Below are 144,179 nucleotides of genomic sequence, written 5' to 3'. Positions count from 1 at the left end.
GAGTCACGACAGTTCTGAAACATATGGCGATGGTGTTCTCTGTGGCCTTTCAGCATGTAATAACTGTGTAGGCAGTACATTTCACTTTCATGGCTAATTTATATATATATATATATATATATATATATATATCTCAGTTGTTCCCAGCTTTCTCTTAGTGTTTATTGAGGCATGTTTTAGTTCCTGTTTACAGTTACAGTATTTTCAATACTTAGGGTTTGATAAATTAGGTGAAGCCACACTATGTATGTCTTTGAATTATTATTTTAAATATTAAGGAATAATTTATTATTAGAATACAGAGATTCAAAATCTAAAGTGCTGCTTGTGGCATGTTTCAGCAGTTCCCCAGAACTTCCCCAGGAGACCACTGATAACTGATGTGGAATGAACTGCTCCATGTAAACAAAGCAACTCAGACAGGTGCAGGTCCAGGTGCTTTAGGTGATGCTGGTGGTGTAGAGAACTGTGGTGGCACAGATTTTTTTTTCCTTTAAATAAATTACTACAAGCTCTACTTTCTGTGCATTTTACTATGCCCAGCTAGCCACCAAAGTTAAAGGAGTCCTGTTTTAAATTCCTGTCTTCAATGATTTGTCCCCTGAAGCAAAATAGTAGCCCCAGAATATCTATTATGATCTACATATTGATGAGGTAACTGCCTTCTCCTTAGCTAGTTTCTGCATAAATTACCTAAATTGAATCTAGCCTTTTTGGCACAAGGAAAACCTTCAGAACATGCAGCAGTATCTGTCAAACTTGACAGTTATATTTTGTTTTGTTTTGTTTGTTTCTTACATCCCGGTCTCTAAAACCCATATACACAGGTGTATGAGGAGTTCCTTTCTTCAGAAATCGACACCTACAAGGCTAGTTTCTAAGACCTCCTTTCACATCCCCCAAGTCCTTGTGTTTGTCTAAATCACAGAAGGAGCAGAAATAATATAGGAATACAGTTCTGCTTTTGGCCAGGATAGAGTTAATTTTCTTACCAGTAGCTGGCATAGTGCTCTGATTTTGATTTAGGATGAGAATAATGTTGATAACTGTGCTGCTTTTGGTTGGGATAGAGTAAATTTTCTAGTAGCTGGTACAGGGCTGAGGTTTGGATTTGTGCTGCAAACAGTGCTGGTGACACAGGGATGTTCCAGTCACTGCTGAGCAGGGCTTACACAGAGCCAAGGCCTTTGCTGCTCCTCACCCCACCCCACCAGCGAGTAGGCTGGGGGTGCACAAGGAGTTGGGAGGGGACACAGCTGGGACGGCTGACCCCAGCTGTCCAGAGGGATATCCCATTCCATATGGCATCACACTCTGTATATAGGGCTGGGGGGAGAAGGAGGAAGGGGGGATGTTTGAAACGATGGTGTTTGTCTTTCTAAGTAACCATTATACATGATGAAGCCCTGCTTTCCTGGGGATGGCTGAACACCTGCCTGCCCCTGGGATGTGGGGAATGAATTCCTGGCTTTGCTTTCCTTGTGTGTGCAGCTTTTGCTTTACCTATTACACTGTCTTTATCTCAACCCAGGAGTTTTCTCACTTTTACCCTTCTGACTCTCCCAATTCTCTCCCCCATCTCACTGGGGGAGAGTGAGCAAACGGCTGCACTGCTGTCTGGGGTTAAGTCACAATAACACACTGATGTTTTGGTTGTTGCTAGGCAATGTTTCTACTTAGTCAAGGATTTCTCAGCTTCCTATGCTTTGCCATTGAGGAGATGCACAAGAAGCTGGGAAGACAGCTGACCCAAACTGGCCAAATGGGTATTCCATACAATATGATGTCATGCTAAGTATATAACTGGAGGAGTTGGCTAGGGCAAGGGGGGATGTCGTGGCTCTGGAACTAGCTAAGCATTGATGAGCAGCAAGCAGTGAGCAATTGTGCTGTGCAACACTTACCGTGTATATTCTATTGCTATTATCTTCTTTTTCTGTCCTATTAAACTGTCTTCATCTCAACCCACAAGTTTCACTTTTTTCTGATCCTCCTCCCCATCCCACTGGGCGGGGGGAGCAAGTGAGTGGCTCCGTGGTGCTGAGTTGCCAGCTAGGTTAAACCATGACAACTGGGAAGGGACAAATGATTTAAAATAATTTTCTCAACCCCTTCTCATCTGGGGTATCAGAACCAGAAGAAAATGTTTCATTAAAGCAGATTAAAAAAGGTAGATACAACAGAAAAGGCAGGAATTACAATGTCTGAAACTGAGGCATAAACTTCACAGTGCAGCAAGGAGAGAGATTTTATACCCAAACCCCTGGGAATAAGGTCATCTCTCCTTACTCTGCATCTGCTCTATTTCCCAGGAGACAGGGTGAGGAACAAAATACCTAGCACAGGCAGTTCTGTTCCCTATCGATTACTAGAGTGACTCTGCCCTTCTCAGCCCCACACACAGTATGCCATCCATCTAGCCACAGGCATATTTACAGAAGCCATTTTCTATAGAGACATAATTGGTCACTGGCACAGAAACTACAGAAACGGTTGTCACACAGCAGAAACATTTCCATCTCCCTTGGGGCAAACTGTATTACCATTAATCCCCCAGGCTGGGTGCTGCCCTGGTTTGAACACCCTCTTCCCCAAGGCAGATTTCAACAATGGGAAAGCAGATGTAAAATGGCCTCCCATAAAAAAAAATAAGAAAACCCTATCAACCTTGGATGCCAAACGAATTTGGTGTGATTCCATAGAAAGCATTAGTTGAGGAGGAAAGGAAGACATTTAACAGGACTGAAAGGGGGGGAAGGGTTTGGCAATTACTGCGGCATGTGCCGAAAAGGAATACATCAAGTGAAAGGGAGCTTACCCATAAATCAGACTTGAGGAACAACAATTTCCAATAGTTGCCACAGCACAAACAATTGCAGCACATTAGGCTCAAGAAAGACGAAGCAAATGGGAGTGGAGAAGGGCAAGATGAATAATTAGGGAGATGAAGAATCTCTCTTAAAGAGATTAAAGAGTTCAGGTTGTTTAGCCAAGCAAATTGATGGTCAGGAGGGGAGAACGGAGTGCAGGATCTCCCAGACAAGTGAGTGGAAGAAGGACCAGCTAAGAGGGTTACCCAGGGAAGATTCTTCTTTCTCTACAATAATTTAATCAAACATATAAAGGAGAAGTGTTACATTTGCAGACTTCCTTAGAAATGCAAACACGTAGGGAAATGGGGCCAATCACTAGCAAAGGAAAAGAGTGATAAAAAAATGACACGATTTGGCACAGTATCTCTATGTATATATATTGAGACTGAACACTGGAGCAGTGAGGTTCCTGGGCAGGAAGGGCAAGATGCCTGTTTGGTTTTCAATAGACTTTAATAATTACATGGAGAAAAAGACGAGGTGAGGTGGTTATCTGTAATGCCTTTTAGACTTTTGAGACTTAGTTCTCTTTCATCAGTAGCAAATTTTTGCTTGAAAAAGGTCACACAGAGGCATACACTGGCATTAGCATTTCTTGTGATTAGCATATACATGAGCTTTAATAAAAGGCAGCATCTTAAAAATCCCAACTTCCTTCTTTTATAAATGTATGTAGGAATCTTAGTGGGAATAAAGAGAATGCATCTTTTATATCTCCATGAGGAAGCACCAGCTTCCCTGGTGCCGAGACAAGTTATGTCTCAGTCTGTGTCTCTGCCTAATGTTGGTTGGAAAAAGGAATGCCTCCTACTTTCAAAGATTCACTTCTCAAAAACCAGAAAAATCTCATCCTGGTTGATGAAATGATCCCAGACTTACACTGATGTGTGACTGAAATTAAATTGACAGCCCCCACAGGATTTTGTAATAGGGATAAAGCACTTCTCATAATGTCACTCTTCAGAATTTAATGAGGAAAAAAGGTACCTGCAAGTCTTCACCATGGAAAAAGCCCTACAGTCACTATGAAGATTATCAGGGTAAGAGTCTCACCTAATCTAATTGCATGTAATCTGGCAGCAAATCCTGGTGAGTTAGCAAATCTCCATAAAGGAACGTTGACAAACTGTGTAGATAACAAACAGTCGGTGTTCAAAGAAAGGGAGAGATAACCTAAGTAGTAATAAAGGAGACACTTAGAAATCAGTAGAGGTGATCCTTTTGTTTTCTTTTAGCTAAGTGTTCCTGGGTGTGAACTCAGGCTATCAAAGATTTTGTGTTTGGGAGCATCTGTGTTTGTTGTGTCTGAGGAATAAACGTTTTCTTCTATCAATACCAGTCTCTATGCCGATAGAAAGGTGAAGAAAGAATGCACAGTCCTAGTCAGGAAGCAACGATGGGGGTGTGTGAAAAGTATTATACACTGAATGTTCTTACTCTAGCAGTGGCCAAGATTGTGATATTCCACCACCCACAGTGTATTTTCTTCTTTCCCCTGAAGGATTTAATGCACTTCTGCAACGGTTCAGTGACTGAGGTAGGTGAATACAGAAATAAATGGAACTTCCTGTGAGTCATATGCACTGATTAATAATTCTCATAACCTTGAATGAGCAGCTGAAACCCCAAGAGAGAATAAACTCACTGAAAAGTGAGAGTATAGAGGAAGGAAAGGAGGGGCATAAATGGAACGCTACCTTTCTTCAAGTACGAACACGAAAAGTCATGCACAGTGACTATAGTCTTTCCAACCTAGAAAGGTGCTGGTAATCAACTAGAAGCTGGCTACAGAAGATGGAAGCAAGAAGTAAGGAAGTTGCTTCATTTTCAAGGAAATGAGAGGTATGGCAGAAGTTAAGAAGGAACAGAAAATTCTGGTTGAGCAGAATAAGTATGTATTTTTTTGAGTATTCTCATGGAGAGGTGGGAACCTACTCCTTGAATGCAGGGAGCAAAGATACAAATCTAATTATCATCACAAGCTGACTTCTACAAGCCATTAATCTGTTAGGAGTTTTGATTCTTAAGAGTAGAATCTTAGAAAATGCTGACAGTGTCTGTAAATTCATATAGCATAAAGTATTGTAGTTTGTCAAAGGGTGCAATTCTTAGCCCCTTGATCACTTACTGCTTTGAAGATAACAGTGGAATTTGTGATACATAAACATAGTTGTGTTGCTGAAATTGTCTAGTATTTTTCTTTATGTTCATACTGACATTCACATGCACATTCTCTAATAGTTTCCAGCTTTCAAGTGGTTACTTTAACTGCATTATCCGGGGGTTTAAAGTGTTTTTATTAGAACTGTTTTAAAGCTAATTGAATGGGTTTCTTAAACCTTTCAGTCAGTATCTTTTGGGCTTTAATAATAGCTGGGAGATGAAAAGAATTCTGTTTGGCAAATTGTTCCAAGTCCAGTGCAAGCATCCTGCTCTGTTTAAAAAAAAAAAACTAACAGAAATTAACTAATGAAATGCCCTGTTAAGTGTTGAATTAACACTGCATGCTTTATTCCCTTGTTATTTCTCAGGAAAACCGTAGGGGAAAGCACACTGCCTTTCATTTGTTACAGCTTCCTAGAAATCCTTGTGACTCTGAAAAAGGAGGATTCACTGGCATGTAAATAAACCTTACTGACTTGGGAAGCAAGATCACGATCAGTGTTTAGTTTACTTACAACTTTAAGGCCATGCCCAGCAGTGGGTTCCTGATGGTATAGTCAGGCATCTTGACTAGGACAGTGAGTCAAGGTGAACAAAATACAATCCTTTACTCCAAAGAGCCTGAACTCCCTGACAACAAGGTAGCTCTCCATGCAGTGACTGCACACACACACAGAGGAGTCAGGCTAACATTGTGTCTGGGACTGTGTACTTGACGCTTTTGACCCTTGAGCTCTGATTTTATGTTTCCTCTTTTCCATGAAGGACGTTCTTGTAGGAAATACAAACTAAAAGCATATGCAACTGTCAAGTGATTGTGATGAAAAGCCAGACATGGTGCTGAGTACGGCCTTTCAATATTTATTATTGCCAGGATGCTTTTAAACAGCACTTTGGCAGCTGCTGAAATGATTCCAATGTAGTGCTTTACTGTAGCCCATATTTATAAAATGAAGTAATAGATTTTATAGACTGTAGGATTAGATTTAAAGAACTTTTGTCTCTTTTGGAGGAAAGATCCTCTAAGCCAGAAGGTTTTTTTTTTAAATAACACTGGTAAAATAAAATGACCCAAACTTCTTAAATGAATTTCTTTATAAAGGCTTGCTTGATTTGCGGATGACAGTTAAACTAAACCTTAGTTTGCTGCATGTATTTCTCACACTGTTGCACCTCAAAAATCTAAGAGCTTGAAGTGTTTGCTTTTTTCTCTCCCACTGTGAATTACAAACCTCTCTTTCTCTTAACGGAAGAGAAGGGAAATGGGTATACTGACAATAAAGAATCCAGCATTGTAAATAATGTGTTCTGGGGTTTTGCTTTAATATCCACTCAGACATCTGCAGAAAACCATGGTGACCTTGTTAGTGGCAGACAAAGAATATTCTAGAGACACCATGTCGAGATCACTTCATCCTAAAAGCAGGGCATGCAGCATAACTAGTTCCCTAAGAGAAGATGAAAATGTGGGCAGTAAATAGATTTTACTGCTGGATGAACTTGGATAATTCTTAAGTAGATGGGACAGGAAAAACAAGATCCAAATGGAGATGAACTTCTACAGTATTTCAGGTCAGGCAGAAGCTTGAGGAAGAAGCCTGCTCACCACATCTCTTCTGCTGTGTGCCATAAACGGAGGGGACTAATACTGCACTTCAGTTCCTTTGAGCTAATCAACCTTCCTGCAGGAGGGAACTTACAGTGTGTGCTGCTTATGTGGGAATTTGCCAGCATGCGTATACTTGATTAGCCAGCGTCTTATGAATCAGGGTCATAGCTGGAGTAGCTGCTTTGTTCAGAGATGCTCAGATCCCTTGGGTAAGCAGCTAATTGCAGGAAATCTTTTAAAGCAAATGTGTGATAGGAAGAAAGCAATGAATATTGTTTATTCAAAAGACAGGAGTGGTTCCTTTGAATCACTTCTCTTGCATAATTATGTAATTAGGGCATGTTCTATTTTTAATTAAATCTCTTGCATATTCATGAAAATACTCTGAACCTGTGGACCAATTGGCATGACTCTTACTTTTAAAATGTAGTTTACATAAAGAAATGCCCTTCAATCTTTTCTCCCCTCTCATATCACTGTGCAAACACATATGTCACATTATTCTACATAGTTAGCCTGTATTACCTGTCAAAACCAAAATATTGTGGTAAACTATTAATACAAAATTGCCAGAGAAATTATTTCAGTGGAAGAACACAAGAAGCTGCTGCTCTGAAATACCAGTATCACAATTGTTGTTTGTTGTGAGCTTGGCCTGTGTAAGCTATCAATCAGTTAGTGGCATTCAGAGGTTCCCTCTTACTTCAGTTCCCTCAGCTTTTCAAATCCAAGTGTCTGTCTCTGTGCACTTGCAGTCTGCAGACAATACATGTTCCCCTATTTTTGTTTTGTTTCTCATGGGCTTCTGTAACTCTTCCTGTTCTTCTGCCTCTTTGACAACAGCATTAGCTGTGATTACTCTTCTGTCTTCCTTTCCCATCCGACTCTTGTTCTCATATCTGCCATTTTCTAGACATGCCCTGTTCTATGTGGGGGCAAATAGATGTAAGCTCTGCTTTCCTTGTGTATTGTAGATATTAGCATTTAGGTGAGGCTGCGCATTTTGATCTACTGCTGTATTTCCGTGTGTTTTCATTAGCTTACAATTTATACCCTATATACACTGCAGGAGTTACATAAGGCAGTTGGACTAGATGATCATTATAGGCCCCTTCCAACTGAACTACTCTATGTGGAGCTCAGATGATAATGCACCATAATGTTCTGCCCAGACATTAATAATTCCTTCACAAAACTAGGCTGTTGCTGTTCCCTGATGATTTGCAATGTACTGTATTTTAAGTTTTGGCTTTTTTTACATCTTGGACTTCAGTTCCGCCTTTCGTTTCTGGGCTTAATTTCTACCCAGTGGAACATAAAGCAACACGAATAAAATGCAGTGACTGTTTCCTCTTCTCTAGTGAGAGTGGGAGTGAAATAGGTGTCTGTGGAGCAGTAGTTCTTGGGCCAAGTGCCCCTGAGTTCTCATGGCAGCCTGACTTTTTCTGAGTAAGCCTGCAGGCTGCAGAGCTCCTCACCTGCCGCCTGTCTGAGGCTGGATACCTCAGGTGTGAGATGGGAGCATCACCTTTACAAGCCCCACTGCCGGCCTCCTTTACAGAAATAAAACCCTGAACTTCTTTCCAGGACACCCAGACAAACCGACGTGAAAAGCACCCGCGGCAGCACCCACTCCGGGCCAAAACCACTGCGGTGCAACAGGAGGTGCCGTCAGGAAACGCGGGGCTTTTGCTCTCCGCTGCCACTAAGCGAGGTTTCGCGCGGCCTCCGCCCGTCTCCACGGGCAGCGTCAGCGTGCGGCCTCGCACCTGAAGGGCTCGCCTCAGCATCCCTCCCGAGCGGCTGCCGAGGGCGGCCCCGGGGCCAGTCCCAGTCCTGCGCCGGCGGGCGGGCGCCGGGCGGAGCAGCGAGAAGACGAGGCCGGGCTGGCGAGCGGGGGCGTTGCGGTCGCACTCCCCTCACGACAGGCCGCGCTCTCCCCCGCTCCGCGAGGGAGCGGTGATGTCATAGAGGGGGGCAGTGGGAAAGAAGGGCGCGCGGGCGCTTGTGGGAGAGGAGGAGGAGGAGGAGGGGGGAGCCGCCATGTTGGGCGGGGCAGCGGGTGGGAGGGGAGCGCGGGGCGGGCGCAGGGGCGGCGGCAGCAGCAGCAGGCGGGCCGGCGGTGGCTGTCTGCAGCTGTCAGCGCCCGCTCCTCCGGGGCCGGGCCGCGCTGCGTGCCGACCACCGCGGCTGCCGCGCGGGGCCGGGCCTGTCAGCGCCTCGGGGTAGGCACCGACGGCGCCCTGGTGCTGACCCGCTTCCTTCCTTTCCTCTCTTCGGTCTTCTCTCCCCTCACCCCCCCCCAAAAAAAACCCTTTTCCTTCCGCCCGCCCATCGCTGACATCCTCCTCCGGTCGCCTTCTCCTCCTCCCCCCACCCCCCCCCGCCCCGGGCTGCGCGGCCCCCGCCGCCTCTGCGAGCGCTGCGCACATCGCCCGAGCCTGCAGCACCGAGCGGTGAGCGAGGGGGTTCTGCCCGCTCCCGGGGCCGGCCCAGCCGGGGGGGCGGCGGGGATGAGAGGCGGAGGGGAGGGGGGGGGGGGGGGGTGAGTGTGGATGGGGGAGAGCGTGCTGTAATTATTTTGCGTTTTCATCTTCCGTTACGCAAACAACAAAAGGGCGCGGGCCGGCTGGTCCCTCCGCAGCGCCACTGACAGCCATCCCCTTCCCTGCGCGGTGCGGGGGGTTTGGCTGCGCTTTTTAGGGGGGGGGGTGCGGGGGGCGGAGGTTGTTTTTCGGTGTTCTGTGTAAAGCTGTGTCAGCTCCGCTCACCGCTCGGCTGCGGGAAGGAGGAACCTCCCGGCGGGGATGGGGATGGGCTCGGCTTTGTCCCCCCCCTTTTCCTCGCCCGGCTCCTTTCGGTGCTGCGGCTCGGGCCGGGCGCCGCCCAGGGAGGGACCCGGGCAGAGCCGGGCTGAGGGAGGCTGCCGGCCTCGCCCCTCCTTCCTGGGCTGCTCGTCCCTGTGGGGCGTCCGGCGCTTTGTTTTTACTTCACGTACTTAGGTGGTTTATTCTGTCGGTAATTCGGAAATGGGGAAAGAAGAGGCGGGGGGGCGGCCCTTTCTTGGGTTTCAGCGGGTCTGTATGCTGTAGGTCGCTTACCGTGCTGTAGTCGGAGGGGATTCGTAGGCTCAGGTCTTGGCCGGATTTCCACACTTCTAAAATAAGGAGGAAGAGCATTAAGAACACGTTATTCTAGCAAAACGACACGAATACCTAACAGACTTCATCGATCGCAGTATCACATGATGGAGATTAACTAGACACTTTGAAATCTCAGCCCTTCTGGCTTTGTGTTTCTAGTGTTTTTTAGGTAACCACATACCTGGTCTGTAGATCTGCACAGCACTCATCTGTAAGCACAAAAAGGAACTTCCTAACTCCGTATTGAATCCTGAGTTCTAAGCGTGTTGAAACATACTGTAATGATCCGAGGAGCATCACCTAGTGTAGTGCCCCTGCCTGGCTTTTTGAGGACTACTAAATCAAGACGGTGCTCTTAGTCTTTTTTTTTTTTCTGTGATGCTGTTAATGATTCCCATTAATCTATATGCTTTAAATTGAGCAGCAGTACTGAAGTACTGCACATGGAATCAGAATGCGAAATCAGAAAATGAAAACAGCTGTAAAAAAGTAAAAGCTTGTGTTTATAGTTTGCTATGAGCAGCAAAATGGTGAGCAGATGTCATCATGATATAAAATACTTTCATGCTTACAGGTAAAATGAACAATATTGAAGTATAATTTTAGTGTTCTTGCAAGTGGCAGAAGATTTGGTAACAATTACTCTTGGAAGTAATTGTTTCTTTCACTTACACTTTTGTCTTTGCACTTCACTTAGATAGGAAACTTAGGCCTGAAGGGTATTGGGAGCTAAAAAGGAACCTTCGAGATTTAGAGAGCTTGACATTTTAATTAAAAAAAACAAACCAAAACTAAACACAACCTTTTTGAATGCACCATTGATTTCAAGCCCTTTTGGAAGATAGCTTTATTTTAATTGATTATGAATTTCAAAGCTTCAGCAAAACGTGATAGGGGATGTTATAACCCAAGGATTATAGATACAATTGAAAGTAACACATTCAGCATTTACTGGCAGCAGAGAGAAAGCTGATCTATCTGGTGATTCTGAGCAGGAGACCTTGTATTTTGTAAGTCTCTTGCACAGTTATTTTTGTGAACGTGTGGCTTAAGAGAACCTTTTTGTGAAATTACAACAGATATGGAGAACTCCAGCATTTCCATTATATATGCATTTTATATAATGTGGAACGATGTGGGTAAGCACAGAGAATTTAAATTGTCATCTCCTGAAGCTCACACAACAATGCAGTATCACTTCTGCATCATGTTGCAGTTAAAGTTTGGCAACCTTTCTATTTCCAAAGGATGATGATGGAACCGGACAATTCCAATACTAAGAAATTCTGATGGCAGTTTGAGTTTACAATCCCTTCACTTGCTAATCAAAGAAAACATGTTATCATATGTAATTAAAAGAATAAAATTACTCTTCATATATCTCATGAAATAGTCTCATTTACTGTTTGTCAAATCACTAAGAGATTGTAATGGTGCCTTATTAATGGAAACTGATTTTTAACAAGTTCCATGTTTGGCAAAAGAGGAATTGCTTACAAAATTGTGGATTGAGTTTGCAGGCATGCAGAATAAGATCTTCTGGATGTTTTTGACGTGTAAGAATTAGCATAATGCTTTATAGACAGTTAAGGCATGTAAAAGCAATTGCTGCTTCCTCTGTTTATGAGAAACTTGCCATGATAATGTCAGAAAACGCTCATTTGTGTGCTGCTCTTATGTAGTATATGTATCTCTCTGTACATCTTCTCTGTGTGCATCTATTTGTGCATACACACATACCTACATACATCTCTTATTTAATTGGGAGTTTGGGGAAATCTTGTAGCCTTGTATTCAGTTCTGAGCCCATTTAATGCAGCTTCGGTTTCTCTTGAGACCTGGGCTTGTGCAGTTCCTCTTTGATCTTTTCCTCTGTTTGGCTTCTCTGGCAGACGTGCAATTGGATTTATTCTGGGATTAATAGCAGCTCTTCAGATGCACAGCTCATGATTATTTTTTAAACTTAATTCAGTGTGCAAGTACTCGTTAGATAATAATGTATAAGACAAGTGCAAAATGAGGAAATTCGGGTAAATTAATAAACAAAATACATTTCTGTAATTTATATTGGAGAGCATAGAGGCAGATAGTGATGGGGACAAGCATGCCAGGTCTATTTAAATAAGCACCTCCAGTAGTCTGTCTGCCTCCACGATGTTGTTCAGTGTGACACAACTATGGCAAAAATGGACTGATTCCATCATCATTGCAACAAAGTGGCTAGTCACAGGCTTTCCCCAATCCAGCCTGTAGAAAGTGATGTGTTTTCAAAGTATTTTTTTACGGTAACATTGTATTTCCCTTGACCAAACTTTAGAAAAATGTATCTTTTCAATGGTAACTTTTAATTTTCCTTAAAACAAAAGTGTGAACATGTATAATACCTACTAGGTTCTTTGTGGTAACCAAGTACCAGGCAAAGACAGATTCTTCAGTCTAAAAATAAACCTTTTGGACTTCAAAATAGGACCCATTATAATAGTGGTATCCTAAGCCACAGTTGCCTTCAGGTATTTTTGAGGTATTGAGGCTTTCCCAGTAATTTCCTTTCTGAAAGCAAGCTATATAAACAAGTGTGGTTGCTTTGAAAAATTACTTAATCAATAAATGCCTAACCCAAAAAAGGTGCACTTATGCTGGCTTATATCTGCTGAGATGCTTTTGTTGCCTCATTTTGCAGGATTTGAATTGGGACTTTGATAGAGGGTCAGAGCCAGAATTATGGATACTTTCAGTGATGGAGGAATTATTTCCTTGGGGTTTTGAGTGCTGTGCTTTGCAGGCATCAGGCATAAAATGACACTATACTTGGGTTTTTTTATGCTAGACAATTAGTATGTTTTATAATGATAGGCCATAGTGAATAGGCAAGCAGAACTGAGGATGTAAGCTTCCACTGCCTGTAATTTATTTGAGAATGTGAACAAGAGATGTTCTCAGAGGACAAGTGCTAAAGCACAGTTAAGACTAGACATAGTAATTTCTTATGATGTATAAAGAAAGTTAATTTTTGATAATTGACAGTTTCTTCAGATGCAGTCAGTTAAGAAAACAGATGAAAGTAGTAGTGTCTGTGTGTTGATCTAATCACTGTGTCTTTGAATCCGGTTTATCTCCTGTGGACTCTGCTATTTCTCTTCAGTGCAATCAGAAACAATCTTTACTCTGGAAGCTGTGCTTGGATGTGCACATAGGATTCAATTTATTTTGTCAAATAGTTATTACTGGTCATCTTTCTTGCTCAAAATTAGGGAGCATTGGATCACGTCATTTTCTATTCCAAATACTCTCTCCATTTGTCTACTTAAATGTACAGATTTTTTTACATGGTTTCTCAATGTCAAGTCTTGTTTACAGGTAAAAGCAGTAAAAGCTCTTTTGTGGGTAGACTGAAAAGCAGTTTCCTATTTTGGTTCTTCTGGAAATATCTGCCATAAAATCCATTTGTTATATTAAGATTGTGTTTCTGGGATTATGTCAGAGCTATAGCTGATGTTACTAAATTTTAAAGTGAATAGAGCAAGAGATGTGACCAGTCTAAGTCAGTAGTGCTTACTGGCTTCCTTACATATCGGTAGGGGTGGGGTGGTGGCTAATTATACATACCTTCCTTGCTATGGCATGTACCACAGCAAACCATTAAAAAAGTTAATGTTGCACTAATCAACATTCAGAAGGACAAGAAATGTGTGACAAAAAGCAGAACTTTTTGGTGCTGCTTTAAAAGACTGATCTTTAATTACAACTTTTTAAGGGCAGTACTTAGGGGTTTTTTTGACTATCAGGTAACTGTCTATCTCAATTCTTAGTAACTGGCATTACATACAAACACTGATGTTGTGTTCATAAAAGGTTTTCTTAAATCCTGTGCAGCTATTCCTTTTGGCAGCATATTACTGCTAGTATTTTATAGTGTGTTAATCCTGTGCTTTGCCTGGAGACAGCACAAGCAGTTAAATGTTAACAAAAACCTAAAGTTATTTGCAACGTGTTGTTGTTTGTGTGTGGCTTTCGACAGTATAGAGGGGTGTGGTTTGAAACTTTCTAAAGGATTCCAGTAGCTGTGTTCCTGCAATATATCTTGAGTTTGCTCCTTCCAGTTGACAGCAGTTGAATGGTTTACAAAGCATCTCATACAGATTTATGGACTAGCAGGGGAGGAGGGAGGAAGGGTCCTGTCTTGGGGATAGTTCTGCTTTGCCTTCTCCCCCCCTCCCCCCAGGCAAATAGAATGTTGTGTTTAATATTGACTACTTCCATGGATGTTTCTTTATTAGACAGTATCAGGCTATTCTGTGTAGGGAATTTATAGTTATATCTGTCTCTTACAGCTTGAGCAGCTTCCATTTCAGAGAGATTGCTGTTACTCCCTCATCCCTCTTGTCTCTGCTGCAAGTGAATTTTACTGTAACATCACTTTTTATGTTTAAGCTGTTCATGTACTTAAATTGGATGTCCTTCCCTGCCCCCCACCCCCAATCATATTTAGTGGGTTTAGAGGGAGAAGTGGTTAAAAAAGTGGGATTCCTCCCACCACTCTGCATGGGCATGGGCTGCAGCTGTGTGTAGTCAGATTAAAGCAGCTGTTGGGATGGTAATCTGTGAGTAGATAGGGGCGGTTGCAGATTTGAGGTAACAGGAGGACAGCAACCTCCTGAAACGTTTCTACTGACAGTACACTAATATATAATCAATATCTAAGGACAGAGTTGAACTTTTCTTCAGTCTCAGTACTGGTTTATGTAGTTTCACACCCATTTTTATTTTGTGTCCTCATTCTGTTAACACCATTTGCTACATAGCAGCATGGTGAAATGGGTGTATTTTGGGTGTGTTTGTGTCCTGGACCTTATCCTTTTCTGTCCCATCACTTCTGACTGAAAAATAATCCAGGAAAGGGCACAGAACTTTGGTTTGATTTGTTATGAAACGGAGTGCTTGTGCTGACATGATGGAGGATGAGAATAAAATGCATGGCTGCATAAGGAACATTACTTGTTATCTCTAGCCGTCGCCTCTAGGAGTGCATGCCCACGGTCTTGTGTTTGCTGGAAGCCAGACCAAATGATTTAACATCCATTTCTGTCTGTGAGTTCTTCTGTACATGGAAGGCAATGATGAGTGGAAGATACAAGAATGTTGTTTATATTTGCAGTTTCCCTGGATGTAGTTCAGTTGCATTCAGTATAATGAGTACCTCTGTACTGAAATAGGGAGGACATGGAGTACAGGAGTCATGATGATGGTTGGCAACGTGCCAGCACACATGATGGTGACCAGGAGGTCTTACCAAAGAGATGAATGGATCCTAGGGAAGACAGGTTGATTCAGTGGAGTGGCCTGTGAAGGTTTGGTGTGCAGGTGGAATTGCTGTGTGTACTGTGACAGAGGCTGGCATTTAACAGAGGGTGTGATGGAACTGCTCCGGAGGGGTCTTGCCTGGGACTGTTCTGAAGTGCAGGATGCTCGTGCTTGGTGGGCACTCCTCAGGGCTTCAGCAGTCATGCAGAGGTGGTTGGTCAGATTTTGTTATGGTACAGATAGATGCTTTGGCAAATCCTTGAAAAATGAGGACATCTGGCTATCCATCTTGTACCTTTCGAAAAGGCAAGAAGAACCACAGGGTGACTTTGACTTAGTGTCCCAGTAATTCGCTGTTAATTAATTACATCTCCTTTCCATTGCTCAGAAAGGAGGTAACGGCAGATTAATGATTCAATTACTCCGCTTTTAAGTCTTTTTTTATTCAGTTAGTATCCATTTCTCTCCCAGTACTTTTAAAATTATATGCTGCATGTTGAATTTAGAGCACACTTAAATGAGCATTCTAACAGCAGTATTTTAACCTTAGGAAAAAATTTTGAAGTGTGGAATTTGTGCAGAATGCAGGTAGAGAGCAAAAATGCACAGCTTGGTTTTGAAAGCACCAGCCAGTGGGGTTTGATTTACAGTGCCTGCTTGTTGTTTGTGTGGCTGTTGAAGCTTCATCCCCACCCAGTTATGTTAACAAATGGTCTGCAAATACTGCTTGCTGATTTTTTTTTTTAATAGTTTTTTTTCCTTTCTCTTACCACCACCTCTTCCTCCCCCTTCCCCCTTCAGTCTGCCTGCACATGGAACAATACTTGAAAGTGGATGAGACATTGCTTTTAGTCACATAATTGTTTTAGGAAGTGACTGTTCTTCTGTCCTCAGTATTGGGGTGCTTTCAAAACAGATTTATCCAAAGAAGATGGTTTAAAAATTAATACTAAAAATGAGACTTTTTACTTTTGTTATTCAGTTCTGTGTCAGCCCACTGGAAGAGTGAATAGTGGGAGCTGTCATGCTAGTGTTGTTACCACAGCCATTATCTCCTCAAAGGAGGACCCAATGCCCCAGCACTAAGATAAATCATGAATGTGAAAGATCACTGAGAGGGGGCTAAAACTCTGGTTCAATCCTCAGGTACCCGTGCTCAGAATGTTAAGCTGACAGTGTAGGATGCTGGGTTAGTTCCTGCTGTACTGCTCTGTACTTCCTGGCCCGGTAGAGTTCAAGATCATTTGAGTAAGCCCTGCAGATTATGGAGTGCTTAGCAAGGAAATTATTCCCTGCCTTACAGCCAAATTGGCTCTCTGCTGTTGTAGGTAAGAAACAGCCAGTGATACAAGGTTGTTTTTCTGGACCATTGCATCATTCACTCCGCTTTCTATCAAATGAAATTTGCAAGTGGTAGTCTGATAATGGTGATTGCCATTGAAAATATAAATTTTGATGAAATAATTAATGGACTAGAATTAATTCCTTCTCAACACTAAGATTAATGCCTGTACTGTTTAGCTGTGGAACTCTCCCTCTGTAGTCATTTTGGAAGAATTAGATTAGTGGGTTTGGATTTTATTTTTTTTAATAGCAGGTTAAGCAGGTGGGGGTTATTGTCCCTAAAGCATGAAGAGCAACTGCACAGTTTGTGCATCTTAATGTGAACTGTTACATAGCTTTAAAACCAGATTTAAGGATTTGTTAAACCTAAAGGCTAGTATATGCTGAAGCAATCAATGTTAGTGGATGTTCCTTTTATGTTTATAGAAGAAATTGCTCTTTTTCTCAGTTTGGTTCAAATAACCCTTCTCTTCAATGTCTTCAAGTATGTAAGAGCAACATAATCTGTACTTACAGTAAATTGTCAGCAAAGCTTCTCAGATCCAATAATAGGAGGCAAGATGTGGCCTTCTCTGCCCTCCCTACATGCATTTTTGAAATGGTTATAGGTATACCATAAAAAGTAGATTTGGTTAAGTTTGTAGGTCATGTGTTAGTAAGTGGAACCTGATGGGTTTTTAATGTATTATGGAAACCTGATTTGATAGGAACCTTCCTGTGCTTTTAGCTAAGTGCTATTTAGAGTTAAGATAAATAGGTAACACAAATGGATGCATACTTTGATTAGTCATGAGCATTTCATGTCCAAAAATAACAATGCAAAATGAAAGAACTAGAGCCGAGCTCAAAAAAGTTTTGTCTATGTTATTGACAGCTTAAAATTGCAAGATGTGTAACTTTGAAAACACTTTGATGTTACTGTAGCTCTCTTCCAGTCCCAAAGAGACACTGACCAGCCAGAGTCAGTCTGTTAAAAATGTCTTATCAAGACTCGAGGTTCGCTGAAGACACAGTTGCACGAGTTGGCACGTCCATGAGGCGGCGAGGACCATTTCCACATAAAAATAAATGTAGATACTTGGAGTACTGAGAGTACAAACTGTGGAATTTTACAATTATCATGGATTTGTAACTCAAACTGTCTTGAGAGTATTACTTTAAAAATATAGTAATTTTTCTTTCAATCCGCTTAAAGTGGGGAATTTATGAAGCTTGTCTTTTTAACTACAAAGTACTAAACTGCAACACATTTAAGAAAATAAGTGGCTTTGATTCTTCCTGATGTAACTTTGATGCTTGTGACAAGCATTTTTAGTAACTAAGGGTAAATCTAATGCCTTATTAAATTATTTAACTTATGCTTTTTGATGCATTTAAGGAAGTTTATTCTATCTTTTATATAACTACTCTTAATACAGTCATGACCAGTCTGTTAAAATTCTCTGGGGAGGTGGGCTTTGTGGTCATAAGCACAAGGGAGATGCTGCATAGCCCAGACTGGTATGTTGTGTCGGTGTTTCAGTGAATAGGCAAAATGCTCTGCTTTCTTGAGGTCTCTTGGTGGCTGCTTATTAGTGTTTATTAGTGCTCACAAGAAACTAAGGAAGTGCCAGCTTTGAAGATCAACAGACGCTGTTTGCTGTTGACACAGCAGTAATACAAAAAAAGGAGACAACTCCCCTGCTTCAGACATAAGAGACTGTGATTTGCAGCCTGTCTTTGGAAATTGTATGGATGTAACTAAAATTAACAGTTGACTTTAGAGCTCTTTGCCCAAGACCACCAAACAGTAGAAGAGGTTTGTGTTCCATTTTAATGCTGTGGAACAGAATGGGATTTTCATCTTGCTGCAGGTCTGAGGATATGTAATAAGTATGTTGTTTCAGATTTACAGTGAGAAAGCTATGTATCACCAACCTGCAACATGATAGCAACCTCGATTAACAAAGAGGTAATAAGCATGTACCTACTTGAAAGTACAGCTTTTGGTGTAGCTCTTGAATCCTGGATGGGTCTGCTAAACTGCCTTAAGACACACGCCTGTCAGACTTCTCTGCACTTGCTTCAGCTTTGACAAAGAGTAATCTCTGATGTGGTAACAAATGCATGGGAGGATCTTATTTCCATCAAGTTTTATTTGAAACCTGAGATGTAGAAGGACTTGGGAATGTATACAGAGAATAAACTTTGCTTTTACATGCTTGTGATACATGTAGACTAATTGTAGGATTGAAACAAATGCCACATTTCAAGAGGAGGAATAATCCACCGTGATTGTAGAGTATGTTGCTACTTTGTGTTCTAATTGCTGCTTATTTTAATACTTCAGAAAAGTAGGATGTAGTGGGTGAGATACACCAGAAAGAGGATGCTTTCCCTTGATTCCTTCTACAAAAATAATAGGGGTAGGCATAGTAATGTGTCTGTGTGGGGCGTATCACCTGAGGGTCACTTATCACGGTATGTGAGCAGGAAGAACAAGATGGGATTTGGCCATGGTCTGCAGCATTATGGAATTCCAGATGTGGTTGAACCTAAAAGACATTGAGACAGTGAGATTGACAGGTCATTGAGATTTTCTGCAGTTAAAAGAGTACAGATTTCACTGTACTGTAATTGAAACGCTAGGTAGTACCTAGTATTTATTCAGTGGAGTACTGTCAAGGGATTGACACTATAATAACCTTTCTTTAAGAGGAAGAGTAATTTCGGTAGTTATAGGGTGCTTTCATGCCACTGGATACTTTTATGCTACATAAGGATTTTTTAGTTAATTAACTGTTTCAGCAGGAATTAATGATTTTAAGGAAATTAGTTTACTTGCCAAAAAAAAATCAGAGTAGTCCTTGAAATGTGCAAATGTGATGATTTCAAAATAGCATTGATTGTTGCTTATAAAAATGCAGATATTATTGCTAAGAAACAGCATACGCTTCGTTGGTGTTGATGTAGCATGCTATAGAAATCTAAATAAAAGGACTGCACAGCAGTGCAAATCTTCATAGCTTGTGCTTTCTCAAAGAAGGTTGTTGACGTCACCCTTGCTACAGGTTTTATAGAGCTGTTTTTGCTGGAATTTTTTTTTTTATTTGGAAATATAATTTGTTAACCAGCTGTTCTTCCTTAATAATTTCTTAATCTTTCCAAGAATCCAAAGATTTCTTCCTGAGAGGTATGACTGAAAAAGAAAATCAACATCCACATTAGTCTGGTGGAAATCTCTGCCGGTCTTCAAGGTTTTTTTGTTTTACACTTGTTAGTCAAACTGTTCTGTGCCTATTGTGCGTTTCTTCAGAAATTTGTGGGTTTACCTTTATAAATGCCAAACCTTCATAAAGTATGAGTGTCCAGTTTATAAGTCCAGTTTGCTTACCAACACTGATGCCTTGTGCTGTTAAGGTTGTAGGTCAAATTGCAAACATGATTCTGAGCTTTTCTTAGGGCATGTGCCTTTGACACTAAATAATTACAAATGTCCTTTTTATAGTATTTACCTTGCATACTTTGCTTTTAGAGCAAGTGGTAGAGCAGACTCATGCATTCAGGGTTAGCTCTTAGTTGAAGGCTGGCAGAAGGAGGACAGTAAGTTTTTGTTTGCTTACTTTTTAAATTCAGGTGCTTCCTAGGTGAAAGTAGATTGAAAAAGATGAGTCCAGGAGGTTAATTCTTTTTTCAAACAACATTGTGTGTTCTAAAGGACTTTTCATAGCTTAAAGTTGGCTGCTAGTCATCTGCATGTCCATCTTCTTACCTGCTTCTCGTCAGTCATTTGCAGCCTTCAGCCAGTATGTGCCACTAATTGTTCTCACTGAGTTATTTTTATGGGAGCTTGTGTGCTAAATAATGAAGACACTTTCTGAGATCACGTATTTGGAAGCCTGAGGCAGTAGAGCAGCGTGGCAGTATTCTGTTTATAGAACTGGGTCAGGGAGCGGACCTTAGGCCTGACCTCCAACAGGACACTGTTTGCAGGTGCAGCTCAGGATTTTCTGTTCTGCAGAGTCATGTGTGGATTCAAATATAGTATAACGAGTGGTAGGTAGCGTCGGCAGCTCAGCCACAGACCTGAATATGTCAAGAGGAAAAAGCTCTTCTGTTTCTTCTGTGGGATAGAGGTGAATGCATTGCAATAAAATTCCTGAGCGTAAAGCGTCATTTTAAGTGAAAGGAGGGCAAGTCAAGAAAATTTATAATCTTTCTCTGTTTGTTTATGTTAGGGAGTATGACTTGTGATAGCAGAAATAGCTGAAGAGAAATTAACATCTTGGATTAAGAAAACCTACTGTTATTTCAGACTTTGAGATTTTTTGCTTGCAAGCTGTAACAGCAACATAGCCAAACTAACGTGTTTCCTATCTGAGTCCTTTTATGAATGCCTTTGGAAATATATGAAAGATCCAAGGGGTGATTCATCCTCACCATTTCTGACTAGCGTGTGTCACTGAGCTGCCTTGTTAGGAAGGGGTGGGGTTGATGTGGTGGTTGACATAGTAGCGTCCCTCGGCAGACTGGTTTTTGTCGCTTTGTTGGTGATTTTCTTTTTGTGCTTGGGCAGCCTGTGATCTTCTAAGGGTTGTGTGAGAAGGCGGTTTTCCACGTTATGAAGATTAGTAGTTAAAGCCGCTCGTTGTATTTCAAGATGGTGCGTTCCACGATGTAATGAGATGTGTTCTTGGTCTGAGTAGGGAATTAATGACTTGTAATTTGTAGCTAATACAAAATGGAACTAGTGCCTGCCAGATGTAAGACACTGAGCCTTGTGATTTAATTAAGGAGAAACTAAGAGTGAAATTGGGGTTAAATCCCTGAATAGGCTGATGATTGTTACAAAACAGTGAATTCAGAGGTGCGTATTAGAGACAGAAAAAGCTCAAATTAGTATATATTATATTTTTGTGCAGTGCTTGTAGATGACAGGGCATGTAGGGATGGCTTTGGCCATTCTTCTGTTGGGAAGATGATTCACTCTTTCTTGTATTCCAATGTGTTACTCCATAATTTGAGATACCCTGACTGCTCTTGGTATATTTGGAAGAAAAAGATTAGGGAGAATTTGACTTGTCACAGGAGCTTGCTGACTATTTTTTCTTAATTTAAAACCAGTAATGAGTAGACAGGGGATACATTAAAAATTTATCTTCCAAGCTTTTAGTACTTGAAACCAGACTATTAAATAATGAAAATACCAATACTGAGAAAGGGGATCCTTAGGGGTATGTAACAAGGAAATAAAAATTTACAACTGTTTTGTTTGCTTATTTGTTTTTAGGACCCATACTGACATTTAGTCAAGGGGAAAAAATTGTGTGGGTTTCCTTGAAAAGTGTTCTTCCTGTGCAAGCTTTCCTATGCAAAGAAGGATTCATATGATGCTGTGTTTTGGCTTAAGGATTCCTTGAGATGATCTGCAGGGAAATGCTGCTTTTTTTAAAAGTAGCTGAGTAGGAAAAGCTATTTATATTTAAGAGGTCCTTAAATATGAGTTGAAGACCTTAAGTAGCTTGCTCTGGTGTGTGTGTGTCCATAGGAGATTTTAGGCACAAACTGATGTCAGCATTACTACTGCAATTAGTTCAGAAGTTTTATGGATAACAAAACACCTGAACTGATGAAAGGTACAGCCGCTTAAGTCCCTTGTTTATGATGACATTATCCCAGTGGTTACATGAGTGAAACACAATAGGCTTGGCTTCATTGTCTTTTTTTTTTGTTGCTGTTGTTTAGATTCTTGCTACTCTAAATCCATTTCTTTGGAGTTCATGTTACAAAATTCTGCAAAAATCTTTTTAATAGGTATCATTGTAGAGCATTTTATGTTTGTCCCTCCAAGTTCATTGATTTTTGTGTGTTTGAAGAAAATGGCTTTTTAAAATTGTTTTTTAAAAAGTATTTGGAAGTGTTAGGTCACTTTTGTAATTTGGCATAGTCTGTGTTGTGGTAAATAAACCAGGAAGGTAATATTCCAGGTCTACACAGGCGCATAGTTAAATGTTTAATACAATATGTGAATTGCTTAAGCCAGATGGCAAGTCTGTAACTTGGGTTGCATTGCACAATTTTTCCTTCATCCAAAAGTCTGTTTTCCAACAAAATCTTTGTGGGTTTTGTTTGTTTGTTTGTTTGTTTTCAATTATACACTGAATTAAAAATTAGTAATTGAATCTAGAATTCCTGCCCTACAACAGGTAAAATTTGCAGTGCAGAGGAGAATATACAGGGTAAAACTGAAGCCTTTGACTATGCTCTTTTTTTTTCTGTAAGGAAAAAATAGTATAAAATGACCATTTTAAAAAAGTGACAATAGGAAGACATGGTAGGTTTTGTCTCTTTTGTACACATATATGTCTGCTTCCTGCATGCAAACTTAAATTTTTAGTTCCAGCATGGGGATTGGTGGCTCCGGTTATGCAAGACTAATTGTATCATTGTGGATTCAGATATGGCCTTTTTTGATGCACAGGTAAGATACATATTTAGGAAATCGTGGAAATAGCACATCTCCAAAGATAACAGATATTTATTTATTTATTCCTCTTACTCCTACAAAGACTCAGACCTGATAGGACGATAATTTACATTTTTATCCTCCTATTTTTTAAATAATTCTCCCACGAATGATCTGTAAAACTCTGAACATCATCGTCCAAGTTTTCTCTTATACAGAGACTGTTTAAACAGACCCTTGCAGCCTGTGCAGAAACATGTATCCCTTCCCTGCCAGTGGGAGAGGTTAGGATTCTAGCAGTTTTCACTAGGGAAGATGTGACAGCCCTTCTCCCAGGCTGTGTCTTTAAGTAGCTCTTGACCTGACCCCAGCTGCAGTACAGTGGTTTGTACTGGTATGGCACCTCTGAGGCAGTGAAAGCTATAGCTCTGTTTGTTTTACAGTCATGAGCTTGGAGTATGTTTTTGCCTCACTGGGTTTTCCTTTCTTCAGAAGCTCCCGCGCTGGCTTAGCCTTTACTAATTGGGACTTCAGTGTATACAGCCAGAGCTGTGTGCCAGATTCTACCAATGATCTGATGGGTTTTTTCCTTACAGTAATAAATTAGTGGCTGTTTCATACCTTGGAAATAATGGTGCACACAGATGTGTCCTTTGAATGGATTTCATATGTCGGATAGGTACTTCCAAGGCTACTCTATCCTTTTGACATGAAGGCATGATCATTGCAAGGCCTAATGTTGTTTTTGGCATTGCTTTTTAGTTACCTCATTACCTAAGCTACTTCATTACCTAAATTCGTTTAAACAACATCTTTCCATGTGTTACATGTGTACATACATGTATGCACATCCCCGCCTTCCGTCTCTGGTGCAGTTGAAGTAAGCAGAAGGCATCGCTGTCACTGTTCACATAAGACAGAAAAATGATCACACATTTATTTTGGAACGTTGTAGAAAAAACTACAGGTATTTGAAAACCACATTTCTCAGGTCTGCTCAAAGACAAAATCAAAGTCCCTGTTCATTAGATGTTCCCTGCTGTACTTAGTTCCTTATGATCAAAGGTGCAGTTCTTTGCATTCAGGGTGGAAATCGTTAATTGAAGGTGTGAAAGCATGCTAATGTTAATTACAGGTGAGCTGTATGCTGAAGTTAGTGTAATCCATGATAATTTGTTATATGACTTGCATGTTAGAAGCATTTATTTGCAAATTTGTCTTACATTAAATCAGTTCATTTTATATACACAGTTTTAGAGAGTCTGTGTTTAAAAATGTAATTTAAGCATCCTGGGAAATAGTCCTGAGGTTATGAATGGGAAATGTGTAAATAGCATTCTGCTCATCAGGTTTTGGTGAGTTTATTTCTTATTCCTTGTTAGATTAAATGTTTTATACAGATGATACGCTCTGTATTGCATATATTTGTTCTTGTATTAAACTGTGGTAAAGGCAAAGTCACTGCTTCCTTAAATTATCTGTTACAGGCAATAGATTGCTACAAAATAAAGCAGCATACAGTTCCTTTGTGACAAATGGGTATGGCTGTTACGTGTCACATTGCAGGAGGTCATTTGAGTGTATATAAAGAGCAATCTTTTTTTTTTTAAATGTAATACAAGAACGTGAGTGCACTTCCTTTGGCTGTAGTTATGAAGTGGTGCATATATGCATGTTCTTTATAGCACACTTATTCAAGTTTTAAGTGGTTGTAATTAATTTGGCTTTCTTCTAAAGCTAGACTTGTTTCTGTACAGAGTTTTAATACAGATTAGCTAATTAATTTTAAATGTTAGGCTATCAAAGCTTCCCCAAGCTTCTTCAGATAGATGTGATAATTTATTACTTCTGAAAAATCTTTCCTACTTTAGTCCAATTTATACTTTCTAGTACAAAGATATAAATATCCTAAGTATAAGGGAACAATTCTTTATTTTCATTTGAAAACATTTTAAAAGGACCAAGCAATTCCTGTGTCTTCTATTTGTATTTTTACACTGTTACATTAGTTTATCACTTCAACACCAGCATATATGTAAAGTTACTTGAGTTTCTAAACTTTTTTTGGGTCGCCTTTGCCTTGGTTAGAGGCGTTTACAAACATCCAGATATTTACTAACCCTCATAAAGTACAGACAGAGCAGCACAGTGAAATGTTTCTTGCAAGGGCTGTGTTGCAGAAAACATGTTTTTCCAGTGTGAGACAGCTGTTGCAGCTTTGTCAGAACAGCTGCATCTAGACCTGCAGGCAATCGAATGTGTGGATGGAGCTGTAGAGTTACAGTAATGAATGTAAAGTAATGAATGTAAAGTAATCTTAGGGGCAGTTGCTGTTTTCAGAATATTCAGTGATAATGTTTGTAGCGCTTGGAAAAGGATGAAGAAGATGGTGTTTGCTGGAAAAGGAATATTTTCCCATGATTGACAGATTGATAAACCCTTTTAGAAGGTTAGATGGTATTTCTTCAAATTTGTCAAGCTCTAGTTTGTGGGTATTTGTGAAAATAGTTGAAGATCAGTGGCACTGCAAAGAACTTTATTGTAGTATATCTTTTATAGTCCGGCTGCTTTGTCTGCTTTTGCACTTCCTGGAATTGCAGACTGATTTGTCTGTGCTTGTTAGAAATTTTTCTGCCATAATACAGATTTTATTTTCATTTGTTGTTTGGCTTATGAATTAGTGTCAGCATTAACTCTAGAAATACAAGCTGGAAATCTTTTAAGCGCTGTTCAAACCCAGGACATAAAACATTATAAAATTGGGCAAAAATATCATTGCATATGCATTTCAAATTTGTATGTTTTAATGACTTCTTAAAAGAAAGTTTTGCTCAGTTACAGAGAATTTTATTTATTTATTTATTTGTTTGTTTGTTTATTGTTTTACTTTTGGGTTAACTAGTGTACTCTTCCATTTCAGAATGTATGAAAACATGTCCACAATGGTGTATTTAAAGGAAGAGAAGTTGGAGAAGCTTACTCAAGATGAAATCATTGCCAAAACTAAGCAAGTGATTAATGGACTAGAGGCACTGAAGAATGAACACAATTCAATTTTACAGAGCTTACTTGAAACACTGAAATGTTTGAAGAAAGATGATGAAACTAACCTGGTTGAAGAAAAATCAAACATGATTCGAAAGTCACTGGAAATGCTGGAGCTTGGCCTTAGTGAAGCACAGGTAAAATTGCATAGAAATAAAGCATTTCAGACTGAGGAGGGGTTTTTTTTGGGGGGGGTTGCCTCACTCAATATACATAATGTGATTGGACATCTATTTTGTTATTGTATGTTAAGGAAAAAGACTGCTGTAATTACTACAGGTAGATACTGTCTGTCTTGCTGTGTTACAGAACTAATTATGCATCAGCATTAAAGCAGTGAAGCTGATAACTGAGCTCTTCTTTACCTCAGTGAGACAGTGGCTGTTTTCTGTTTAGTCTTTTCCATGGCATTAGGCAGGTATTGTTTGAGCAGCTCAAGAACTGAACATTAGCATTTTCACTTAAAATTATTGCATAGGGACGTTTCACACAGACACATGCAATTTGCTCCTAACTTTGAGTTCTGCCATAACCTTGAATTCATGTTTATATTCCCTTGATTCTGAGGCACTTTACAGTAGCTCATGGTGCCCCTTGGGCTGAAGAATTTAATGTTTATTGAACTTTTTACTAAACCATTGGAGTCTCCTCTGGAGATATTCAAACCCCACCTGGGTGTGTTCCTCTGTCATTTAGTCTAAGTGATCCTGCTCTGACAGGGGGGTTGGACTAGACGATCTTTCTAGGTCCCTTCCAACTCCTGACATTCTGTGATTCTGTGATTTTAGAGGTTAAGAATTTAATACAAAATCTGGACAACGTTCACTGATGTGTGAAAGAAAAGACTCTGAGCTAATTTCTGTGAACTATGTTAGTCAACGAAGGTATTGTCTGCTAATGAGTGAGATGATGCATATTAAGTCAGGAGATCAGAACTGTATTTACAGTTCAGCTTTAGGGTGTCTTGTACTAGTTCAAAAACCTGAAACAATGTGATGTGAAATGGTTATCAGTATAAAATGTCAGAGTGTTTGCAAATGAGTTGAAAATTCCAATGAGTCAACATTCTATTAATAAGCTTTATATTGGTCTGTAGCTGTGCTTAGTCTTCTCATCTGGTTCGAGCTGCTATTGTTCAGTGATCTGGAAGTTATGTGTATTGGATTGTGGGGAATTGAGGCCCAAAAGGATGATCAAATGTGGGTTACCAGACACGGGAATGTGGAACTCCTGAGCAGTATGGTACAGACTCTCAGACCTTAGTATATTACACAAGCTTTCATCCCTTGTTTTGGAAGAAAACACTAGAATATATACAGAATAAAATTGCAGTAGTAGAGTTACCTTTAATGCAAGTTTTTGGAAAACCTGCGAGTGAGTAGCTTTTGTCTCCTAACTTTGAGGTGGTATTGGGACTCCAAAAAGCTACTTCTGATTCTCAGTGCTCTCAGCAGCCCTGCCTTGTTTGCCCCACATCTGTGGGCTGTGGCAGCCTGCATTTACTGCCTTTTTAGGAAAGGAATTGCACTTCAAGTGACTACTCTCAGACCTGAGGCCTACTCTTCCTGAATGCTTTGGGTTGCACCAATGTAGGGTTTTTATTTGCAGGATTTAAATTAAGATACGGAAACATTTTATAGATATTTTTGTGACATGGGCGTAGGTCTGATGACACAAGTGTTACTTCCATGAAAATGAAACTGACTTTGCTGAAAAATTAATCAAACTTTTCTTTCAGTTAATTCTACAGTGTAAGATTACAAAGGATTTTAGTTTGACATTGTAGCTTGTAGAACGCTGTTTGCATACACTGACCATCTTATCACAACTTTCCTAAATATATTCCTGATGTTACAGATGCCACTGTTTAAATAGGCCAAGTAATTTAAATTATTGTTTTGTATATGTAAATAGGTAGGTGCTGAACTCTGGAGATTTTGACTGGTATTGTGAAAGTATACCTGGAGTTTTATCTTGCCTTTATACAGAAAAATAATTTCTAAAGACTTTTTTTTTAAACCATAAATTTCAGCTAAGGATACAATTTGTTTCACATGAAATATTTAGCTTTAAAATAGTTAAAGGTAACTTTGTTTTACGGAAACATGAAATTGAGGAGGTGAAATAATTTGAGGATATTAAAATCATCTAAAAGAAGACTTTTATTATCACCAGTGGCCCATTCTTACAAGGTGTGCTTCCTGGGATTGCTGTCAGCTGTTCTACATGTATCAGTGGGAGAATGTATAAACAGTGAAGGGAGAATATCTTCTGTCTGCAGAAGATATGGTTGGCTTTCATTTTGCAAAGTCCTTTTTTCACTTTCCTTTGCTTAGTGCAAAAAAACCCAAAAAGGCAAGTTGACTTCTTTTATGGCTATTTCATTTTTTATTCTTAATGTGACCATTCAAACACATTGAATATTTGCACACTTACCTAGATTCACAGAACGGTAGAGTTTGGAAGGGGCCTCTGGAGGTTATCTAGTCCTACCACCCCACTGAAGTAGGATCACCTAGAGCAGGTTGCACAGGATTGTGTCCAGATGGGTTTTAAGTATATCTAGAGAAGGAGACTCCACAGCCTCTCTAAGCCTTAAGCTTGTGATATCTGTATATAAAGTGCATACATAATTGTGTGTTCAGTTCCACATGTAAATGTCAGCAGTGTCATTTTCCCTTTGAATTACTATTGTTATACTGAGGTGTCATCATTATGAAATGTGTCTAATAAAATTTTCTCTGTCTGAAAGCTCTTAAATTGGAACTTTGTGTTAGTTCCTAAGCTATTTTTGTGATCCTTCGAGCTAAAAGTGTTACTGCTCCATTTCATGTTAGTGGAACAAAGTTTGCCATTTCAGTAAGCTAAATCCTTGTTTGTATTTTTCATGTTTTATGATTATATGTGATCTTCAGTGAATTCTAAAATAATTTTTCTTCTGATAGCACCATGGAAAGCAATCATTAGTAAGGAGTTCCTCTGGGTTAATTCTGGCTGAACAAATGGTAGAAAAGCTCACAGGAGAAGTGAAAACCAGATATATAAAGAGGAGAAAGTATGAATGTTTACCAGATTTCACAGCTGGCATAGGTTTAAAATAGTAGAAGGCTTTTATATTAAATACAGGACTGCATTCTAGAGGAAGTATGTCATGTGGCACCTTCTGCTTTTTAGGTAATGATGGCCTTGTCAAATCACTTAAATGCAGTGGAATCAGAGAAGCAGAAATTGCGTGCTCAGGTTCGCCGACTGTGCCAGGAGAACCAGTGGCTGCGGGATGAACTAGCCAATACACAACAGAAACTGCAGAAAAGTGAGCAGTCTGTGGCTCAGCTGGAGGAAGAGAAGAAACACCTAGAGTTCATGAATCAATTAAAAAAATATGATGATGATATTTCCCCATCAGTAAGTAGATGTATAGTAAAAAGCACCTTACATTTACATATATATTGTAATCAGCCTAGTTACCTAGTTACAAGCTTTTTATTGGTCTGTAGCATAAACTTGTCATTAAAATGCTTACCTTGTACCAGTGTCACATAGTTTGCAGAAAGATTCTGATAGTTCAGTTCATTCATATTTTAAGGCAGTAAATATTTCACTGTATATAATAAAACACGAGTGTCGAAATCCATAAATACTTATTCAGTATCATACTAGCTTAAAATAGGAAGAAATGAACTTCAAGCCAAAAATTTCCTTCTGTAAATTCAATAGTTAAATTGAAATGTTAGAGATGTTAAGTACATAGTGGATTTGGCATATTTTGACTACAAAAAAATACTTAATTTCATCTAGTGAAATCAGTGTGTAGCTTTTATATTGAGAATTTACTTTAGGTTAGGATATTACTGAATCCCATTTCATGACCTCTGCCAGATGCTGTAATCTTCTGCATATTTTTAGTCATGTTTAGTGAGCCCATTGTTACATATTCTTAGACTCAGGAAAAAAATGAGTACCATTTTAATTTACAGAAGTAACCTATCACGTAAGATACTTCTGAACTATTTGCTCTTTTTGTTATCCTTTTGTTTTGTTTTCTTAAGTGAGATGGCACTGTAGAGAAAGATCTGATTTTGTGTGTTCAGACCTTCTCAGTAGTTTTTTTATAACTAATTATTTAAAGCAACATAATGGTTGAAAAATGTGTGTGTCTTAGTCATGTTTAACCAACTGCTTGGCTAAATACTTTTTAACATACTGTGAGTAGTGTGAGTTGTTTTGGTCAATTGCATGTGGGACTTTTTTTGGTGTGCTAACGAATTATAATGTGCAGATGGCATAAGTAGCACCATTATTTGAACTCCAGTTAGCAAGTAGGGACAAAGAAAGCAAAACATCTTTATAATATCACTAACCAAATGGACAGTGTCTGTTGTTAGCCTTTGAAAATAGTCAGTTGTATATACTCAGTCTGAGGTTGGAATCAGCACACTTAAAATGACGAACTTCCTATCTGAGATCTAGTCTTGTCAATCTGCTGTTTTTGCAGAGCATCTGCTTTGGCATCATTGAACTCAAATACCAGTGGCAGCAGATGCCTTTTTCCTCATCTGTGGAAAAAAGTGTTGGATGCCCCTGGGTTTTCTCCTTACCGAGATTAATGTTTCTAAGAACTTCAACTGTTTAGATTGTGTAGACTCCACATTTAAGAAACAGGATTGAGGGATGATCTGTTTCTTTATTTTACATGATTGTGGGACTTGGAATGATCTTTGGATGTTTAAAATCAATATACACTGATGCATTGTGCAGAAATTAATATGGCTCCAGATGGAGACTATTGGGGATGAACACTCTCCCAAGTATGGGCGTTCTGTTAGGGTTTTTTTTCTTTGAACCTTACAGGTAATAATCACAAAATCTGTTTGTGCAGAAATTGAGTACTCGGAAATGGATGTGACTGAATCAAAGATGCTGGTGCAACTCTTCCTCTCTTTTGGGAGATGAATCTCCTTATTACTTTCCCTTCCTCTTCTGTAACTGTGTCTATCACTCAAAGTGCAGCAGACAATTCTGTATTCAGTTGCACTCTTCACTGGGTGCTTTCAGTAGACACAGTGTCTTTGTAAGAATAGCAAATGTCATCTAGCATGCTTAAATTGAGACTGAAATCTAGGAGACCTGATTGCTATTCCTAGCTCTTCTGAAGGTGTCCTGTGTTGTTTCAGGACAGAGTATGTAAGTACATTTCAATGTAAAACCTTGCTTAAACTTGTGTGAGAAATGTTATTCTTGGCAAGTTCTGGGCATGGGGTTTTCTTTTAATGTTGCTGATGGGCTTTAAGTGTAACAATCTGTTTGGGTTTGGGGTTGTTCTGTAGGAGGATAAAGATACGGATTCCACCAAAGAGCCTTTGGATGACTTATTTCCCAATGATGAAGATGACCAAGGACAAGGAAGTAAGTGCACTTGCTAGTGTGTTATTGCAATACAGAATATAAAGATGCTTTTTACAAAAATCAGTCCATGCTTGGGGCCCTCTGCGACACAGCAGAGTAGTGAATACCTCTGCTAGAATAAGGAAATCAGTCACTAATATTCATTCTGTATATTGGTATGTATAGAACTGGGGCCTAGGTCTTTAAAGAAAGTTTACTAACTGTTGTAAAGTTCTTGAGACTGACTTCAGTGCAAAACTGGTCTGACAGTCTCTCTCCAGGCCTTAGAATGGAGAAGGTTTGTTCCAGGTGACTGAGGCGGATTCTGAAACATTGAAGCTTTTTGATGGTCTGTCCAGTTGGTGAATCCTGTTAATGACCTTTTTAATGATCTGATTTAATATTTTGAGGCAGATTGTAGTCTGCAGTATCAATATCTTACATCCTTTGGTAAGGTTGCCTTCCTTAGTTTTACTACACATTCTGGAGGTATTGTCTTCAGGTCAGAAGGACTGATGAAGTTGGAGATACAGGTTTGGTAGCAGGGATGAAAGAAGCCATGAATAGATAAGCCTTGCTTAGTGAAACATGTTCTTCCTGATACTACGTAAAGTATTGCTATTGTACTGTACATGCATTGTGCTAGTAAGATAATGGTTCTTAACAGGCAAGAAAAATGTCTCAAGGGTAAGCAGCCAGGTTTTAATTTCCTTTATGGCACATACACATGATGTGCTACATGCTTAATAACATGGCAGTGCTGTCTGTGGCCAGCAATGGAAGGAAGACTTGGAGGTTTTGGAAGTAGGTTAGTGTTGACCATGGACTCCATCCTGAGTTCATCCTTCCTTCCCTAGAATTTTGTAGTAGAAAGTGCAATGGCAGAGCTGTCTATATACCTGGGTAGTCCATCAACTTTATTTCACTTTACTAAAGACAAAGTTGGCATGTCAGTAATTTGCTGACCTCCAGGAAAAATACCAAAATGCTTCCGTGCTTTGGTAGGCAGTGATTGTGGGTGTGGGCTTGGAATAGTGTGATTTCACTGACACAAAAAGCCTCCCACTTTGCTGCGAGAGGGGTTTTTGCTTAATAGAATGGAAGGAAGACAGGCTTGCAGCTGGAGCCCTGATCCTGTGTGTTGTCTGGAGTTTAAAGAAAATGAGTAAGAGGTAATTTTCTCAATACTCTTAGAAATATCCCAGAAGAAGAGAAAAGGGATAGTAGATTATTTTTTGGGGAGTGGGGAAGGGAGGGAGTGGGAAGGTGGGAGTTGCAGCAAACAAAGGTTAGGTGCTACTGGAAAACAAGTGGCCAAGCCTGAGGGTTTGATGACTCTGTGCCCTTTCTTGTGCAACTGTCCCTTGTGGCATCCAAGGTGTTTTACGTGCCAGTCTTAAGTATTCCTTGATACAGCAAACAAAAGGAAAAACACAAGTGTGTTAAGAGGACAGTAAAGGAAAAAGAAGAAAACATTTGAGCTTTTCTGTGGATATTTGGCTTGTCTATATTAATGTTCTTTTCCATATGGAAAAATAGATACTTGTAAGTGAAAAATCATGCCATAATCTTGAGGAGTTGTTAATGATTTGCTGATCTGAAATAATTTACTACTATTTTTTGGTTTGTTACATTTAGAAGTATTAAGTAATATTGATGCTAAACTCATCAGAGTATGAAGAATAAAATTATCATATTTCACCATTACTGTTGAAGAGAGCATCACTTCTGTGAAGTATGTTCTAATACTGATGTTTTGTATTGAAGAAATAAAATTTGTGACTCTCACTTTGTGTCACTGAGCAGTGATGCTAGATGTTTTCGGTACCAACTTGAAATCTTGTGTGTTTCTTTCAGTTCAACAGCAGCATAGCAGTGCAGCAGCTGCTGCCCAGCAAGGTGGCTATGAAATCCCGGCAAGATTAAGGACCCTTCATAATCTTGTTATTCAGTACGCTTCCCAAGGTAGATATGAGGTTGCTGTACCTCTCTGTAAACAAGCTCTTGAAGATCTGGAGAAGACTTCGGGTCATGATCATCCTGATGTTGCCACTATGTTGAACATACTTGCTTTGGTGTACAGGTTTGTATGCTGACAGAGATAAATAGTACTTAAATAAATAGTATTTGGCTATAGCGTGTTAATGTTCAGACTAACTTTTGAATCATTTACCATTCCCTGATTTTTATTAAGACTCTCAATAGGCTCATGTAATATTTATGTGTCACCCTATACTTGGTCAAACCAGTTGCTGTGTTTTTGCTTGTGCCTTTGTTTTGGAACTGAAGCTATTCTGGTATATTTTTTTTTGTGTCTGCTGAGAGGGTGTGTCTTGATTATCACTTGGAGATAATAGAGGTGTACATCAGCCAGCAGTGTAAAAGTAGTAGTGCTAGTCCTCAACCAGCAAATGACAGGCTTCAGGTTTTTACTTCCTGATTTCTGAGTATATTCTCAATTACTCCTTTTTTGTACTGGCACGATTAGGCCAGTACTGGTCAGCTTTATTTTTATGACTATCTTTTCTGAAACCTCAGTATTAATGATGACTTTCTAATTTAGAGACCAGAACAAATACAAAGATGCAGCAAATCTCCTGAATGATGCCTTGGCTATCCGTGAAAAGACCTTGGGCAAAGATCATCCAGCGGTTTGTATACATGCAATATTGTATTTTTAGTTGTGTTTTTCAGTAAGGTTTTTTTTTTCACCTCATTCTAATATTAAACTCAACAGGAAAATTTTTAAGATCCGGGCTTATCTCTAAACAGTACAGGTAGGAGACCACAATGTAACATCCTTCGTTTTCTCTTAAATATTTAGTGTTCCTTTGGAGCATTATATGCAGTATTCTTTCACTCCAAATGACTTGCACATGCTTGATTTTGGATTGCATGAGTTTTCTATGGGAAACTAATTTGTGAAGAAAGATTTTGATTTCCTTATTCAAATCACTTTTTTGAAGGTGTACTTCTGATCTGTTTACCTGCTGCTTTTAAATGAAACTTAAATCAGGCTTTTGTACTTAGTATTTAAAATTAATGTGGTATCTCACTTGGCCTGTGTGAAGCAGGGTAGCTCTGAATATAGATTTGAGGGGTAGCTTTGAGAAGAATGTGTGAAGAAAATACACCCTAAATGACATTTCCACAAATGAAGTAAAAGTATTTAATGATTCAGGGTTTTTCCTTTCCTTATTTCTGTATGTCTGTATTCAATAATTATTATTTCTTCATTTGCAAATTTCAAGTGGTCTGCCCTATGCATGGAAAATTAGAAAACATCAGTGCATTGCAGTTGTGTGTGTTTGTCATACATTTGTATCCACAAGTTCCAGTGTAATTAACATTTCTCTGCTGTTGACAGGTGGCAGCAACTCTAAACAATCTTGCAGTACTTTATGGTAAGCGGGGAAAGTACAAAGAAGCTGAACCATTGTGTAAGCGAGCTCTGGAGATCAGAGAAAAGGTATGAGTAAAAGAAAGCAGCACTTTTGAATGGATTTTTTGAGGAAGAGGTCAAAGCTAAACACTTTAGCCTTTTTGTATTTTATTTGGGTAGATCTGACAGATAAAACAGTTTGTAAAGCCCTAGTAGCTAGCAGTGTCTTAAATTCAAAACAGTAGTTAATGCCAGTAGTCCTACAGAGCTGTTGGAACACTCTGGGTATATTCTAAATTCTGTGTTCTGTAATTAACCTTTTCTACCTTTTTTCCTTTCCCCTTTAATAGTTAAGTAACCTTTGAGTTGATAATGAGCATTCAAGTTAATTATGTAAAGACTATCTGGATATTTATTGTAGCCTGTGACTGAATGCCTGTATCTTCAGGGTTCCTTATATAATACGCTGCATATCATGTTGTTGTCAAACTTGTGTTATTCCTGTTACAAATTGCTATACAGCATTCTCAGTTTGTAATAATTTTCATATCTTTCAAGTGCTGTTTTTGCTTTTGTCATCCTCATGTTGAATTGATGTGGAATAAGACCTAATGGGGCATTTTTAAATGCCACATTTCTAAACCCTGAAATGATGAACGGAGAATGTTTTAATACAAGCTATTTCATTTTCAGGTTCTGGGGAAAGATCACCCTGATGTTGCCAAACAGTTAAATAACTTGGCTTTACTATGCCAGAATCAGGGTAAATATGAGGAGGTTGAATACTACTATCAGAGAGCACTGGAGATTTACCAAACTAAGCTGGGACCAGATGATCCAAATGTTGCAAAAACAAAGAATAACCTGGTAAGCCTTTTATAAAGTAAATCTGAAAGTAGTAAAACTTTATGATTAATTGAAATGCACCTTTATCCAGCGTGCATTCCATTTATCAAACTAAATAAAACAGCAGGCTAATACATCTTTGGGGGGGGGGTATTTTGTTTTCAGGCATCCTGCTATCTAAAACAGGGCAAATTTAAGCAAGCAGAAACTTTGTATAAAGAGATTCTTACTCGTGCTCATGAACGGGAATTTGGCTCTGTAGATGGTAAGAAATTTAATTCCTATGCTTCATATTTATAACTGATATGAAATAAAATCTCCAGGAAGTTAATTGTTTCTTGATTAAAATTGTTGACTCCTTGAGGTAGTCTTAAAAAGTCTTATAGGTGTGTTTGAGGTACATTCATCGTGAGAAAGCATTTAGATACTGTGCTGACATTTGATTGAAAAAGGGAGGTTTTCTTACATAAGGTAGACTTAGTAGGTTTATGTTTCATGAGTTGCATATTTTATCTTATGCTGAAGCAAAACCAATTGTAGTGTGTTTGTAGAGGCAGAAAAGTATGTCACTTTCCAGTCATGATTAAAAGCTAGTGCAGGATTTTTAATGACACAATAAATTCATTGTTAATGTGAGTCCTCCATTAGTACCTTTTAAAGAGTAGGCACAATGCCCTTAAATTGTAAATTACACCCTATGTTGAAGTCAAATGCATGTTATCAACTGTAAATCACAGTGAGGAATTCTCAGTGCGTTCCATGGCAGTAGCATATGAACTGCTTAGTAGGTGTCGAAACAGTTGTTACGATAAAAGAAATAAATGTGTGTTTTCTAGCACAGAACTAGGCACATGACATACTGATGGCAGCATATACTGACTTGAAAGCTTCTTAGAAGTCACTGTTTCAAAGTTCAGGCAGCAAAAGAAGAATTGGAAAGCCATAAAAGCAGCGGTGCATGTTTTCCTTACCTGCTGCTTGTAGCATGAACAGTAGCCTTTTTTCTGGTGATAATAGTCTTTTTCTCTGGTTCACACCTTAGTTTCAGAAGTGGGAATACTAAACAATGAATACTTTGTAGCTTTGTACTTATATTTGCTTCTGTTTTATCAGATGAAAATAAGCCTATTTGGATGCACGCAGAAGAGAGGGAAGAATGCAAAGTAAGGCCATTGTAAATCTCTTTTGGACCGTTTTACTGTTTAAGTTACAAATCAGTTATTCCTCAATGTCACTCTTGTTTTAGGGAAAGCAAAAAGATGGCACATCTTTTGGAGAATACGGTGGCTGGTACAAAGCTTGCAAAGTTGACAGGTGGGTGATTTCTTTACAGGACAAACAACGTGGTAATACAGTGTCCAGAAATGTCAGATTAAAGCATGTTTAAAAACAAAACCAAAGCAGATGCTTGCTCAGGACTATAAAAACTATAGTATTAAAATTTCAGGCCTCAAGAATGGGTTTCAGGAACACTACCAGTTAAATCCCAAGGCTTGCTTTTAATCTGGGCTGGCTAGATCAAGCCAGTGCCATAATTTACCACTTGTATTTTTGGCAGTCCTTCATGTTGAAGCATAGGTCACCTTTCTTTCTTTTTATACTGTTGGTTGGCATACGTGCTTTCCCTGCCTGGCTTTCCCTGGCAGGACCTCTAGAGAGGTGAAGCAAAAAGGAGACACTGCAAATAACTGAGCTTTGGATTTCTTTGCTGGCACAAGAAACAAAGTTAAACTGACACAATTCAGCAGTATTTGAGTTTCTGAAGCTTGAAGAATATGGTTTTGTGTGGATGAAAACACATATATTAAAATGGAATAAGAGAAACGAGGACTTCAGCATGGATTATACTTGGTGAAATATTTTTGCTTGCTTTAATTGTGTTCCTCAAGTGCCTTTTTAAAATGTACAAGTGGTAAAGTGTAAGAAAAAGCCTGCACCTTGTACTGATCATGTGCAGAGAGGGCTTTTGTTTCCTCAGTGTTAGAATTCTTGTATTTAACAAGCAACAGAACATTTGCACTGTTGAAATTGGCTCTTTTTGCCTCCATCCTCAATTCTGGCTGCAGTACACTTTGTTGCTTTTCATGTACTAGTTAATAGTGATGCATGAGGAAATTTTTTCTCAGCTGTTGCTAGAGTAAAACTTCAAGCAACAATACTGTGACTGAGCTAATTCTTCTTGTGTCACTGAAATAAAAATGTCTTGTTGGAGTGTGAGACTTGTTAATGCAATATATGATTATTCTCCCTCTCCCCCCTTTGTTGTTCAAATGTAGTGTGAATGCATAGAAAATGCAAATAGGCACTAAGTGAAAGCTGATGAACAGAACTGGTAATTTGTTTTGTGACTAACACATGCTACAGTAATGCTCACTGCATGCATGAGTAGGCATATTTTCTGGAAGCTTCACAATTACTCAGTTGGACACACTCAGATTAAGCTAATTTTTCACCTCAAGATGCATCTGAGAAAAAACAAGGATATAGCACTCCAGTTTTCTCTTGAGTAGATCTAGAGACCAGTTACTGACTTCCAGTTTCAGGGCTGTTGACTAGTCAGTGTGAGATGTTAATGCACATTGAAAGGGGTTAACAGGTTTTTCCATGAACATGAAGTATGTTCCAAGAGAGACTTGATCATTACAAAAAACATGATAAATGCTGCATTAACTCAAGTTTTTATTACTTTGTGAATTGAGAAGAGTTGTGTACATATACACACACACAAGCACACTTTTTTTTTTTCTTTTCTTTAATAGTCCAACAGTAACAACCACCTTAAAGAACCTTGGGGCACTTTACAGACGACAGGGCAAATTTGAAGCTGCTGAAACATTAGAAGAGGCAGCAATGAGATCTCGTAAACAGGCAAGTATGAAAATTCACCTCAATGATATTTCTGCATCGTGGTTATACAGATTTTCAACTCCAGTTTCTGTTGTACACACAGAGTGTAAACTTTTAGCTGTTCAGTGCCTGGTGTTGCCCTCTAATTTCAGTCTGAACTGGTGATAAATAGATACCATCTTAACACTTGCAAGGTTAATTGCTAGGTCACTGGCACCATGTACCAGGACATGATTCAAATCAGGGGTGAAATTATGTGGAAAACAAAAGGGCAGAAAATACTGTGTCAGCCAGCAGTCCTCAGTTGGCTCTGTGTCAGAGAGACACTGTGGCCAAGGAAGAACGGAAAACAGGGAGTTCTCCTGTCTCTGTGGCCAGTAATGCTGTTTGAATTTTAAGAAGGAGCTGTCAAACTTAGAATTGTTCTGTTTCTGCATGCAGCTGACTGACTGCTGCAGGCTTTCAGAAAACTATCATAAATTTATCAGTTCCTGTTTGTGTCACTTTCCAAGCTGATGGGATGGATATTACAATTTAAGGAGGTACTATTATTCTTTTAATGTGGAGAAGTTCCCTGCTGTCCCTGTGCTCTCAAATCTGCTGATCAGGTAACCCATTCTCAGTTCTAGAAAGGGGGAGAAAGATTGGTTTTTGTTGGGGTTTTAATGGCTTTTTGTTTTTACTTTCTTTTTTGGATGATTTGATACAGTGACTTTTATAAAGCACATAAGACCAGACAAGCAAACATGGCTTGACAGTCAGTGTTAAAGTGGAAAGCAAAATAAGAAAATGCAAGTGAATTTTAAAAAGCCTCAAACCCTCAAAAAGATCAATTTTAATTTTGTTATTATGCAGTAGCAATAAGAGTTGTACTTCTATCCAGAAGTGGTTTCTTTTGTTACATGTTAGTGTAAAATTCTACACTCAAATTCTAAATTTAAGTAAACTGACTTAGATGATGGCCCTTATTTTTATTGGTTACACTGGTGTGAAGTTGCATTTTAAAGAATGATGCTGCAGTGCTTCACGTATATAGAACCAGATTTCTGGAAAACAGGAGAGCACCAAAAAGTTCCTGGGAAACCTCATGCTCTTCTGGTGAATTCCGTAACAGTTCCCTTTGATATAAGATGGCCTGAGTTCTTCCTTCCACACAGAGTGATGGAAAACTTGTGTTTGTCAAATAAAGGGAGTAGATCTGGTAAGAGGAAGGCATGAATCTTGGAGAAAAGTTCTTCAGCAAGGAAAACTCAAGGACAGGAGGGGAAAAAGTTGGTACAGATACTTCCTGTTACTGAGGGTGATTTTCACATACTTTCACTGAAGGGTCATTTCAATGTGTCTCGTTCAAGTGTGATTTGAAAATAAGAAATTAATGTGCACTGCATCTGAATGTAATTTGCTTTGGTTCTTGGCTTTACTGTTGCCATGACCGTGCTAATTTTTTGGTGTGCACAGATACAACCAGGATAAAGTGGCATAATGTAATAGTAATGAGAGGACTGCAAGAAAACTGAGCTTGTAGCTATGGGTTTTTTCCTTCTTTTATAATAACAACCCACCCCCCCCAACAGCGCACCAACATTTCAAGTGCAAATTTTTACTGTGAAACTTGTAATTGATAATTTGAGAGTTAAAGATAGGAGGGTCTTGCTACTGGAGTAGTCTCTTTTAGAGTCCCTGTTTAATTAGCCCACTTCTGGCTTGCCAGTATCATTGGAAAAACTGTTACTTGTCTTCCATAGAGCCTCCTGGGTTTTCCTAGCAGGTGTTTAAATTGCTTAAATATTAAGGTGGTGGCCAGATGGCTTCAGGTAAGTGGCACGAACACCACGAGGTTTTGACAAGTGGTAGGTAGGGAGGAAAAGAATGGCAAGTGACTGAATTCTCAAACTACCAAACTGTCTGCCCACTTCACAGTGTATTAATTCCTGCTGTGAATAAAGGCCATTCGTTCTGAATGCCCTTTGAACTGGGGTGATGGAGTTACGGGCTTGTCTTCTTTCTTGGTAACGGTTATTCTAGGTTGTAGATGTTAAATGAAATAAAACCTTTTCCTATTTACCTAATTCTCAGGGTCTTGACAATGTTCATAAACAGAGAGTTGCTGAAGTGCTGAATGACCCTGAGAGCATAGAAAAGCGACGGAGCCGAGAGAGCCTCAACGTTGATGTGGTAAAGTACGAGAGTGGTCCTGACGGAGGCGAGGAAGTGAGTATGAGCGTAGAGTGGAATGGGGTAAGTACAGTACACAGTTTAGGACAATAGCCTAGATAAATTATTACCCTAGCAGATATGGTTGTTCTTCCACCACCCTATCACGTTTTGAGTGGGTTCTTGGTTGATCTACTTTGTATTTTGTAATTTCTCAGAATCAATTAATCAAATAACAATAACATTTTCATAACATAATGTAAAAAAACTAATACTTAAAAATTTTAAAACATCCTTTCTGTTGTTGTCTGGAATTGTGAAATTTCTTCAAGAATCCCAAGCAGTTGTATTTAACTCCAAGTTGTTGAATGCTGATTGAGTGTCCTGGTTGTGGTCTGGTGTACAATTGCTTGTCAGTGGTTTCTTTTTACTGGAAGAACTATTCTGGCAATTAACTGACTTGTGCTTTTGTCCTTTTGATGCCATGTTTGCCCCTATGTTAAATGTTTCTTTAGATGTACAGCATATGTTGGAATCACAAGGGACATTTGCTGTGGAGATGTGTTAGAGCCAACTAAAGTGATCAGTCTAACACAAAAATAATTCTGATCCCCTCCTTACCCAACTTGCTAGAGGAAAGAATGTAACTTTTGAAGCTGTACAATCTGTTTTAAGAAGCAGTGCTGTCACATAGCAGTGTGGTGTACCTTCATGTTTCTTAAGTGAAATACTTGTATCACTTTCCCATATTAGAATTTCACTGGAGTCAGGACTTCTGCCTGTTTGTTCCCCATATAGTGACTTCACAGTACAACACTGATCTGTCATAGAGTAAAACCATACATATAATGTGATTACATTTGCATTTTTCTAACCATTGTGTTCCTTTATGTGAAAGACAGTGCAAGCTTTCAGTTAGTGATCTGGCTTGTGTAGTTGTTCGCTTCTGTCTCCATCTTTCCCATGCTCTATCCCATTGCCAGCAATGGGATATGTATTGCACTGTTAACTGACTCCCAGCTGAGTTCTGCTAGAAGATTCTGTTAGATTACAGAAGTGGTGTTCCTGCTTTTGCTTTTTGGGAGGGGAAGTAGCCTACTTTGCGATACTGATAGTTTCATTTCTCTTCCAGTTGCACTGGGATTTCTTTCCTTTTTTTCTTTTTTTTTTTTTTAAAGCCACATGAAACAAAGTTTAACATCCAAAAAAAACCTTCATAACACTCATACTGCTTTACTCTTAAAGGAGAATGTTCTTTCCATCTTTGCTTTTGTCTCTTTATTAATGTTTTCTTGGCATTGGTGTTCTCAGTGCCAAGACAGTCAATCAGCATCTCTTGTGAATAATACTGCATCGTTAATGAAGCTGAAGTAAGGTTGGATAACTCTTTTTATTTTTTTTTTTTTAATTCTCATTTTGCCCATTCAGCATTAAAACTGTGTACTGTACTCCTCCCCTAATTTTTGCTGTACTTTGCATGACTGTGTTCTTAACAAATTAAACTTTTTTCTGTTATTGACATTAATTAAGCATGCAGGTTTTGAAAAGACCTTCTGGAAAAGCAATAGGCAGTATTTCTAGGTCAATATTTGAGTCAAATTCGGTGATAGAATTTGTTGATCTGAAAAATTAAATTTTGACCTTTCAAGGCAAACACATTTTAATTTTTAGAGTGCTGAAGTGGCATTGCTTTGTTCTCATATTTGTTACTTCTTTTTTCCCCTCTTAAGAGAAGGTATTTTATATTACATGTTTTACATAAAGTGGGCAACTCCCTCTACCCTGCTGGTGTTCCTATATTGGTGCTGTTCTTCCCTCTACTTTATAGTGTAGGTTTGGTTTTTTTTACCCTCATGTGTTTCCTCCAGACAAAATATTCTGATTCATAAAGTACAGTAGAAGTTTTCACTGTGTGTGCAGAGCCTGAATGGAGGTCTGACTTTTGCATTTAAATTCTTCCGAAGTGCTCAGGTGACTAATGTTCTTGGCTGTCAGGGAGAATAGGTGGAGTGTGTAAAGCAACAAAATTCAACAAAAAAAGTTCTTTTTGAAGACTTCTTGTAATTAAATGGCGTCCATATGTAATATTAAGCATTGTATCCTTTGAGATGGTGTATTTAAGGCAATGTGTTTAGTGTGAGGAAGTACCTTTTATTGTTCCAACCCATATGCTTCAAAAAGAGAAGCTTTTGGGCACATAGGTTTGCTTTCAGTTGTGAAACAAAAGCAATAAATTTCACCACCATAGACCACCTGATAAGAGCTGCTCTTGTTTAATAAGAAGTGTCAGTCAGTGCAGCATTGTAGCAGACCACTACAGAGGACAGGTGGTGGTGATGGCAGGGAGGTGTAAGGAAAAATAATGTGGTGATTCTAATACTAAGTGACGTCATTTGATAATTAAACTTTGCCATAGAAATGGATATCTCTGTGATTATTTACACTGGAGGCAGGATTTTTTTTTTTTTAATCTTAAACTCCAGTTTGAAAGGTGTTTTATTAACCACATAACCAGTGTTTAACTTGGAAGTTCAGTGTTTTTATTTCAGATTTGAAGTACCCTTGTGCCCTGGTCTGCTTATCCCTAATGTGCTAGTTAGAATAATAAAAGTTAAACTCGTACCTACCAAATTTGTCTTGCCTTTGTTCTTTGGATTATTATCACTACTGTAGCATTATTAAGACCAGAGGAATAACTAGCTTTTTCACTGATTTAATACTTCTAACTGGAATTTAAACTCCCATTTATTCAGCCCTGCAAAGCTGAGGTCTGTTTCTAAAAGCGTGCACAGTATGTGCAGTTTAGTTTGAGACGTAAGTACTTAGTTACATCTTGATCTTCTAATCACTTAGTAGCAAGGCATTTTGCCATTTTCAAGGATAATTTTAATTGCTGTTGATTCCTGTTGCTATAGGTAAAGGCTCCCAAAACTCTTACCTTGAGACTCTCAGTACTGGTTTCTGTACTGAACACTGAGTGGAAAGCATGTAAAGTGAACCGCAGCTCAGATTGAAAGCTGGATTCTTTCAGCTGCTCCACTGTGTTAGGGAAACTACAGAAGTTTCCACTTGGACAATATAAAAACACACAGATATGTGCTAAAAATACTCGTGAAGTCAGTTGGATTCCAATTCCTTAAAGAAATGAACAGAATTTTGTCTGGAGGATAGGGAAAACCTCTTTATTCTTGCAGTTTTGTTTTGAGGAAAACTCCTGACAGAAGTTAAAGCTGAAATGAATGCACCTTGCTCTGTTCCTTTCTTCTCTTGTTTTTTCCCCTCCCTTTATTTTTGTGTTAATATCATCTGAAAGCAAAAGTCCATTGCAAAGTGAAGTACTACAGCTGTCCCTTCTTAAGGGTGTTCTGTATACTGTAGTTCAGACTTACAGAATGCCCAGTGTCACTCAGGCTCAGGTGTAAGTCGGACGTTGGTGACAGAGGTGAAACCTTCTGGTAATTGCCAGGGCCTGTGCTTGGTACTTAAGGGCAGGGCAAATACCTCCTCCAGAAAAAAACAGCTTTGAATGTGACCTAGAAATACTGTAAATGTAACTGTTCAAAGTTGAAAACTGTTGAATTTTCCCCAACAGTTTCATTCAGTTTTTCTCTCTCCGTTTCTGACAGGCCTAGATGCCTTTTGTGATTCTTATACTGTCTCCTGCATGACGGGCGTGCACCATCTTCAAGCTTTAACTTCTTTCTTCAGTACTGACTGCTGTGTTTTAGCAAACCCCTTAAGATTCTTGTCAGAGCTACACTTCCCTGTAAACTGGCCATTCCTTCAGTGCTGGTGTCTTTTTTTGGTTTTCTATTTCTGTACATGTGTAGCTTTGCCAGATATGTATCTAGTCATACAAAATGTTACTACAACCATTTGCTGTGTAATACGTTAGTAAAAAAAAAACCCCAACAAAACCAAACCAAGTAACAATGAACTTTATAAGTAGCTGTTCACTATGGACAAAAGGTAGTTAAAAGTATCACACAAGGTATTATTGAAATGGCATGATGGTGATCTTTACAGGAGAAAAACAAAACCCATAAAAGTAAGGCATGTTCTTCAAGTGCTTTAAAATGTATTTAGAGACCTATTACATGGTTAACATCAATATGGAACGCTGGATGTCTTCACTTATGATTATTCTAAAGTAGCATTGCTGTTTAGTCTTTGTGTGAGATTTTGGCAATTATGCTTTTCTCTACTAATCTTGGTGTTCAGTGATTTGTGTATTTGTCTTTCTAACTTCTAATAAACTCACTCCAACTCAGGTGTCTGTCTCTGTCTGCTTAGTAGTACTTTACTTCCTCCTTCTACAATTCTTCTTTCATAATCACGTAGGATTCCTATGAAGCACGAAATGGTCACTTCTAATCTTACTAAACTGTTGGGTTTGGGTTAGGTTTTCTTAAGAGAGTAAAAGGTTTAAAAATAGACCTGTGGTCAGCTGGAATGTTTTTTTGCATCAGCACAGCACTGTAAAACATGAATGCAATGTAAGAAACATTAATTTCATCATGTTTTACATTTTCTCTGGTGAATGCTAAAATGAATCATAGGAATTTAACCACGCGTGTTACTGATCAGGAATATTTTTGTTTAAGGATTTTAGGATTAATTAAACATGTTTGCAAGTTAGGTGTATGTTTAGAAAAAATAAACCAGTTTTTTTCCCTCAGACTCTGCTGGAATGCTATTGCTTGGGGCTTGTACTCTGTTAACCACCGTGCACTTGTGTGAGATGGTAACGTGGTGATGGTGCATCGTTTGACAGCTGCGGTGGGGGTTTATTAGCTACTAGGAACGGTGGCTTGAGCATGTCTTCACATGTTCAAAGCCTCTGTTCTGCTTTGGGAGGAACCCTTTTGTTTCAGTAAAGCTGTAGCTCTATGGTGTTATGTGTTTGGGTAATTGTACCAAGTATCTGTTAATAGCAATGCAGTTTTTAATCAGTGATGCGGACATGAACCAGGTTTGGGGGAGGGTGACAAACTCGTGCACTTTCACATTTGTTCAATTTCTTTCAGGATGGCACTGGATCTTTAAAACGCAGTGGCTCCTTTAGCAAACTTCGTGCTTCCATTAGACGCAGCAGTGAGAAGCTGGTTAGAAAGCTGAAGGGAGGAAGTTCACGAGACAGTGAACCAAAGAATCCAGGGTAACTATCTATTCTTAGCTGTGCCCCTGTGCCCTCGTTCTGTGCCCCTGCTGTAGCCTAGTGCGGTACCCAGGGCGGTGTTTTCTCTTCTGCTTAGCAAACTGCCTATCACACAGATTTATCTCTCACAGAAACAGAAAATAGGAATAGTGTCTCAGACTTACAGTGGAAGTTGTGTAATACCTGCTTGTAAGAGTTCACTCAGTTTTAACAGCTTTTTTCCGTTTTTTACTGCTTAAATGCTTAAATAATAGAAAAGCCTCATAGAATCATTGATACCTGTTAGTTACTTAGAAAACTCCTTTTCACACAGCAGTGAAGAATAATAAAGCTTACTGATTTTTTTAAAAATAAAAGCTTGAATATAACTAACATACTTGATACAGCTTAAAGTACTGATACATTCTTTATAGCTTTATATATTGCTGTGGGTATAAAGAGAATTCCTGGCTTGTGCCCTTCTCAGTTTCTATTTTGGGAAATCCCGGATTTCAGAGTGGAGGAAAATGCTGAAAAACTCAAACCTAGTTGTGCATCACATTAACATTTTGGTCTCGGTGAAGTCAGTCGTAGAAATTAAATTCTAACCAACGTGACTTCTCTCTCTTATTTACCATATGATTATGGATTTGGATATACATAATACTTCTAATAAATGCATAAAAACAATCACCATTCATTGGCTGCTTTAGAGAAGTTGAAATGTTCAAATGTAGTACTGTGTTTCATAATAGCACTTGTGGGTGTTTCCCCCACCCCCAACCTAACTGCAGTCAGTTTTGCTGGGTTTTTTCCTTTCCTGTGGAAAACTGGAACTTGTTCAGTTGACAGGAAGCTGCATGACAATGTGAATTTGAACTTTAAATGGTTGAGTTGGAGAACTTAGAGTAACTTCTGATTGAGCAACTGGATCTATGAGTAATACAGTAGACGATGGTAATAGTGGAGACAGTTATCTGGAGGAGTTGTCTGTGTGTTTTTGGAAGTGCTCCAGTGAAGTTTTGCCTTATGGTTTTTGTGCAGCTGTAAACCATTGTGTGCAGCTGCAGTACACGTAGAATCCTCTGCCTCACAGTTTCAAGCTCGGCCTGATCTGATTTTTGGAAGTTAATTACAATCTCGCTCTCAGCTGCCAGAGACTTGGCTTTATTCCTTGTTATTCTTGTAGTAAAAAAGCTAATTTATTTTTCTGCAGGTAAAGTAGTAACTGCATGATTATAGGTGTAGAAAATTATGCTTCTGTATAACTGGACATTTGGTTTTGCAATGTCCTGTAAAAACTCCTCTTTTTTTAATTGTCTGTGCTTTGGCAGTGTTACTCAATCAACACAGAAGTAATCGACCCACATTCATTATATTATGGGGTCTGTATCACCAGACAAGATTGCCTCAAAGATGATAATGTGAAACATACCTGAAAACAAGGCAGTATCTTTCTTACTGTCCCTTTTTGGCAAAATATTCTTGTTTTTTAGATGTCATTATAGTTCTCAAAGAATTATTTTTTATTAAAACTTGTAGTAACTGTGCTGGCAGGCTTTTTTGCATGTTGAGTGTGTAAGGCAATTATCAAGTGTGTAATAAATTATCAAGTCAGCCAGTCTAGGTAGAAGAAACTTACCAACAGACCCTGGCATTCCCTGCCCATGTCTCTCTGAAAGCTGCTTTAGTTTGAAATAGATTTACCAGGTGCTTACACTGTGCTTCTGGAAAGAGCAATTGACAGCCCTGGTGGGTTTCTAAATGAGAACTAATCAAATAGAAAAACACAAATATCACAGCACTAGAGAGAGGTGTAGTTTTCATTGTGTTGCTCAATACAGAAAATTTGAGACAACAGAGCAGGAAACTCATTGGGGAAATTGTTTCTTTAAGATCATACAAAAGCCTTTCTGACAAGGAACAAGATTGAAACACACAATGCCTGAAGCATGGTATCAGTTCTTTCTTTCAGAATTCAGTTTGTCAAGTAACCTAACTTTGCTTATCCAGGGTTAGGTTTGATTGTCTAATTTAAATTAAACAGGTGAAATTTGTAATCTAAAAGGGAAAGGAAAAAAAAAAAACAACAGCTTTTGTTACTGGTAGTACTTACACACCTGAAAAGTGTCCGTATGTGCCCTTACTGTTTGGGCAATCATGTTTCTAACATGAAGGGCATTAAAAGCATATTTGCCAGAGTGAAGTTCTTAAGTATGTTGGCTTTTAGAAGCAACCTCCCCCCACACAAACCAACCAGTGTCCCTCATGCGGTATTTTTTTCTTTTCATTAGCACATGAGCAAGAATCTAAAACGACATGTGCAGATTTTTACTGGTGGATTTTCTGTTTCCCTGGAATGTTTTCCATAAACCTTTATGCTCTTTTTGAGACTCGTATGTAACATTTTGTTTGTGTTTTACAGATTAACTTGCTTTGACTTCCACACATAACCCCTGTTGTACATGTTTCCTTGAATAAATGAGAGGTGTATATCATGCATGAGCCCTTGCTTTGTTGTTGCTAACACTCACGTCAGATATTTTACATTGTGTGCATTCTTGTGCTAGGAAACACCAGTGAGCTGGTGATATGTGGAGCTGTTGTCTGTGCTAGTGTGTTAGTTCACTACTCTGCTAAGCCTTTGCTTTATGAAAGCATTTAAACTCGTGCTTGACTTTGTTGCTAGTCTTGCTTCTGTAGAAAGAAAAGCAGGTTAATTTATCTGGTGTGACCTGTATGGATAAACCTTTCCATGGGATTGGAAGGCATTGGGCACTTTGCATCAGCCAGTTGTCTCTAAGGCTGTAGGTAGAGCTGCAGGACTAGGGCCTCATTGTCTTGTGAATAGTTCATCAAATAGATATTCAAAGTCCTTGTTTAGTTGTTCTGAAGTTTAGTGAGGAATCAAGGCACACCCTGTACGTACAGACAGTTTGGGATGAAGGACAGCAGACATCCCTGTTGTAGTCACCATGATGATGGGAAGCTTAAGGCTAGTCTTTAACATTTTTGTTGAATTTGGTGTGTGTTTGAGAAGTGTAGATAAAGTATCAATCCTCATCTCAAACAGCAGCAGGTATTTTGACTGTCAGTAGCTCCCTTATTTGTTGCTCTCAGTGCAGTATCCCAGGGCACTTGTTAGCACTGCTCAGAGCATTGCACATCCAAAAGTGTAACTGGAGTTAAGAGCAGCAACTTTGTCTCCCTTCACATTGAAATGTTTAAAATGAAAAGATTTTAAAATGCTTTTTTGACATGTTTTTTAGACTTACCTAAAGCTGAGGCATTAAGTACTGCACTAATGCTTATTGTAGCTTTTTCAAGCTAAATGCTGCTTATGTGACAAACTTACTCATGGTTCACGTGTTTTCTAAACTGAATGTTTTGGTGTAAGAAGCTGCATAAAATTGAAACTGAGAATTAACTAATTAAAGATCAGTGTTAAGTCAGTGTATTGATGTGCTTTAATAATTGAGGTTTGAGTTGAAATTAAATCAGTTGCCTGGAATGTTTCAGCTCTGAGGAGCTTGTATTTTTTGTTTGCTTTATATGTGGTTTAGAACCAAGTAGAAGCATATTCTGTTAGGTAGTTCAGAGTATCCCTCCCATCAGTTCTGGGGCACTGTTCAGACTCCTGTAACTGTGCATTGCTTGCTGTTGTACTGTGTTTTTAGAGCTGTTAGTTTTCAGCTGTTCTGATTGGTTTATCCTTGCATGTTCACTGTCCTGGTTGCAGCATGAAGCGTGCCAGTTCTCTGAATGTTCTTAACATGGGTGGCAAGGCTACTGAAGATCATTTTCAAGTAAGAAGCCCTACAATACTCTTATAAAAATAGCTATCATTAGTAGGGTTTGGGATAAAAGGACTATCATAAGTAGTAAAACCACAGACTCCCAGTGATTGGTAAGATCCTACTTCAGTAAGATGTTTAAAACATATGCTTAAGGCATCATTCCATAACACTCCTGTGAATTCTGTTTAATTTTAAGCAAGGGCTTAAGTCTGACCCATAAAGAGCATTGGCTTTTTAAGCGGTCTGTGGCTTTGGACCTTCTAACTGTTACAGTGGATGTGACACTTCTGGATTCTTACATTCTTGTAGACACTAATTAAAAACCCCAGACCTTATAAAGCCCGGTTGCTAAGTATTTTTTACTTCAGCCCCTTTATTACAAAGGGCCCAATCATCTTAATTGCTGTGTGTTTCTTAGATTCCCTTCAATGCGGCCTCAGCTGTCTCTGAGGTTGGACAGGAGCAGTCTCTAAGCGGATGTCTGATCCACGTTGTGCTTCTGCTAACACAAAACCTTGTGTTGCTCAGCTGTAGCTGGTGTTGCCCGATCGCTGCTTCCTGTTTCCTATTTTTACCTACTAAGTCAGTGTTTCTCACAGCACCAAGTGAGCTAGCAATGCCCTGCGTTCTAAACACCATTGTGCATTGTACTAACACAGTAACTGCAACTAATTTTAGGAAGATCAAATCGCCTCTGTACTAACAGAACTGTATGTGAGGATCTTCATCACTAGCTGTCCTGCAGTAGCAAGAAAGCCCAAACTCTGTGGCTCACGTTTTACCCTTGAGTGGCATAAAGGTGTCTTAAATATATTCTCTCTAATGAAGGTGCTGCGGAGTTTTCTGTGGTGTGAAGTGCACACAAAACTTTGCTTAGGCCAAAATTCAGCCCCTACCCAAAAAAATTCAGGGCAAAGCCTAATTCTGTGCACCAAGGTTTCTCAAAGTCATCAAAGTCATGCTCTGGGTGCCCCTAAACTGCATCCATGGTGACTTCAGAAGTGTAATTTATTGCTCGTGTGTACTGTGGTAGCAATATCAGGTGGTCTTTGTTGTGAACTGTTCTGGTTCACCCACTGTAGGCACTTGGAGCAGTTCCCAGAGATGGGCCCTTCCATTCCTGGCAGCACTTGGGTCAGGACTGTAAAGGGTGTATATACACTTAGCTGTAGCTCTCCTCAGTTTTGCTGGTTTGTTTAAAGTCAGGGGAAAAGGTGTCTGTTAGAATGCAGAAGAGTGTCCCCCTGCCCCTCACGAGCTAGGCCAGTTCTCTGCAGCTCCTTCTGTTTGTTTGTTCCTATTTGTTAAAGCTAGGGGTTTGTTTGTTTGTGTGGCCTGTCTGGACGTCTGCTTAATTTATCTGTTTGTTTTCCCCTTCACACAGGAACGAAATAATTGTCTGACAGACTCAAGAGCTCTGAGTGTCAGTCATACTGATCTGGCGCACTGAGATTCTTGGAGAGAAGCTAGCTAATGTTCCTTGGTGAATAAAGAAGCACTGAGACCTTCAAAGCTTTGGTTCCTCATCATGATGTATAGGAACACCTAGTTTGTAGATTTTGTTGGGTTTTTTTCCAATGGACTGCTGGTTTTACTCTTCTGAATAGGAACAATGTTAAACACAGCATTAGTGGGTATTTTCTGCTAAAGGAAAACTAGATAGAGTATCTATTGCTCATTGCACTGCTCCCATTCCTGCTACTTACGATGATTTCATAAATAGATCCGAGTAGTACAGCAGCCAAAAAAGGAAAGTAAAAATACAAACCTATTTAAAGCATACCAAAATGCAAAGATGTTTGAAAATGCAGGTGAAGTACATACAGTGCAGTAAATACGTACAGTGCTGGAATGAGGAAGGGATAGACTTGTGTGCGTTACTGTATGAATGCAAATCGAGCATACTGTATTGGTGGGGCTCTCCCTTGCACCACGGATTATTGCAATGCTAGAAACCTGAGCAGGCAACACAGCACTTACACACAGCTTACTTAACCACTAGACTGAGCTATTCAATGTTACAGAAGAGACGGTTGGGGTTACATTACGTATAGGTGGCACAGATAGCGATACCTGCGACCGTTCCTTCGACCCTTGTCGGTAGGAGCCTTAGGGCACAATAACCGCTGTGGGTAGGATGGCTCATGGTGATCAGGAGAAATGGAGAATGGTCTGACCTTTACCTTGGCTGGTTGACGGACACTGAAGTTCTGGACTGCGCCTGTTCCAGAGCAGCTGCTCTCGCTCTTAGGGAAGCATCGAGCCTCAGGTTGACTTTCTTGCTTGTCCACTGGAATTCGCAATCCCATTCTCTGCTTGCTGAAGGCGCGCTGCGTTTCCTTACGCTGATCCCAACCCTGCCTTTCTCCGTCGTAGCCAATGACCGCGGAAGCGGGCAGCTGCATGCCGGGCTGTTACACTGTGGAGTAGCTGCTGTGCGAAGGACCACTTGAACCCAACGGGCCCCGGCGGAAGCACTAGATGGTCGTAAGTGGCAAGCAACTCATTTGACCACACATCCGTGTTCAGTCTGTGTAGGGCGAACAGGTGTGCTGTCTGTATACAGGACTGCTGCTGGAGCGAAGTACGTCTGTTCGAGTACTTCACAGGCACTAGGAGTTCCTTCTGCTTTTCTGTAAAGCTTGTCATTTTGTTCATCTTCTGTAAAAGTTCTTACTCGTGTGGAGTTGGATGAGAAAGTAAAAGAAAAACCCAACCAGCGTGTGTACAAATGTATCTGTGGTCGGAGTTGTGACTTGGAAAACAAAATTACCTTTGGGAGAGGCTGGAATATTCACTGAAGATTGGCGCCAGCAGAAGGAGGTAAAATGTAGGGGAATAAAGACATTCTAGTGTCTGTGAAGCGTCACCAGAACTAGTACTTTGTAGAAGTATTGGACTGGTTTTGCATCTGGTTTTAAGCTGGTTACAATGACCGATGCAAAAAGTTGTATATGTAATGCACTTAACAATGTTTACCAAGAGATACCTAATTCGCATCTCTCTGAGAAAAGCTGCGGTGGCCTCCCTGCTAGAAGGAGCTTAGGAGCGGAGATACGATGCTGCTAATATGTAGAAGTTTTAGCACCCAGTAGTGCAATTCATTAATGAACTCGAGCAAGAAGAGATTGTTGCTCAGTTACCTTAACAATATAGATTCGTATAACGTAGACTCTGGAGTTTTAATCATTTTATTAAGAGCTTTTTATATAAAAATATACATAATATATATATGTTTTTCCCCCTGAAGCAAAACATGCTGTATGCACCGGTGACTTTGGCTCTCTGCACAAAGCCAGACCGAGCTGACTGTGCGCAGGGACCCGTGTCTCAGGGTGGGACCTGTGTCTGCCTAACACCTGCAGCCCTCAGCTTGCTGGGCATCTGCTGGGGTGTCCTCTGAGAAACTCCTGCTGCACCCCCCTTGCAGTCAGCCTGTTGGACCCCAGCAGGATGCTGCTGCTGTGGGAGTGGCTCGAGAGACCTTGTCACGCGGTGCTGTAGAGCTCCCATCTCTCAGAGACCTTTTATAGTCTGACTTCCCAAAAACCCCCCACAGAACCTGATTTTGGTAATAAGGAATTAACAGGAACTGAAGAATGTGATTTCCACATTCAGCTTTGAAGGAAAAATTTTTCAGCCTCCCTCCAAAAACCTTGTGTGTAAATAGCAATAAAATATTTAACCAATGTACATTAAGTTTTTAAAAAGCAAGACCGTGGTATAATGATGGTGATAGTGAGGGAACTTTCTCATTTAGGATCTTACTGTTGGTGGCATTACTAGTACTGTGCTATTAAGTCTTTTAAACTTTTATATAGTATTTTAAATCATGTTGGAAGGTGAAAATGTTGAGCTACTGCTTATTAAACAATTCTTATATTTTAAAGGTGGTTTTTTTAAGAAATAAATTTTAAGACTTCTGTAGTTCTTAACACCCCAAGAATAATGGCCATGTGCTTACAGTTAGGAGCCAGTGAGCTGTCTGCAGTTTGAGAGAAACTTGTAAAGTACAAAACCCAACTGAGGGTCAGTCTTCCTTGTGATTGAATCATGGATTTCCTGCTTTCAGGCCATGGTCTGTATACCTTAAAATGTCAGCTGGGCTTCTCGTGGCTTTTATGTAAGAATTTTTCTATGACTTTCCTCTGTTCTGGTTGTAGTTAACAGTCTGCCTCAGGTATAAAAACCTGGCTGTAGAGCTCCTGCATGTCTTGTAATGAAACAGAAAACTAAAAAAGACCTTCAAAACTGACAGACATCAGTGTGGTTTTAATCAGGCCCCTTCATCCTTGCCCAGAATTGTAAGGCTGAAATTAACTGGAAACATAACGAAGACTCCCAGTTAGTCCAGTTCATCCAGTTCCTCTGTTCCCCTTGAGCAGGGGCTGGTTTCCCTGGAGTGTAACAGTTGATGAGGCTCATGTGTAGGATGAAATTGTACATTGAACTGTTACGGGCAGAAAGGCGCCTGTCACCCTCCCGTCTGCATGGCAGCCATCAGTAGTGCTGGTGAGACTGGGTCCTGAGCCTGGGTCTTGCCAGGCATTACTGTAACTGTTTCCTGATGTGCTCCTCTCAGAGCAGTAACCAAACCATTGCTGTGATATTTGTGCCTGTAGGACTGCAGTGAGAGAGCACAGCGCTTAAACAGAAACACAATTGGACACATTTTCCAGAGTTTGTACCTTTCTGAAAACCAACAGCACCTCCCAAGCCCTCCTGAGGGGTAGGAAATGAAAATGGTTTTAAGCCTGAGAAGCATTTGTGCTCGAATTGTACCCTTTGAATCCGGTAACTTTGCATAGGGTGTGGTTCTGTTGTAAATAGTAAAAGGGGTGTGCAGTGCTTCATGGCAAGTGTGTTTACAATACCTGATGAGTTCAAGTGAATTTAGTTTTTGTTCTGCAGGTGATTTGTTTTGTCTGAAAGCTGCTAAGAGAAATGTGTTTCTGGTCATGTCAGCCTGTACCTAGAGAATAAACGTTGAATGAGGCGACGCTCCGGAGTTTACAGTGTCGTTGTCACAGACTTAGAGAAGTGTTGGTATGAACACTGGCTGCTTTTTGTTAAAAATAGTTTAGAATTGAGGGAAGTCTCAAACATCTACATTTGGTCTTTGCTCTCCTAAACCATTCACAGTAGTTTCAGTACACTGAATTGTTAAGGTCAGTAGTTTGGGGTGTTCTTTTAATTAAAAAACAAAATCAAGAAACAAAGCCCAGTGCCCCTGCCTGACAGAGGTCAGAGGCTCGTGCTCACAGTCAAGTTGCAGAGCTGTTCTATACTTGCAGCTGCTTTTAAATAAGAAATATTTATAGAGAACTAGAGCTGGAGGTTCATTTAGTGCTCCAGCTACATGGAAGTGCTCAAAGCTGCTCTGACGGTTGTGCTGGCACACACAAGACTAAAGATCATATATAGTGTGGAACATGCATAGCAAAGTAGTTTTCAGAGCCAGACCAATCCTTAGGCTCCCTGCATTTCTACTGAAGTCACAATTCAAGCAGGGAAAGTTACCAAGCCTTTAAAGGACATAGTAGAAGCATGATACAGTGGTGGTGGCAGGTTACAGTATAATTAAGCCGGGTGAGTTCTATGCATTTGGGAATGGATTATTCTGATTTCTAGAACCTGATTTAAAAAAAAAAACCCAAAACCCAACAGCAAAACCAGAGAACCATTTGTCATGCTGCTGTATCCTTGAGGACACCCCCCAATAACTGGAGTTCAGGTTGGATTTAAAAATATGCTAAGCTGGTTACTGCTTGGTACAGCTATGGACAAAATCCCATTTTGAGTTCACCTGTCTTAACCCTTAAAACTTTGTTGAAAATAAAGGTCCACAAATGTTACTTGTAACAAACAGCAGTAATTCACTATGATTTCACCAAGAAACTTGTAATGAGGTTAATGAGTATAGGTGTTACTGCACCTGTGTTGCCAGGTCAGTTGTGCACATCCTTTACCAAACACAAATGAATTTGGTGTTTCCAGACCCCCATATGCTCTTTCTGCTGGAAAAGGCCTCTAAATACATCACAGATCTGTAGATTCGTTTGAAACTGTTCAAAAGTTTCTCAAGTGTCATTTAAAGTTTCTCTTCAAAGTGTAGAAAGACACTTAAATGTAGTCCTACAGGCTAAAGATGATACACTTAGTACATTCTAGAATGTAAATCTTCTTTGTAAAAGAATTCCACTTTTTTTCCCTGTATAGAAACAAATCTCAGTTGTGAAATCCAAAGATGAATAAAGCTGTATAAAGGGAAGATTCTTAAATTGCATTTATTAAATCATAAGCATGTTTCCTCCCTTCCGACACAAGGCTTCCAAGAGGGCAGGTGCTTCGTTGGGGTTTGCACCCCCAAAGCTGTACTAACGCCAGCTGAAGGCCACTCTGCATCTCTGACCGTGGACGTACGGAACGGAAGGAGCAGAACCTGCAGATGAACACCAGAGCGCTGAGAGTCACTGGGCTGTTCTTGATCAACATGAGGCTGGCTGCAGTCTGGAGGTTCCAGGCTGGCGTGTGATGATGAGCCCTGAACCACACTGTAACAGGCTGACTCTGATTTAAGCCTCCAGCTGGAGAGTTAAATTAAGAGCCCAGCTGGGCAATGACAGGAGGACTTGGCTCAGGTAAGACATGCCTTAAGTTTATTGGTAGAAGTTTTTTTCACCAAATAAACTGGGACTAACTCTTATGTCTCATGCCTACAAGCAGTCATCTTGTAAGAAAAGTGATCAAAATCTTACAAAACTGAGCCTTAAGACATGTGTTGGACTGTTCTGAACGTTGTTTGGAGTGGGGCAAGCTCCTGGCCTTGGATGAGGCTCTTGTTTAAGTGAATGTCTGGGGAGGAGTTGACTGACTCCCATTACTGTCTGGCTTTTCTAAAATCAAAGTAGTACAATAGGATGTTCAAGAGCTTGGCTAAAGTTCCTGCCCCAGATAAACAGGCCAGCAGTGGAAGGGAGCAGTGTGAGTGGTACCGATGCTGTGTTAGTTTATCTTCATTAAAAGTGTTAGGAAGGAGGTATGGGACAGAAGGATGTGAAGAGTGAGGTAGCTGCTCTTCCCTTGTTCCTGGGACTGAGTACATAAAGGCTTCTAGGCTTCAGGGCTCTGCTGTATTAAAGTACTGGAGCACGCTTGCTTTCAGACACCGAGAAGTAAGACTTTAAGAACAGGGATTTAGAGACGACTTGTTAGCTATCTGCACAAGGTCCCCTTCAATGACTGAAGGTATCTTTTCCTTGCATCACTTGGCTGTCCTCTGAGACATCTTTTGTCAGAGAGGTCTAGCTGTACACTGAGGCAGCTGGACAGAGCTACTCAGAGATACTATGCATAGAATGTGCCTGCAGAGCAGGGAAGGAATGTGCCTGGACTCACCTTCTAACAAGGCAGTCAGGTACTTGGGGAAGAGATTTTACTGTTTAGACTATGGAGAACAAAAGCTGCTCATTTGCCAGAAGACAGAACTGGGCAATGTAACTACACAGGAAAAACCTAAGATGCTGGTAGACTTCTTGGTGGGCAACCAGGTAGAAAAATGGGGAAAGCTGAAGGCTTACCATGTATGTGATGTGGCAAATAAAGTCCATGGCCTTTGGAACATGTGCCTGACTAACTTCATCTAGCTTTCCTCCACACTGAATTCAGTCATGACTAGAAAAAGCAGATGACCTAGCCAGGAGTCTGAGGGCAGCAGACAAAGGTAAACAGAAAATTAGTAGTGCAAAGAGGAAAAGAAGAACACGTAAAGCTGTAACAGCAGAACCCTGAGAAGAGCAATACCTCTGTGGAAGGATGGAAAGAGACAGATGTGACATTCAGAAGCACAAGTCAGCAGCAAGGACAGGAGGTAGTGGAGGCAGCATGCCAGCAGCAGACCAAGAGTCACAGAGCCAGGCAGCGTATCAGAACACAACAAAGCCCTGGCCCACCCAGTTACACAGTGTTGGAGACGGGCACACAGTGCAAGGGGAGGCTTCTGCTGAGAGAGAAGGAAAGCTGGAAGAGCAGCTGTTTCAAACAAAGGTATGAAGCTGGATCTGACCATATAGAGCAAAAGCAGTAAAGTTGTAATTCCTATAATAAGATGTTGAGTCAAGCACCTTTGTTTTGTGGCTTGTTTTTTCAAATCCTAATATTGCTTGCAAGAGGTTATAAAGCATGGGATCTCCATAGCAAAGACTGCTCTGTTACTTCTGAGGTCCTGCAGGTAAAAGGATGATCATATGTAATGGCAACACAAGGAGTAAAGTCACCTGCAAGCTGTTATTAACTGGCTGAATTTGATTGCACAGAAGGGGTGTATGTGCACTTGCAGTCAAGGCTGGTTTGTGCTGCTACTGAAACAAAATGAGAAATGTGATCTGCATCACCCAGGGACTGCCCCATCATGCTTCATTGTGCAGGCTCCACCCAGCTTTACTCTCCTTCAGCAATCTCCTCTTACAAGGAGAGCTGATGTATAAAAAGCCCTTCTTTAGCTATCTCAAGAAGGCTGGATGTCTTGTCACCATTTCTTCTTGAATAAAATTAGTTTCAATACACTTTTACTATGCAAAGGATTTATTTTATTCCTTTTACACCTTCCAATTTTACTGTGTAGTAGCAAGAGGATGGAGGGAGATGAGGAGCAAAACCAACTCTTAAAGTTCTTATGCTTCCAGGGTGGTTTGAGGCCTCTCCAGCTGCCTGTTGAGGTGGTGATACTCGTCTGACCATCAATCTCATCAGCAGTTGATTTGCCCAGGTTATTCCAAGTGCTGGACAGACTCTGTTATCCACTACACTATAAGGAAAGCATTACAGATTTCTGCATGTACAAGTAGGCATAAAATACACTCAGCTATGTCAGAGACAAGAGGAGATGTAAAAACACTCCTGTGTAAGCATGTACACCAGCCATTAACTCCAGAGACCCCCCATTCCTGCCACCAATTTGCTGACTAGGGATTACCATGTGAGTTATGTGGCAGCTTCTTCCACTTTACAGCACATTGGCTATTGCAGATCTCCAGCAAACAGAGCCTCACTGGGTAACCTCACTGCTACCCTTAATGGGCTCTGGCAGTTTCTATCAGAGTGATTAGAACATGCAGGGGTTAAATGCTGCTCTGTGTGACACCGTTACGTTTCTGCTGTGCATGACTTACCCACAACTGCACTGAGCAGCTTCTGACTCGCTCACTGCATCGGTCACCTAAAGCAGAGAAACAACATTTGGAGTTGACCTGTACTTATCCATTTGTTGGGCTGGGAAGGGGAACAAATCCCAAGAAAATCCATGTTACTGGATTACATATTAAGCAGAGTTAGGAACCCTTCATCTTTGAAGGCAAACTGAAAAGGCGTATTATCTCAGCTTATTTAGCTAGCTACAGTTTACATGAGTGGTGCTTAATTTGTTTAAAAAGCCCAAAACAAACCACAAGCAAAAGCCACAGAAAATTGTTTGATGGTGTATCTGTAGGTAACAGGAACTGAAGCTGGACTCTCCCAAAGGAGCCCTGTTCTCAATCATTTCACTCCCTTTGAAGGCCTGTTTAACAGGGCAGTCTGCCTTTGAATACAACTTAGAAAAATCCACACCTCTTGGCTCCCTGTACTGTCTTTTGATGTCACGATTCTTCCCGCAAGTTCTTTGCGGAGTGCAGCAGATTAAGTTACAGGTACTTCCCTGGCTACAGCATACAGAATGGATTACAGCCATCATTTTCCTCAATGTTATTATAGTCATAGTTTATTTTTGTAACCACAGACTTGATGTAATGAGTGACCTTCTGTTAGAACAGTCTTGAAGGCCCCTTTGTTAGAAAGTGGCCAGACCGTTGTCCTTCAGCATCAGGCAGTGACCTCGTCTATTGTGAGCCAGCACCACTGTAAAACTCCTATCATGGGAAAGTCAATCTAAGAAGCTGCCTTAAATAACTCTTTTCCCTCCTCACACTGAAGTCTTTCAAAGTACATACTGGATACACCTAGACTTGTGTTATCCTTAAATCAGATCTGTTACCTGCTAGACAAGTGACTCCAGGCTGAAGTTTAAATCCTACAGAATCTTAATGGCAATCACACTGAAAAGAAAGACACTGTGCACACCTGAAAGCTGTCCAAACCACTGCTGCGTATTAATTCCTACACACTCCCTTCCAGTTATGGTAGTAAGTGTAAGGTTTTACACAGTGCCCATTCTGTAGGTCCACAATTCCTCTTAGGAAACAGAAACTAATCACATAAGTAACAGCTGATGTTGCTAGGACCTCTTTCTTCCTGATCCAAAATTCTTCTTGCGTGTGACTCCTCAAGTTTGACTTTTCTTCAGACCTCTTTTCTTCTGCTGTGAGAAGGAAATCTCAGCGATGAGTACTTATTCATTTGATGGAAGGGCATTCCAGAAAGGAAGCTTCCCCACAGCGGCCTGCTTCCACATTTACTTACCTGTTTCTCAGGCCACATTCCAGGTGTGGATGCTCTTTCTCCAGCATTCATATTCTCCTTCAATTTGCAATTAGTCCAAGAGCAGCAGCATGCTGCTTCTGGAGGATGGACGTCATGCCTTAGCCATTTTTCTCTAAAGAATGTTCTTTTGACTGGTATCACTGTGCCCTGTTCCGGTTCCGCTTGAGTCAGCTCACATTCATCCTAATGTTCATCATCTCAGCAGTTGCACAAAACCGCTGAGCTTCACAAGAAGGCAGCAGCTGCTGGTGTTTCACTGTCTCCTGTACATGTGGAATATAACTGTGCCTGCAGAGTTCCCAGAGCAAGCCTGCTGCGATGGCATTTGAAGCTAGTGTTCTTTCTTAACAAACTCCATCATTTCAGGCTGATGCTCTGTGTGGCTGCTATCCACATCTATTTCTGTTAGCTTTGATGGACAACCTTTCATAACATTTAACTTCTTAAAGTTTAAGAATACAATGTTAAATTTACTAACTTAAAGTAAACCAGTTCAAGAAAACTTCAGTTTCCAAGTCATTAAATACTGAGCTGACAGTGTTAACTGCAGTATCGAGACCTGCTCACAGAGATTTCCTCCCTGCCCCAGCCATTTATTAAATGCCTGTAAAGTCCCTCTAAAGTGAGAAGCTATTTTGATGTCATACCTGATTAATGCACATAATTGGAGTCCTGAATCTAGTGCTTAAGCTGTGAAGCTGTGCTCCAAATGTCTGCAAATAGCGAGCCTTCACAACAGAGTCTGAAACCCCAAACTCGCAGCGGAACAAAGCGGCAATGGAGTCGATGACCACCAGCCGCACCATCCCCCTGCTGAGCAGGAGGGAAACCCTTTTGGTAATGCAGTTCTGGAAGGTATCCTGCCAAAAAGACAGCCAGCGTTACAACACTTCAAATAACTCTACTTGTAAAATCAAGACAGTAACTACAGATGTTGCTGAAGCACAAGCTGATGGAGTTTCTCAGCATAAAGGGAGCGTGTCTCACTAGTAACCATTTTTCACAAGTGTCTTGTGGTTTTACCTTAAGGAAAAAAAAATGAAGAGAGCAAACAGCAACGCCCAGGTATCTGCAGCTCTGCCTTAAATCAGTTATGCACTGACATTTCAAACTCTCCAGAAGGCAATACAACAGTACTAAACCATTCCTGTTGTGCAGGAATGGCTCTCATTGAGCCACTGAGGACCTGAGACTAGCATTAAATATGCAAACAGGAGTTAGAGGCTATGCTGTTGCTCCACTAATGACACACCAACACTAAATTACATAGCTGCTACATCAAATCCACACTGATTGAGAGTCATAAACATGAGGAGCTGAGGGACATGGCTTAGCTCTGGGCAGTGCACCTTGGCAGTGCTAGATCAGTGGTTGGACTCAATGATCTTAAAGGTCTTTTCCAGCCTAAACAATTCTGTGTAGGTTCACAGCACAGCAGTTTGTATCTTTCCCCCTCCAGTTCTTACCAGGCAGAGAGGTAGTACAGCTGCACTGCTCTGCCACTACCTATTCCAGGAATCATTTTCTGTATCCTTTCTTCCCACCTGCTTCACTTGCTATTTAACAACTCCAGTGTTAACACCTTTTGCATATGTATCAATATCCTGTCTTCAACCTCAGTGAAGATCTCCCAGGAAAACTAGTAGCAAAGTATACTACAGTTTAACAAATATTATCTTACAAAAATGCACTACACGATTCATTCTAAAAATATTAGTCTTTATCTTTTAGTATCTTTCATAATAAAACACAGTAATAGACAGTCCTGTGATCGGTATTAATAAGTATTTGTTACAGACCTTTCAGCCTTTTGAAAGGTCCCCTATATAAAATAACCCTGTGGTTACTGGATTATAGTGTGATAATTATGCATTTTTTAATTTGTGCTGGTATTTACCAGGTCTGCTGCATGCTCAACGAAAATACTGTTTCCAAATCTGATCTTCTGTATGATTTCTGCTGGAACATCTGCACGCAGCTTATGTTGTTGACCTATGAGTTGCTGCAAGCGCTTAGTTGGGAATATATCTTCCGTACAAATGTAGACAGCTCCTAGAATCAAGGAAACCACCTCTATTAGTGTAACAACAGGGCTCTTATACACAGGGTTTTTAACAGCCCCAAAAGAAAAGAATGTTTTCTGCACTCAAAAGCCAGACATATGTACCTGGACACACATGTGTCGTGTTTCGCAGCCACACTGCACACTGGGGTGTGCACCACCACCACCACCACAACCCGCTCCCCTGACCTCCCTGTGGCTGGCAGGTGCTTTCCCGGTGCCTGCTGACACAAGGGATTTCTGTTCTCTCCACTAGGTGACACTCACTTTGCACAGCCCTGAACACCCTGGCAGCCTCACTCGGGTGGTTAGGAGTACCAGCATTTATCCCACAGACTAACAGAGCGATACCTCATAGTTTGCCTGTTTCAGTCAGCAGTCCAACACACATCACTATACTATAAAGGAAATTAACTATCCCAGCCAAAACCAGTACAACCAGTATTTTGATTAATTCCACTCAGTGTTTACATATGGAGGTGTACTTATTGCCACAATTTGTAAGACAGTTTATAGGGGACCACTCATCCAATCTCAGTCCAATTAACTCTTCCTGAAAATGGTATACTAGATAAAATGCATTAGACTTCAATCACATGACAGAGTGATGTCTGTATATTTTCAGTGTGGTTTCCTGTTAAGAAGTATGCATCATTGCAAAGAATTTGAACCATCCACCTCAGAGACGTCAGGGAAAGAAAACAAATGCAGACAGGATTTTCTTTATAAAATCTTGTTACTGTTATTGCATAACTAAGTAGAATGACCAGACAACGCTTCCAGGGTTACAGCTAAGGATTAAGTCCCCTCAGTAAAGCAGCTGAAGCTGCTAACAGAGCTTGGCAGCTGATGTGCTGGGCAACACAAGACATCCTGAACATTTCCACCCCAATGGTCCATCCCTATTGCTGGGTCTCCAGGGAGCGGAGAGGCCCATTTCCAGATGCAACTTCCAAGCCCTCTATATATTCCACTGGAAAAATAAAAAATAAAAATCCGAAACTACAGCCAATAGCAAAACCTGAGAGGTGTCAGGACTGGGCCAAGTAAAAATGAATGGCTGCTTCATCAATGAAGATATTTTGCTGATGGACACCTGCTTAACAAGGGTACTGAATTTTGAGAATCTTATATATAAGACAATCTTACACAGTACTGGGGCTCATCTCTTTAATATCTTTATTGATGATTTGGATAGGTCTACTGAGCACCCTCTGTAAGTTTGCAGAAGACACCAAGTTGGGGGTAAAGTGTCAATCTGCCAGAGGGTAGGAAGGTTCTCCAGAGGGATCAGGACAGGTTGAATCAATGAGCAGAGGCCAAGGAGATGAAGTTCAACATGGCAAAGTGCCAGTTCCTGCACTTTGGTCATAACCCCAGGCAGCACTATGGGCTTGGGGCAGAGTGGCTGGAAAGCTGCACAGAGGAATCTGATCTGGGGGTGTTGGTGGACACTCAGCTGAACGTGAACCAGCAGTGTGCCCAGGTGGCCAAGGTGGCCAATGGCATCCTGGCTTGTATCAGGAATAGTGCAGCCAGCAGGACCAGGGAGGTGATCATCCCCCTGTACTTGGCCCTGGTGAGGCTGCACCCAGAATACTGTGTTCAGTTTTGAGCCCCTCACTACAAGAAAGACATTGAGACCCTGAAGCATGTCCAGAGAAGGGCAACAAAACTGCTGAAGGGTCTGGGACACAAGTCTGATGAGAAGCAAGGGGGTTTAACCTCTGCCAAATTATTGCCTAGCTGGTTGTGGACCGTGACACTGGACTACAACATAAAAAGTGTAGTGGAATGGTGAATATTTTCCACACTTTTTCATATTTTTTTTCCCCTAACATTGGAATGGATGGAATTCTGAATTTTAGACTGTGAGCACAAATGCTGGCTTTGGTAATTACAAGGACTGAAGTCATACACAATACCTGCAGACACAAACAAGCACAACTACAAAAATACAAGAGGTGCTTCCCAGCAAAGTTACAAGGGCTGGAAGAGATTGCCAAATAACTCAACCCAATATTAAAGACCAATGCCTAATTACAAGGCAAAAGCACTCAATATCACGTATCTTTAAAGATAAGTGAATCCTCATAATCTCAAAGAGAAGAGACCAGTACAACACAAACAGAAAAGCCTACAGCATCATGCTATCATGCTATTTACAGTTTACTAGGAAGCTGTTGGGGTAGTTATCACCTTTGATAAAGAAGCTGAGAGATACTATTAGGGAGTCAGTCCTCCTCAGTGATAAGCATCTTTCCTCACAGGTCCACAAAACCAAATAGTAACCAACTCTTTAATCAAAACTCAGTGCTTTAATCCCAGTTATTTAGGTTTATAAAAAGTGCTAAATTGGTTGTTGCTCAAAAACCATCCCAAAAACAGAAGAAGAAAAATAACCCAACAGTAAAAACTTCGTTAAAGAAAACCCACCCTCAAGAACACTAATTTTGCGTTTATGAACTTAATCTGTCAGGCACCAAACCAGCTTGTTGCCAAAGTTTTCCCCCCTAATTCAGAATTCTAATGTGTATGTGAATTTGCCACATTATATGCAAGTTGTACTTATGAATATGGGCACATGAAATAAATTCACCCAAAATGCAATTGACTGTAACTGACATTCTTAGAATGGCAGAAGGATAACCTTGAGGCAAAGGATGCCCCAATTTCTTTGTGTGCTGCCAACCACCGCCTAGCACCAAGAAAAGTAAACAACATCAGCACTGAGTCAAATGAAGTAAATACACAATAAATCTGTACTGTCTGAAGAAATGTATTTCAACATCACCACCTAACAGAAGTTTCTAGCACTAAAAGCTCGGGAAAATCCCAGGCACAAACCAATGTTAACTCCGTTCAACTACATCAGTTTTACTCTGTAAATCACTATAATTGTTGTTATCAAAGTAAATATTCTTTGAGATTTGAACCCCCCAACTAGGGAATATACATCATGTAACTTTCCACAAACATCCTGGGTATCTGACAAGGTGTTCTGCTGTGGTTGTTACCTAGGGAGTCAGTAAGTACTTAGGACTGCAATGCTTTTCATCCACTGCTTGCATGCCTCTTGTTTAGCCACAGCAGCAAGCAGGTAAACAACAGCCAACAGTCATTTTGTGTTAAATTACATTGTGATGCAGCACATGTGCACAGCAGCCTTTTCTCTATATGAAGATGCATTACTAACCAACTGGCTTACTAGCAATGCTGCTGCAGAAGGGCAAGACCTGCACTCAATATGTCCATCTACTTCAACAGACTGATGTTCTTAAAGACAGCATTGTCCCCCAAATGGCAATTTAAGTGATATTTGCATGTCAGTACTTACCAGACTCTAATCCACCGTATTTGTAAGGATACTGCACACAAAGGCACAACTGTAACCCGATCTGAGTCTTTCCAGCAGAACTTTCCCCAGCAAGTTCTGTGATTCCCACTAAAGGAATGCCACCTTTCAGTAAGTTATCCAGTACTGAACATCCTAGGCTTAGCTTTTGGTGTTGAGAGGTGAGATGATCTTGATCTTGGTAGAGCTGAAGTGCTGCAGGGGTTTAGATTTTTTAAAGTTATTTAAAAATAGAAAAAAAAAAGTTTCATTTAGTATTTTTCTAACACACAACAATACAAAGGATAGGCTGTCTATCAGGTCTACATCTTAGAAGGGATGCTTTTTTGTTGATGGGAGATGTTTTCTGTTTTAGCATGGTATTCCCCACCTCCCTTTCCCCTGCTAACTGAATGCCTGTTCACAAATTGGTAGTTTACACCTTTCCTCCTCAAACTCTTTTTTTCTCCTTTCTCTGCCTCTAAGCAGTTTCTACAGAAAGCTACATTCTGGGAAAACATTGCCAGCAAGGTTCAAGCACAGCAATTACCAAAATTGAAAGCTATAGCAGATGATGAAACAGTGTACCAGGCATCTGGCCAAGGCCTGGAGATATATGCAAATCACAAGAAAATATATTCTAAATAGAGAGCTGCCACGAAGCATTTGTAACGGAAGAGCTATTAGGCTTGGGTTGGAATTAGATGTTTGTATCAAATCAGTTTGTATGGTTTATAAGTTTTTTAATTAGCCTTAGTCAAAAAGGGAGAGGGAATCTTCCCCTCTCCCCCAGTCCAGTTTCCCAGATTGGAGAATCATTTCGTCCTATTTCAAGGAGACTTGACCCTGAATGACAACATTCATCCACTTCTACCTACCTTCAAGGCCTGAGAGGAGCTGTCCTTAGGGTAGTTAAATAACTCACTGCAGCATAACAAAAACACTTGCTTTTCCATTTTCAGCATCATGTTACTATGTCAGTGAGGAGCCAAAACCTTATTTTCTCCCAGTGACAGTATTTTAAAGGTTAAAAAGAACACGTTTTTACATTACCTGTGAGCATACTATTTCTTCTCAGAACAAGAGAGACTGTTTTCAGTAAGCACTGTATATCTGCACTGGATAGTTTCATCAGTCTTTGCAAATCTGCTCCAGAAAGATTTAAAATCTCTTTTATTGATTTTATGTCAGCTGAAATTAGAAGAGTTTTTATAAATACTTTTGGCTGGATTACAGTCTTATGCACAAAAGAAAAGTCTTCCCACTTTCTACTACTCATTTACCTCCACTGCATTCTTGTGAGCAGGAGGAGGCAAATTATACTTTGAACATATCAACACATGCTATAAAATTGTTTGGAAGTGTATTACTGGGGCATGGGAAAAAGGCATCACTTCTAATTACTCAAAAAAACTTGCTGATGAAATACTTAATTACAGCTCTAAAACGCTACTGTACATCTACAGGCTTACACCCACAAACAATAATCTGAAGGAAGACAGTATGGTGACAGATCCATTAGCAAGACGTTGGCAAATGAAGTTACCTTTCTTAAGGGCAGCAATTACTTTAGGGTTCAAGTCAAACTGGTCCCAGTCCATTTCCTGATACAGCACTGGGCTGATTTATCTGTTATTAAAATGGCTTTTATCAGATATGCATGCAACAAAAAATAAGCATCATTCAGGGTGAAAGGTTTTTAGGCATATTTTTTAAAAAACAATATACTTATCATAGAAAAAACCAAACAATTCCTCACACTGGCAGAAGTCTTCTCAGGTGGTTGTTCATGGATATACTTAAAAGGGTTCAACTAATCATTCTGCAGTTAAAGACTTTAGTACTTTTAGTTCTAATTCTGCATAGTGCCTTTGCTCTGCACTGAAGTCCACACCTGTGTTGGGAAGTTATTTCTGTCCTGCCACACTACACAAGCTTTTAATTTTCCAATAGATAACAGATCTCATACTTGTGTCATTGAGAAGGATCTGGGTCTATCACTACATTCGAGAGGCAAATATATTTTGATTAGCTGAAAGCAAATTCAGCATTAAAACATTCCAACCAGCTTTTTACTTACACCAGCATTGGACGCTGCTTGATAGTTTGATCTGAGCCACAATCATTTAGCACTGCAGCCGCCCAGCAGAGTTCTGTGGGGCCTGCTACTCACATCACCCTTATGAGGGACTGCAGCACACACATACAAGCTGTATGAGGATACAAGATTTAGTGAACATCCCTCTTTTAACACAGGAAGGAGAGGTTGCCATGGACCCTGATACTATAGATCCATGGCCACAAGTTAGAGCGCAGGAAGTAGCCCTGGTGGCTAAGAGAGCCAATGGGATCCTGGGGTGCATCCGGAGGAGTATAGCCAGCAGGTCAAAGGAGGTGATCCTCCCCCTCTACTCTGCCCTGGTCAGGCCCCACCTGGAGTATTGTGTCCAGTTCTGGGCTCCTTGGTTTAAAAAGGACAGGGATCTCCTGGAGAGAGTCCAAAGAAGGGCCACGAAGATGATTAAGGGCCTGGAGCATCTCCCCTATGAGGTAAGGCTGAGTAAGCTGTGACTCTTCAGCCTTGAGAAGAGAAGACTAAGGGGTGACCTAATTAAAGTTTATAATTATCTTAAGCAGGGGATGCAGGGGGAATCAGCCAGCCGCTTTTCAGTGGTCTGTGGGGACAGGACAAGGGGCAATGGCTGCAAGTTGGAGCACAGGAAGTTCCACACCAACATGCAGAAGAACTTTTACACAGTGAGGGTGACAGAGCCCTGGGACAGGCTGCCCAGGGAGGTGGTGGAGTCTCCATCTCTGGAGATATTCAAGACCTGTCTGGACGCCTATCTGAGTGATATGTCCTAGGGAGCTGCTTTGGCAGGGGGGTTGGACCCGATGAGCTCTCGAGGTCCCTTCCAACCCCTGTGATTCTATGAGTCTGTGACTAACCCACAAGGAACAGTTATTTTCTAGCTATTTCCTTTGACCTCTCTGTTCAAAGCCCGTTCTAACCGCAGCCGGTACTCACTGAAACGAGCCGTGGTTATGACGACCTCCGGCTGGAAGGGCTGGAAGCCGCGTTAGGCGCTCCAGCCGCCCGAAGCCACGCCATTGCCGCCACGGCCCGGGGCGCTGGGGAGAGCGGGAAATCACCGGGAGCACGTTACCGGCAGGACAGGCGTGTGCCTCTGCCCGGCCCTACCGCAGCCCGGCCGCAGGGGGAAAGGCGAGCGGCGGCAGCCCCCCCGCGGGCTGTCGGTCAGAGGGCAGCGCGGGGAGGGGCGGCTGAGGGGGGAGCAGCGCGGCCGGGAACGCCCCAGCCCAGCGCACCACCCCAGGCTCGCAGCTCCCGGCCTTCCCAGGCAGCCCCTCCCGGACACCCCTCCCGCCCCGAGGCCAGGGGCGCGAGCGCAGGGCCGCCCTACTGACCGCGATCCCCTTACGAACCCCCCGCCAGAGCCGCCGTCAAGGGCTGTATCCAATCGCGGGCAGCTTGCTTGCGACGTCACTGGTCACAGGCCAATCAAAACTCCACAAAGACCGTTCCGGTAAACCAGCCAATAGCAGGGCAGCGCCTGAGGAGTGGGCGGGACGCTTTTCGTTCATGTAACGGGCTCTTCCGCGGTGCTGGGCAGAGAGCGGCGGAGAAGGGGGGTGCCGGCTAATGCTGGCGGTAGCACGGTCGCGCTGGGCCCCTCGGGCGGACGCTGCCCCCACTAGACTTGGCGTCTCTCCTCCTGGCTGCGGGCAGCTGAACCCATCCCCGGCGCGGCCCTGCCGCTGATTGGCCGCTGCGCTTCCTCGGGCGCGGAATGCGGGTTCGTTTCCGGGTTGCGGGAACAGCGGGCCCGCAGCGCATGCGTCCCGGTGGTCCAAGGGCGGGGAGGCGGGAGGGAACAACATGCCAGCCGTAGCTCCCAGAGATACAGGATTGGCTGGGAATTCCGGAGCCGGTGTCCTATTGGGCGTCTGGGGTGACTGGGCGGGAACTAGCCGATCGCTGCTTTCCATTGGCCCCACACTGTGCCTATTCCGAGCGGCCTGGGCGGCCATTGGGTAGAGTCGCTATCAGTCTCGGGGAGGGGCGGAGGGGGGGGCGAGTGGCGGAGTGTGAAGTGGAAGATGTCGGGCTGCGAGGCCCGTGACGCCAAGAAGCTGGTGCGGTCGCCCAGCGGGCTGCGGATGGTGCCCGAGCACCGCTCTGCCCGCAGCCCCTTCGGCTTGGACGAGCCGCCCTGGGTGCCTGACAAAGAGGTATCGGTAGGGGCGGGGCGCCGCCCTTTCCCCCTCGGGGAGGGGGGGGGCTGCCCTGCGCCGGGGCAGCTCCGCTCGCGCGCCCCGGCGGCTGCGCTCGGCGGGCGGCTGCCCGCGGGGTCCTGCCCGCCTCAGGGGCAGAGACACGCCTCGTACGTCCGCCGCCGGTCCGAGGGGCCGGGGCCGGGGGTTGGGATCGTATTTCTTCCCATTTCTTGCCTGTCCGTGTGTCCCGGAGCCTCCCCTCCTCTCCCTCTCCTCCCTCCGCCGTCGCTGCCTGCCGGGGCGCCGCTCGGGGGTGTCCGCTGGCGCAGCGGGCAGCGGTAACTGGCGCCCCGGAGGAACCCGCCCGCCTGTCCAGCCGGCCCGCTGCTGAGGCGAGCCAGGCGGGCTGGGCTCGCACACTGACCGGGCGGCGAGCGGGCTCGCCCGGTCGCGGTGTTCTCAGCTCTGAGCCCCCGGGGTTGTGCCGATGGGCTGTCAGGGCAGGGCAGGGCCGGCGCTCGCCCTTCGGGGACGTGCGGGCCCGTCGCTTACATTAGCGAGGAGCTCAATGAGCTGGAAGCGCGGCGAGCGCTGCCGCGTTAGCACTCCGGGAAGCGTTCTCTCGGGGTGCTGAGCACCGTGGCGGCCTAAAAGAACAAGATACGAAGAGTGTCAAGGCCGTGAGGCCCAGTTAGAACAGCCCCCTGGCTCCCTGTGCGGGTGGTGCCGGCGCTGGGTGACTGCCGGGCAGCTCAGGCCTTTCAGTCAACTTTGCCTCTAAATGCTTCTCCAGTAAACTGTGTGATCCGGGTCTGGCGTGGAATTGAATAGTTAGTTCCCAGCTCCTGCAGCTAGGTGCTAGTACAGCTTAGCACCAGTTGTTTATTTGTTGCCGGCGCCCTGCGGTGTGGATTCATGCCAGGGCTTTTAAAGGTGGCCAGAACGAAGGTTTGTTGTTCACGGGCCAGTATGGATTTAAGCAGGGAGTTGCTGGACAGAGCCAGTCTTGGCCAGGTACTGACACGGTTGGTCTGTTTAGTGTGGGAGCACTATGTCCTCCTTGGTTAGGAACGAGAGAGAAAATTTTGCCCCTACCTGGTAACTCTTGGGGCAGAAAGCTCTGTGTAAAGGTAATAAGGCTCTCTCTGCTAGTGTGCAGCCCAGGCAACAGAGGCAGTCTTTTGCTACCTTAAGGTACGTGGCTAGCTAGTTGCTGGGTTTGTCCAAAATAACAACCCTTTTTGGGAAAGTGACTTTTTCAGCTTAAATAAGTGGTCTGTTAAAATACTGTGTGGGCGTTGTCACCAGTTGTTATCTTCCATACTTGGAGAATAAACCCAACAACAGCTTCCCTGCCATCTGTAGCAGCTGGCTATCAGAAGTGTATGAAGTATGAATAAGACACAACTTTCAGTGTGCAGAGCTGAGTGTCATTGAAGGTATCGGTGCTCAGCTCTCTGGGCTCCCGCTCAGCTGGCACCGTAGGTGGTGTGGTGCAATGGGGGTGTTGCAGGTGGGGTGTGTTTTTATGAGGGAGCAGGTAGCAAAGTCTGAGCAGTGACTGGGTGAGTGGTTTCTCTGTGTTGCCTGGAGTCTGCTTTTGCTGTGTAGGTGACTTGCAGCATGTGCTGTGACACCCAGAAACCCAGTTCCTGACATCATCATAATCATCAGTGGATATAATCTGTGTAACAGTTAAATCAAGATTAGTTTTCTCTCTGATCTGCTGAAATACAGTTTTATTTTCAGTAGTCCATCATTAGAGCAGACTAGCTTAATTAAAAAACCCCACCACCAACAAAGAAGGTACTTCTAACTCAGTGTCATACGTAGTACCATCTTTGCTCAACTTTGACCCTGTAGCCTGTTGTCAGTGGGCTGATGGTGTTGATTTCTGATTAAATGTTGCTTTTGTGTCAGGCTTAGTGATATTTGCTATTGAGAGGAAGTGTAGTATAGGCAAACATTTAAAATGCATTCGTTAAGTTGTAATAACTTTGTAAAGTTATTAAATTTCTTAGTGTGTTGAAGTTCTGACATCCCTTTGGTTAATGATTACCAAATATGTTACAAACTTTGCCTTTAAGTAAGGCAGGTACATGCTATACAGGGAAGCTTATAAACCCCATGCTTTTATTAATAAGGTGAAATTTAAAGAGACAGCGTTATTTAGTTAATGAATTCATCAGGAATGCTTGCTCTTGTGACCATGTCAGATGTAAGTGGGGGAGGGGGAAGTGTTCTTGCTCCAACACAAGAGACTGGCCTTAATAGGTGTTAAGCTGGCTTTTCAGATATTGCTGGCTTCTGCTGTGCAGCCAGTAACACTCACAAAGTCAGTAGCTTTATTTTTCTTAAGCAGGAGAAGTCTGCTGGCTTATCTTTTTTAAAAGTAAAACCACCTAAAAATATGGCAGTAAGTAGTTTTGTGAAACTTGGGTAACACTGAAATAGATTTAAATTTTAAAATTTTATGTCACAGGGTTATACAGTCTTTAAATACCAGTTATTTTGAGGATTTTGAAGTGTAAGACTGAAGCGGGACTGCAGAAGACTTCCTCCTTGCTAGTCTTACATTACTCACCTTGTTATTGATACTATAAATAATGAGTATTTGTGCTGAGCACCATTAAAGTTGAGACTGAGCTTAATGCATTGGTCACTGCATGTGTCTTGTCTAAGCCAGGATTTCTTTGTTAATCCCCAGCAGAGCTCAACTGATAATGGTCCTGTTGGGGAAATCTTGGACTAGAAATGGAGTGAAATTTGTGTGCTCCAGTGCTGAGATGGCCAAACCTCATGACATGCAGCTGCACACCAGATCTGTACGTGGCTGAGGGACACTGTGTGCCTCAGAGCTCGAATGTGTGTGAGGAGCATGGGGGTGCAAGTGGCAGGATCCTTAGGACTCCAGGATTGGCCTGGGAGGGAACATTGCTGGGTCCTTTGTTGTCTCAGGTGCTCTGAGTCTGCACTGGTCAGGTGATGGAATTCTGCTCAAGCTGGTGGCAAACGTGTGTAGCTCACGAGATGAATTGGCCCTGTGCAGTTGCAGTATCAGGAAGCATCATAAGCCCTCTCTGCCCTATGTTGGCATTGTTTTCTGCTCTGGCATCAGCTGTTTCAGGCAGGCAGGGCATGAGGTGTGCTTTGATGAGCTTGTGAACTTTGGCATTTGCCAGAGTTCACTGTGTTAACAAACTTAACTAAGTGTTTTCTTGCATCACTTCTCAAAGTGTTTTGTTATTGTATATGCAGATAAAGCCTGTGAAGTGAAACTGTAGCTTCCAGTCTATCTACAGCATCCTCTGGCTGGATCCAAGTGCTGGGGAAATTCGTTATCACACTTCAGCAAATGCAGGAGAAGTTCCGCCCGGCTTGTAATGAGCTAGCCCGTGGTATTCCTAAATTAGTAACAAGATCCAGCAACTGCTGGGTGTTCTTCCCTTTTCCTCTTGCCATGTGAAGTGATCTGGTATTAGTGGCATGTTGACTCTATGGATAACGAATTCTATGGATACTAGTGATATGCATTTCAATTTCATATTTCATAGAATCATAGAATGCTTTGGGTTGGAAGGAACTTCTAAGATCCCTTTGAGTTCCAACCCCCAATTTCCTACCTTTTTATTTCTACTTTCCAAAAAACTCAGATTTGCAGTAGTTTAAAAAGCCTGTGTAACTCAGACATTGTGCTTTCTGCTCTGTAAATGTGATAAAAGCCCCTTAAATCTACAAAGCTTAATTCAGTAGTCGTGTTCTCTCTATGTCAGCATATGGATGAACAGGAAGGATTCACCTTTTGAGGTGTTTTTCCATAGTGATAACTTCTTCTCTGTCTGGGAAGCAGGCATGATGGAAGTGGGTTCACTTGATTGTGGTAACCTAGAGCCGAATTAACTTGAAGGAGCAGTGTATCGAGCCTGCTCGCGTTAGGACTGCGATTTTTGTAGGAAAATCCCATTTTTGCCATGCCTACCACCATGTGGCATTTGAATTGTGGTTTGTTTATGAATGCTCCATGTATCAGGGAGTGCTACCATGACAGGTTTGGAATTCAGCAATAGGGTTCTATAGAGTTTGTATGGATAGAAGAGAATGGATAACTCTGTTCTTTCCTGAAAAGCAATTTGTATGTTCAGCATAACATTGCTTTTGAAGCCTATTTAGGATGGTATTTAGAGGAGCTTTTTTCCCCACCAAGCTTGTGGCTTGGGCTTTTGTTTTATTTAAAAAAAAAAAAAAAAAAAGAGTTAGACTCCTGGTAAATCTGTAGTATACCAAAAGTCTTGCCAGGTCCAGCTCCCAGACACGCTCTTAAGCTACACATGTCAAAAATTAAACCACTAAATCGCCATCAGCGTAAAGCAAAGTGCAATACTAGCTGTAGGGTGCTGCTTGGAACAGAGATGAAATCTGGGGAGCGCCAAAGTTGCTAAAAGTTACTCAGCAGTGAAGGTTAGAATAAGCTTTTGTACAGCTGCTGTGAAAAGGGGTGGTTGGGTGCTGAAACACTACAGGAGCACTTCTAGTTCTCTTTTGGGGGGAATTCAGAAACAGTTTTTCTGTAGCAAATACTGGAGTGAGCTGTCTGTGTTCTATTACAGTAAGTGCAGTTCCTCTCCTTTGTTAACCTTATGTTTAGATGTTGTTAACAACCTTATACTTCCAAAGAAAGAGAACAGTTTCTAGATAATTTTTAGTTCAGCTGCTGTCATGTTTTCTTTGCTGTCTTTACTGGACTGGTGACAGTGCTTGGGTATCTGATGAAACAGAAGTCCCAGAAAAATGACAACATCCAATGTAACCTGAAGGAATTTATAGAAAACAAAGGGTTAAGTACGGAAGAGTGTTCAGTAAAGGCCACCAGTGGCTACTGTGGGCTCAGCAAGTAGCACCTGCTCTGCTTTGGTGGTCTTTAAGATGATGGAGTGCTGTAGGCTGAGGTGGTCTTCTTTGAAGAGTTTAGGCTCCTAGAGTTAGAAAACTTACTAAAGGATCTATCTGTGTTCTCCTGATTGATATGTCAGGTGTACTTTTATGCTATTATTTGCAAATAATTCTAACAAAAATTGCTTTGGAGAGTACTTTTGGTGCATAAAAATATGTTAAGTTTTATTTTAAAAAATTAGTTGTAAAAATCACTCCTCGCTCTGGAAAACCTTAAATCTAAACTCTTAAAATCTGAAATTCCCCTTTTATTCTACTCAGTTGTGAGAGAAACTTCTTCAATTTTTTTCCTGGCTTTTGTTTTGGGAGGAGTGTGGGCGTAAGCTTGTTTAGGAAAGAGGCATTTCAGGAAGTGATATATTGTAGCTGGAATAAAAACTAAGTCTTAGCGGCTTGGAAGAAAACCAACTATCTCTTAGGGTGTTTCAAAAATGTGCAAGTATTGAGAGTATTAAAATACGTAAACAATGTTTTAGAGAGTCAGCAGAGCACCAGAGCATAATCCAGCGAGGATGAGAACTTATATAAAACCAGTTGACTCTGGAATGTGTGACTGTCTGGACAGCCAAATGTAATTAAGCATGATAAGTTGTTCTGAAATGTAGTTTTGATTGCTGGCAAGATGCAGTGTTCCTTAGGGTGAATGAGCTTGGCAACCTTTTTGTCTTAGAAATGGGGATAACGTTGTCTTGCTACATCCATGTTAGAATAAACGAAACCCATCCACAGTGAAAAGACAGAGGGTAGAAATTCATTGGAAGCCTTTCTTTTAAAGGCATAATGTAAAGCTTGGTCTTTGTATGCAGTAATACTATTGGAACTTTAGAAATCTTGTAGTTTAGTTTTAATTTGTACTGTTTTCCAGTGCCCAAGATGTATGCAGTGCGATACGAAGTTTGACTTCATAACCAGAAAGGTAAGAGAAATCAGTGACGTGTGAAGCATTAACTGTTGCAAAAGAGTAAATCAACAGAACTCCATATTACAGTGTAGAAGATTTCAGTAGAGTAGCGTGCAAAGTCTGATGTAACTTAAAGTAGTTTTTCTTTCTGTTCTGCCTTTTCCCAGTAGAGGTCCTTTTTGTTTTAGGTGTTTCTTTGAAATTCTTTGTGTTGCTCAACATATAATAATACACAGTTAAGGGTTTTCCAAACCATGGGGTACTCGCAGGGTTTGACATTCAAAGGAGGAGTTAGAGGAATTCATGCTGGAGTGGGCTGCTGGCATCAGTACTGACATAGAAACCGAATCAACTAATTCAGTTGTGTTTTAGGAGGTCAAATTAGTTGTGGAAATGTAAGGGAAAATGTTTTCAGGAGCAATGAATTATAATCTTACGTTAAGGGACCTTATTATTAAAATTCAGAAAGCCAAAACTCAGATTCTCCTTCTGTTCTAGCAGTAAAACAGGATTTATCTTGGGTTTGAAAAGGGGATTTCTGATGAAAGTAGAAAGTATAAGCTACCTTGATTGCTGAGAGCCATAAGTAGGCTCTCTGTATGATGAGAAAGCACTAGCATTAAATCATGCTTGTTACGTAAAAGTGAGCAGATCGCTCTGAAATGCATGCTGGTGTGCAGAGTGGTACTGTGGGAAAACACCCTGCTGATGCTGGGGTTTTGTGTGGAGAAGGAAATCAGCCTCCCCAAAAAAAGGCTGAGTGATTTTTAGCAGGGAATGTTACTCCCCTGTAGAACTACACTGGCACTCTCTCAGCTCGTGCTTGTGAGAGTGAAGAGAGATGGGAAAGCGTGACTTGCAGTGGAGTGACATAGTGTTTTCTGATCCATTATTTGGGGGGAGAGGAAGGAGAAATTGCAAACCAGACATGGTAACTAACATATTATACCATAGGTGTATGTTTTCAGGAGACCTGAAGAGCACTAGGATGTCAGTTAGTGATTCTGGTGCTCTGAAGTCCTGTAGTTTCTCCTGTCCTTGCTTTACCCTTCAGCTGGGTGGGTTCAGAGCGTGGCTGTTGGCTGGTCAGAGCAGTTTGATCGGGAAGCTCGAATTCATCAGGCTGCTGCGTTTGGCTTGTGTTAGCTTTGGGAAGTAAATGGAGGTGGCCTTGGGCAATAGGTACTCCAGAGAATTTTGCATGACATTTGGAAGGAAAGCCTAACACTGACCAAAACTGCAGCGTATCAATTCCTGGTATCAAACTGTATAAAACTTGCTTTGAGGCACAGATGGGTTCCTGCTTGCCTAGGAGTACTTGCTCTGACAGGAGAACTGGCAGCAGGCAGGCCTGCTGGGACCGTCACACCCCAGTAGTGATTTGGAGCACAGGCCACTTGTTGCAGACTCAGTAGCTGTGGTACACATTGCAATACTAGTTCTGATTTTGCAACTTCATTGGATTTGTCCTATGCTGCCTGATACTTCAGATAGAGAAATAGCTTGAGGCTTTAAGCTTCCATGGGAAAAACACGAGGCTTGAGTTTTAAGGGAGGAGAGTAAGATCTCCAGTTGAAGCTTCCCAAGATCTTTGCTTGGAAGTGGGAAGGGACCTAGAAACCACACTTCTCTTGTGTTGTTATTGACAGTAAAGCAAAGGTTTTACTGGATGCTGGAGAAGCTGTTTCAGTGTCTTGTCTGGTCTGCTTGAGAATCAGGTTTACAGAGTAGCAACGAAGGTTTATAGTACAGACCATACTCAGTCCTAGATGTCTCCTTCTACTGCTCCAGCAGTTAAATTTCCTTTACCTATCCCTCATCTTGGATGTTCCACACCTGAGAAACCATTCTGTTTCTTGGAGAAACCTTATCAACTTATTCCCTAGCAGTTTCCTGTGGAAATGCACAAACAGGATGTTCTCTCACACTTAGCATCACTGTCGAAGATGCGGAAAGTGCTTCTGTGACAAGTGCTGCAGTAAAAAAGTGCCTCTGCCTCGCATGTGCTTTGTGGACCCCGTGCGCCAGTGTGCCGAATGTGCCCTCATCTCGCAGAAGGAAGCTGAGTTCTATGACAAGCAGCTCAAAGTGCTCATGAATGGTAAGGGCTGAATGTGTCTCTCTGCTGGCTTGCTCCTATTTGTACTTGTTCCAATGTGGCGTTGCACGGTTGTGGCAAGCAGGAAGAGCAGTGCCCCTTGTCAGACAACCTGCAGCTTTGTCTCCTGTAAGTAGTTTTTTTTCTTGTCATGCTGCTTGTTTGCTGGTTAATAATTCTGTGTTACCTGTTTGTTTAGGGGGAAGTTTACACTTCTTAGTCAGTGTTTACAAAGAGTGATTTAATTAAGCACAACAGAATTTTAATGCCTCTGAGAACAGATGTGTGTGCAGTTGGCGTTTTTCTTAATGCATCTTCTATTCATATTCCTGTTTCATTAAATAAGGGTGAAAAATACTTAATGATAGAGAATATTTTAATATTTCCTAACAAGACACAGTGCTTGTTTTAAGCTTCATCTGAGAGCTTTGATCTTGTCCGTTGCCTACAGCTATGGCTGATGGCAGAGCATCACAAGTGGTCACTTTTGTGTAGCATTAAAACTACATGCAATACAGTAATTTGTGTTCCAGTAATATTAAGAGAGCTGATTTTTCATTTTTTAAAGTATTCTGTGATTGTTTGATGCCTTTTGATGGGCTCTCAGCACAACACCAGTGCCTGTAATTGGTAAGCTAAGCCACGCGTCTGATTGGCATAAATGTTCTGAGGGAGATTCCAGGTTCAGGAAGGAGTATGCTCACCCCTGTAACACACTGATCATCCTTCACTCTGCTTTGCAAATCAGGGTGTAGATGGCTTATTGTAATACTGTATTAAAGCTGGAAGCTGTTCCTGATGTACTGTAGAGCCATAGATCACAGGCAGAGAGGTGGCCATTGTGTTGTCCCTTTGCAGTTTTGCTGCCTGTGCTGAGGGTCAGTGAGGCTGGGTGGGATAGTGACCTGGGGAGTGAGGTGGAGCTGCCCGAGGCTGCCTGGCTCAGATTATGGAGGTGGATTACAGACTGTTTGGCTGGGCTGTGTGTTGTTTTTCCATGTCCCAGACCAGCGGTGTTGGGATTAGGTAATACAGGGGGCGTGAGGCATGGAGGAAATAAAGCGGTTAGGCGTGTAGCCTGCTTTATTTTGAATGATGAATCACTTCACTAGTGTAGTTAAGATGACTTCCCTGATGTCAAAGGAGTTGTTTTGAGCAGGAAGAAACAAAGCATAAAGCTGAAGTTCATTGACCTCAAAGTACAACTGAGCCAGCCTTCAGTAATGAGAGAGAGATGTCTTTACTGTTTATTAAGCACAGAGCTGAGGGTCACATCCTGCTACTAGATTCTTCTGAAAGATTTTATTTGAACACTGAAACAATAGTGCGTGCCATAGTGACAAGATAGGGTCTTTGATTGCCTATTTTTGCCATCTCCAAATCTGCTCTTGTTTTTAAAAGATTCATCTTGGGTATCATCTGTATTTCTACAGCATGTGGGAGAAATTCCATAGCAATTGTGAAAGGTCCTGTGATTCAGAACATGGCAATTAAAGATCAGCTTTTCATACTTGAGTGTTCTGCTGATGTTGATCACTTTAATGCTTCAGTTAGTCTCTTAATCCACCCAATTCAGTGTAGAACGTACAGTAAGTAAGAGTTACTGGATTTGATACTTGAATGTTTCTTCCCAAGCACTGCATCAGAATACTAAAACATTTCTTTCCAGGTGCTACATTCTTTGTAACTCTGGGAACATCTGATAAACCTGAGCTTATGGTCTGTCGACTTTCCAACAACCAGAGGTGAGAAAGATTGACAGAAATTGCACTTGTGAAGTAGGTTTTTGTTTCACTTGCAGCAATATTATTGTCTAATAACCTAAATAAAATGTAAGAGTAACATGTAAGATATTGGAGAGAGTAAAATGTAAGATATTGGAGAGAGTAATAGGACTGAAAGGGTAGGTACAACTTTATTGGGGTAGGTTGGTTTGAATTTACTAGCAGCGTGGATCAGAATGCTGTGGAATGGTGGAGCTCCACTCACAGATGATGCCTCTCTGTGCCACTGGGATAGTTTTTTGCCAGCTAATGGGAGGATCATAAGAAGGGGATGTGGGGGGCAGGAAAAGGTCACTGAAAAAAGCTTGTTTTGGAATGATTCTAACACTGCACCATATTGTTTAGTGTTAAAGCCAAAGCTTTGGCCATCCCTATGATTTGTTTGGCTGGAACACTTTAGAGTCAGTGTTCTCTTCTTCCCCCAGAACTTTGGAAGGGGGCTCATGGCAAACAGAACTCTAGGTTTTATTGGGTTATTTTCCCTCTAAGTGAAGAACTTCAATGAAAAGTATTTTTTCCTGCTTGATTTTTCTCTCCCTCCCCATCTCAAAGAACAGATAACAGCCAGTCTCTGAGAGACTGTGTTTATTTTTTCTTTTAATTTGGATTTGATATTGTAGAAAAAAGCTCTGTTATTTTCTAAAAAATGTTTTTCTTCTGTAGATACCTGGTTTTGGATGGAGACAGCCACTATGAAATTGAAATTATACAGATTTCAACTGTTCAGATACTTACAGAGGGGTTTACTCCTGGAGGTAATATTTTTTTCACTGAATACAAATTAACCATTAAGTAAAAAAATACCTGAAGCTGTAATTATTGTTCAAGCTCAACAGTGCATCTCCAGGTTATTGGCAACGTAGGTGTAACTGGGTTAGTTGCAACTGCTTGCAGAATAGCATGGTGTGTGGAACCCTGGCTGTGTGGGTACTGGTATGTGGGGGAAAACTAAGAATTGGGAGAGCTCTAATCTGGGAGAGCTTCTTGGTAAACCCGAGTAAAGGGGGTTATCAGCTGTTCTGATCCTTTCTCTTGATTCAAAAACTCAGAGGAGGGAACTGTTAGCCCCTGGTAGCTTCCATTTCAGAATCCAGCTGGGATTTCTCTTCTGCTAGTACAAAGAATTGTGAGGTGAGATAACTGGGGGGTTGAGGGGGTGATTGGATTACGCTTTCTTAATTTCATTCAATGAAAGGGTGTCACAATGAAGCTGTTAATATCTGAATCAGAGGGCAGCTACTTACTGCTCATCTCTTACCAGATTTTAGAGTTTCAGGATGAACTTGAATATGATTTCACTGAAATGAGAACAAACAAGGTCAGGAATTTTAATAATTGTTCTTTAGCAGCACTTCTGTCACTGCTGGAGCTTTCTCATGGGACAGCCTGTCCGTGCAGTTCAGTCAGTACAGCACCTTAACTTCAGTAAACTTGCTGAGTTACTTAATGCTCCTGTAGATCCCTGTTCACTGCTCTTCTGACTGCTTTATCTTTTTGCCTGCCTGCCTCCATTCATGATGGTAGAAAAAGATATTCACACTTACACCAGCCTTCTGGAGAGCCAGCATATTACTGAAGGTATCACCAGTACCTTGAGCATGACTCACCTAAGCATGTTGTCATGACCCCCCTCCCATCTGTCTCCCTCTGCAGTGCTGGTTTTCTGCTCCACCTGTAACTGTTCAACTTAAGAGAAGTTATGTTCAGATCTGACCTGTATCTGTTCCTTCCCATCTGTCTGTTTAATAAACTGAGAGCAAATGTTTTGTATGCATGTTGGAAGAGAACTAAACCATGTGAATTCAAGGCCTTCTTTAGACCAGGGGTGTTACTGTCTGTGCTAGGGGAGAGAAGGGAAGATGAGACGTAGTATCTTTAGTGGCACACAGTGTTATGCTCCACCTGCTTCAGCAGAGGTGTGAACTGTGTACAGCAGGGATGAGTAACATGCTTCTTGAGTACTGTCCAGTAAGGCTTTCACTGAACAAACTGACAATTAACAGCTGGCTTCTGCACATCTTGGAAAGAAGTGAGATCTTGTTATATAAGGTGTGTCCTGCGTGACTTGTGTCTGGCATTGCAGGACATTACCAAGCAAACTGGTCAAGGCTGTAGGTGTTTGATTCCCACTGGTCTATCTTGAAGTTGTCCCTTAATCTGTTTGCTAGCCTGGCCAGGGAGTGAGTGAGGAAGTTGCAGTTCAGCTTATCCTCAAAGAGGAACAAAAAGCTCCTTCTATAATGACTGCTTGCCAGCTTTTGATCAGCTTGCTTAGATTGAGCTTGTCTTTGTTTGGCTGCTTGGATATTGCAGCAGTGGCCTGCAGGAGCCCTCTCTTGTGGACGCTTCTTTTTAAAAAGCCTTGCAGTGGGGCTGTTCCTGGGGCTTAGTTCAGACTCCCATACATCAGGAAACGATGCCAGTGAAGCGTGGTGTTCTAAACAGAGTTTAACTTCCGTGTTTTGGTTTGGTTCATTTTAACCTCTGCAGCCAGAGGAAGAGAAATACAAACATCTCGCTATGGCCCTGTTTTCAGAGCAGTGTCTTTTGTAGTGGATTTCCTTTTGTAGTGGATTTCCTTCAGGAAGTACTTGACGTGTCCAGTCATTACCTAATCTTGCGTAAGCATCTTACCCAACCTTTGCTGGCTTTGGAGGGACTTTTGACTGCTGTGCCAGACTCTGGATGGAGCAGGGATCCCTCTCTGGTACCACTCCAAGCTGCCACAGTTTGCGAACCACAAGCTACTGTCAGAAGCTGTGGTATCTGCTTAAGACACAGTGATATTAACCCAGGAGGGTGGTTGGAGTGTGGCTTACACCTGTTCTGCCTTGGGGGCTGCCAGAGAGAATTAAGCACTGAGTCTGCACACCCCAGTGCCTGGTGCTCGCACCCTGGGCCCTGGCAGTTGTTAGGGCACCTGCAGGCACAAGTGACATGGTTTATTTTCAGCCATGGTTATCAGCTAGAGGAGGTTGTGTTACTTAGTTGGTAAAACCTGTTGCTGTTCAAGATTTTATTTCTCTTTCCAGGAGGTAACACTCGTGCCATAGGTATGATTCTGCAGTATAAGGTACCGGGATCAGAGGAGCTGACGCAGATGAAATTCACAGCCGGTGAAGACTTCAGCTGTAACAAGAAGCTGTCGGCAAGCTGGCTGGCAGCGATGCACAAGGTGAGCAAAGGAAGCAGAATGTACAGAAAGCTGAAGAAAGTGGGGCTCTTGGTAGCACTGAGGAGACAGTCAGCCTTAGGGGTTGCCTTTTCTTTTCAGGGTGATTTTTTATTTGAGGCTTTTAGAGCCCTGTTGCATCAGGAAACGCGAGCTGTGCTGGGCTGTTGATGAGCGTGACTACCTTTGTGCACATGTACATGAAGATAGGCACTACAAAGGGTTTCCCAAGATCTTAGGTGTGGCATCAGAGGAAAAGAAGTAGGACTTAGGCGTTCAAGTTCCTTAGGGCTTTGTTACTCACTGAAGAATATGGGTTATGAAATGCTCCTAAACTCAGCTCATTTGTTTTTCTTACTTGATGAAGATTGTAGATTCCTGACAACAGAACAGAGGGGTGGCCAGGCCCCCATGGAAAGGTGCCTCACCTTCAGTTGCTAGGCACTGTGTGGCTAGGGAAACCAAAGCGTGTTGTTCCCTAAGTCAAAGTTATGGGAGACAAAACCCACCCCAACTGGTTCTGGAACTTTGTTCATCTTCCTGATGGTTAATTAGACCTGTAATCTGCAAGCTGTCTGCAAACCCCGGTGTGTGGCTGTTTGCTTCCTTCCGTGTCAGTGTCATTCAGCTCCCTGGCATTTAACTGGTGTTCAGCACAGGGCACTTTGTGTTGCCCTCAGGACAATTCAGCGCTTCCTCGTGCCTGTTCTATACCTGTCCTTGCCTTTTCGTGAGCGAGGTACCTCCTGCAGATACAGTGAGAACCAGTGATTTGTGGCTAAGTGTAACACCCTTTGGCCAGTTTGTCTCCTTTGGCAGGAGTTTTGGGTGACTGATGGGTGCAGTGAGCCATCGAGGCCCTTGGTAACGGCACTGAAAGCACTTGAAGCTGGAGAATGTGTGTCTGTTCCCATTGCAGGGGGTTGGTTCATCCTGTAGTTTGAGGCAAAGTGGACACCTCACCACAGCTCTGCAAGGAGGAGGCAGGATATGGAACAGAGTAACAGGTGTTTGGACAGGTTACCAGCCTCTCAGAAACACTGCTGCTAGCTTTTTCCAAGGCAGTTTTGATCAGGACTTGTCATTTCTGACCAATTTAAGTCAATCTAAAAATTCTCAGTGACCTCAGAGTGGGCTTAAAGTAACCTTACATTGTTTCAAAACATTCCCGAATGCTATTAAATGCCTCAGGCCAAGGGAAACAGCAGAGGAAGAACTTAAAGCTTTGGGCTTAAAGGACACTTTTGGAAGGGTAGGAAGGAGATGAGGTTGCTGCGAGTGAAACTTCAGTTACCACAGTGATGTTTTGCCTTTGATAGGCAACGAAACTCCTTTATGAGTCCCGGGACCAGTGAGAAGAGCGACCTGTGGCCACTTGAAGGAAGACACCAGCCTCCACGGACCCACCTCTCCCTCTTGGCTAATTTGACAGCTGGTAACACTTGCTACTCTTGACCCCTTCTCATTCCAGTGTGGTTCATTATGTCAGAACTGGCAAGTATAATGTGAGTATTTTTTTTTTGAACCATGAGTATTCACTCTAGTGTGCAATATGTATACAATTAATGCTTTAAACAGCCTCACCTTTTAAGACTTTGTATATTTTGTTAAGCCTTTATTGGCACTTAATATGAAAGTGACCTGCACTACAGCTTCTGTACAGCACAACTTTTATAGTAACAATTATATATACTGTTTGCTGCACAAAGCAAACCAACGTGTATGTCTCTTCTGCAGAGAATAGCTTTTGGGTATAGATCTCAGGTTTTTCCCTCTATCCAAATGTTTAAAATCAATGTACAATAAAATCTGCCTTAGATATGATTTTATAGAAGTTTTTTTTAAACATTTCATGTTAGCCATCTCTTTCACCACGTACCACCAAATTGGACTTACATGAACAGGATCTTGAAACTTTTCTTCTGTAATAAATAAGCTTCCAGAATAATTTTTAGTTTTGTATTTTCTTTTTGGTAACTAGCTTTTGTTAATCTAACTGTAATGCTATCTGAAATTGTATACAATTTAATGTACAAATACGAATAAATTAATTCACTTATTTAAAAAAGGAGGTGATAATTCATTTTGCAGTATGTTAACTTGGCTAATGATGGACAGTGTGACCTCTCCTCTGAAACTTTTGTCCTGTGTGTCTATAATTGGTTCAAGTATTGGGATGAATCCCCCAGCCAGCACCTTTCTGCCCTCTGTCTTCCTACGTCGGTAAAACGTGAGTAAACAAGCACACAAGGCTCAAGTTGTCAACCTGTGTGTAAAGGACCCTGGAGAGCTTTTCTAGACAAGTATGTATTAGTCACAGCTGGAGTGCTGGTCTAAGGAGGCTCCAGAAGTGTTTAGCAAGTTGTTTTGTGTGCAGCTGGCAGCGTGAGTTAACAGGTAGAACACAGTGAGCTAGCAGTGATTTGTGCTGACTGTCACCAGGGCACAGCTCCTGGGGTACCGGGGTAAAAGCACAGGAGACACGGCCATGCCTCAGCAGGACTTTATTGGGCACATGTACATTTCTCCAAATTAGCGTATCCTCTTGAAGTCATCACATTCATGTAGCAAAGTCTTCAACAATAATACCCTTTCACTTTTCACCACAATATATACAGTTAATGCTAACCTGTGGTAAAAGCAAGTTACAGCACTGCAGAAATGGATATATAAATTATACACAGAACTTGTACATGAAGAATTAATCAAATTGCATACTGTTAAATGGGAGAAAATTACAAGAAATACAGCTAAAACTTATAATGGGAAATTCAAAATATACTTTTGGTATATAAAATCATGTACAATTAAAATTCCAGTGAAGTGCTTTTTTTTTCTTTTTTTTTCTTTTTTTGCTTGAAACTACAACGTAGTGGAATAGGTTATTGCATAACTTGCCTTGGCACCAGATGTGGGCTGCCAAGAACCACAGAATCTGTCCTCAAATAAGCTATTGCCTTTCTTAATCCTTCTCTAAGCCTTGTTTCTTTCTTCTCCTTGACTTAGCATCTACAGATCCCTCTTCCTACTTCTACCCAGTCCTTCATAGTTTCTTCTGGACTGACTCAGGCAGACCTCAAATGACACAGTGTAACCCTCACCGGACTCTCACCCTTTTCAACTATTGCACTTCCATCCACGCAGACGTACAAATCCCTTAAGCTGCTGCAAGTTCGGTACTAACGGTTGTGTCCAGGCTGGACAAGCTCAGGCGGTTAGTAGGGGAACCTTTACAGGAGTAGAGGTAACACTGGTGCTGTAGGCTGAGTAATAAGAAAACAAAACACCGAGTGAAATAGTGCGTAGGGGTTGGAAAAGTGTACAAATACTGTCGTTCTGTTAGACCTCTAGCTTGGTTCTAAACGCAAATAATACTAGATGCTAGACTAAGTAAAGCTTTTGTTGGGGTTGTCCAGACTAGGATTTAAGTGTATAGCACGTTGCCACTTAAAATCCTAGCCTTCATAAAGCTTTGGTGACTACTTAATTATGCATGTAACAGGTGAAGACCTTGTGTCCTAGAACCCAAAGAGCTGATCAGTAATGAGAACTCAACATTCACTGGTATCGAACAAAATACCCAAAATCCTGATGTGGGACAGTCACTGTGGGGTTGGAGCAAACTGGACAGCGTATCTGCACTCCGCAAATGACACCTCTGAACATCTAACACAAGAAAGCTCCTACCACGGAACTTAAAACACTGCTTCAGACGACAGCTGGCGCAACACTGTAGGTAGTGGAGGTATCGCTCTCCTCATCAGTGGCGGGTCACATAGAAACAATCCTCATTTACAAACTGCAGATCTTGAACATCTCAGATGCTGTCCATTTAACAAGAGAAAGCACCATTAAAACTAAATTTCATAGTTTTATTTCTCTGTGTGGAATAATCAGAAATGATGGCTCCAGTGTATGTTTTAAGTTTCCAGTTACCAGCGTGGTATTGCACTGTTGTACAACTGAATTCAAGCCAGGGTTCGCTGTCTGGGTTTTATTCGTGGATATAACTGTAAAAACAGAATAAAAATGTTAGCCTGTGTGCAGGTGACACCACATTAAATACAAATCAATTTAACTGTAACCAGGGGGTCCTTACTAATAAGAGCTGGGTGATGCAAAGTGCATTTTTGGGGGAGTGAAGCTTTTGTGAGTCACAGCATGTTCTTCAGTAACGTCTGAAAGATGAAACTAGAAACAGCAGGAGACAAAGGGCTGACTTATTCCTGCCAACAGGAGCAAAACTGCTGCTCTGCAAATGACTCGGTTCATTTAGCTCAAGATGCCAGACTGCACCAAAGGATGCTTTTATCCAAGTGCAGAGCCCCTGTCAAGCCCTAGAGAGAGCTTATTTCCTGCTCTATAACATTTTCTTACGCATTTTATCCTCTGTATATCTCTACTCAGTAGCCTGCCATTCCTGGTCTCTCATGATAGCAGTGTTCCGTTTGACCAAGAGCAGCCTGAACGTCTTGCCTACAGAAGTCATGTTCAAGGCTCTTCTGATTGAAATTTGTACGTATCTATCTATTGCTTATCCTGTACTGGGGATTAAACACCCTCCTGAGGAACGTCCTGGGCCAGAGCTCCGAGCTAATGGCACCACTACACTTTACAGAGTAGCCCTATACTTCAGGCAAGGGGAAAAAAAAAGTCTTTGAAGCATAAACTGTATTAAACACTCTGACTTGTCAAACAAAACCCAGCACTAATCTCCTAAGTGTAACCTTTTTGTTTACAATGACATAGAGGCCAGAGCGAATAATGACAGTCTGACTGCAGCACTTCACAGCAGCGTGCCCTGATGATGCACAGAGCGATTCTGGGCATTCTGACCTAAGATCCATCTTGCTTTCCCACTTCAGGAAGAAACAAAAACCCCACCAAAAAAGGAAAGGAGAAGGTAACTTGGAAAGAACTTACCCCAAGGAGATTTTTAGGCACATAGCCTTCCTTATCATTGAGGCGGGCCCACCACCACTCCGTTTCATTGTCGTCTTTGCGCCTTAGAATAGTGATGGCATCACCCTCGTGGAACGACAGCTCATCGTTATTCTGGGCTTCGTAATCCCAGAGCGCGTACACCACTCCTTTATTCATCACTCCCAACTTCTCCTGCACTCCTGGTAACAACACACCAGAGAACACGTGAGATGGGTCAAATAGCCCGGCTTTCCCTCAGGGTCTGAGTGTGGACACTGTGGCCCAAACATTAGTTTCTTATTAATAACATTTCATGAGCGATTTTCAGCACTTCCATGACAAAATCCTTTCAGAAATGTAACTGCAGGGTAAAACCAAATTATGCACAGTATTTTTAACCAATTGAGATTTTTTTAAAATTATATATGCAAAAGAAACTACAACCTTTTATTCAAACAAGGACAGAAATTGTTTTACAAATGCTTGAGCTGAGCAGCTTTACAGAGCTGCTGTGTATGTCACACAGGCTGGTTTCTACAGGAGGCCTTACTCAGTAATGCTTGAAACCTCAGAATCTGCAGAGTCAGATGCAGAACCTTAGTGAAGCTTATATATCCTCTTGTCTTCACCATCACGGTACTTTTTGTGCAAATACAGCTTAGTGACTAAACACATTCTGTAATTTAATGATTCATAAAGTATATGTGTTTCTTTGTGTGATCTGCTAGAAATCTGTGCATCTGGAAGATGGATTGTATCTCTGTCAAAATACCTGACAGCTCATTGTTACTGTCAGAATTACCTGTGGAAGCATTTTCTTCAAAATAAACCAAATTAAACTTTAAAAATCTGTAGCAGTAGAAGGAGCCTGTGAAGTAACTCATAGAACAGAAGGACTAAGAGGGATGTAATCATGAAAAGAGCATTCTGGTTTCAGCATTTTGAAAGAACAGGTGATGTACAGTGTTGTCATGCCTGGGGCCTAAGCAATGTTTCCTGCAGGTGAGGGACAAAAGGATGAATTTCAGAAAAGCCAGATTCTGTTTGTGCAGCAGTGTCACAGCTTACCATACAAGAACTGGGAACACTGAATATAACCCTCTTCCATCTCCTCGCACTTGTCTGCAGCAGTTTCTATATCACTTATAGTTGAAGCAAAAATAGCTGCCCCAGATTCAACCAGGAGTTTACAGAGATGAACACTATTGCAAGAAGCAGCACAATGCAAGGGTGTCCTGAAATAAAGCAGAAACCAAAGCATGAGGAAAGAAACTTCCCTGAATCCCACCTATTTTGTCTTGCAATATAGAATTTAGCCTAATTTTAAAGGTAATTCTTCTTTATGAATATATAATTATGAATTTATAATGCATATATATATGCGCATTATCCAAAACCTGTCGAACAACTGGAGTGGATTCCAAGATTCACATGACTCCAGTAAAGCCAAACACAATACAATAGATTTTAGAACAAATAACTGATTTTTGTAGCTTACAAAGCTGCTGGGTATAAAGGGTATTTTCCAGTCTGAGGAAGTTTGAAAGGTTAAATAAGGTGAAGGCAAAACAGATCAGCATGGCAAGGTTTCACATCCCCTCCCAACTTCTGAAGTCCTACATCTATCTGTATGACCAGATTCTTTAAGAACACCAGAATTTGTGGTGGATTATGTGAAAATTAAACTTAAAGTAACTTCTGTGATTTCTTATTTACAGTTTAATTATCTAAGCATCTGAACAAGAAGTGCAACTGTAGTACTAAGTAAAACCAAAATGTACTTTATGAATGAATTGTGCTTGCACAATATAACCTTGCTTTTGTGTTTGTCACCACCTAGAGATTCCAAAGCATTCATCTGCTGGGGGTGAGGAAATCGTTCCCCAAACAGATCTTGAATAACTTTAATTATGCGTCAAAATGTTATTTATCCTGGAAGTTAAAAAACTTGACACTTACCACCCATCACTATCTGCTGCATTTACATTTACACCAAAATCAAGCAGGAACTTCACAATGTGGTGATGACCAGCACACACTGCATTATGCAAAGGTGTAATTCCTTCATCATTTGGCTTACTGGGATCATCAACCTATTGAAAATAAAAATAGTTCAGCACTTTTTCCCCTCCCCTCAATATTTCAAGAGGTTGCCCTTGTTTAGAAACTCACCTCATATATGATTCGCTGTACAAGATCAAATTCTCCCTCCAAAGAAGCATCTAGGAGGAGGGCCAGTGGGTTGAACTTCACTCTCAAGCCGTGGCCTGTTCTTTCTGAGTTTGGTTTCTTCAAGTTGGTACGTTTTGTCTGAGTAGAGATGAAGGTTGGAAGGCAAAGTTTTGGGTTGAGTAAGTATAATAAACGTAATGATTGTTAACTAACTGTTAATTACAGTTACTTTTCAACTAGATGAAGAATCCCATCCTCCTTAGATGGTAATTAAAACTATGCAAACATTTCTGTTACACAGTCTGAAAGGCTTGAAATCTCACTGCAGTTTATCCAGTTAGTTATGAAATGAAAAAGCATGCCAATACAATCAGCAGCTTCTAATTACAGGCAGTGAGTACAAGGAACAAAGTACTTAAAGAGGTTTGAACGCCACTATTTTATCTGATACAAGCTGAATGTGTTTCTGCTGGATTGTCTGAGACACTGTCTCAGATCAGAAAGCATGACAAAATGAAGGCTGAGGATCAGTCTCTACTCAGAGGAATATCTGCCCTGAATTAGTAAAATTATCTGCTATAGGTCAGTACCAAAGAGCTGTGCTGTGGGAAATAAAGTACAGACCACCAAGCTATTTTCTGTGACATTCTAGCTGGTGTTACCAGAACCAGCATCCTCAAGATCTGGAACACATTTAAAAGTGATTTGAGAATATTCTGAATGATTCACATCTGTCTTTGTCACTTTCCAGAAAAAAAATAGTCCATTATTAACAGCTTTTATAGGGTGCTTTTTGTCTCTAGCACTGTAAGATCCATTTTCATTTATGCTCCTATTTGGTACGGCTCTTTCAGTTTGGAAAATAAACCTCTTTGCAGTATGAGTAATCTCTCTTGCTAGCATATTCCATTCTCCCAGAAGTATCCTAGTCCACTTGTGCTCATGGAAAATGCATACAAGGCTCTGAGCACAATGCTGTCAAATTATCAGAGGAATCAAAGGTTCCTCTGTGAATCCAAAGGTGGAGATATTCTTTGAGACCAATGTTCAAGTGAGTCATGCCAATAACTAAAGAAAAAAAGTCGTCTTTCTCCCTACTTTCAACTCTAAATGCTGTAGGTTTCAGTAATGGTAAGTATTTAAGAGATCTTGGTGCAGCTGTAGGAGGGACTTTGGAAGCAATTCAAATTATGCAACAAGCCCATTAGAAAAACTTTGCTGAACAAGTCAGCTGTGTTGCTGTTGGCCCTGGTCTCATATCCCTCTGCTGAGAGGGAAACAGGAGTGCACTTCTCCCAGAGCAGCTGTTTCCGCTTGCCTGCAGAGCAAAAAGCTCCCCCCTGCCATAGCTCAGCCTTGGTTTCATCCATAGAGTTACCTTTGTAGGCCCGTGGAAAGGAAAAACGTTAATGGAATCCTAGGTCCTGGAATTAGTCCTACAAAAGTACATCCCAAAAAACCTCCTACAGCCTAAAGCACACATACAACCTCCTGTTGCCTGGACATGTATTTCCTTTATTAACCAGCTACGGTAGTAAACGGATCTATCAGAATTTGCCTTTGAGCCTGCCTGGTTTTCATTTAGTATCATGAAACCAAAGGGCAAATGTAGTGTTCAACATAAGCTTACCAGCTTCCAGTTCTGCCTTGACACACATCTAATGCTACAGTTCACAGAAGTTGTTTTTGCTTTGTTACTTACTGGAGGAAGCGGAGGAGGAATAGCAGGTGGCAAAGGAGCTTCATCTTCTACTGGAGAGCTGACCTCAGGTGTGGGACTGCGCGACTGTTCAGTAGAGGGAACTATAGCAGGGTTGTTGTTGTTATCTTCGGTTGTCTCAGATGTTTGATTTGTTGTTTCAGTGCTTATCAGTTCCTCAGTAGCAGGAGAAGGTAACTCATTGTCATTGGCATCTGACGAAGGGGGCGGCTCATCGGGAACAGGAACTGTAGGTTGCACGGAAATAGGTTCTTCTATATTGCCATTGGTACTCGTGTTTCCATTATCCACGTCTGCTAGGATGCCTATGAAGTCCTGTGGATTGCTTGGCTGATAAAAAGGAGCACTTTCTATTCCTCCAGCAAGAGTATTGAAGCGCTGATACAGTAATTTTTGTATATTTGGCCCACTTGGGCCTTCTGGTTCAGTGATGGAACTACGCTTCTTTAACGGCCTAGGGGCATTGGCCAATTTTCTTCTCAGAGCCTCAAGGTCAGCATCACTTTGATAGCGTAGGGGGGAATGCACAATGGGTGTGAGCTTAGTGGGACTGAGAGGACGAGGAATGTTCTCCACGTTGCTGTTTTCACTGGATGGTGGAGCGTTTTCCAGCTCTTGATCTTTTTCAGAGACCTCAGTTGGAGGCTGAGATGGTGGCTGTGAGGAAGGCTGGGCAGGCAAAGAGCCATGGAGGAATGGCAAGGGGGAGGGAGAGGTTGAACCAGATTGTAATACAGGTTTGCCATAAACTGAAGAAGAGAAAGATGGAAAACAGTCAAGAACTGCTCTCAAATCACATAATAAAATTTGTACAAAATTTTCTCTGTTGCTACTTGTTTGACACTAATATAGGAGGACAAATAAATAAATACTGGAACCTATCAAACCAGAAATAAATACTGACCTGTTGGTGATTGTGATGCTTCTTACAATTACGAGCTACAAGCAACCCCCTGAATGCTTTTCCTCTTTCATAAGGAAACAGTCAAGGGACAAGAACTTTCCTCTCTAGACACTTTTTTCAATTTCTGAAAGTATCAGTAGAGCATCCAGACTGTGTTGTTCTAATTGCATCTTGTTTTAAATAAAAGGTGATTGAATGTACTCTTACTCATCACCCCCAAAATATATGGGATTGTTTTTCTGCCAGGCTGCATACACAGAAGTATCTTTTCTCACTGATTTAGATGAGTTTTTCAAACTGATATGGAAAGCAAACACACAGATCTTAACAGTCTACTTCAAAGGGAAAAAATAAAAGAAAATATATTCTACCTGCTTTTACTGACTTATTTAAGGTATTGTATACAGCTTGTTGGTAATTCTTTGGTGGTGTTGCTTGCTGAAGGTACATTGAGTAGATGGAACTGGAGTTCACTGTCTGTGGCCCTTTCCTGGGAGACTGAGGCCGTGATCCTTTATCAGCTAGAAAAGGTCTGATTGCCACAGTCAAAGGGAGCTCTGGCCTGCCATCTCCTCCTGGAAACAAGGGGGGACCGGACGGTTGATACGTAGGGCTGGGAGGTACAGAAATTCTCTGCTGAATCTGTTGGGAAGAACTGGGCTGGTGCACGTTGCTGGGCGGTGGAAGCGGAACAGGTCTTTGCCGATTTGTTATACTCGTGCCAGGTCTGGGCAGGCAGCCATCCTTCCTTCTTTCTAGAGAATTTGTAGAACCTGTTCCTAAGGGAACTGGACTTGGATACGTCCCATAGTTTTGAGGCAACTGCTTGCTTACACCAGGAATTGTTGGAGGAACCTTCCCCAGGTCAAGCCCCTGTGTAAGAGCAATAAAAAAGTATGTAAAATGTAATGAAATGAAATGCTTGTAAGCAAGAATATTCCTCATTCAACAAAACACACTAAAAAAAAGCAGTCAATATAAACAACTTGTGTTCCTTAATCACTAGATATGATTCTACCTGGATTTATCATAAGACATCATCATATGTCAGACAGAGGCCACTGTTTAAAGGCATCTTCAGCTACAACACATTAATATGAATCCAAACTATTTGCATAGCTTGTTCTAGGTTCTGGATCTCAATATCTAGTTGAGAATGTATCTGATAACAGTATTATAACAGAGTTTACCAAAACTATTTAAAGAAAAGGTCCTTATTCTTTAAAGAATGTAGTCTTAAAGAATTCATAAAGTACTAGAACAACAGTGCAGACAAACACAGCCAGTGCACGATCTACACAGAGAAGTAGTAAGGAAGATCTCAATTAGAGAAATAGGAAGATGTAGGAGATGATTAGGAGAAGCAAAGGGAGAGAAAAGGGAAGATCAGATACATAAAGGAAGAGGAAGGAATACAAACTATTGAAGTTGGAAAAAAACACCCCTGTGATGTGATAAGAACAGAAAGGAACGGGAGGAATACAAAGGTAACATCGGCAAGGAAACTGAATGCGTAGGTAACTGAGGTGAGTTCAGCTACTGAAGTCAAAGGTTCATTGTTTCAGCAAAACAAATCTACAAATACATAACAGATGAAACCCACCAGCTTATCAGTACTTCCTAATACTGAAGTTGGCAAAGGCTGGCTGGATATAGTTCCTTGTTTTAAAGCAGTATCCATGCTTGATTCTTTCCAGTCTGTGTTGGAGATCTGAGGGGGTTTTACCACAGGGGTTGAGCTCTGTTTAAGTATTGGCCAATTTCCATCATTAGCTTGAAAACAGACAAAAATACTATATTTAAAGATAATCTCCACCACTGTTGTGAACAAGCAAAACAACATGTGAAACAGAATAGTTTAGATTACAACAGGATTAATCTGATTCCAGAAATGAGATAAATCACTATTAACGTTTGATTCAGAAATCAACACCAAAAGCCCAACCACTCCATGTAACATGCTGTTTGTTACCCTTTACATTCAATTTTTATTGAAAATTCCTATAGAAAAAAAGGTGGTTACAATTTTGGTTTGAGCATTGCATGTTCTACTATCAGAAGGCAAACAAGTTCCTTATAGAAATACTTCAACAACGTATTTCTTTTGGTATTATGCAGAGACACTGCCAAATTATGCTAAACATTAAGTCTACATAAACTCTGAGTGGACTTACTCCAAATTTAAACTATTACTAGATTAATTCACTCATAACAGAACATAAAAACTCCTTCCAACAATGGGGTGGAATAGCAGCATACATCCCTTTGCTGAAAGTGGTGGTGAACCTACCTTTTGTTTTTCCTCAACATACTCATCTCATCAGAACTGCCCCAGAGGTTTAATTTTAAAGAAAATTATAAAGTCAGCTGACAACTTCAACTCACAGTGTCAAGGTATAAGTCATGGGCTTTGATCTTCATTATATGCAAAAACATCATGCACATCTGCACATAAACTGAGGCAACAAATCCTTAATGAATTCCTAGATAAACTGATACGTTACTTCATTAACTGCATGAGACTGTTTGGCTTCTGTTCTCTAAGTAAGCAAGGAAGTTTAAATAGCCTGATAATTCAATCTGGTTTATACTAACTAGATAGATCTCTGGTTAGATCCTAAGGCTTTGATTTGCCTTTAAAAGATTGAACTTCAGGTTTCTCTTACTCTGAGGAGACCAGAGATTACTTCTCCTTCCCTATTGCCTGTAATTATCTTAATGGAGCACTTAGATAACTAAAATGAGGTGGGGTTGGTGCATATAGATTTACTGAGATTTCTGGTCCCCACAGTAAGACAACATCAAATGGAAATTGGGTATTTTATGGCAAAGTTTGCCATTTCATTTCAGTTTTAAGGCCCTAGAGAACAGAATTGGCAAGGCTGTTTTTTGCCATCCTCTGTCTAGTATAGTGGATAGTCTAAGAATAAGATGCATAGGAATATTCTCATTACAGTGAATTTAACATCATCACTCTATTGTCTATCCATGAGCCTTATCCTTTTCTTCCCTGGCCATAGAAATGACAAACTGAAGATTTCTTGACAATTACCACCCAATGTTGTCACTATCTGAGTGTAAAATCACTATTAGCTCATTAAAGTATTTATGTCACTTTTAAGTGAAAAAAAGAAAAGAAGTTGCATCTCCTCATTTAAGCTACATAACAGCTATTTTTAAACTACATGTGCAGCCCATTCTTTGGTGTTCCACACACAACGCTGCATCAACTTTTCAGATCAACTAAGCTTGATTTCTGAGACACAATTACTTTGGAGCAAGAGTATTTTTGTGGTTAGTCATTTAAATAAGGTTTAATACTTGATTATTTTTATACTGAGAATAGCAGTCTATATATCATATATATGTAGCAGTATATATAGCATACAGTCCAGAAATCACTTTTTACACCTGCAAAACTACCTGGAAGTGAAGTAACGAGGCCCAGCTTTAGTACTGGCAACATCCAAGAACTGGACATAATGGGATTTTTTTGTTTGTTTTAGAATAGAATAGAATCATAGAATGATCTGGGTTGGAAGGGACCCCAAGGATCATAGAGCTCCAACCCCCCTGCCACAGGCAGGGACATCTGGTTATCAAGAGTAAGACAAAAAAAGATGACTGTTTAAACACTTTGACTAAATAATGGCAAATTTCCCAAGTATGCACTGAATTAACATTTACTGGGCAAAGTACACAGGACTTTCCATAGCTCCAGTAAGGTTATGGATCAGCAAGACTTTGGTTTTTAAGCTCAGTAAAAGGGGTTATAACCGATTCACACTAAACATGAAAACATTTCTGGCCAAAATTTTAGCTATTAAGAAAGCATTTACAGATACAACTGCAAAAATCTCCAAGAATTTAATAATCTTACCTGCATATACAAGGCCACAGTCTTCTATTAGAAAATCAGTTACACAAAAACTTTTTGTAAACCTTCCAATTCCAAATATTAGTATGTTCATCCCCAAATTCTGAGGTAACAGACTGGAAGTAAATTCAGATTCTCTCATCTACATAAGTAGATGTTTCATTCTACTTATATAAGCATCAGAAGACAACTGATAACACATCCTTCATCTTGCAGCGTGGCAGACTTGCCAACTACCATGCCCTTTTTATGACTGCACCCCTCACGTACTCCCACAGCCCAAGCAGAATCTCAGGCACTTCACTAAGCTGCTGTTGCAACCCACAGCTGCAGCGTAAGGTGCCAGAGGCTGTACACAATAGGTGCTAAGAGGAGGCAACCAAACAACATCTGCCTTCTCCTACCTTTGGTATGACTGAACAGGTCCCACTCTTGCCCATCTGATGGCAATGCCCTTCTGACAAGCCCTCACTAGCTCCAGCTCTCAGCCACCCTGTAGTCATTCCAGCTAACTGGCTTCCTTTTCTCCTCCAACTGTGCCTTCTTCTTCTGCTGCCTGCAAGACTACCCAACATCTACCAACAGCTCCCACCAGTCCATTCTGTATTTACATAAATAAGACAGTGACATGTGGACAGAAAATGTTTTGTGCATTTTCCCTGATTTTACCTAAAAATTTGTGTAGGTCTTGATCCAGGACACTTACTATAGCAATTGAAGTGCAAACCACGTATTAACATTTTTGTCCCATGGAAATCAGCAAGATTCTTGCTACTGACTTGGGCAGAGTGAATTTTTATCCCACCTCTGGGGCCAGTGCATCATGGAAACTCAGTTTCCCACAAGGTAACCCACGCTGAACCTGTATGTTACACATCTGACTGATCTGGGATATATCAAAACATGCTTTGATGATTACCATGAATTTTCTAGTAACAATTGGAAAATTTCAAGGATTTTCTACGCAACTTCATCCCTCGCATACTGCTCCAGTACTCCAGGGATGCAAATCTGTTTCTTTCAAAGACGAAAAGCAACTTCTCAACAGTTTGACATTTCCACAGCATCTTCTGCATGCCAGACCACAAGACAAGTTCTGAAGATGCTGTTTAATATGCATCTGTATGCAAGAGCTCAGATGACCATATTAAAAACTGAGTTCTTAGCTAGCCAGAGATCTTCTACGGACTCACAGTGCTGGGTGTCAAAGAGAGTAGGTGCCAGACGGATGACATTGTGAACAGCAGACTGAAGAGAAGTGGGAGGTGACAGAATAGGATCCACTATTATGTCTAAATCAGAAACCTTCCAGGTGTCTGGAGATTTTTTCACACACCCACAGTCTGTCTCTACCGGACACACCAAGGCAGATCCAGTTACACAGAAAAAGAAAGAAAAAAAAAGTGGTGGAAAAATTATAACAATGACAATGGAGAAATTAGAACAGGAACACTCAGATAATGAGAAATAAAAGCATGACAGTTGAAAAAAAACCAATCAAGTTCTTTTCTTCTTGGGAGCATATAAGCTTCTCCTTACATAAACCTATATTACAGGACTTCACTTAAGTACATTCACAGTAATAAACACAAAGACAGTCCTAGAGTAGGGCAATTACTTTTACAAAATCAAAAAGTTATCGTTCACTCTGAGATCCCATAACCCCCCGAGGTTGGTCTAGAACTGGCTATGTGTATCTTCTGAGGTTCAGATTTACAAAATGATTAATTATTTTTGGTTGGTGAACTTAGAAAGTTATGAGCTGCCCTTTCCCACATGTAGAAGGGGAATCCATGTCTGAAAACAAAAACTATTGCATATGTCACTTTAATGATAGTAATTCTACTTATACTGTAGATGTTATTACTCATTATAGGAGATGTGAGACAATTTTTGACATCAAGTTCTGGGGAGTACTCTGGAGGGGCAGCTCCTTCACTAATGAAAGCAGAAACAAGCGAACAGCATCAATACCAAGGTTATGCCATTTCAGAAATGCTTCAAGCACCACAAATTCTCCTATCTCAGCTGGAGCAAAAACCTCCCATAGTTTTATTGCATTTTTCTACTTAGTTTCCTTCTGAGAAGCAGTATAATTTTTACTGGTTCACTAGCTTTGTTTTACTTGACAAAAAGCAACACACTGTAAATAGTTGTTTATAATATAGTTTACCAGAAAGTTGATTTCATTATTATACTCAAACATCCAAACTAATTACAAAGCTATTATGGACAGAACAGAGAATCTGTTAGCAGTGTACCAGCTAGTAAAATTTCAAAGAAAACAGTCGGTCTCGTAAGAAAAAAAATCATGGAAAGAAGCAAAATTGCTTCATATCAAATAACTAATGTCCAATTTCCAGAACAGTATCAAGACATCTAAAACTTGCCTCTTCTACTACAGAGGCTATACCAACACTGGGTCCCCTAGGACTACTCCTTCTCTTTATTACTCCTTTCCAAACCATGCGTACTAATAAACACAACACTTAAGTGCTTACCAGATTTTGATCTTCCATGTGTTGAGCTGGAAGCAATGGTGAGAGATTGTGGTTTAACTGGATCTACTGGTACAGCGTAAGTGCCAGCACTTGGAACCTGGATGTAAGGTCCGACTGCTGCCACCCTTCCTGAAGCACTCAGAGATGACTGAGGTGATGAAGTTCCATTAATACGGTTCAACTAAAAAAATATTTTAAAAATCAGACAAATTGAAACATGAACTTCCATTTAATCTAAGCATTTGTGCATGAACAGGAGGTCTAAATTTAATTATATAGAACAATCCACTGTAGCAAAGAAACCTTCATTAAGCTACCACACTCCATGATTCTATCCCCTCAAAAAAAGTAGAAAGCACAAATTTTATTCCCTAAAATCACAGCACATACATTTCTTGCAGAAACCTTTCTCTACCTGAAGTCTCTTTCATTGTGCTTTTTTTATGCAAAGGGACTATAATGAGTTCTTAAATAATCAAATGTTTGTTTGGGGTTTTTTGTTTGGTTGTTTGGTTTTTGGTTGTTTTTAAAGCAATACCTCCAGTTTGGAATACATAGCAGAATCCAGAATTGATCTCTAGTTGTTAAAGAAATAGTCTATAGTGCAACTGATTTCTTTTTAAAGCACTATTATGACTCAGCTTGTCAGGTTTAAAAAATTTTTATCAATTTTCCATGTTAGATCAGTATTCTATAGACCCCAAAACCTTTTACGCTGATTTGAAACACAGCCTAAGACAATATTTTCCTTCCTTGAAGGAAACTACCTTAGTTTTCAATACAGTATGATCTCTGCCAAAAAGAAAAATAAAGGGAAACATATTCTGCTTTCTGATGTTTATGCAAAAACCTTAGAATAGTTTTAAGCTTTCTACTTTAAAAAAAAAAAAAGGTTCTTTAGATGTACTTGTACTCCTCAGCTGGGAACAAGTGAGATTCTATGTAGTTTTTATAGGGTCTTGCTAAACTAAAGTGTGGCCCTTTTAACAGTTTATCTTACAGGAATGTTTTCTTTTTGACGTGCCTCAACTTTTTTCTTGTACAGCCGTTCACGCAGCTCGTTGATGCGCTTGTCCATCATAGCCACCTCCATGTTACGTTTGTTTAAGAGTTCTTTCTGCTGCTGCAGCTTGGAGTTCTGCTCCTGGTTTAGCCTGTTACGAATCTGAAAAATAAAATAAAATAAAAATTACAAAAAAAAACCCAAAATAAACAATAGCTGTTAGGAAAGTTACTTCATCTTGTCTGTTGTCAAGTTGGTTTTTAATACAGTGTTAGAAAACCCAAAGAAACTTGGATTGGCTATATTTCTCTAATGTTATGCTCATACATTTCCAACCATGAGAAACTATTAAAAGAAAGCAGTAAAATAATGTCTTAGTAAACTTGTGGATACCTACTAAGCACACATAGGCTGCATCCTATTTATAGCAAATGGATTTAAGAATTGGGCCCAAAGACATTTCAGAACTGAATTACACCATGAAAAATAAAAATCACAGAAGTGTTTGTTAAACCACCAGGACAGTTTGAGTATCCTGAAAACTGAGTGGTACAAAGCTTGCAACAAAAATTACGCTATTGATTGTTTCTGGTTCCACATGAAACTTCTTGATGTCTGGATGGGAAGTTAGCTGAATTCCTAGCACAGCACTTGGGTGCAGATTTCCCTCTCTAAATGGGGATCACACTGAAACCTTCACAGCAGGTTCCAGTAAGATTAGGGGATGGACTACCTTTATGGTTTAAATCAACCATGACAGTCTTTATAATTATTTCTCTTGCTTTCCCACTGGCATTTTTTCATACCTTCAATAACTCTGGCAGTATTGTCTCTGTGTTTCAATTTTCATGGTAATATTACGTGCAAAAAAACCTTGAGGCAAATTTAAGTCTTGATAAATGTGTATGGGATCATTGTGAAACAAGAGAGAGATCTTATTCTACTGAGCATCTTATTCTACTGAGCATCACTGCACTTAGAAATACTTGGAAGGCAAATACCTGATGTAGTTGAAGATGGCCCTGCTCATTGCAGGCAGGGTTAGACTAGATGGCCTTTAAAGGTCACTTCAAACCCAAACGATTCTATGATTCTATATGACTTGTATAAATAGGGAGAGGAGAAAAATAGGGAAAAAGGACCCTAATTCATGAAAACGTGCAATGGATTAACTTGTATGTTTCATATTCTTGCGTAAAGGGATGAGACAAATTTTGAAGTTAAAATTAATTTTGAAATATTAAATATATATTAGAGCTCTGAGCTCTGGCCTTGATCACAATAAAGTACACAAGTAAATAAAACCCCTCTCAAATCCTGACACACTGGCACATAATCAAGCATTCCCTGGACAAAATTTCAGTGTAATGGAGTATTTAATTACTCTTGTGAGACCTATACTTCACATGTACCAGTCTTTCTGGAAGAAGATCTATGATAGCAATACAGGGTATGAGTATACTGCAGCTATAGTGCACTATGTAGTGCAGGGAATATGGTGCAGCTTATATTGTTGATAATTCTGTTAAAATGTGTTAATTCCTATTTATTTTGTTTATTTGCAGCAGACATTATAGCTCTATTTTCACAATGTATTTTAACTAATTTTATTCATTGTCTAGTCAAGTCTCCAAGTTAGGATGACATGTAAGTGAGCTGGCTACACCCAGTTCTTTGCAAAAGAGAAAAGTATTGAAATTATTTTTTTAAATTTTATTTTTTTAAAGAGAGATTAAAATAAATACCAGATCATGTCAACATTCAGATTTTCAGTGTTAAGGGCTGAGAAATACCCTTCAGAACACTTGAACACTTTGTATCATGTGTACAAGCAACAACAAAATAGTTTTTAAAGCTAATGAAATTCTGTTTTAAAAGAGGGTTATATGGTAGCTAAAACATCACAGATTAACAGCATTCCAAAACACCAGGTTTATAAAATGGCACAGAATCAAACTTTCAAAAATCTACAGCTATCATCCTGATTCATTGATACATGATAACACTGCATAGATTGATCTTCAATGTGAGGAGAACAGAAAGCATTTGTGTGTTCTGGATTTTAGTGGAGTGTGGCTATAGCTGTTTGAGCTAAAGCTGGAGTTTGATTCTGGCTTTTCAAGGCTTCAATCCAAACAGCATCTCTCCATCACTTACCTGTAGCTCTTGGTACAACTTCTTTAATTCTACTGCTGCAGGTCCCGTCATTTGTCCATTGTAAGACTGAAACCCATTCAGTTTTCCTTTCCTTAAATCCTCCAGTTGCTGAGTAAGTTGATCCACTTTTAACACTGCAGCCTGCAGTTCCTGCTGCTTTTCCTGGAACATGGCACTTATATGCTCAATTTCAGTTGCTAAAATTTACAGGATAAAAGTAACAAAAGACAATTAAGTGAAGCAGAAGTTGGATTTTTTTTTAATTCTACAGGTATTGATACATACAACACACTTTAAATCTAGTGTATGCATGCACATACAAAATAAGTGTTGGGAATTTGCCAACAGTCATATTCACAGAATCACAAGGTTGGAAAAGACCTTTAAGATCCATCAAGTCCAACTGCTCCTATCCTGTGCCAAACCATATCCTTAAGTACCTCATCTACCCTTTTTTTTAAACACATCCAGGGAGAGTCTCCCTAGGCAGCCTGTTCCAGGCCCTGACAACTCTTTCAGTGAAAGTTCTTTTCTTAACATCTAATCTGAACCTATTCCCTAGGAGATACAGAACAGACTTCCTCTGACTTTATGCCCGACTATAAAGCAAACAAAAAGCCGCATCACATACAAATTTCATAGAAACACAGGACCCTCTACAAGAGGAAAAAACATTTTGTCCAAAATCCTGCTTCAATGCTGCATTGACTGGCAATGTGGCATTATTTACTAGTCGTGCAGTGAACAGTAAATTCAATGAAATTGCACATACACAGGTTGCCGTTCATGATCTTGCTGTAGTCCACTTGTCCTCTCATGGCACGGATTTTTTTCAGCTTTGTCTCTTGGGTTTCAACACGTTCCTTCAGCTTCTGAAGCTTCTCACTCTCAGAAACTGACTGTTGCTGACGACGTTCTTGCTGCTTCAGATAACGCAAGCGTTGCTCCTGACAAAGCAAGTTTTTAGAAAAGAGGTACCTGTTACCCATTTATTTTTAAAAAGTTTATTTAAAAAAACCTTTATTATGATCAGTTATTTTTTTTATTTATAGAATTCAAAGTTGTTCCTAATTAAAGTATGTATCAGCCCTCCTAGAAAAATCCTAACATTAATTGAAAAAAAATCTGGTTTAGTGCAGCAATTCAAGACTCTTCAGACCAAGTATCAAGTTTACATACAAGTGGAAGAACAACCCTAGTCTGAAGATGCAAACACAACCGTGCAGCTTCTGCTGGCATTTGGTTTCTGCCACTATTAACACTTTATCTGCTGTTGCAAAATGAACTTCCAACACTGTTATCCAGCTCCCCAAAGACAACAAAATGCATCTAACAAACCATTTTAAACAAGCTGACCCACTGTAAGATGATGTTCCAGTTCTAAATAGCAGTGCTTCTGCTGGGTACACAATGAAAAATATTTTGTTTTCTACATTATTTCCATCAAAAATGAAGAACAGAATTGGTATGCTGATTCCTAAGTATGCCAAGCATCCTATGTATATTTTAACACCTACAATAATGTCAGAAACATTAAACCCACTCCCCACTCTGAAAACATACATTGATTCTTACATCTCAGAGACTCTGGAAATGCAGTATATGAATATATACAAAGTGGGCATATTCTCATCTCACACCACTACTACTATACTGAATGAGCTGCTAAAGATGAGCACAGAGTCAAGCTCGCCTATCACAGACCATGAAGTAGGCCTCACAAGACAGACAAACAAAACCTAGTAATATTTTTATAAATACAGAAAATTTACACTGAAATATTGTATAGGCACCAAGACTAACTTGGTAAAACGATGGATTTTTCAACCTCATTCTTGAGCTTATCTAGAATGAATTATTGTCTTTTTCTGTATCCATAAAACTTGTGTTTGCATATGTTGAAGGAAATTTGTATTTATTATGATCTGTATATAATTAGTACCTTAGCAACCAACATTTGCTGTTGATTCTCAATCTGCTGCTGCTGTCGGGCTGCCATATCTTGAAGTTCAGAAAGAGTGAGCTCAACACGTGGATTCCCAACCTGCAGAACACAAAACATTGTATTAATGTGTTGATGTATATTAAGTGTTCTGACTATAGAACCTAAATCCCCCCGGTTCTCAGAGGAAGAATAATGATAGATACCTGTAAAAGAGAAAGGAATCTCACAGCAGAAAGGACAGACAAAAAACTATGTGCATACCAGGGACAGAAAAAGCAAAAAGGGGAAAAGCAGATGAAAGAGGAAAATACTAAGAGGCAAAACAAACAAGAAAAAAAGGCCTTTTACTACATTTAACACTGCCTGGATAAGATGCTCTGTAGAACTGGTACACAGTACTGGTACGGCACAGGCGGTAACACATGTGCAAGCAGGTAGTTTAAGCAGTTAATTGGAATCTAAAGCTTCTTTCTTCTCCCAACATCTTCAGTGTAACTGACAAGGACAAGACCACATGAGAACGCTTGGATAAAGGCTGTCACTAAGCTCCCATCTAAGATGGTGAAATTTCCCGGCAGATTGGAGCATTTAAGGTAAGAATCTGTGAAAAGCAGTCTGTACAAAGTGAAACAAAGGGAAGTTGATCCCCTTTGGACAAATAAGTGGGTATTACTGGGCAAGCTATGGATGAAAACACAAGATATCACTGGGGCTTGAAACTGCACATTGTACATACAACTTTAGAAAGAGAATACCAGCCTTTGAAAAATTATGCTGGAAAGTTCAGGAAAATCTTGAAACATCTGTTTCAAGGTATTTATGTGTAATTTAGTTAATTTAGTAGATCAATGTAAAAGCTGGATTAGTGCACTGTAACAATTTAATAAACAAGGTAGTGTTTTCACCAAACTACATGACTACACTTTTAGTAGAACAAATTAAAGTTACACCATTTCCTATCCCACACATAGTCAATACTGATGAAAAATAAGAGAGTATTAAATGTTTGGAATATATTGATAAATAAAACTGTTTCAAATTAATGTTTACAGACACGCACACAAGAAAATCCAACAAAAAACCCCATACACACAACCCCAAACACCTCTCCATCCTAATCAATTCAGCAGTGGGTCTGATCAAACCCAATGCCAAAGGAAAGGTGATTAAGTCTGCTCTGCTTTTCTGGGAGCACCTTACTGACTTCCAATGCAGTCCTCCAGTGACCTTGTCCGACATGATCCCTGCAATACTTGTATTTCATTCTAGGGAAGGTAAATTTCTCCAGTAACATCTTCTTGATACTCAAGTACCTCAGACACTGAATGGCTTTTCTTATATCCCCACATCAAGTTTCTACTTAAATGTCAATTCTCCAATCAATGCATAATACAGAACTGTTTCTTTAAGCTTCAGTTAGGAAAGGAAAATAATATTTGTTTTAAAATGACTGCTCCTTTTTTTCCCCTCCTACTCCAATGAACACTTCATATTTCTGCACACAATTAACTCAGGTAAGTTATGAACCTCAAGGTCAGTTCCTAAAACAAGCCAGATTTGGAAAATTAACTTTTAAAGTTGCTGTATCTTTCATGCATGATATAGACACGTCAGACTAAAAAATTCAGAGAAAGTTATTGTCCCTCTGTGAACATTTTCTACCAAATAAATTATGGAATTAAATTGTAATTCTTGTTGGATACTACAACTGCAAGGTCTCATATAGGTTAACAAAAATAAAAGATATTTATGGTAGAGAAGTGATTAAAATAATAATCTATGTATTTATTTACAGTTGTAACTATACAGAATAGTGGAATTAGAACAAAAGGTAAAATCCACCCCAAACACTAATTGTCTATTTCAACACTTTGTTAGTGAACACACTGAACACCATAATTATAAAGATTGCATTTTTTTTTATTAGCATGACTTAGAGACAAGAGTCCTTCACAACACTCTTTAAGGCCAAAAAACTTGTATGCACTTGTGGCCACCAGCTAATAGAGACAGATATTTTATTATTAGTTACAGACTGAAAGGCACTAATTGGGTAAGAAAGTAACAAAGCTTTTCCAAATGCCATCCACAAACCAAAAAGTGCTCACTTGAGACAAGAAAATAACATAGAAAAACCAGATGCTGCTCCCTGAACACATTCAGGCTCCGCTGCCTTCCTCTGGCATGACTTTCCACCAGAAAAAACTAAACCTCTACAGCTACTTCTGCTAGACTCTGCAGGCAGTTCTGAAGGGGGCTCAGAATGGCCTGAAGGCTTCCCCCAGATTGCTGAATTTAAGGACAGCTGAGGGCATGAATTGATTACTCTCCCTACACCTGTGCTCTGTTTCAAAATTATGCAACTTGCATCAGTCTATGTAAAGTCTTCCCAATGCTTCCCTCCTTTCTGTTTTTATTATCAAAGTTAACAACATTGACAGCTCACTCTACTCCCAGCAGTAATTTTCAGTATAACAATCTCAAACAGAGATATATTTTTTTCTGCTAAGAAATCCTGTTAAAAATATATCTGGACTCAAAAAGTGGAACCTGTATAGAGGTTTGTGCACCTTTCAAGGTAACAAAAAAGCCATGTCATCGAGTTAAATTACAGATTTTCTAAATGAAGAACATAACCTGGAATGCACAATGACAATAACAATCTAGTTTGTAAAAGGACCAGAAACAAAGAAAAAGTTTGATCCAGAGAGTGTGTGTATTTGAAAGCATATCTTATAGTGCCTGTTTTGTATTATGCAAAGTATTTAAGATTAATTATAAGATGAATGCAAATATTAGCTTCTCCTTGAAGAAGCTATTAACTTAAATGTTTCATTCAGAAAGTGTAATGTCTAAAAAATTTCATACATGGCAAAGCACAAGAACATGGGAAACAGTAATAACTACCCATTTAAACATCAACCCCTATGAGAAAACATTTAATGCTTACCCCTCTAAATTCCACTAAGTGTCCCTTTCACTTAAAATAACTATGCTACACTTAGGAAAGAAAACAGGAGGCAACTGAGGAAATGAAAGTTTTCAACCTGTAACTTCACTCGCAGTTTGTTCTTTTTCATCCACATGGCAAAAGCAGGAAACAGACCAAGCAGAATTCCTCTTCAACATCGGATCACTTATTTTTGGATAGGCTGTTGCTGGTCTCAGGTCTCCATAACAGGACAGCGTCGTTTTTGAAACAGCATGAAAATCACTGAATCTTTCTCTTGCCAAGGTCTAGTTGAATCAATTCGTTTTGAGCATTTCATACTAGTTGAGTCTGCTTGTAATAATCTGCATGCAAACACCACCTGTCTGCTCAGCCCTTCTTCAGAACCTTGGGTTATGCAAGGCAAAGGGAGCGCTGCATTTTCTCAGCTCTAATGAGGTTGCGGGTTTCTCAGATTCTTAAGCTGTTCATACCAGTTATTAACAATTTCATCCTTGAAGTCACTCACTTCTCATAACAAACACCAGCCTATCACATTTAAGGTCCAGATCTCCTCCTTTCTCCCGCAGCAAGAGAAACCTACCTCCTGCAGAACTGCCTTCTGAAGGAGGCACTACAAATACCTACTCCTCCAGATTCCACAGATTCATTTGCTACATGGCGATACATCAAAGCAGACAGTTTTGCTGAATTGTAAATTTCTCTTCATTGATTCACAGCAGCATTTACACCTAGAGATGAACTCCCAAATGAAATGCTATAGTGCAAACACTGCATTATTCCGCACTAAGGACGTATTATGTATGTCTCATGCAGGCAAGAATACCTCACACCTATGTTCCCTAATTTCTTAATATTGACAAGAATCTTAAAAAAATTGTCTTTATTTTGTTTAGCATGCACTTTATAAGGTCATGATGAGAGACAGAATTTTTAATGAACTGGAATTTCAGCTTCTGACATTACCCTCCTACTAAAGGATAATATTTTACCATTTGATGATTAATATTTTTGAGACAGGTGAGATGAATGGTACAGTAGTAATTAAATAGTTTGGAAACCAGTTTACAAGCAACCTCAAAACAAGTCATACCTTAGGCATTTAATTAATAAAAGGAACCTCCTTTAATATTTATTTCCACACATTAGTCTTGTCACACTGAAAATTCATTTTCTTGTTCCTCCTTCCTTTCTTTCTACTCTCACACTATGTTGTTCTATCATCGCAAACTCCTCAGCCTACATGCTTCTCAGTTATTATGAAATGACTTACTCAGTGGCAAACCACAACAGTAAATGCAAAATTGTACCTGAACTCGAAATATTTCTTTGACAAGCAGTGTATATTGTAGTCAACCAACAAGGGCAGATTCCAGTGGGTTTTCTGCCTTTTGTTCCCATCAGAAAACCTATCTTTTAAGAGGAATCTAATTATGTCAATATTAAAATAAAAATCCCACAAGACTGACCTTTTGAAGATTAATTTTTAAAGGATTATAATTAGGATGTGGTTTGATTTTATGCATTTCTTTGCCTCTGTGTCTAAGCCATGAAGATGCTTGTACCTAGTTATTTTTAAGTCTGCAATGGTAAGAACAGAAAGTTACTTTGAAAATATTAATGAAACATAGACCAAGCACACACCAAGACTATTATGATTTCAGAAGTAAGAGTTTTAAAGGAAAACAACAAATATTCAAAAGCTTTACAGACCACCCTAATGACTGCCAATCTCCTGTCTAGGTTCAGCAACACCTATCTACTCAAATAGCCAGTGTAAAGCATAATGTAATCAGTTAAATGAAAAAGAAACCCGGAGCAGTACAGGAATTTACGAATCATTTCCTGCATGCTATCTCTTCAGATCTTCTTCTAGGTTTGCAAGAGCTGCCATGTCATTAACATCCATTATCTATTCCTTCCTTCCTTGTTTTTTTTTTTTTTTAAGATAGGTGTCCACATCCATCTCCCACACACAATTCTTCTTCAGTTCCCTTCCCAATGCTCAGCACTGTTAAGTGTTGGTTCAAGCCTCCTGAAACTGGCCAAGCTCCGCCTTCTCCCATGTGTATTCTCATGCAATGAATCCCACAATGAACTCTCCCCCTCACATGTTTTCTAGTCTTTGTCCTATCACTCAACTCCATCAACTCTATCTGTACTCCCTCATTTAATATTACTCTTTTAGTACTTTGGCCCATCCTTTTCTCTCATCACAGAGTTGATTCTGAGGTTAAACCACCAATTGCCAAGGTCCAACATAGTAACATAGATAAAATGTATGCAACTGGCATGCAGGGAGATGAGGAAGTCTGTGTCTTAGCCTTGGATCCCAGAATGTCTGATTCTGACTCTGGCCCTCATAAAGGTTACCCAGAATTATTTCCTGCTAGTATTCTCCTACTTTAACCACCTATTAATTTACTGACAAGCCAAGATAACGCAGCACATATACCACCCACAACCCAGCTATACTGCATATTCTGTACGTAGGCTGCCACTTTAAAATTGTAGTACACACAAGGTCTTTTTAGGTTAACCCCCCCCCCCAATATTTCTCTAATGTCCTCCATAAACCCCCTCCCATAAATGTTTGTGATGGTAAATATAACCATATCCTCAGCCACAATAAGTATGAAAGAAAATACTCCTTCATGAGGCTGGGAAAACACTAGCATACAAAAGGCTAGAAATAGTGGGGTGGAGACAAACACATCCCATAAAAACAAACAACCCTAATGCTCACAGAAAACAGATCAAGGACAAAATCAATACTGAATTAAAGGCATAAACTGCAACAGAGAGAAAGAGCACAAAATCCACAAAGTAACTCCTCTGGAGTCATAGTTTAAAGAATTTACTCTTCCGCGAGAGATTCATTAATGATGCCCACAACTTGGCCATGACAAGAAGAAAACATCATCTTCACCCGTGTAAGGAAAGATGGCAAAGGGCAGAGAGGTACCCCAAGTTGCTTGTGAGAAGGCTTAAAATGCCTACACAGAAATACAAAGTACATATGTTGCTTTTATTGTACATACTAAAAGACTTGATTTTCCATTAGGCTGCTGTTCCTTCCTAGGGCAAATGACGCAATATAAAACTTACTTCAGACTAGAGATTTACCTTTGCAGAGCTGTCCAATCCCAGAAATCTGTACAGCTGCATGACAAACACAGAACCGAGAGGTCTGGGATTCGGTATATGAATATGTGGGCAAAGGAAGTGAACTATATGACATAAATTAGCATTTTCCCCTGAATCAAGCAGGCTGCCAACAGTAAGATCAATGGGGGTAGTAGGATGGAGTCCTCCCAGCATGTGAATTCCAGACTGGAATCAAAGCTCTGTCCCAAACCAGGGAGCTCTTGCCGCAGTGGGACATCTCTGCATTTTGCTCCTCTGTGCTGCCTTTACAGCAAAGGAAGAGCTACAGCTCTGGCTGGACAGCTATCCAACTGCCAGATAAGGAAAGAAAGGACAGCTTGCTTTGCCTGTTGAATCTAGCAAATGATTTCCCAATTCTCCCATGCTAACTTGGACATGAACAGCAGAAGCCTATCAGTCAAATGTAACTTCTCTGCTTCGAGCCTCATTCAAAATAACGTAATTTAAAAGATGCTTTAACTAGCCCAGTCAGCATCAAATCTTTACAGGCTGATGATAAGAATAGCTGGAGCATGCTTTGGGTACCTGTCCTCAGCACAACAGCAGTGATGGGGAAAACAGATGGAAGATACAGGAGCTTATTACACCAGCCCCATAACAAACAGGTCTTCTATGAAATGGATGTGGCTTCCTTCTGCTATCTGGGGATTACGAGAGGAGATCACAGGATGGAACATCTGCTGAAGGTTATTGATTCTGACCTCTTTAATTTCTGAAACATATTGACCCTATATATCACCAAATTTAATAGCCAGTAGATTTTCTCTATGTTTTCCATAAAAGCTGTACCTAGTGCCATGCACAATGAAGGCGACTTGAAAATCTTGTGTGAAAACATATATAGCACTCTAAAAAGTTGAAGGAAAATAGGTGGCTTTATTTAAACTAAACCAGAGTTTCTGCTGATCTCGACATGGATGACATTATTTCCAGTTTAATGGCTTTATCCACAGCTCTGCCTTGCATTTTTTTTTAATTGGGTCAGAAATATGCCGATAGCAGAAATCCATTTTAAAGAATCCAATGACAATAGCACATGCCTTTTTTAGCTTAATGGAAATGAACAAGCTAATTAAACCCAGAGAAGGCAACCTGAATATTGGGAATTAAAAGAAAATATACCTAGTGTGTGCTGTCTCTTGATAATCAATTAAACTTGAAATTAACATTGCACATGGAACTTGGTAACTTGACTTAGAAATTTGTAACAATGTTATTTTATTTGTGCAAATAAATACATGAAGAGTTTCTTAGAATAATCATGTACAACAATTTGTTGAAAAATCTCACATTATCTATATCTGATAAAATCTTAACATCTCTCATACACTCTATTAGCAGCACTAGCAATTTCTCCAACTCGCTGATTCCAGTAAGACACTCTATGTAATGAAATGTTTCTAGGCTATTCAGCATAAACCACAGACTCCAGATTTCCTCTTTTCCCATATTGCTTTCTTAGAAAATTCACAAGTGAGGCTGTCCTCTATTCTGCACAGAACATCTAAGAAAAGGCAGAATTCAACACAAATTGAAACAATGTTAAAATAGACTTTCAAAATTAAAAATGGACTTGATCATGTATTGAACATCTGTTACATAAGAAATAAACTGCTTATAAATCACTTCTACAACATAACATAGTATTTTCTGGAACCCATTTATTTAAAATACTACTTTCTTCCTTGTCCTTGCAGACACTTTTCAAAAGCCACAGAAATCCCAAGCATGTTCACATTAACTTTAGTTAATGGCTAAAATACCCAGTAGCTGATTTGAATCAAAATGTCAACCTCACACTCCTTACAAAAGTAAATTATTTAGAATAAATTATGCATTCTTATAGAATAACAGAACAGTTGTGTACAGAACTTCAGACCTGTTTGCAATCCTTTTACTCAGGGTGATTTTGAGCAATAGACATGATGAAAGCACACTGTCCAAGTGCCCTTAAAAACCAATCTTGGACCTGTATTTTTCTGGGTCTTGTAGAAAAAGCAACATTCTGTCTGATAGGATAGCTAAGTATGGTTGAGATGCACTTGCCATGCTTAGCATCAGATGTACATTCATTTTCCCCTTAAGTAACTGTTTCAATACGAAGTTTTTCTGTGGTAATGTATTTTTTTAATGTGAGAACAGTATAATAGAACATTCCCAAACCAAAAAAAAAATACAGAAATTAAGTATCCTGTGGTTGAAAGATATGTTGTGAAACTTGCCATGACCTGCACTCCCCATAAAACCCAAGTTGTTACACACAAAAAGCTGACCAAGACATTCTGAAGTAATGAACTTCTGATAAGGTCTTAAAACTTAAAAACGACAGCAAATGCATCTAACAAAATCTGATTAGCCAAGAATTTCAATTCAGAGATAAGGTCTTACAAAACCCAAACTCGTCTGCATTCTGGTCATGTGACAACGAAACCCACAACCATTTAAAGTAGAGTGCAAAAGCTGCCCAATATTTAAACAACATGCCCACTACAGTGCAAAACTAAGATTTTGAAAATTAATTCATTACCTGGTCACTATTTTCCCACGAAATTCTAAGAGAGCACATCTTTATTTTGCAGCACTGCCCATCAGCTGTAAACACTTGCATGGCTTCAACATGCTTCAACTCCATGTTTCTCTTGTTTTCTGTCTACACAAACTGTTTAACTGTTTGCTGTGAACAAGCCAAACCAACAACTGTACCCATCTTAGGAGCTCCTGCGTGACTTTTTGGCTCAATACAATCAATAGGATGTAGGATGGTTTTTAACCTTATTCCCTATGAAATAAAGCTTGTTCCAAATTCTTTATCAATATGAAAGGCTGTCTCTCTGCATTCATCAACAATCAGCTAACGGAAAAGGCTAGTGGATTTTGCCAGCAGTAAAAGACCTAATCACGGCAAGATCAAGCCAGCTGTCAACTACAATCAGCTTGATTCATTGCACTTTTCATATTCAATGGAAAATGTTGAGCAATACACAGTTCTTTCACAGTTATCAGGTTAAAGTGAAAATACAGGAATACAGACAATTTAGCTATAAAAACATATTAATTGCTGGTTCCATCTGTATTTTTGTAGTGTTACCAACTCACTGCAAATGCTGAATACTAAAGAGATCCAGAAAAATACTGCTTTAATGTTGAAGTGACAAACCATACCACCTGAAACTTCACAAAGAGCTTCGTTATTAACAGAGACTGCTAAGAGAAAAGGCAAACAGTACAGTCAGAATAGGTACCACAATCTTATGCAAATAACCTTTCCAGTGTTTGCTATATGCTTTTGCCTACATACTTCAACTTTTCTTAAATCTTGCATACAATGAGATGAATACATAAGCCAGCACTAAAGCCAAAGCATGTGGTAATAGCATAAATCAGGACGCTGCAAGTCAGAGAATATTGTAGCAAGCCAAAACCTAGACCTACAATTTTTAAATGTTAATGAAAATACTAAATGCCATTAACGATTTCTTATGTATCTAAAAATTATGATATTGTGGAAGACAAAAAACCCCCCACCATAAAAAGCTGTTAATTACCTTGTCAAACCCACGAATGACATGTAAATTCACCCTCTCTTTGCTCTTTCAAGAAAGTAATTCAAGCATGTTTCAGTGCACTTATACAAGAGATCCAGCCAACTGGGTCTCCATAAGGACACTGAAGAACTCTATGTCCAAGCACAATACAGTAAATATTCCAGCTGCATAAAGAACAGGCTTATTTTTAGCAAGCAAGAAAAGGTATGAGCTGTAGAGTAAGATCATCTAGTAGGAATAAGAGAAGAAAAACAAGTTCAACTCCCTTGCTCCTAAATTAGCCAGAGGGACTTTCATTTTCTCAGCTTTGATCTGAGGAAGACTGCAGGGGGAACAAACCTAACAACAACTGGGTCTGGAGGCAGTGGTGGAGACAATAGAGAAATGGAAAGATTCACTAGCCTGGGAAAAACATACGGGTGGGAAATAGGTAAGCTCAGTGTCCAAAGCTAGATGGACAGGAAACTAAATGAACAAGTCAGTGAACATGGAAAGGTGTGTCAGAGAAAGGACGCGACAGCAACACTGCACAACAAAAACACAGAGACTCTGGAAAAGATGAAACACTAATCTGCAGATGACACAGCTATATAAAAGACAAAACTCTAAAGGTGGCCTGAAAAGGAACAGCTGGCCTTGCAAGTATCAGAAGCCTCCTGCTCAGAACTGTGCAGAGAGGCAGTCTAAACTCTCAAGTTTTCACAATTAAGCTTTTAGAGCTCTGCAGTGACACAGTAAATTTCATAATCCATCTCCTGTAAGGAACTATGGAAATAAAGGGCAAGTCCCATTTTCCTTACAACAGCTTAATATTAAAGTATTTGGCTTAACTAAAAATGATACTAAGGTGACTGCAAAAGGATACAGCTATGACAAAAGGTAATGAAGTTTCATGACTGAAAGCACCACAATGCTTCATGAGAAATAAATGAACTCTTTAAGGAACATTTACTTAGCTAATGTGTATAATGTTATGTGTCAGCTGAAGCCCTTGTTTATTCTAAACTACTCCACTTTTATATAAGGGCCAAGCAACTCAGGATCTCCTCTATGTGTAGCGACAACCAGAGGTAATTCTCCACATGCTTCATTTAGCTGGAAATCTAGGGAGAAGACTGAATTGTATTGCTCCATGTTCACAACCAAAATACATGAAAGTAAGCACCAAAGTTCGAGGTTCAAAAATCACATGGATTGGACTTCTTATCTTCCCCCTTTTCCTGGACATGTGTAACTAAATACTGCTGTGAAACCGCAAAGCTATGCCTGAGGAAACCAAAGTCAGACCTGAAAAGGTAGGAACTGAAGTTTCAGATTGAGTAAATGGTGCAGTGGAAGTATTTTCTTTGCAAAACAGGAAACCACCCCCTGGCTACTACAGACTAGAAAACCACATCTTTGTGCTCTTGCTGCCTTTGTTTAACTTGTTGAGCAGAACTATCACTGAAGCTCAGAAGAGGAAGGAACTACAATGTCCGTATACTACATGTGAGCGTGTCTAAGTGTCTGTATACTACAAGTCTGTATACTGTATCTCTCTTATTCATAGCTATCTAGAGAGATATTTGGTATCTAAAGTGAGAGAAACTAAAAATCATGTAAATACATGGAGAGGACATGCAGAAACAGTCATTTCCAAGTTCCAATTTCCTGTTCCAAACTAGTCAAACAATCTTTAGACTCCTCAGAACAAACTCAGATATTAAGAGCTAATATTAGTGATAAACTAATACTATATTTAACTATAATTAAAATTATAACAGAAAAATGATCACAGAATAACGTGATGTAACATATCAAATGATTCTCCTAAAATGTAAGCAGCTAGTAACTTTGTCCATTATGGATTGAAATGTATTTGAAATTGCACAGGATGGGTCAGAACACTGTTCAGGACACTCCGAATTCAAGAAAGATGCAATTCGATCTAAAAAGTTTACAAGAGGCCTCAGAGTGTGGTATGAGGTCAGAACCATTTGAATTCCCTGCAGTTTCATACAAGTTCTAGGAGACCACACAGTTACCAGTCTTGTGGAGACATCCTACATAACTATCCTTTACTGAGGTGTGAAGAGATTTCTATTTCTAGTCCAGCAAATTCAAAACCTATTTGTATGCATTAAAATTAGCTTTAGACTGTAATTTTTTCCCCCTATCTAATTTAATTGTTTTCCCTTAAGTCCTTTAGTTGGATTAGATTTTCTAATTTTTGAAGAGCAAGATACTGCCAGCTGTCTGCAAAATGCTTCAGACAGACTTAACAAAGAACAGTATCAGTCTAAGAAAGAATCTAAACTCTATTAAGTTCACCGAGGGCTTGAACTAGGAATCAGACAGTACAGAAGGCTGCTGTAGGTGCAGCAAAGTTTCCCTCTGATGGGTAAATGTAATTTTAGGACTGTATGTCTTAGACAAGGGAAGATCCTTGACTGTACAAGTGGCAGACAAAATCCCTTTTGTCTCCTTAACAAAAGCAACAGAGACAGTTGCAGGAGAAAATTAAGAAAATTTGGATCTGGATTAACAACGAGGTTCTTCACACAATCAAAATGTTCCAGGAAGTCCACAAGAAAACGTCCTCAGAAATGTTTTTTTCCTCTGCAAACTGTTAGAATTCCTTCTGCCTAAATTTCTTTTTATCATCTTTTAATGGCATTATTTCCTAGACTTTGCTATGAGAGCCCTGAAAGAATCTACAGATCCAAGACTGACATAGTTATTTGTTCATTTTAAACAAGTTTGATTAAAACCTGTCTTATGTGAATGGCAGCCTCTTCCATGTACATTGTTAAATGCTACAAACAGAAAGTTCTTAATACTTACAAGCTTATATTAAATTGAATTTTCAGCTCAGGTTTGAAGAACAACTTATATTTCAGACTAAGCTCTTTATCCTTCAACATTTCAAATGAGAAACTTCAAGCAAGTACATCTAATGTATTTCTCATCTCCTGGGGTTACTACTTCTGTTAAAAATTTAACTTGTTTTCCTTTTTTGTCACAATTATATTTTGTCATATCTTTGCCTAACAGGCTGGGGAAACCCTTCAGTATTTTGCCTGTGCAAGTATATTTATAACACCTCCAATTCAGCCATCTTTTAAATTTCTTTATCAGAACATATTTAGAACATATTTCATCTCATAACAAACATATAACAAAATGTATTTTATATGTTTAAAGTCTTTTTATCTCATTGCACTCATTTGGATCTAATGGTTAAAACCAACAAGCAACATAAAATTGTACTCAAGGATTTTGAGACATGTAAATTTAGCTAAATCCTAAGCCTAGAATTTGACAAGCCATACCACAGGAACTCAAAAGCACAATGGAATGTGACAGTAGTAAATGCTATGGACTGCATCAGATGAGTACCTACTCTCCATCAGCAACTATATGCTCTCCTAACTTAAATCAATACTATTAAAAATTGCTTTGCCTGTCCTCATATATAGAGGTTTTAACCCACCTGCTAATCGAATTTTCCTGAGCAATTCCCCCTGTGTGAAAGCATAAGAGTCTCCTGATACTGAAAGTTAGACCATCTGATGTAAAATTTTCCCTAGAAGCCTGACTTAAGAAAAGCTCAGCACCAAATTTTAATTCTCAACTTTATCTATTGGTCACAGTTTCCAGACTATAGAAATTAACAGGAGCATGATTCTTCAGTTTGGAATGGTGGTGAAGTTTTCTTCCATTACATGATTTTTTTTTTTACACAAAAGATAACAAATTTCACAGTGAAACATAAAATCAGGTTCCACTTTGTATTAATCAGCAAGGGCTTCAGCCAGTATCTATCAAGAAAAAAGCTTATTATCTCTCTCTCAATATTGGGGGAGCAATTTTAATATCAGAAACAACAAAAATATGTTAAAGAAATAATGGTACAGAAGACCACAACCTGACATGTAAATCCCCAAGTAAACTGCCAAGCAGAAAATAATTCAAACAAAGCAACTAAAGCAAACAAGTATTATCTTCATATACAGACTGTTTTGATTACACTAATCTATTCAGACCAAAACACTTCCATCATGTTTGTGTACCCCATCATGTTTGTGTACCCCATCATGTTTGTGTACCCCATCATGTTTGTGTACCCCATCCTTTTTTCCTCCTGAGCTGCCCCTACCTTCTCGTTTTCTCATCCCCAATAAATTTCTCAGTTATCAGATTACCTTTTCATCTGGTCAACTGTCATCATCCTGTCAGTGCTCTTTCTGGGATCTCCTTTAAGTGCACCTCGATCCATTCAGCCTGTAGATGACTGGTAGCGGCACCACGCCGGGTGGCTCCCCAGTCCCTCTCCTGTCTGCCACTGACCCCCAGTGGTTACAACTATATTTGCTCTGTCTCACTGGTCTCTGCTGCGGCTTCTACGGGAATGAAGTCTGGACCATGCTAGGATATCTAGAAACAACAAGACCCAGCATTGTATGACCACTGTTTCATGGTCACTGATCAAATAATTTCAGGTAGAAAGGAGCCTCTGGAAGTCACCCGGTTCAATAATCCCAGCTCAGAGCAGTTCAGATTGCTCAGGACTTTATTCAGACAGATGCAAATTCCACAGGCTCTGGGTAACCCGTTCCAGTGTCTGTTACTGTCATTGAGAAAATATTTTTCTCAATATTTAATTGGAATTTCCCGTGTCACAACTTGTGTTCAAATCAAAGTGGCTCAGTTACAAACACAGAAGAAAGGAAGGGGAGGCAGAGGCAGCTATGCTCAGAGAAGAGAATCCCTCCTGAGACACTGTCCAATCTCCCTGGCCAAGGGAAATGTTTAGTTATGTAAGTCTTATCTCCACGTATCTGTACCTTGCTGTAGTGGTGGGAAAGATCAGGCCCTGATTACAGCCTAATTCCACTTCCAAGAAGGAAAGCTGTAAACAAAACTTAACCCCAAAAGGTCACCTCAGGAATAAGAGCAATAGTTAATTTACAAAATCTCAGAGTTTTTCCTTTTGACTTTGTTATGCAGAACGCAGAGCTCTCAGACAAGCACTTACAGATAAGCAGTATTTTTACAACAAGGCACACTTCACTCTTTGAAGAGACCTGGCCTATTCTATTTTTAACATTAAATCTTTATTTGGAAGATAACCTAATGACATTTAAGCATTTATATAATGTCATTTTAAGCTAACAATTATTTAAACAATTGCTCATCAAGAATATACAGTTTCAAAGAACAAAAAAACCCCCTTACTGCATATGACAAAATGCCAATAGAATTATCCAAATGGAATTTCAGACAGGTTGACCATCATTTTTTACAACAGTTCATTGAAACATTAAAGCAAACATTCATCCTAAAGTTTTCTACACACGTCACACTTTCAGCTCTCTCCATATATTAAGTAAAAGTCAATTATATCATCATTAAAGCAGTACACAAAATAAATATATACCTGAATGAAGGCTATTTGGTAAGATTTGAGCTGTCTTCAATGTTCCATTGGTTTGTATTGATTTTAGTCTAACATTCAGCATACCAGTAACAATGAATAAGCCTAATGTATTACGTAAGTGTAAGCTGATTAAACCCTTGATCCCAAAGCCACCTCTTTTTCCCCCTCCCCCTCTGATTTAAAACTTGCTGCAATTGAAAATTTTAGTTTTATACACTTTTAAAACCTAATTTGTACCATTTTGGGCATATAACCCACCACAATTTACACTAATATATGCTCTTTAGCTTTTAATCTCATATTTTATTAATTTCCTAAATCTGAATTTATTAGGGAACTGATTACTTTAAAATGGACTTCTAATTCTGAGGTGAAACTTATATCTAATTGGGGGTTTTTTCGATGTTGGGTTGGTTTTTTTGTTTGTAGTTGTTGCTTTTTAATATATCCTGAGTGGCAGATGGGTAGCAGTGTTATTCAAGTCAGCAGGTATGAGCTTTACCCATAAAAACTGAACTAAATACAAAGCTGTGTTACCACAAACTTTAGTGCTTCCATGTAGCAAGATCACAAGGCATGCTACACATGCCAGTCCTAACTTCCAAACATAATATGTCTCAAATTTAGTATATGTGCTACAACACACATAGAGGAATAGATCAGGGGTGGTCATGAAAGAGTTATGTTCCCCTAGCAAATTATAGCACTATGATCTCACTACATTGTCAATATGACAATGGAAGCAGGATAAACAGATCCCTGCAGCAGAGGATATCTGCTAGTGTTCTCTACAGAAAAGGAACGCAGGGAGCAATACATGATTAACTGTTCTGAATAGGGAAAAAAATTCCTTCCACTAGGCCCACATGCCATACACAAAACAAGCTGCTAAGAGCTGCAAACTGACTGAACAACTTTGTTGCTGCATATTTAAAAGTGCATGTGTGTGTGAATTTTAGATGCCAACTGTCAGGCAATATATAGAATTGTTTAATCTACACAATTATTTCTAACATTTTTTTCCTTTAAGACATTCCAGCTTGAAAAAACCCATTTATTTCTTTTCACCTCTCTTTTAAGCATTAATTTACCCTAGGAAAGAGCCCTATGGGTAGCTAGAAACTGACAGTGCTTCATAAAGAAATACAACTATGAATTAGTGAGCTCAAATGTTTTTGTTTAAATTTAAAAATGTTTTAAAATAGTCTACTATAGCTATAGTGCCAAGCAAAGACAGCAGAATGGCTCTGAGCGAATGACAGCAGAATTCTATAGAGTCTTCATTAGCACTGAGGTTGAGAAGAGAAGAAAGTAAAGTGAGTTTTAGTTCAGGGGTAGGTTTTTAAGCCATCATAATTTTCAAAGAGATGTACTATGTTTTCCTTGTAAAAGAGTGAAGGTTCAAGCCAGGATTCACCAAATGCCACCAAACAGGTTGCCTATGCTATGAAAAATGTATTTTAAATTAGAAACCTAGCAATAATTTAACTTAAAAAAAGAAGTCTATACTGGAGTTTTGTGCATTTCTAAACAGATGTCTCTGAGGCATATGCAATGTCTTCTACCAGCATGTAAACACATCCCAATCCACAGATACCCCCTCATGTTTTAACACGAGGCTTTGTCATGAATCAATACCAGTGAGATAAATTAAACAAGCAAAGATGTCTGGACAAACAATACTAGTATGAAAATAAAACACAGCTGTATTTTTTTCTTCACACAGGATGAATCAGATAGAGGAAGACAGATTAGAATATGCAGTAATTAATAAGACACCAGGGATTTTTCATGTCACAGAAGTTAATTTCTCTCTAACAAAAAAACTTACAGTGGTTCATGGAAAAAGCCATATTCTCCTATTCATTTTATAATAAAAACAAACACACACCAAAAAATCAAACCAAAACAGTATTAGACATTTTCCACCAGTTCCAACCACAGTAGATCTTGAAAAACAAGGATTTTGAAAGCATCAAATAACTGAGTGGAATTAATCCAAAACTTCCAGGATTTATTACATACCCCATTCTCTGTACGCTTCTCCACAGGTATATTTATGCCATTTCTTTGATTTTGGGCTTGACGTCCACCTAAAAGTAAAGTATTACTCTTAGTGCAAAGTTGAGTGTTCAACACAAATGGCTCTCCCTCTTGAATCTTTTCAAGAATTACCTGTGCATTTTTATTTGCTAGTTCCAACTCCTCACTATGTTATCCTTTGTTAACAGTAGAATCAGCAGAGATAGAACACAGACTTCTTCTGTTAAAAGTACAGGCACACCGCTCTAGTTTTCTGACCAGTGCTTAGGCAACGGTGTCATGAAACAGAATGTATTGAGCATGATTGCTGAAGCTTCAGATTTCTGTGTCCCCAGGAAGCAGTAGCTTCAGTTGAATACATTACAAATTAATACAGTAGAGGAAGCTTTTGCAACGCTTCATAAACACCTTTAATCTACAAATTGATCCATGGGTCAATGATTAATGAAAAAAGCCTTTCACTCATGGTTCAGAAAACACCACTTTCCTTGTACATGAAACTCTGTGGCTTCAGACAGATCTGAAACTTAACATACTTAACATTTGTATTGCCCAAAGGGTGACTGAGCGTTTTCCAGAGTACCTAACTGATAAAAAAATCCCTCATGTATTATTTTGCCTGTTATTTCTGGCATCCAAAGCAACCAGAAACCACAAAATATGAAAAGAAACCCCACCTCAATGCAGTAAGGACTCAGCAAGACTTGAAATTAGGTTGTCAGAAGCAGTCAGATTAGTTGAATGAGTAAGGATAATCTGAGCATTTAAGTATACATCTCATGTTGAAATACCTTTCCTATCCTTCAGACAGTCTGACAGCCATAAAGTATATAATGTGCAGCCTCAAAAGTCTTCTCCTAAATACAGAAAACTGAAATTCTTCTATTTTTTATTCCAGTCTTTTAAGAAATCACAGTTTTACGTAAACACTTTTCTTACAGAACCAAACAGACCATCAGTTTTTCAAGGTGCAAATCATCACCACTATTAAATATAGCTACATGAAGGACTGAGAAAGTAAAGGCACTGAAACCTCTGCCAATGATGTCTGTAAAATAGATTTCATTTTCTAAAGGAGGCAAAGTAGTTTATCAAGTTATTTTTCTGGAGCAACTGAAAAATCCAGGAGGTCAAAAAGAACAATCCCATTGTCTCAAAATGTTGGGACTTTATTTCAACAAGAAAAAAGAATGCAATAAGCCTGTAATACCCACCAACATTTATGGATTAGTATTAAGCAGAAGAGAAACTGAACTTACTATAAAAACATTACTCAACATACTGGTATTTGAAAACATAAATAGAGGGGCCACCAAGGACAGTTGAAAACTGCTTTGGTGTAAGGAGGTTAAATTGCATGCCTCCTGAAGCTCATGGAAAAAACTGATAATCAAACTCCAGAAATCTTAAATTATGTTTAGGTAGCAACACTACAGGATAAATCATAGAATGCGATAGGTTGGAAGGGACCTTTAAAAGTCATCTAGTCCACCCCCCCTGTAGTAAGCAGGGACATCTTCACTAGATCAGGTCACTCATAGCCCCATCAAGCCTGATCTTGAGTATCCCCAGGGATGGGGCCTCCACTACCTCTCTGGGCAACTTAGAGATATGGGTGTTGTGGGGAACTATGTCAAAGGCCTTGTAGAAATGTAGGTAAATGACATCTGTAGCTCTTCCCTTGTCCACTGATGCAGTCACTCCATTGTAGAAAACCACCAGATCTGTCAGGCAGGACTTGCCCCTAGTAAAGCCATGCTGGCTGTCTCGAATCACCTCCCTGTCCTCCACATGCCTCAGCGTAACTTCTAGGAGGATCTGTTCCATGATCTTCCCAGGCACAGAGATGAGGCTGACAGGGCTGTAGTTCCCAGGGTCCTCTTTCCTACCCTTTTTAAAAAATGGCTGTAATGTTTCCTTTCTTCCAGTCACTAGGGACTACACCTGACCACCAAGACTTTTCAAATACCATGGAGAATGGCTTGGCAACTACATCAGCCAGTTCCATCAGGGCTCTGGGATGTATCTCATCAGGTCCCATGGACTTGTGTACATTCAGGTTCCAATGTACTTACTCTGTTCATTACTTTCAGCTGGTGACTCCTCATGGCGAAGAAAAAACTTCACCTCTTCCCTGCGGGGACCCCACTTCTGTAGGTGGTCATACATCATGTGATCGAAAGGGATGGGGCGCTCTGAAAGTACAAGGCCAAAAAAATTATCACAACTATTTTAAATTAAGCAAAGTTTTATAGAAGTCTCATTAAGAATCAGAATGCATTTTTGGTAGCAATTCAACCTATCGAGTGTTTTTTCATACAAAGTCGCAGGAACAGGCACTGACAAGAGTTGCATTGTATGAAAAGCTAGACTGTTGCTGTAACACAGCTCACTGCTGAACAGCAGTACATAACCAGGCTGCAAAACAGAAATCAGTGTTCAGACACCCTAATTTAGGAATTTTTCATCACCTTTTTCACAATACTGATTTTTACACCTCTGCTCCCCATCACCACCAGATAAGATAATTTGTCCTATTATTAAAATGATTCACTGAGTTAGAACATACACATTTCCACTCAGACTGAAAGCCGTATCAGTAAACTGAGGTTTCTTCTCCTAAGAACTTGAGCAGGTGCTCCCATTCCCAATAATCTATGCCAGGCATTAACCTCCAGTGTATGTAGAATTAATGGCAAATCTTTGAACAAATACAGGCTAAGTTCTATGCAGCAGTCTCTTTGTTTTCCCCCAAAGAAAACAAACATTCTCATAGTGTAGTTATTTCTTCCAGCCTGATCAAATATATTATTACTATGAGGCTGCAGACTGTATATTTAAAATTTCAAAATGACAAATTTTAAAATTTAAAAGTTTTCACTGTTTTCATAGTTCTACTTGCATTTCCTTTTAAATGTTTTCATTAAGGGAAGAAAACCTCCCTTCAAGACCTAACACTAAGCATAGTATTAGAAGACATCTTCTAATCAGAATGAAGTTATACTAGAAGATATTTAATTGGCTTTCCTACATGCAGAACTAATCAGTCAATCTGGTATTACTACAGAAAACCAGGTTGGGATGAAAACCAAAGGGTGGAATTTGCATTTCTCATTGCTGAAAGCAAAACACTCTGTGTCCCCAAAACCCAAACCACACTATCTCCTACCAGGTGGAGTCCCAGTTTGTTATCCATTTCATATTTTACTCTTTTGACACGAGAAGACAAAATGATCCAGAGATATCAGATATCTGGGGAAAGCTTAGGAAAACCACATCACAAATATACTTTCTTATAATGAAATTTACCTAAATTTATATGCATTAGGGATGCATAAATGTATATGTGTATTGATACTCTTGGGATACTTAATTGTAGTATTTAAAGAACAATACATTTACATCACTTGAGTCAGAATGCACTGAATAGAATAAAGTGTCTTCTCAACATTTGCTATGTCAAATAGGCATAGTGATTAACATAGTTTAGCCACAGTGAAATCTAGCTGCTTTCAATGGGGAAGGGTCATTTACATTACAAGATAATTATTAGTTGACTGCTTACCTATCTTGCTCCCCCATAACCAAACCAAACCAAATCCACACAAGGCCTATAACAAAAGGGAAAAAAAACCCCACCAGCTTTTCTTTTTCTTGTTTCTCACTCAAGTGGACTCCAAGTAACCTTCTTGATAGTGTTTATGCACACAAGGTCAGTGGCTTTTCACAACTCAGTTCTTGAAAAGGAATTTTAAAAACATGATTTTCAGGTTTTTCAACTCCTAAGTAAGGTAAGATTTCAAGTGCTTTGAAGCGTATCCACTAAAATTGTGGCATGGGTCTTCCAAAGATCACAGTGAATAAAAATATTTAAATGATTACTTCAGAGACGTTAGAGGACACAGAAGATAAGAATCTTTAGGAATTTCTTCCAAACAGAAAAATTGCTAGGTAAACCTAGCAAGAACTGAAGCTTTATAACAAAGTACCAAGGCACTAGATGTCTGAACAGGGTTGGGCTACTTCTGGAATGGTGAGGAGTGGCTGCAGCATCGCTCCTGGTTAGGCTGGTTTCCCATTAAAATTAAGGCCCTGATCCTAGGAACTACTCAAAATAAAAGGTTACATATACATAAAGTACACTGCAGAATCAAGGCTAATTTTTCAGGCATGACAATGAAGAGAAATAGGAAAGACATTTTCTACAACTTCTGCAATTCTTCCAACAAAAACATATCACCTGAGCTACATGAAATGGATTCAGGAAAGAAAGAGGAAGAAGAAATGCAGGTTAACATTTGGCACAAGACATGACGTGAATTGAAGTCCCCATTCCTTCCCTGAACTTAAATCCTCTAAATCCAGAAAAATTGCAGGAAGAAAGCGTTGTATTTGCTGTATGTTGGGGTAGTACTGTTGTAGAGTTTTGCATAGCAGGGTTCTGGTGGAGGGGGAGGAGGCTGCAGGGGTGGCTTCTGCAAGAAGCAGCCAAAGCCTTCTGTATGCCTGACAGTGAACACCAGCCAACTCAAGGCCGGAGTCGTTGACCAAGGCTGAGTCAGTCAGTGATGGTCACAGGATCCATAATGTGAATCACATTCAGGAGAAAAAAAAAATGCAAGCAGCTGCATTTTTTTGCCAACAGAGAAGGGAGTAAGAAGATGTAAGAAACTGTTCACCCTTCAGAAGTGACCCATGCTGGGGCAGCTGGTGAAAAGCTGAACCCCCATGGGAAAGGACTCAAGTTGGAGAAGTTCATGGAGGACTGTCTCCTGCGGGTGGGACCCCACACTGGAGCAGGGGGAGGGTGTGAGGAATGCCCCCCTGGCTAAGAAGGAAAACAACTTGTGAGGAACTGACAGAAACCCCCACTCCCCCATTCCCTGCCCCTCCCTGTACCACAATGTGGGGGGAAGAAGGGAGAGAAATAATGAGTAAGTTTAAGTCTGTTAAGAAGGGAGTAGGTGTTTTAAGATCTGGTCACACTTCTCATTATCCGACTCTGGTTTCACTGTGTGTGTAGTGTAGTGTAGTGTAATAAATAAGCCTGCAGTTAAACTTTTCCCAGTTGTTATGGTTTCAGACATAGTTGTCAATAGCTGTTTTCACAAGAATGTTTCAAACTTCAATTTTCTAAAGTTGAAATAGAACATTCTTTCAGGGAACAAGCAGCTGCGTGGTGCTTGGCTCTCGGCTGGGGCAAAAACACAACAAGGAGAATTAGTGTAGAGTAACAGGTTTGGCCCCTATACTTACCACCACATAAGAATTTTGTAAGGAATGTTTTCACGAATAAATAAGCAGAATGCTGTGCTATATGCATATACCCATAATTATTTGCAAATACTGGATTGGACTTTCAGTTGGATGAAAGTTCTGAAAGACTTTAGAGAACTGAGCATAGCTCCTTTTTCTTCTATCCAAAGTTTTGAATATGGGTTAGTTTTAAGTATTCCAAAATGACTTGAAACACCCTGAAAGACCAAACCACAAATACTGCATCAATGCTTTAGAAGAGAATTGCAAAAATCTTTCTGTTGGAACTATGTATTCACTATTTAAAACAAAGTAAGTTTCAGACTTCAGAATCTGATTTTATCCTGATTACAAGTACCCTGCTGTTTGTAATAAGCACATTTATGCTTGCCAGAATACAAAGTAATGGATTATCTCCATTGTGGGGGAGTTCACTGCAAGACCAGGACTAAGTCTTTCCTCCCTTGGATCTGCAGAAGTACACTTGTAAACAACCACTTCTTTCAGGCACTTGCGTCTGTGTTACCATTAAATTCAGGAAGACCAATTAATACCAATTGCTAAAGGGCATCCCAGATGTAAATGAAGTGAATAATTGAGTACTGGGTGGATTTAAATATTGAAATCCATTCTCTCTTGAAACATACTGCAAGTTCCTGGGATCACACCTGTCTTTTGACCTCCTTACCAACTGCTGTTTGCAATAACTGGGGAATGAAGAAGAATATCCTGGGATCTTTTCTCCTGTTATAACGTGAGAAATCTGTGCAGAAAAGTGGAAGTTTCCAACTGACAAAACACAAGGCTTGTACATGTTGTGGTGCATCAGGCACAAATGCTATTGACTTTTTTAACTATTACTCCTCTCAAGAAACTGGAAATGAAATCGGAAAATGAAATCCAAATAAACCAAATGCTTATGCCTGGAAGCTCCAAGAAGTATCAGTTTCTTAACACTAATACAAACAACACCTAAACCATTTTGCAACTCTTGGGAAGCTTCTCAACCATTTCTTTGCAACACAAAAGCAAACAGAGAAAAGCTAACATAATAAACAAACAATTATGCTCTCCAACAGCTAAGTGATTGCAATTCTCCTCTTACATAATTTTGCAGCCAAACTTGCATGGATTTTACTAACATTCTTCTGGAAGATGAATGGGTCTATCTCTGTCAGCCTCTATAAGTCAATTAAGTTTCCCTCATTTATTTGTACATACACGTACAGGAGAGGAACATTATTAGAAGAGACAGTATTTTGTTAGATTGGTACAGTTTAGGGATTGCATATGGGTTTTGTATCTGAATGAAACTGGGTTTTGTATCTGCTAATAAAACTATAATCTGCAAGACTCATTGCTTTGAATTTGAGTAAACATGTATTATTTAGTTGGACTAAGTAAAAGAGGCTGTGGCTATCTGTAGAACAGAGGAGTTAAGCACATTCACATTCATTCCTTTATGGCGAGAGCTGTAGTTTGTCACCTGTGCAATATGGAGAGGCTACCAAGAAAACAGACCTATTACGGTCTGTGGCAAAACCTAATGTGTTTATTTAACCCATAATTTTTCTGTATTACTTTAATTTTTATTTTTGCTTTCCAAAAACATGTTCTGAAAGAACAGTTGTAGACCTCTCTTGAGGATGAGGGCTAAGGAGTCAGAGACAGAGCAATAGAAGAGAAAAAATACTCCTACACTGACGCAGCATGCTGCAGTTTCATTGCAAGTTGCTTCATACTTCCCTCCCAGAACCACAGTTTAAGTTGTTTGTTGTTGTAACTTTTGCATTTAACTGTTTACTTAGGTGTCTGTATGTAGATGTCTACCTCAGAAAGCTGGTCGAGCTCAAAATCAAACAGACGTTAACTAGCTGAAATCATCTGTCTCCATGTTCTACTCTCAGTAATATCTGGATCTCCACTGACTATAATGGGATCAAAGGCACATAATTCACAGGGTAGATAGCAAAAATTCAGCCTTAGTCTCTCCACCACAACTTCCTGGATGTTTTATTTTCCACTTAATTGAAACTTATAGCTTTAGCTATATAATACTGAGAAATAATTTATTACATCCACAGTTGAAGTATTTTCTCAATCTTGGAAGTTATTACAGAAAACGTGTGCTTGCACTTGCCAGGGTTGCAAGGCATAAGTGTCCCAGAAAGAGGTTGTGGATCACCAGATGACAACATTCTCTGCATTTTTTAAGTACACCCTGGAACTGTGAAAGCAGAAGAACAAATAATACCATATATGTTACACTTTCATGGACGAGTGATTGGAAAATATTAGGGATATTTGAGTGCTGTTAAAACACAGTCTGCAAATCCATTCTGGAAATTTATGCCATGCACTTGGCATCACAGATTCTCCGTAATTTAAACTTCCAGCTGGAAAAAGTTTTAACCCTCTTATAAGTTTTATCCTTACCGTTTCTAACTATGAACTGAATTTGTATTCCTGGAATTCACCTCTCCCCTGCTCATTCTTGCCTAAATGATATCCTGAGGCAGCTTTTCCCTTTAAAAGGTCTTAGAACAGTTTATAAAAGAGGAGGAATAGTTTCCCCAGGATGAAAATATTCTAGATAGCTAATATTCAAAAGCTCCAAAGGCATCCGAATAATGCCTGTTTTGTCTGTTTGACAAAAAGCCTCTTAGCAAATAAAACCCCTCTAGGCAAAATTTAAGAATTCAATATCAAGTTATGACCTCATCAGTCTTTATACAAAACAGATGACAAACAGCTTAAACAGGGGTGACCTTAGTAACTGAGGAAATAAGAACTTGCCTTTTATTCTCATCCATCCACTGATTCTACTCACACCCATGCACTGACATACTACAACCTGGAGGCTTGCACTACACCCAATTGCAAGAATCAAATAGGGATGTTCTGACACACTCCTGAAGAAAACTGCCTATCTCATTATTCTGCGAAATTACAGTTGCAACACAAATAGGACACAAGAACTACTGCTGTCCCCAAGGGAGGCATTCAAATCTGAGGGAACATGTTAATGAGGAAGCTGGAGATGCTATGTCAGACTGCAGCGTGATTCTGTCTGCAGGACGTCGCCTATTCATGATGCTGAAGGAGAAAACCTATAGCCATTTATAAATTTCAGGTTGTGTGCACATGCCCAATAGAGAGAAAATTCATTTGGAAAAAGTACAGGTAAGTGGGTGCCACTTACTATAAGAGAAGATCACTGAGAATCCATATTGTCATTTAAATACCCTCTAGCCTATACATGCTGTATACCTACTGGAAATAAATAGCTTCTAGAAGCAAATAACTCTCCATTACTTTTTTCTTTCTCTTAGTATGGGGATACTGAATACTTTATATAATTTCAAAAACTGAAATACAGAGCACTAACGTATCCTACACGTGCATTTTATCAAATGCTCCATGCAGAGGAAGAAAACAGAGAAGAATGGAAAAAAAAAGGTGCCAAGAATTGCATTAATCTCTACAGATACTGAATTACCATGCTCTGCGTTCAAAGTCTGCTAGGGAAAACAAAGTACAATTTGAAATCATTAATATTGAAAAGCCAGTCTTAGCTGTTTTTTATAATTGGTACATATATTTAAATAAATTTCTACTGAACATTTTACTTACCGTTTCCACGCCATACTTCAGCCAGATGGCAGCTTCCTTCTCCAGGCTCTTTGCAGAACTCTACTACATCGCGACAGGTTGTTTCTGGTGTAATTGGAACTTCTGTCAAAATCTGCTCATTGTTGCTCAGAAACACAGTTAATATCATCTGAAAGTAAAAAAAAAAGAATATTTTTTAAAAAGACAAGAATAAGATTCTCCTTGTAAATGAAAATGTATGCTTATGGGCAGTTAACACAATCAATAAAAGTAGTTTTCAATTTCCTGTAACTGCCAAAGTTTAGTCTTTTGTGATTTTTTTTGATTGTGCATTGAATTGTGAAATATTTTGGTTTACTTCTGTCTGAAAAGAATGTTAGGAGGGAAGGAACAAGTTTTGGTTATGCTAGAGGCTTGAAGTCACAGCATTTAAGTATGGCAAATAAAAGAACATTTTGGCAAAGTAACCCGAGGTTTCACAAGGGGGCAGCTCTATTGCATTCTGTAGGACACAGATAATTTTTGCAATTTGGCTAATGATAGTTATATTTGCTTGAATTACAAGCCTCTGGTTAAATGGTAAATTGTAAATAAAAAATCTGGTTAAATGGGAAATTAAATGGTAAGGTTCAAAAAAAAAAAATAAAGAGGAAAGAAGTTACATTTTCAAGGAGCTACATTATCTCAGCATATATGCTAGAGCTAAAAACCTCTGAACAAGTCAGTTCATCCTGTACTACTTTAGCCCCACCACCTCGAGCTTGCTGTGTTGATCAGAGTACATGAAACCTTCCCACGTGGGTACTAGGCATGATCTCTCCACTCAAAGTTGCAGCATCAAATGAAGACTTTTCCTCTAATAATCACTCACCGTTATTCCAGTTGGAAAGTAGCCACAAAACAGAAATTCCCCCCCCCCTTCAATATGACTTGACACGCAGGAAAACAGAAAGAAGAAAGAAGAGAAAGTGGGATGAAATCTATAAAGGAGGAAGCGCAGCAGTAGTACTAATCTGGGTTGATGTAGACTTCTGTTCGAATTCCTTGCTCCACCTTACATAAACATGTGCACAAATACACATATCCAGAGATACTCCAATCCCTTTCCATGTTAGCAGGTGTAACATGGCAAAGATAAACACTCCAAAACACTGCACATTAACTTAATTCACCTCACACCCTTGGTACATATGCATATCATCATTAATATGTTCATTTGCTACAATCCCCTTAAGGACCTTTGCATTATACAGGATTCTCAATGGATTTGTTTTGCAGGACTTCATATCATATACTGCAAAAGCTGGAAGCTTATAGTTAACAGTGGAGGGGCTTGTAAGAAGGAAAAGATAAAAAAATTCTACCAAGAAGCAAAGTCCTAATACTACAACGCTGAAGTGATTCATTTTTTTCCTAAGTGAGACCAAGGACCAATAAAGGTTGTTTTCAAAGAAAGGTACTCCTATGTTACACTAAATCCTCTGATAGACACCTGACACTAAGCTCCTGCTTAAAATTAAACAGACACTCTGCACCATTCTATTTCTTTCCCATCTGAAGTCACAACACTGTTCTGCAAACTCATGGGGATGGAAGAGAGAGAACGTGCTGTTTGAAAACCCAAGATTCCATAATAATAGATATCCTTAAAGAATGTGACAAAATTAGGAATTTTTTCTGCAAAATTCTATCAGAGCTTTCCAGTAAATAAAATGTAGCATCACATATGGAATCACAAACATTAAACCTAATTATTTAAGAGCTCTTCGTTAAATGAGCACTCTCCACTTAAACAGAGTTGTGCTTCAATTTGCATGGGCAATTTTAAAAAACATTCACATCACTCTTATCTGTGGGACATATACAGGTACCATAATGGAGATGTGCATTAATAACAGCTAGATACCGAGCAAGAGCAGTCTATCTACTTTAGAAGTAAAGTAGGCACAGGACAAATTCCAAGAAAACCCAGGTTGGTTTCAAGCTCTCAGTGTCCTTCATCAATTCCTTGTGCTATTTTTGTCCATGTTTCTACTCTCCCTCAGCCTGCCAAGTTAGTACACTGTATCCTGAAGTTTTCAAATAACTACACTTCAACACATGAAATAGTCATTCAAGGTGGTAAATACATTAGAATTCACCTGAGTCCCTCCAACAGCAGCATTAAAGGAAACAATAGTATAGGCAAGTAGCGAGGTATAGGACGCAGCCACAGACAATAATGAAAGAGCCTGTAACCACCAACTGTACACAGCTCACTATGTTATTTTTCCTCATAGAAGAACAGATTCAGACAAAGTCTCAACATTCAGTGGCTGTGGCATCTTTTACAGAATAGATACCTGATGTGGAATCTAGTAGTGGAATTTGACCTCATATTTAAGAAGAAAAGTTCATATACTTTAGGAGGTCATCTAATGCAGTCTCTTGGCCTCAGGCAGGATCAGCTATACCTACATTATTCTGTGGAGGTGCTTGTTTAACCTGTTCTGAAAAGCCTTTCATGATGGAAATTCCACACCATTTCCCTGAACCATCCACTCCAAGATTCCTGTTGCCAGAAGTTTAAGTCTAGCCAAAGCTTTCCTTGATGCTGTTTAAACCCCCTAGTCCCTCTCCTAGCCACAGGGGTGACAGAAAGTACTTTTTTATTCCTCTCTGCAGTTAAATTTAAGGAATAGATAATAAGTAAGTAAATGAAGTAAGTTAAATTAAACAACACCAGTTTGACAGAGAATTATTAGTACCATTTCCTCATAATACTTCATAGGAATTCCAAAATAAAACCCAAGTTTCCCCAAATTTTATGAGAATGCCAAGAGACCCTGGATTTACTGAAGTCATGATACAATGCATACTGCTCATTGTTTGCCTGAAAGTCCTTATCTTGTTATGAAAGGGTAAGAGAATCATTTAACATGATGTGGTTTTACATGGTTTCCAAGTTTCAATTTTTTTATTGCTGCAAAGATAACACCAGCCCAGAAATCTTGTTTTGTGTATTCAAGGTTATCTGTCTGTGCTTTGGAGACAAAGCCTTGGAGGTGTGTGTTATCCCATACACCTCAGTCAATTCTCCTTAAATTCAGACCTCAACCACTATATAAACTCATAGTCCCTTTTGCACGAGCAGGCCAAAATTTGCTGTACCTTGACCACACCACTTTCTTCTCTCAGGTCAGAGTGCACCAGTACTGTCTTCTCCAAAGCCAGGTGTCACTCACAGTATCATGTGTGAGACAGCCCAGGGAAAGATATCTCAATAATGAGAAGGCAAGGTGCTGTAGCCAACTATTGTCATACTGTTTCCTAAGCAAACTTGGTTAAGTAAGGATTTATTTTTAACAGGTTGTCTGAGTAACACCAAAAGAACTGCAACACTGTGCTGTGAAACAGATGTCCTGAAACATACACAGGAACACAGGAAGACTCAAAATATTGGTCATTATTAATATATTGCAGTATTAATTAGATTTTTGAGTCAGTGTCATATCTGTCTCTATCTGTGGAGGGGGTGGAATAAGAATCAGAGGTATTTCATTGTGAGAAAATACAAAGAAGCATTGATAGAGCCTGGAAATTTGCTGCTGAAGAACATGAGCGAAGCATACACATGAAATACACAGTACACCCACTGCAGTAAATAAGCTTTATGAAAAATATATTCTTAGCCAAAGTTCAGGAGAACTGATAAATCCTTTGATTTCTTATTTTAAATGATCCCACACTTCCAACCCAGACATGGATGTCGCCTCTTTCCTCTACGCTTCCTGCTACCAAACCAATGGGTTTATACCAACTTTCATCAATTCACAGCTCTTTTTCTCTTCTTTTTATCTTCCTCCCAACCTGCAGCATATCTTTTCACAATTCATGTCTTTTCCATGTCAAAAAAGCTATATCAAACACCACAACCGGTCTTCAGAACTACTGTCATGTCACTCACTGCTCAGCTTACAGATAACCTCCTCCAAGGTGGACCTCAGAATACATATACTCTATGCAGATCTTTGCCTAACATGCTTGCCAAATAGCTGCATGTGCTCCTCTTAGTATGTTGCCTCTCCTTTCTTCAATCCCAATCCTCTCCTTTTAACCATACTTCCTGTGTTAATATAAAGAACACAATCATCCCTGTAATTTCTCAAGGAGGTAGAAAAGAGGGCTAAATCCAAAAGATCTTTATCCTTGCTTATTATCTCATCTCTTTCTACAGCTGGATAATTTCACCTACAAAAATTTCAACAGGCTTCAAGTTCCATATGGCTGTAACACAGTCCTTAGCCACTTTTCTCCAATAACTCCCTAGATTTCACAGTCATTGTAAGACACGGGTATCTATCACTATGAGCTGTAATACAAGCATCTTTGCCATCGATCATTTTCTCAGTCTTGTGTCTCAGATTTCTATCTCTAATTTTCCTATACAATAGGTTTAATTTTTTTCCTATAAACTGGTCTAACTAACGCTCTGAGTTTGGAAAATTGCCTATCGGTTTGACAGCTTTTCATTGGTGTGCCTTTTTTCACTCATGCCTGCCACACAACACTCATTCTTCATACCTATGGCTTTGACTATGTTTCCTTTCTGTATCAATCACAATAAGCACAATTTATTGGTCTTCACTTCCCCATTGTGATGTGCAATCTTCTTTCCTATCATTTTTCATTCTGTATCAAGAAACTGATGACAAATTGATCCTTTACACCAGTTTTTGCTCTCCATGTGCTGAACAGGTATTTTTATGCTTTCTTCTGTTTTGTTCACCACACCTTATACGCACCTGCAAAGCAACCTCATTATTTTCCTTGAAGACCCTCATTAACTGTACTGACTGCTATATATATTAGACACAAGAAAACTCAATATGGTGAAAAGTGCTGTCAATCAGGACAATAAATATAGTTTTGTTTGCTAAGTTAGAGAAGACTCGTCTTCTCTGACTCTCTAGGTGAGTCTTCTCTAACTGTCTAGGTTCGTCTCTTACTTCATCTCAAACCAAGATTCCAAGAGCCGTGCAGCAGGGATGCCCTCGTAACTTGTCTGCCACAGCAGAGATCCCACAACACCACAACTAAATGCCTTACATGCTACTGTATAGAAACAAAAGATCCTTCTAATGAGTCTGATGTTCATTGTTCGATACAAGTCAAGAAACCATCTTGACTTCCCCACTTGAGTTTTACAACTTCAGTTGCACTCCCCTTGTACAAAGCATTTACTTGTGATTGGAATAAAACTAGACCAAGAGCATAGAACCAGCAGGTGGTAGCTATGGACACTGTAGTAGAACCAGTGTAGTACATTTCTTAACTAAGAACCAATGTATCACATTGTTAAGAAATCGCCTAGAGAGTTAAAACTCCAACTGCTGAATTAAGTCTTTTCCTCACCGTTTTCCTACAATCTTACCAAAAAAAAACCCACAACCTTTTTATGTTCAGCTAATATCCCAAATTAAAGAGAACAGGTAGAGATTTAATGAGATCATCTTTAACAATGATTTTCATGGAGACAAGCTAATATATCTTACTGAACTATTAACTTCTGCTACAAGACATGAAACACTGGTGCTTGAGAATAAAGAAACTGTACACCCATGCCTCCACTGCATTATGCCCAAGTTAATTTACTAATTTGGACAGCTGATACAATAATTTTTGTAAATATAATAACACTGTCCATGTAAGTATGTATCTCCCAATACCCTACTTGCAGAAAATTAAATTATGTAAGCTATCAGAAAGCAATCACACAAGTACTATTTCAGGACATGCTGAAACAATAGAATTTAAAACAAGTCTGAGATTGTTTTCTTAGAAGTCAGATTCAACCAGAGTAATAGTAAGTTCTGGGGATGAAGATGACAAATTACTGAGCTGGCTTTTTACTTTACATATAAATGTGTTTTAACTAAACCAAGTGCTTCCACTCAAACCCAAGGTTCCTGGCAAAAATGGGTCAGATTATTATTGCTTTTCTTGCATATAACCTACTTTATATCAACAGCAAAATAATTTAGAAAATCACATCTATGAAAGGTTAGAAGCATGATCATTCAAGCAGCGAAGAAAAGGTTACAAAAACCACATACCAAGAAAGGTAAACTCATTAATTTTTCCCTTTGTGATATCTATCACTCTCATTACCCAAACATAGATATAGGAATGCCTACCTGCTGTTAAGGGATAGTGGATACTAGATCTTTTTGTGGTAACAACTTCTACCAATTTAAGAATTATCAAGCATTTGATTGTGAGTTAAGGATATACTGTATATTTAATATGGCTAAATTCACACAGTGCTGGATAGTCTTACTAGATTTTCCTTTTACGTTTTTCTTTTAAACCAACCTAGAAATGTCATTGTTAAAAGAAGCACCAAAACAAAAAATAATCCCTCTTCCAGGAGAAGAATGATCAGACATTTCACATATCGGAATTGTTTATTATTAAAAGGCTGACACACAATGAACTTAAAGTATGAAACACATTTCAGATAGAAATGCCAACTTCCATTCCTTCTGTTTCTCAGCATGCATTTTGCCATAATAAAGATTCAAAACCACCCATTCACAGTCTTATGCTTTGCTGTTTCACAGCAATTAGAGGTGCCTACAACTCAAGACAAGACCAATCATCAGTGTAAATCTCTCTCACACAGCAGAGACCTCAACACCTCCCAAGAAGTTTTTAGCTTTCATCCTTGGTTTTGCTGACTTGGGAGTCCCAGGACCTTGCCATATTTAAGGTGCTACTACAGCAGTGTTAACCAAAACACCCAGAACTATGGTACAGAAATGTCTAAGCCTCGTCAATCACATATGAACTTTGATTAAGGGTGAAGTTTTCAGTTTCTGGAAAAACTACAGAATGAGACGTAAGCCAAACGGAAGAGGTGAAAACTCATCCCCTTAGTGATGAGCCATACTATTATGCACAGCTCTGCATGAAGACTGGTCAGAGGAAAAAGTTACAAATTAGTGATTATCTCCTGCAAGTTTTCTTGCCTGGAATTCATGCCATGATGTAAATCTTGCATCACACAGCTGTAGAAATTCTAGTTGCATTATTTCAAGCACTAAAGCAGAATTTAAACTTTATTTGCAGTATGAACATTGTCCTTTTTTTTAAGATTATAGACATAATTAGGTGAAGGTTTAAGCAATTACATTTTAAAAGAAACCAGACTGTGAAATTATAACCACAAAACTGTTTTAATTAAAGCCATCTAAAGATACATCCTTGACTCATGTCATGAGCATTTCTTTATCCTGCTGAGATTTCAGAACAAACAAATCCCAAATAAATCTCTGATGTTGATTAATATATGTAAACCCTAGAAAAAACAGTAGTAACATTAAACCATTTCATTTCCCTGTATTAAAAAGAAACATGCAAAGTCCATCTAATAAACAAGTTATTCACCAGCAGGCTTTTTCCAGCAGTTATTTACTTCAAAACTGTTATTTTCAAAACTAGATCTATTGAAGAATTTCTTGTTTACAAATCTCATTCCAAGTAAGAGCATCAAGACATACAGCAAATTTATTATCGATTACTCTGTTTTCCATCAGGATCTTTCTTTAACAATTTTTCCCCTTCCCCAAATATGGGAGGGAGAACCAACTGTGTTCAATCTGCATATTTCTGAACATGATTCCTCACATCCTCCACACATCCAAGCTGTACAAACTTTGAGTTCAGGACAAAATTTGAACTCCAGAGATTCTTTTGACTGTATTAGTAAAATCCACAAAAGTAGTGCAACCAACAGGCTGCAGTTGGCAAAAAATATAAAATGAGTGAAGTTTTCTGCCAAAAATGCAGACTCGTGAAACCAATAGCATGTTTCCTACTACACTTTTAAATTTGAATCCAACTACCTCCAGATGGTCTGCAAAAGAATTCACAAAATTGGGAGCGAGTCTCAGACACTAAAAATCTATAGCATTTAGCTGTAGGCTACTAAACCATAAATTCCCTAAGCATTTATAACGTTACTCAAAGATATCAACAAGCTAATATTATTCTTGGATAACATTTGCAATTTTGATCAAATATGAAAATTTAATGATCCTTAAATATACTTGATCTCACAGAAGCGTTTTCTGCACAAGCTCATTTGCTAGTGCATTAACTTGCACTGAAAGAAAATAAAAAAAAAAAAAAAAAGAGAAAAGAGATACACTTTGATATCCACCTCTGCCCCAGCCAGCCTGGATGCAGAAAACATAACCAAGAGGAAAAAAATATCATTGCATCAGACAGTAGTAGTGCCAACAGCCTTAGTGATGTGATACAAAATTGCTTCCATTGCTAAAGCACAGAAATCACTTAAAAAAATAATGTAACTCCAGTTACAGAAATGTGGAAGTATAGCATCAAAAGAAATCCTTAAAGGTGATTTTCCTACATTTTTCTAAAGTGTCAATGTATGCAATGGCTTAAATAACTGCCAAAACCCAAGGATATTTCCTCCAGGACTTTCAGGAGTGTTGACTTTGCTCTCTTCTGTAAATTAGCTTTCATATGTGACAGCAGGTGTTCAACAGGATTCAGACTATTTAAAAACCCTACACCCCCTTTATATTTATTTGCTGAAGGGATACTTATGACACTTTATTGCTATTTGTTACTGAAAGATAAAAAGCTACAATATCAATTGTAGATCTGGAATCTGAAGCCTCTTAACTCCTTCAGTAGCAGGCTTTTTATAGGGCACAGAAATAAACCAAGATTTTTGCTAGAAGAAGGAAACAGCAACTATCATCACATACTCAAATATATTCAACTAAGCAAGATATCAGACAGATTATTAAATGAAAGGTATTGCAGTAGTTAACTGCAAGACTTCCAGAACTGTAGGAAAACAATACCTAATGGCAACAATACAACTAAACCTTGACTTATATAAACAACACAAGCAAGGCACAGGCTCCAAGGCTTTGAGGAGTAAGATATCCAATAGGGCTAAGAAAACCAAACCCAAAAAGACCTAACAAATGGTACATTTCCAGCATCTGCCTAAGACAGAAGAGTGACATGATCATTTAGACATTACAATCCCATATCTGATGTTAGACTACACTTTGTTATATTAGAAGTCACAATCAATCTGTGGTACTAAACCACTGCTAGGTCTCCAGATATTATCTTTATAGAAGCTGTTGCTGTTTGTAACAAGGCTGCCATGCCTTCTTTTAGACTCAGATGGTTCTAGTAAAAGCAAGCAGGAGCCGAGATTTAGATAAACTAATTTAAAAGATGGGCAGTAAACATGTGGCTACAGAAGGGAAAATGGGTATAGCTGAAAAGGGACAAGTTAAAAGCATAAAAGAGGTTGCATTACAATTAAAACTATTAATTTAAAAGGAAATCTGTCCAAGTGCAATATTTAATGTCATTAGCTAAAGGAACACAGCCTGAAGTTCAAGAAATCTATAAAACATGCCTCTTGTGATGTTTTCTAGTGGAAAATGTAATTTGGCACTTGCTACAGAATGAGTTCAACATCCCTGCATCGTATTATCTGTTGGCTTGATTCCTAAATTGCTACATCTGGAGAAACAGCAAGACATCTTGTTGTTGCTCCTTGATGCACATAATTCTACCAAAGGACTATCAAGACACCAGTTACCATGTAAGAGGCTTTTGAACGCAGGGATAATTCTAGGTACACCAACAAGTTTGTGCTGAGCACATTTCTCCACTAGGCAACATACTTTACAAATGGAGAGATTTTTTTATTCTTTCCAGAACAATGCTTTGAAATTTTGTTTCATCCTTGCGTTTAAAAGACTGAGGGGCATCTGATACCTTTCAGGATATGCACAGCTATTATTACAAGGATGAAGTTGGAGCCTCTTTGTGAAAGGCTCTCTGCTCGCATCAGTTGATGCTACATTTCCTAAATCCCTTACAAGGATCATGACAACTCAATACATAGAAATAAGTATTCTCACCTTGTGAATTAGTATTCTCTGATTTATTATAGGACTGTTGTAAACGAGTCTTTGCCATCTATCTATATATCTACATCTATCTATGAACTAAGAACAGAAGACTAGTTTTCACATCAAGCCAGTGTTTTTCTGACACTTGCTGGATGCATTAAGGATACTCTTTTAAAACATATTTTGGGGAAAGAGTATTTTTGTCTGTGAATTTTAGGGTGACATCTAGTACTACCTGCCTAATTTCAATGCGATTTATCTAAAGCACCTTGCAAAAATAGAATAAAAATCAGCAGGCACATCAATTTTGTTCTGATTATGGAATTAGAAAAAGGCTAATGTATTTAGGAAAACAGCAAATAGCCCCACTATAAATAAATAATTTAGGCCTATGAATATGAGAATTCCTTAAACAATGTATTCTTGCCAAATTCTTTTTAGATATCTGCAGCAGATGCACTTGCCAGTGCATGGGACACTAGTAACACACAGGAAAAGTTGGAAGTTCAGGGACAGCAAGACTACACATCAATACAATAGCCACACTGGTGCAGTCATCTTCCCTGAAGTCCATTTGTCCATAAACCCTGACCATTCTATTTGGATTGAATATAAACATGATGTCTGTATTTCTACTGTTCTTCGTATCTCCAAGCCAGAGTCCTCCACACCAAAAGGGTCAGAGAGTTACAGGGTGTAGGGTCCCACTGTAGGGTCAGGTGTGGCCCCACAGGCCCCAGGGAAAAGCAGGAAGGAATCACTGTGGCACTGCAACTGCAGCTCATCGTACAAGATCACAAACACAACTTAGTGCTAATGTCCAAAGGTCTGAATCTCTCCTGTCTGTCAAGGCAACCAGCACATCATATATCAAATGCATTACAAGCTCTGAACAACAGTCTTAAAATATCAACTGCCCATGTCATCAGCTGATGAGATATGAGTAATATGTTAAACAATGTGATTAAATATTTTACTTTATAAATCACTCCAGAGACAGAGACATGTTGCTGAAGAACACCGCAACTGTACCACTGTAAAAACTGCAGTAAACTCAGGTGAACTGGCAATAAATTAAAAACCAAACTAAAGGAATCCAAGATGACTCAGCTTCATAGATTCTTTTATTACATAAGAATCTCAGCTTTCCAGTCAGGAAGAAAACCCAAACAAACAAAACCCCCGAAAACCCCAAGATATATTCAGTGAAAAGAAAGGTTAAACAAAAACAAAACAAAACCCCCAAATCAAATCACACACAAACCCAACCCAAACAAACACATACCGCATACACAACCCCCCTAATACTCCAAACCCTACAAAACAGGACACCCTCTCAAAGACTCAAGAACCAGATGACTGACTAAAAGGAAAACCCCAAAGTTTAGTATTTTACTTTTATTAGGTGGGAGAGAAATCTTATTCGATGTTTTTTGCATATTGGGATTAGCAATACTGTAATTTACTTTGAAAGAAAGCTCATTCTGACAAAAGATAAAGCTAAAGAGAAGGGTTAAGCATGAGGTTTTCGGTTAATTTTCCTGAAAGACAACTTAGTCTTCAAAACTCACATGCAACAAAAGTGTCCCACAGAATCTGTACCACAGAACTGAGTGTTCTCAAATTATTAAAAATATTTTGGACAAGGCTAAGGAAAGGGAGGTGCTGATGTTTCTACAGTCTTTGTTTGACCTTGTCAACAGCTAAAGCAAAGTCATCCAAAATTCACTGAATTCCAGAAAAGCCTGACCTACCTACTGTACTGAAAATAATCTCTTAAAAAAGTGTAGGATACACAGACAGACATTTGTGTCCTTTCATTTACAACTTTTCACAAAGCAAACAAGGCAAATACAGAAAGCCAACCAACTAACACTGTATTTTAACTGACAACACTGTGTGCTTTCTGTCAATGACAGAGGTGATTTGCAGCACTGAACTCAGCTTTTTCACTTTACAAACAAGGAAATCCACAAACACGCACCCACATGTAATGCTGCAACTGGAATCAGTGCTCCTCTTTTATTTTCAATAGAGCCAAACAAGAAGGGACTGCCACAGCTTTCTCCCACTGAGCGGAAAGAAATAACAAATACCGATTGTTTAGCGTGCTGCTTTCAGGGAATACCAGCCATTCAAACTCAGATGTAATGTTATCTGGCTTGGCAAAAATATGAAAAGTGAAAAGTGAATACATCCTTTGGGATTCAACAGGCACTCCACAGAGTTTTCCTTCCATCAGAATGGAATTTGGACATAATAGAAAAATCGCTCTTTCCCATGCATTTCTTTTAATTTTTAAACCTGCTATTTAAAGACTAAAGCTGTTCTCTTTTACACTCAGGTCTGCACTTCGGCTGAATCAAAACCAATACATAATAATAATAATTTAAAGAATCAAGTAACTTATGTGAGGTAAAATTAAAAAAAAATCAGACATTTCATATACAGAAGAAAGCCATGTAAGGCAGTAACCTCTGATATTCAAGTTAAAAATCCCACATACACACACTCTACCCCAATATTAATCGTTCAGTTTTACAAAAAGACATCTCAAAATGCTTAATTTTACTGCAAATAAACAAAACCAAAGTAATCCCACCTTCTTTTTTATAATTCTGTCCTTTATCCAGTGTTTAGAGTTAAGTCCAGTCTTCTCTGGTAGCCAAGATTTCTCCTTTGATGTTTTTATAATATTCTGAAGAACCATCCTTAAAATATTCTTCATGTGGACAGTGAATATAGTGATAGTAGTGAATATAAAATATTGTGTAAACCTAAAACCTAAGAACAGGTTTTGTGCAACAACTACAGTGAAAAACTACTTAAATGGAGTATTTTTGGTCTACTGGCATATGAATTCAAGCAGTAATGACGAGTAGTGATAAGATGTTCTAAAGAAACAAGACAGGCCACAGTCATGACAGGAACAAGATAGGCTGGATCAAGTTTCACCTAATTAGGCAAGGTTGCAGTAGGGGAGTTCTGCTGTCCTCCCATTGTGCAATAGTAATCTTTGTTTGCTATTATAATAATGACAAACAGTAAGTATTCATCCTAAATAAATTTACATATAAGGCTCTGACTGTCTCAAGAGAGACAGAAGTGATTTTGCCATTGAAGGGGGTAATGATACGGAGCACAAGTTACAAGAAAAAGTGATCCTAACAACTATCAAAAGACATTTCCATGACACATTTTCTTAAATCAGGAAAATGTTTAAAAAAGACCACCCAGCTTAAAAAAACTCCCACCCCCCAAAACCCAACAAAACCAACAACAAATCCACCATGTATTTATGCCTAAAAATAGTACAGTTCAAGCACTACTCCATTCTTGGCAAAGTCTGTCTTCTTGCTGGACATAATTCAAGTAGCAGAGAATATAAAACAGTAAACTATGTTTCTGATTGCCTCTTCATGTCAAGGGACAGTGTATGTTTATCATCATTCCTGTCAACACTATATAGGATCCAGAGTGGGGAACAGACAGAGAGATGGCATCAACAGTGCATTCAGCTCTTACTCTACAATTGCAGGAGGCAAGCATAGCCTGATCCATTCCCTTAATAGACAAAACACAGATAGAGTGAGCAAGTGACCCAAGGAGGTTAAACAACAACAACAAAAACCACCCACAAAAAAACCCTCAACCCACACTAAAAAACACCAACAGAACTTAACAACTCACCTCTGTTAAAAGAGAGCTATGAGCTACATTTTCTGTGTACCACCTTACACACTAACTGCAGGAAGAGAAAAGTAAGAGCTGCTCAGCTGCATTTGTGATCACACAACCATCACATTACCTTTCTCTATAAGCAGTGGCAGAGAAGAAAAAGTTAGTAGGATATCATATTTAGCCTGCTTCAATGTTCAGCAATAGTACTGTCCTCCCTTAACATGTTTTGTTGGTAACAAGAACATTCTGATCCCATGCAGTATTCCTTCCTCCTCTGCAAATGTGTACCATGTAAAGAGGTTTATTGAGAATATAATTGGTAGAATCATGTCAGATTTATAAAATGCTGCAACTCAAAATAATTAACCTGTTAGCAATTAAGAACATTTTAAATAGAAGAGAAAGTGAAGGATATTTCTTAAAAGAGAAGGGTTGTTTTGCTTTTGGAAGGATGCAAAAAACCTAATCTGGTTGTTCTCCAAAACCAGATTGTATCTTTATCCGTCAGAAAAAACAAACTGTACCACATGAATAAATATTTGAGAGGAAAAGCTGGGCCCATATTAACACACGTTGTGCCACTCTTCCAGCTACGGCTACTGGTTGAATTCTTCCCAACAAACCCCCCAAACCTGTAAAAGTATTACTGGCAATAGAAAGTCATGACATGCACGTGCAGACCAGAAGGGATGGTCTAACTCTAAAGCCTACCATCCCTATCAGATAACCGGGTTACTTCAAAAGGGGAATCTGAACTAAAATAAACACACGTTTCACTGAACTCCCCTGTGTCCTGTCATCCTCTCTTTGGAAATAGCTGAAAACCTACGTGTGCACTTTGTTAAAGGAGGTAAAGAACA

General features: G+C 39.8%; 4 protein-coding genes across 9 annotated transcripts; 2 read left to right on the top strand and 2 right to left on the bottom strand.

Annotated features, from left to right (window-relative positions):
• Positions 1–25,799: 25,799 nt before the first annotated feature.
• On the top strand, positions 25,800–50,921 carry KLC1 (kinesin light chain 1; the record flags this gene model as incomplete). Of its 6 annotated transcripts, none has more annotated exons than XM_084270523.1 (15): positions 25,800–26,060; positions 29,098–29,328; positions 31,251–31,329; positions 33,166–33,391; positions 33,872–33,959; positions 34,676–34,777; positions 35,384–35,557; positions 35,702–35,801; positions 36,650–36,699; positions 36,783–36,850; positions 38,296–38,404; positions 40,460–40,594; positions 45,565–45,695; positions 49,414–49,480; positions 50,856–50,921. In XM_084270523.1, the coding sequence occupies 15 exons, from the start codon at positions 25,800–25,802 to the stop codon at positions 50,919–50,921; spliced, it is 1,887 nt and encodes a 628-aa protein (XP_084126649.1). The 6 variants fall into 6 exon arrangements, with proteins under 6 accessions (XP_084126649.1, XP_084126652.1, XP_084126648.1 ...); XM_084270526.1 differs by having other exon boundaries at positions 40,460–40,621; XM_084270522.1 differs by having other exon boundaries at positions 38,296–38,476.
• A 7,131-nt stretch (positions 50,922–58,052) lies between these two features.
• On the bottom strand, positions 58,053–66,958 carry XRCC3 (X-ray repair cross complementing 3). Its single transcript, XM_084270545.1, has 7 exons — positions 66,890–66,958; positions 66,397–66,489; positions 65,347–65,559; positions 61,845–61,999; positions 60,595–60,807; positions 58,642–58,688; positions 58,053–58,277 (listed from the first exon to the last, which is right to left on the bottom strand). The coding sequence occupies exons 1-7, from the start codon at positions 66,942–66,944 to the stop codon at positions 58,055–58,057; spliced, it is 999 nt and encodes a 332-aa protein (XP_084126671.1). The 5' UTR covers positions 66,945–66,958; the 3' UTR covers positions 58,053–58,054.
• A 2,480-nt stretch (positions 66,959–69,438) lies between these two features.
• ZFYVE21 (zinc finger FYVE-type containing 21) lies at positions 69,439–84,306 on the top strand. Its single transcript, XM_084270622.1, has 7 exons — positions 69,439–69,597; positions 75,398–75,448; positions 77,366–77,534; positions 79,201–79,276; positions 79,979–80,070; positions 82,348–82,490; positions 83,807–84,306. The coding sequence occupies exons 1-7, from the start codon at positions 69,466–69,468 to the stop codon at positions 83,840–83,842; spliced, it is 699 nt and encodes a 232-aa protein (XP_084126748.1). The 5' UTR covers positions 69,439–69,465; the 3' UTR covers positions 83,843–84,306.
• Positions 84,307–84,999: 693 nt separating this feature from the next.
• On the bottom strand, positions 85,000–142,366 carry PPP1R13B (protein phosphatase 1 regulatory subunit 13B; the record flags this gene model as incomplete). Its single annotated transcript, XM_084270753.1, has 18 exons — positions 85,000–86,497; positions 87,411–87,610; positions 88,479–88,645; positions 89,370–89,503; positions 89,583–89,720; positions 91,285–92,051; positions 92,578–93,079; positions 93,810–93,979; positions 97,277–97,432; positions 98,585–98,765; positions 99,585–99,749; positions 101,745–101,941; positions 102,517–102,691; positions 103,687–103,788; positions 120,797–120,864; positions 122,890–123,009; positions 129,704–129,851; positions 142,241–142,366. The coding sequence occupies 18 exons, from the start codon at positions 142,364–142,366 to the stop codon at positions 86,456–86,458; spliced, it is 3,558 nt and encodes a 1,185-aa protein (XP_084126879.1). The 3' UTR covers positions 85,000–86,455.
• Positions 142,367–144,179: the final 1,813 nt, after the last annotated feature.

Source organism: Gallinula chloropus (genome assembly GCF_964237585.1).
Source record: "Gallinula chloropus genome assembly, chromosome: 14".
NCBI classification, from domain to species: domain Eukaryota; kingdom Metazoa; phylum Chordata; class Aves; order Gruiformes; family Rallidae; genus Gallinula; species Gallinula chloropus.
This window is presented reverse-complemented; position numbering and strand designations above follow the sequence as displayed.

Bases quoted from the DNA above. Each gene is read 5' to 3' on its own strand.
- ZFYVE21 (XM_084270622.1), top strand. From the start codon at position 69,466: ATGTCGGGCTGCGAGGCCCGTGACGCCAAGAAGCTGGTGCGGTCGCCC. The intron at 69,598-75,397 runs GTATCGGTAGGG...ACTGTTTTCCAG, and splicing joins CCTGGGTGCCTGACAAAGAG to TGCCCAAGATGTATGCAGTG. The intron at 80,071-82,347 runs GTAATATTTTTT...TTCTCTTTCCAG, and splicing joins AGAGGGGTTTACTCCTGGAG to GAGGTAACACTCGTGCCATA.
- XRCC3 (XM_084270545.1), bottom strand. From the start codon at position 66,944: ATGGACTGGGACCAGTTTGACTTGAACCCTAAAGTAATTGCTGCCCTT. The intron at 60,808-61,844 runs GTAAATACCAGC...TCTTTTTGGCAG, and splicing joins TTGAGCATGCAGCAGACCTG to GATACCTTCCAGAACTGCAT. The intron at 58,689-60,594 runs GTATGACATCAA...TCTCTGCTTTAG, and splicing joins CAATTATGTGCATTAATCAG to GTGACCGATGCAGTGAGCGA.